Source organism: Microcaecilia unicolor, chromosome 9 (assembly GCF_901765095.1).
Source record: "Microcaecilia unicolor chromosome 9, aMicUni1.1, whole genome shotgun sequence".
NCBI classification, from domain to species: Eukaryota; Metazoa; Chordata; class Amphibia; order Gymnophiona; family Siphonopidae; genus Microcaecilia; species Microcaecilia unicolor.
The window spans coordinates 38,433,628-38,577,806 of record NC_044039.1 but is presented as its reverse complement, the minus strand read 5'-3'; the positions used below and the strand labels follow the sequence as shown (position 1 = coordinate 38,577,806).

Below are 144,179 nucleotides of genomic sequence, written 5' to 3'. Positions count from 1 at the left end.
AGGTTTTGGTTTGATAATAGTTTGGCCAAGGGTATCATCATTAAGTTGAATAGTGTCGGCAAGAGGGGGGATCCCTGTGGGACTCCGCATTCAGGTATCCATGTGGCTGAAGTAGTCAAGTTAGATGTCACTTGGTATGATCGTGTGGTTAGGAATCCCTTGAACCAATTGAGAACGTTTCCTCCGATTCCAAAGTACTCAAGGATATGTAGTAGTATTCCATGATCAACCATGTCAAAAGCGCTTGACATGTCAAATTGTAGAAGTAAATTGTTCTTTCCAGTTGCAATCATTTGTTTGAATTTGATCATGAGAGTAACCAGCACTGTTTCAGTACTGTAGTTGGACCGAAATCCTGACTGGGAGTCGTGGAGTACTGAGAATTTATTTAAATAGTTTGTGAGTTGTTTGGTCACCAACCCTTCCGTTAGTTTGGTTATTAAGGGAATGGATGCTACTGGCCTGTAGTTGGTTAGTTCACTGGCACTTTTCTTTGTGTCTTTGGGTAGGGGGGGAGTAGAATGATTCCTTTCTCCTTCGGTAAAAGTCCATTTTCTAACATATAATTCAAGTGTTTCGTTATGTCTGTTATAAATTGTTGAGGAGCATATGGTTGTTTGGACATATGTCCAGTTTGCAATGAGATTTGGCAAATCTTTTGAGTGTTTGGGAGATGATATCCTCTGATAGTGTCTCGAAGTTGGTCCAGGTTCTGTCTGCTGGGTAAATGCCAGGGTCTGGGTCTAGACAGTCAAGGAGTTCAGCATAGTCGATGGTACTGACAGGTATCTTAAGTCACAGCTGTACGATTTTCTCGTTGAAGTATTTTGCGAGATTGTCGGCTCCTGGTGCGTCTTTGCTGTTGGTTGTGACTGGTGTGATATCTAGTAGTTTATTCATGAGTTGGAAGAGCTTATGTGTGTCCTTGTGGTTTGGTCCAATTACAGTTTTGTAATATAATCTTTTGGTTTGTCTTATGGTATATTTATATTTTCTTTGGAGTTGTTTCCAGGCGTTGAATGTGGGGTCGTCTTTCTTTTTATTCCATGCACATTCTAGCCTTCTAACTTGTGTTTTTAGTTTTTTCAGCTCGTCATTGAACCACGGTATTGAGTTCTTTCTGTGTGAGGTTCTGGTTTGGGTTGGAGCGATATTGTCTAATATGGATCTGCATCTGTCGTCCCATTCTAAGAGGAATTGGATTGTATTTGTTTTTATTGTCCATTCGTTGTAGTAGATCTGTTGCCAGAATATTACCGGGTCTATTTTTCCTCTTGTGGTATAGGTTTTTCGATCTTGTTTATTCGATGAATCTTTCGTTCGCCATTGGAGGGAGATGTTTGCTTTATAGTGGTCGATCCACGGTGCGGGTGTCCAATTTGTGTTTGTTAGTATGATGTTTGAGTTGGTATCAAATTTGTGTGTGACAATGTCTAGTGTGTGTCCTTTGATGTGAGTTGGCTGTGTGTTTGTTCTGTGAAAATCCCATAGTTGTAGGAACTCTTTGCATTCTTGGGTGCTTGTTGAATTGAGGTCTTCAAGGTATAGGTTGATATCTCCTATTTTGATAAGATTCGAGGTAGAGACACAAGTGTTCGAGATGAAGTCCATGAAGTGTGTTTGGGAGTCTTGCCAGTTGCCTGGTGGTCTGTAGAGCAGGACTGCGTTAAGGTGTTCCTGCAAGTTAGGGTGATTAATTCTTACCGAGGCGATTTCAAGTTGTGGCAGAATGGATTCGGCTATGGTTGTGATGTTGAACTCGGATTTGTATATTATGGCTATTCCTCCTCCTCTTTTTCTGTTTCTTGTCCAATGGGTATTTTTGTATCCTGGTGGGCATAAATCTAAGATAATAGGGTCTTTAAGGTCATGAATCCAGGTTTCAGTGATGAATAGGAGGTCAAGATTGTCTGTAGTGATCCAATCTGTTATAATCTCTGTTTTATTTACTACTGATCTGGCGTTTACGTATCCCATTTGGATTGGTCGATAGTGTTCAGTTTGGGACATGGTTGTGTTAATTTTTATTATATGCCTGTTTTCTTGGTATCTGGTTCTGTTGTGTCCTTTCTTCCCTTTCTGTTGGTTATTTTCGAATGTATTTGTTTTTCCTTTTAGTTGGTTGTTATTCTTTTGGGCTGGTGAGTTGTAGTTGGGTTGTCTGTAGGGTTTATGTGCTGTGGGTAGTTTGTTATTTATATTGGGAGTGGTCCATGTGTGGTAGATTAGGGGGAGGAAGTATATTATCATGAGCAATTTGTTGATAATCATGTTGGCTGTATTTGGTAATGGTTGGTAATGCTTGGTGGTGTTAGTGGATGGATGTTTGTGTGGGCATCAAGCAATATCAGCATTAAGCATATATAAGCATGTATTAAGCAATTTTGTGTGAACATCAAGCAGTATTAACATTAAGCATATATAAGCATATATAAGCAATTTGTGTGAACATCTACATTACCGACCGTACACCAACTGGTTAATGTAGGGATACTTCATGAGCCCTTACTACCTACAAAATGGGTGGTGGTAAATGCTCACACAGTCATTTTTAAAACTAGCCGCACACGAATGGCAACATTAGCACATGGCCATTAATACAAAAAATAGAAAATTGTCCACTTTATGGCTGCAGTAAAAATGGCTTCAGTGTGAGGGAAAGACCAGCATAAGGGCACGCTAAGGCCACTTTTTGCTGCAGCTTATTAAAGGACTCCGTGTGCTTGAATGGCCAAGATGGCTGCATTATAAGGGGTACTCAATACTCCCTTGCCCAGAGAACCACCTATTTCTCTGGCATGTCCTGGCTCCCACACTGAAGGTTTTTTTTTTGTTTGCCCAAGTGACTCCCACTCCAAAAATACTGAACACCACTGAGCTACAATATAGCCTGGAATTTTTATCCACAATAATCAAGTTTCAATGCCAAGCAAAGCATTCACTGTCTGGGACTTGCCAATTATGATCAAGTTCCCTAACCCTACAGAACATGACATGTAAACAACTTAAAAGCATTTCCCCTGAGTACAGCAAGGCAGCCAATAGCAAACATGATATGGCTGGAGACAGAGAAAAAGGACTTAATATAGCAAGACAAACATTAACTGTGGTCATAAATGGCAAACATTCAGGAAGGGGTAGAGATGGGCCCTGGCCTGTCAGTTCACATTTAAGAAAGCATTGCTTGGAGGACTAACTATTTTGATCTTGGCGGACATGTTTAATCTAGGTACCTTATGTATGACGAAAAAGGTAACAAGTAACTGTACACTAATCTGAAAGTAAAATTGCTAGAGCTTTTGAAGGCAGAGGATCAGGAGAAACAAGTAAAGGATCTCAGGTTACAAAAAATGGAATTTCACGAAGGAGTAGATTCTCCATTTTGGACAGAGTTATTGTTCAGTAGTCAGAGATAAATGATTGACATGGAGGAGGAGTAGTTTAACAGTTAAAGTGGTAGGCTGAGAACCTGGGAAGTCAGGGTTCAAATCCTACTAACATTGCATGTGATCATGGGCAAGTCACTTATTCCTCAAGTGCAAAGCCTCAAGGACAAGGCAATAGCTACTGTAACTCTCCTTGTACTAAAAGGCATGGGCTACATCCAAATCCCTTCCCACTTTTTGTCTTACAGTCACATAATCACTCGACTAAACATCAAATAGAGTAGCTAATGTGGGTGGAAGGCTTGTTTTTAGGCTAGTCATTGCCACACTAGGACAGACCAAAGGTCCATCAAGCCCAGCATCCTGTTTCCAATAGTGGCCAATCCAGGTCACAAATACCTGGCAAGATCCCAAAAAAGCTCAATATATTTTATGCTGCTTATCCCAGAAATAAGCAGTGGATTTTCCCCAAGTCATTTTAATAATGGTCTATGCACTTTTCCTTTAGGAAGCCGTCCAGACCCTTTTAAACCCCACTAAGCTAACCACCTTTACCACATTCTCTGGTAACGAATTCCAGAGTTTAATTACATGTTGAGTCATTTGCATTTGCAACAAGGTTGCCTGTTCCATCACATGAAATCTTCTCCACACAGACTGACTGATGAGAAGAAGGACTTAAATGTCTTAGTCGGAGAGAGATGTAGTATAAAGGTAAGAGGGAAGCCATCATAGACTCCAGTAATCCAATATTTTCCTCCATCAAAAAGGCTGGGATGAGCTCCCAAGATTCCTTTTCCATGGAAGCAGAAACCCAGGGTCACTTAAATCCATATCCATCAGCAAAGGAGGACCTCATCCCTTCTGACTGCAGGCTACTTGAGTACTGGGGTAACATGGCTACAATGACAGTCGGATGGCAACCAGTGTCTGCTACAAACTGCTGTCCCAGAAGGGAAGATTTAAAACTGCAGTCAGGCCCCCACCCCAGAAGCCCCCTGTACAGACTGTTCCACTTCTCCTTCAGCTGCAGCATTCACTTTCTCCAAAATGTACCCTGAGGAAAACCTGCCAGCAATAATAAATTGGCTGCCATTCCCACCAATGGAACACCTAAAGACTGATTCATGTTGCTTTTCTTGTATGATCACCCTCCAAAAGCAAGGCAGACATCTCTCTAGTACAAACAAGGCAGAAGGAGCCTGCCAAACGTCTCCCACAGCAGCTCCCACAAACCTTATGGTATCTGCCGCCCAGCATTGCTCCTCTGAAGAAGGCCACCAAAAAAGGAACTCTCCGTTTGGTCAAGGATTCTCCTTAGCTGTTTCTGAAACCTCCACAGAGGTGCTGACAGCTGCTGCTGCCTTTCACTGCCTGTTCTCTATTCTCTCTCCCCCCCCCTTTATCCTGACAGACACAAGGAGATGAAACAAGGAGACAAAGGCTCAAACTCCCAGCAGGAGGGGTTGGGGGCGGAGGCAGGGGAGGCAGGGGAAGAAGGGAAGAATTTAAAAAAACAGCCCCTACTTACCAACCCCAGTAGGAACCCATAAGATCTGCTTACTTACTGGGCTCACCACCCTTCAGACCTGAGGCCCTCAGACCATAGCTCTGACACAGGGTTTCCTACCCTGCCTCAAATAAAGCAGAGGTCCATAGACCAATCCATAAGAATAACCACTAGACCATAGAGCTCAACTTTCAGGCTAGACCTCAATCTGTGCCTCAGGGAGTTAGGGCAACAAAGATTCTGCTGCACCAGTCCACAATGCAACTACTACTACTACTACCAGGGCTGCATCACAGTTACAGCACATATCACGGATCTTCTCTTTGAAGCTGTATGTGTGACCTTTTTGAAAGATAGAGGCAGCAAAGATTTTATACAAAATAGTGATCAGATATTTGACTACTGTAGCAGGCATTGGATGCCATAACATGGCTCTGTGTTGAGTCTAACTTCAAATTGTGTTTAACTTCAATAGTCTCTTTGTACACATCAATAAACTTTGGCATTTTACCTCTGGGATTCTATTTGCATATTGGTTGTCCATTGATCATTCCCTTCTATGTTTTATGATTATACTAGTAAAACATGCCCGTTTCTGGAGCAAATGAAATGGGCGCTAGCAAGGTTTTCCTCCCGAACCCCCCCTCCCTACCCACCGCTTCGGCGTTGTGAAGCCACTGACCTCCATTGCTCTGCACTTCATTAATGCACGCTACCTTCATCTCCTGAGTCGTGAAGCCACTGACGCCATTGCTCCGCCCTCGCTCAGTGACGCCATTGCTCCGCCCTCGATATCATCACGTTTGACGTGAGGGCGGGGCCCAGAGACAGTGATTTCGGTGGCTTCACCACCACGAACCCTTCGAACCTGAAGAAAGTGCCCGAAGGAAGTGACACTGACATCAGTGTCGTCAGAACGTTGAGGGTGAGTTTTATTATTTAGGATGACTGAAGCTTGGTCTTCTCTACCTCCATCTGCTGGATGGGCAATACAACCCACTTGGCTAGACTGGTCTAGCAGGATAAGGAAGTAGATCAAGTGAAAATTAGGACAATTCCATTAAGACTTGCCTCAAAAAGCAAAATGTTCTAAAAAAGCAGGGGTTTTGCCAAAAATGTTTGACAGCATAATTTAAAGGATCTCAACACCTACTATTTGAATGCCCTAACATATACTTATTCTACTGATAAAAATACTTGACATCTTTCAACTAGAAGTACATCGAAGAAGGGCACAGACAGCTCTCAGACAAAACATACTACAGGAAACTAACTGAAGATCCCACACAGGACCATACGAAACAGCTGAAAGGCCTTATCAGAACATTTCCTAAACAAGTACAGCCACATCTGAAGAAACTCATACTAAACCAGCCCTCTGTGGGCACATTCTACATGCTACCCAAAATCCACAAACCTGGAAACCCTGGAAGACCAATTATATCGAGTATTGGCACACTCACGGAGGAAATATCTGGACTTATAGAGGGGATTCTGAAACCTCTTGTGCACAAGACAAACAGCTTCATTCAAGACACCACAGGCTTTTTGAATAAATTGAAAATTATCAAGCAATTACCACCGGGTACCCTTCTGGTCACGATGGATGTAGAATCACTATACAGCAACATTCCCCATGCGGATGGCATAGCTGCATGTGAGAAACTCCTAAAAACATCCACACTGGACCATCAATACTCACCAGAAGCTATTACAAAATTAATCAAATTTATTCTAACTCACAACTATTTCCGCTTTAACAATGATATCTACCTACAAAATCATGGGCACTGCAATGGGCACCAGGGCAGCACCCCAATATGCTAACCTCTTTATGGCTGAACTGGAAGAGACATTTCTGAATACATATCAGACCACACCCCTAAAATACTACCGGTATATTGATGACATTTTTATGATTTGGACTGAGGGGGAAGAAACTCTAAAACAATTTTACAGTTCTTTTAATACATACCATCCTACAATCAGATTCAAAATTGACCACTCTCCAGAAAAAGTCAATTTTTTGGACACCACAGTTTCAATCAGTAATGGCTACATACAAACATCCATATATAGGAAACCCACAGACAAATGCAGCTACCTCCACAACTCCAGCTTCCACCTTTCACATACAAAAAAATCCATTATTCATAGCCATGCCACAAGATACCACTGTATCTGCTCTGACAGGGGACAGAGATAGGCACCTCAAAATCCTGACTGCATCCTTCCAACAGAAAGGTTACAACACCAAAATAATCTCCAAGAATATTGCCTTCTCCCTCAAAACACCCAGGGAAAATCTGCTACAATACAAAGAAAAGAAAGCCACAGACAGAACCCCCTGCAAACTATGCCAAAACATTTCACAATACCCCACAGTCATTCACATAGGAAACATATTCAACATAAAGGAATCCTTCACATGTTCATCTTCCAATGCAGTATGTGTCATCCAGTATAAAAAATGTGACGAAGGATGCTATATTGGAGAAACAAGCCAGATGCTGAAGAAGAGATTTAATTTACATAGACATCATATGAAAAATGCCAGTGCCAACCAGGATGTTAGCTCTGTGGTACAGCACTTCACAAAACCAGAACACTGTACTAATGATTTTATGGTGGGAATACTTAAGGGAAACTTTAAAACAATACAGGAACGCAAGGCCTTTGAAGCCAAAATGATTAAATATTTTGACACCCACCAGATAGGACTTAACAAAGATCTGGGTTTTCTAGCCCATTATAAACCATGAAATTTCACTGCTTTGTCACCTCTGATCACCATGCGTATCTCCTTGTCCCCCATCTTCTCAGCCCTCTCTGTTTCTCACCTAGCCCACCCCTCCCTCATCCTTTCAGACCATCTCTGAAATACTTTGATGTTTCACGTATATATGCTGTTACTTATCAAAATTTGCTTATTTCTGATCTGACGAAGAAGGGCTACCTTCGAAAGCTAATAAAAAATGTATTGTTAGTCCAATAAAAAAGGTATCATCTTATTTTCTTTTCTATGTTTTATTTTACTCTATTTCTATTGACTGCACATAGAAGTAGAATTCTCCTATAAACTTATAATTTGGAAATCTTTGGCACTCTCAATTGTATTACCTATCACTGATCTACACCTTTTTAACTTCCTTATATCCTTAGCTTTAAAATGAATCATTAATAACTGGAAGGACAATTCTTTTCTCTCTCCATGACAATTTGGTGATAGTGAATCAGTCTATGCAGAAAATATAAATACATTATAGAAATTAAGAGGAACGTTTTCGATAGGACATTCAAATAAAGAAATAAACGTTTATTGGAAAACGTTTAAAAACTGAAGTCCATAATGGAAGAAAAAACTAAACATTTTCCATATTCAAAAAATGTTTTGAAAGAAGATGTACAGAAAATGTCATAGATGTTCAGAGATAAACGTTTCCACCAATCGAAAATACAATATGCAAAACGCACAATGGCGGTACTGGTCCCTCTGTTGAGAAAATGTCCACAGCAATTGCAGGACGTTCCCTCTATGTGTAAAACGTGGCAGAATGTTCCTCAGTGTGCACAACTATGTCACTGTGAAGGAAGCCCAATTTCTCCATGGAGGAAACAGAGCTCCTGGTCCTCCTGTGAGGCCAACAGTCCTGCAGCAACACCCTCCATAGCAGCCGCAAGTGGCACCAGTGGCCACACCACCCAGTCAAGCTTCACAGCACCTGCCTCAACTGCCAAGCCAAAACCGCCATTCAAGCGCCCAAGAATGGGACCCAGCGCAACCCAGGACAGTGGGACAACCATGAAGCCAGGTCCCTAGGGGCAGCAGACGCTCTCCCACCCAGCCAATCAGGTAGCCAGATTTACAAGTTACAGCAGAGGCAGCAGGATGGACTGATGACTGTGAGGACAGTGGGAGCCTCATAGGGGAGGACTCTGACACACTTTCTGCTCTTGTAAGGCCTGGGCCATCACCAGCAGCTTGGGGATGGGGTGGGAAAGGTGACTTCTAGAGGGGACAGAGGAGAGGGAGGATGATGTAGGGCTGTGAGTCACCTAATTGCAATGCTACTGTGGTGGTGTGTATTGAGGAGAGGGGGGTGGGGGTGTGTGTGCTGGGAGGATGGTGTGTGTCTGTGTGTGTGTTTGTGCAGGGGGAGGAGATGGGTGGAGGGGTTGTGTGTAGGAGAGACGGGGTGGCGGTAGTGGCAGTGGTGGGAATGTTACAGAGGTGCTGTGCACAAACAAATAGTGCACTTACATGTACTGAAAATTGGTGAGAATAAGTCTTTGTCTGGCACAATCCCACAGTTGGTATGCTACTTGGTCGGCTCTGTGTGCCGGGCAGGGCCGGTCAAACCCGGTAAGCGGGGTAAGCACCACAGGGGAGCGCCTGCCTTCAAGGGCGCTGCCATACCGCGCCGCCCTTGGTGCTTTAAATCTTTAATTTACCTCAGTTCCAGAAGCCGCGTCATTCGAAAGCCCTGCCCTGTCCCTAGCCTTCCATCCCTTCGTTAGTTTGTTCCACAGTCCCGCCTTCTGATGTCATTTCCTCGAGGGCGGGACTCTGAGGGAACGAACTCACGAAGGGAAGGAAGGCTAGAGTCAGGGCAGGGCTTTCAAATGACGTGGCTGCTGGAACGGAGGTAAATTAAAGATTTAAAGTACCAAGGGTGGCGCGGTATGGTGGGGGATGGGGCGAAGGAGAATTGCTGGACAGGGGCAGGGTGGGAGAAGAGAGAAAGGAGATTGGGGGGGCGCCAACTCATAGTCTGCTGGGGGGCACCAGAGACCCTAGGAACGGCCCTGGTGCCAGGGGGTGGGGGGGAGCTCCTCATCCTCTGGGTCTGGTGGCTGCTGCTGTGGTTGCTGTCCCTCCTCTGGCAGGGCCTGTCTTCTTTGGAGAGCCAGGTTCTGCAGCATGCCACAGACCATGAAAAATTTGGCAACTTTTTCAGGGCTGTAGAAGAGCTCCCCTCCAAAATGGTCCAGACATCTGAAGTGATTCTTGAGCTGGCCAAAGGTCTGTTCTATGATGGTGCAGGTGCTCTTATGCCTCTTGTTGTACTCTTGCCTCATTTTGGGGTGATCTGTGAGAGTCATATGCCAGGCTCACTGGGGGTAGCCTCTGTCACCTGTGGGGGAAGCAGAAAAACAGACATGGGTATGTATTGGCTGGTATGGTACCTTGAGGAGGTGTGATAATGTTTGTGGGTTTGAGGGCATCTAGAGGGAGGGAGTGTGGAGATTAGGAGGGGGTGTGGTTTTGGAATCCCTGTACTGCTTACCAAGAGCCAACCACTGGTCATCTTCCCTCAGTCAAGCCTATTGTCGCGGCTCTGATGTCACTCTGGTGTAGGTGAGCTCTCGAGTTTTCCCGAGCTCCACTAGGCCCAGGAAATAACCGAGCACCCCGAATCTTCACCCGCGGCGACCGCCGTTCACCGAGGGTTGAGCCCTCAGCTGCGGGCGGCCAGCAGGACTGCTGGAACCACGGGGTGACGGCTGGCCTGGCTGGACGTGGGTACAGAGTCCTTGGTAACGTGGCTTAGCCGGGTGGCTAGCTGACAACAGGGACGTACGCTGACTTGGCAATTACTAGCAGGATGGCTAGTTGTTCTGAGGAACAGGCTCAGTCTAGGAAATGGCTAGCAGGACGGCTAGCTGGCTTGAGGAACAAACACAGTCTTGGAAATAGCTAGCGAGACGGCTCGCTGGCATGAGGAACAAACACAGTCTTGGAAATAGCTAGCAGAACGGCTAGCTGGCCTGAAGAACAAACACAGTCTTGGAAATAGCTAGCAGAACGGCTAGCTGGCATGAGGAACAAACACAGTCTTGGAAATAGCTAGCAGGACGGCTAGCTGGCATGAGGAACAAACACAGTCTTGGAAATAGCTAGCAGGACGGCTAGCTGGCATGAGGAACAAACACAGTCTTGGAAATAGCTAGCAGGACGGCTAGCTGGCATGAGGAACAAACACCGTCTTGGAAATAGCTAGCAGGACGGCTAGCTGGCATGAGGAACAAACACAGTCTTGGAAATAGCTAGCAGGACGGCTAGCTGGCATGAGGGACAAACACAGTCTTGGAAATAGCTAGCAGGACGGCTAGCAGTCACGAGGCACAAACACAGACTTGGAAATAACTAGCCGGACGGCTAGCAGTCACGAGGAACAAACACCGACTTGGAAATCGCTTAGCAGGATGGCTTCAAACAAGAAAACGGAAGCACTGGGTCCCCTCCGTGCTTCCGTTTAAATCCCCCGCTCGTCCTGGCTGGAGAACAGCTGGGACCAATCCTCTCCGTCCCGGCCGGCAGCGGGGCCCGGATTGGTCCCTCCGTCCGATGGGCGGAGTTCCTATGAGGATGCGCCAATCCGGCGCGAGTGGGCGGAGCCTCCTCGCTGGTCCTGCTGCAGCGAGGGGAACGCCGACGCCGGCGCCGCCATCTTGGCCGGCGGATCTCCTTCTCCGAGGCCGGCGTTAGTTCTTCTGGATCGCCGGCCTCAGAGCAACTCGCAGTCGCGGCGATCCCCGTGGCAGCCCTCCCCCGTCGGACCGCATTCCCCGGGCGCCCCAACCTCCCGCTCCGGCCCGCGGGGCGCCAGGTAAGGGCCCGGAACGGGACAGTATCCTCCCCGGAAGACCCCTTCCTCCGGGGCCCGGGTTTGGACGGATATTGGGCGTGGAAGGCTTTGACCAGTTCTGGAGCATGAACATTAGCCACGGGTTCCCAGGAATTATCTTCGGGGCCAAAAGATTTCCAGGATAACAAATAATACAGTCTTCCCCGCCGCCACTTTGAGTCGAGAATCTCTCCTACCTCGTACTCCGGGTCCGGAGCCACCTGGAGATCCTTTTCCTGGGCTGGAGGCGGGTGCCACCTGGATTCCCGAAACCTCTTCAATAGCGAGATATGGAAGGCGTTATGTACTCGTAGGGTGGCGGGTAACCGCAATCGATATGTTACTGGCCCAATTCGTTCTTGGATTGCATATGGTCCCGCGTACCGCTGTCCCAGCCTTCGGGAAGATCCTCGGAGTCTCAGGTGTTTCGTGCTTAACCATACTTTCTGTCCTGGTTGGAGCACGGGGGCAGGCCGCCGATGGCGGTCAGCAAAGAGCTTGTCCTTGGTCGCGGTTTTCTGTAATTGTTCCCTAGCCATCCTCCAGACCTTTTGTAGGTCGGCTACAGCTTGGTCCCCAGCCGGGGTCATGGCGGTAGCCGGGAACGGTCCTGGAAGCCGCGGATGTCGTCCATATACCAGGAAGAACGGGGACTGTCCTGAGGATGAGTGGGCACTTTGGTTATAGGCGAACTCGGCCCATGAAAGTAGAGAAGCCCAGTTATCTTGTCGTTGGTTGACAAAGGCTCTTAAGAATCCTTTCAGGGTTTGGTTTATCCTCTCAACCATGCCATTGGTTTGAGGATGGTAAGCAGATGAAAAATGGTTCTCCACTCCCAAGGCCTTGCACAACGTTCTCCAGAAGCGGGAGGTAAATTGGGGCCCTCGGTCACTGATGATCCGAATGGGCAGTCCATGTAGTCGAAAGATGTGGTGAATGAACGCTTGAGCTAGAGCGGCGGCCGTCGGAATGTTTGTGAAGGGAACAAAGTGAGCCATTTTAGAGAACCGGTCTATCACCACCCAGATCACCGTGTGACCCTGGGAACGCGGTAAGTCCGTGATAAAGTCCATGGATATCTCCGACCAGGGGTTGGTCGGTATGGGCAAAGGTTGTAGGTCTCCCACGGGGGGTCCTCCTACTGGCTTGGTTCGGGCACATACCGGGCACGATGTAACAAACTGGAGGATATCTCGTCTCATCTGTGGCCATCGATACTGTCTCGTGATGAATCGGAGTGTCTTGTGGTACCCGAAGTGCCCGGCCCATCTAGACGAGTGTCCCCATTGCAGAACCCTCTTCCGATCCACGACCGCCACGAATTTCTGGACTTGGGCAACCTCCCCTGTGGCCGCACTGAGACAAGCGGGGTCTAACATAGGGTGAGTCTCCTTAGTCTCTTCTGGTACCTCAAAGGCCCGGGAAAGCGCATCTGCCGGGGTATTCTGGGAGGCCGCCCGGAACACTAGTTGAAAATGAAACCTAGCAAAGAATAATGACCACCGGGCCTGTCGGGGATTCAGTCGCTGGGCCTCTTGGAGGTATAGGAGGTTCTTATGATCAGTGATGACCGTGAACCGGTGTTCCGCTCCTTCCAGTAAGTGTCTCCACTCTTGCAGTGCTAGTTTCAGGGCCAAGAGTTCTCTATCCCCAACCGTATAATTCCGCTCGGCTGGAGAGAATTTACGTGAAAAGAAGGAGCACGGTTGACGCCGGCCTTCGGGGTTGATTTGAGAAATGACCGCCCCGGCCCCTAGAGCGGATGCGTCCACCTCTACCGTGAAGGGCTTCTCAGGGTCGGGTGTCAGCAGAATAGACGCGGACTCAAAAGCCTCTTTGACTTGATGGAAAGCCGCTTGCGCCTCTGGCGGCCAATCCCTGACCCTTGCGTTCTTATGGGTGAGCGCCGTCAGCGGGGTTGTCAACCTGGAATACTGGGGAATAAATTGGCGATAATAATTGGCGAAGCCCAAGAATCGTTGTAAGGCCTTCAGGCCCTTCGGTTGGGGCCACTCTCGAATGGCTTGGAGCTTGTCTGGTTCCATCTGTAACCCCCCTGGAAGCAGGATATGCCCCAAAAATGGTAAGGATCGCTGATGGAAGGCGCACTTACTCAGCTTAGCAAATAGATGGGCTTGCCGTAGGCGGTACAGCACCGCGCGTACATGGCCCGGATGCTCCCTGGGGTCCTTAGAGTAAACTAGGATGTCGTCCAGATATACAATCACCGTGGAATTGAGGAATTCTTCTAGTACACAATTGATAAGACGTTGAAACACCGCAGGGGCATTACAGAGACCGAATGGCATTACCCGATATTCAAAATGTCCCTCATGGGTATTGAAGGCCGTTTTCCATTCATCCCCTGACCGGATTCGTACTAGATTGTAGGCTCCCCGCAAATCTAACTTCGTGAAGATCTGAGCTCCTTGCAGTCTGTCCAAGAGCTCGGGAATGAGTGGCAGCGGGAACCGATCCTTCACGGTGATGGCATTTAATCCCCGATAGTCAATACAAGGTCTCAGGGTTCCATCCTTCTTGGCAACAAAAAAAAACCCCGCCCCGGCTGGGGATGTAGACGGCTGAATGAACCCTTTCCGTAGATTCTCATGGATATACTCTCGCATAGCCTTGACCTCTCCTCGGGACAGTTTGTACAGTCGGCCCCGTGGGGGTACCGTATCTGTCTTCAGATTAATAGCACAGTCAAAGGACCTATGCGGCGGTAATACCTCCGCCTCCTTGGGACTAAACACATCAGCAAAGTCTCTATAATCCATAGGCAGGGAGCCCAGTTCACTTGGTCCTTCCCCGGGCAACGTATTTAAAGCCGGACAGCTGCTAGCCCGACCTTTACAACAGGTCTCTTGACAGGAATGGCCCCAAGCTTGAATCCTTCCCCCGGTCCAGTCGATAACCGGGTTGTGGTATCGTAGCCATGGCAATCCCAGAACCACCGGGTGGATGGTCCGGGATAATACTAAGAATTCGGCTTCCTCCCGATGGTCCTCCCCCACTTGCAGTCCCAACATAGGAGTAATCTCAGTGACCGGCTGGGGAAGGGTAGTTCCCTGGATGGAGGTTATCCGCAGCATTGGTCTCCGGGGGAGCGTGGGCCAGCCCATTTGCTGCAGCAGTTCGAGCCCAATAAAATTACCCCCAGACCCCGAGTCCACCAGGGCTCGGGTCTGAACCGTGGCCTCCTGCCACCGCAAGGTCACTGGTAGGATGAGCAAGGTGTCCTGTAGGGGAGCGGAGTGCCCCAAGAACCCTCCCCTCAGGGTGCCTTGGGGAGCGCGTTTCCCGGCCGGATGGAACAAGTCCGGAGGAAATGCCCAGCTTGCCCACAATAGAAGCACAGTCCATTAGACTGTCGTTGCTGTCTTTCGGCGGGAGTCAACCGTTGCCGGCCCATTACCATGGGCTCCTCCCCGGGCTCCGTAGTGTCCCGGCTCGCCTGGCGAGAAGACGGCCCTTTGCTCGTCTTGGAGGCCCCTCGTACCCACTTCTGCCGCTCCATCCGGGCTCTGGCTCGCTCCTGGAATCGGGTGTCCACCCGGATACAGAGTGAGATGAGGGCATCCAATGGTCCGGGAATCTCCCGTCCCGCTAATTCATCCTTGATTCGTTCTTGTAATCCCTCCATAAAAATGGCCATCAAGGACTCCGGATTCCAACGCAGCTCCGCGGCTAAGGTACGAAACCGGATGGCATAGTCGGCCACTGTACCCTCTCCCTGATGAATCCGGAGCAGCTCCGATGCCACGGAGGAGGGTCTTCCCGGAATGTCAAACACCATCCGGAACCGGCGCTGAAATTCGCTATAATCCTCCAAAATGGGATCATGTTGTTCGTCCAGAGGGACCACCCAGTCCCGGGCCTTTCCTTCACAAAGGCCCATAATGTAGCCTACCTTACTTTGATCCGAAGCAAAGGCCTCCGGTTGCATCCGGAAGGCCAGATTACACTGGTGGAGGAACCCTCGACAACCTGCCGGGTTCCCATCGTATCGTGCCGGCTCAGGGAACCGAGGTCCCACGCGGAACCCTCCCATACGGGGAGCTGCTGCGGCCCCTTGGACCGCAGCGGCCTGGTTCTGTACCTGAAGCGTGGAAAGTTGAGAACATACGTTCTGGAGAGCCCCAGACAGGGCATTAAGCTGTTCCTGTTGCTGCTGGAGAACCTTGGCCAGGTCCCGTAGATCAGGTTGCGTCGGCGAGCTCATGGCTTCCGTTTTCTGTCGCGGCTCTGATGTCACTCTGGTGTAGGTGAGCTCTCGAGTTTTCCCGAGCTCCACTAGGCCCAGGAAATAACCGAGCACCCCGAATCTTCACCCGCGGCGACCGCCGTTCACCGAGGGTTGAGCCCTCAGCTGCGGGCGGCCAGCAGGACTGCTGGAACCACGGGGTGACGGCTGGCCTGGCTGGACGTGGGTACAGAGTCCTTGGTAACGTGGCTTAGCCGGGCGGCTAGCTGACAACAGGGACGTACGCTGACTTGGCAATTACTAGCAGGACGGCTAGTTGTTCTGAGGAACAGGCTCAGTCTAGGAAATGGCTAGCAGGATGGCTAGCTGGCTTGAGGAACAAACACAGTCTTGGAAATAGCTAGCGAGACGGCTCGCTGGCATGAGGAACAAACACAGTCTTGGAAATAGCTAGCAGAACGGCTAGCTGGCCTGAAGAACAAACACAGTCTTGGAAATAGCTAGCAGAACGGCTAGCTGGCATGAGGAACAAACACAGTCTTGGAAATAGCTAGCAGGACGGCTAGCTGGCATGAGGAACAAACACAGTCTTGGAAATAGCTAGCAGGACGGCTAGCTGGCATGAGGAACAAACACAGTCTTGGAAATAGCTAGCAGAACGGCTAGCTGGCCTGAAGAACAAACACAGTCTTGGAAATAGCTAGCAGAACGGCTAGCTGGCATGAGGAACAAACACAGTCTTGGAAATAGCTAGCAGGACGGCTAGCTGGCATGAGGAACAAACACAGTCTTGGAAATAGCTAGCAGGACGGCTAGCTGGCATGAGGAACAAACACAGTCTTGGAAATAGCTAGCAGGACGGCTAGCTGGCATGAGGAACAAACACAGTCTTGGAAATAGCTAGCAGGACGGCTAGCTGGCATGAGGAACAAACACCGTCTTGGAAATAGCTAGCAGGACGGCTAGCTGGCATGAGGAACAAACACAGTCTTGGAAATAGCTAGCAGGACGGCTAGCTGGCATGAGGGACAAACACAGTCTTGGAAATAGCTAGCAGGACGGCTAGCAGTCACGAGGCACAAACACAGACTTGGAAATAACTAGCCGGACGGCTAGCAGTCACGAGGAACAAACACCGACTTGGAAATCGCTTAGCAGGATGGCTTCAAACAAGAAAACGGAAGCACTGGATCCCCTCCGTGCTTCCGTTTAAATCCCCCGCTCGTCCTGGCTGGAGAACAGCTGGGACCAATCCTCTCCGTCCCGGCCGGCAGCGGGGCCCGGATTGGTCCCTCCGTCCGATGGGCGGAGTTCCTATGAGGATGCGCCAATCCGGCGCGAGTGGGCGGAGCCTCCTCGCTGGTCCTGCTGCAGCGAGGGGAACGCCGACGCCGGCGCCGCCATCTTGGCCGGCGGATCTCCTTCTCCGAGGCCGGCGTTAGTTCTTCTGGATCGCCGGCCTCGGAGCAACTCGCAGTCGCGGCGATCCCCGTGGCAGCCCTCCCCCGTCGGACCGCATTCCCCGGGCGCCCCAACCTCCCGCTCCGGCCCACGGGGCGCCAGGTAAGGGCCCGGAACGGGACACCTATGGTATATTCCTGAATACTGGAGGATAAGCATCATGGGTGGAGCCTGGGTAGCAGGCACACACATCTACAATCTCCCGCTGGGCATTTCCTGCTACTGCTGGAAGGGGAAGCAACAGCTGGCGCTACAGGCTGCTATTGGTATGCCAGAGGCGGAGCTGTGGGTGGGGCTGGGTGGAGTTATGGGTAGGCATGCTCTAAATCTCCCACTAAAAAAAGCAGGACTCCTTGGAAGCTATGCAGAGGAGAGATACTGAACATGAGGGGAGGATTGGAAGAGGGACACAGAGGGAAGATACTGGACAAGTCAGATAGAGACACACAGAAAAGATGAATGCTGAACACAGAGAAAGAAGAAACACCAAAAGGACAGGAGACATTGGAGGCAGTTAAGAAAAAACAGAGAAAAGCAGAAGAGACACCAGGACCAAAGCAATGCTCAGACAACAAAGGTACAAAAAAAGTATTTTTTTTTCAGAATTTCTGAATTGTAATATGTCCTTTTTATCAAATATGTATCATTGTGCCCCTCCCCTGATCCCCACTACCTTGGAAGCCATAGTGTTATAGGGGACCCAGCTCAATTTTCCGCCGGGGGGGCCATTTTCTACAGTCAGTTTCTTGAGGAATCTCTGAAGAGAGTTCAAGGAACCTAGTTTGATAATCAATGGTATAGAAAGTTAAATACAGCAGAAAATGTCAATATTAAGTTGAGTACCTTTTAGGAGCCCTACTAACAGAGAGTGTCTCTTTGTAGAAGGAACAGGCTTAGTAAGAGTAGTTCAGAAGCATCATGACATGCTGCTATAGCAACCCTTTGGGTATCCTGTCATGGTATTTTCTTACTTCTCTAATAGCTAGAGACTAGAAAAGGTGTGTAACCTCCTGTTTTCCCTGTGGGCAAATGTACTTGATTTACTTAGTGGATCTTTTGTCCTCTGCCATATCCTAAATCTTAACTCTGTTCAGCTCTAGCCTTCAGTCAGCAAATGAAGCAGAGTCTACTAACTAATAAATTTGATTTGAGCTTTAATTTGTAAAAATGAAGGATGGAATTATAGAGGAAAGTGAGTCACTACATATGAGAGGGTATCTGGCTTCTCCACTGTTATCTGTTTTGTTATTGAAAGGATGTTTTTAGTCCATCCCTCCCTTCCTGAGGAGAAGGAGAGAAACATCAAGAGAGACCCAGTTATACTAAAGCAGGAAAAGAGCTTATATGTTGCCTAAGTGGTATCTGAAGAAGATAGACTGCAAATACAGAGCTGTTGTAAAGGGAGATCTAGAAAAACATGGAAAATGAAGTGTCCAAGTTTGGAGGTAGAAAATCAGGAAAAACAAGTAAAGGATCTCAGGTGTGAAAACAAGAAATTTCATGGAGTAGATTCTCCGTTTTTCCCCCAGAAGCTCATAAACCCCTATTGAACATTTGTGATTTAAAGAGAAGATCAAAAAGGTCTTTAATTAAGCTCTATTAAGTGCAAGTTAGGACAATTCTATTAATGATTGTCTATTAGTTGAGAAATTTGTGCTCCAAAATATTCTAAAAAAGCAGGATTTTGCCAGGAATGCTCATAGTAACATAGAGGGGCATAACTGAACGAAAACGTCTATCTCCATGGGCGTTTATCTCCGAGAACGGGTCCGTGAAGGGGCGGACCGAACCGTATTTTCGAAAAAAAATAGACGTCCATGTTTTATTCGACAATTTGTGAGCTGGGCGTTTTTGTTTTTCAGCGATAGTGGAAAATGAAAGCGCCCAGCTCAAAAACAAATAAATCCAAGGCATTTGTTCGTGGGAGGGGCCAGGATTCGTAGTGCACTGTCCCCCCTCACATGCCAGGACATCAACCGGGCACCCTAGGGGGCACTTTTACAAAATAAAAAAAAAAGGTAAAAGAGCTCCCAGGTGCATAGCACCCTTCCCTTGTGTGTTGAGCCCCCCAAATCCCCCTCAAAACCCACTGCCCACAAGTCTACACCATTATTATAGCCCTAAGGGGTGAAGGGGGGCACCTACATGTGGGTACAGTGGGTTTGGGGGGTTGGACGACTAATAAGCATTAAGCAGCACAATTGTAACAGGTAGGGGAGGGATGGGCCTGGGTCCACCTGCCTGAAGTCCACTGCACCCCCTAATAACTGCTCCAGTGACCTGCATACTGCTGCCAGGGAGGTGGGTATGACATTTGAGGGTGAAAATAAACAGTTGTGAAACGGCATATTTTGTGGTGGGAGGGGGTTTGTGACCACTGGGGGAGTCAGGGGAGGTCATCCCCGATTCCCTCCAGTGGTTATCTGGTCATTTAGGGCACTTTTTGGGGCCTTATTCGTGGAAAAACAGGGTCCAGGAAAAGTGCCCTAAATTCTCGCTAAAAACGCATATTTTTTTTCCATTATCGGCGAAAAGCGCCCATCTCTGATCGGCTGATAACCACGCCCTAGTTCCGCCTTCACCACGCCTTCGACACACCCCCGTCAACTTTGTACGCTTCCGCGATGGAGTGCAGTTGAAAATGTCCAAGTTCGGCTTTCGATTATACCGCGTTATTCGTTTTTGGGAAAAAAACGCCTATCTCCCGATTTAGGTCGCAATATAGCCGTTTTTGTCTTTCGATTATAAGCTGGATAGTAACATAGTAGATGACGGCAGAAAAAGACCTGCACGGTCCATCCAGTCTGCCCAACAAGATAAACTCATATGTGCTAGTTTTTTGTGTATACCTTACCTTGATTTGTACCTGTCTTTTTCAGGGCACAGACCGTATAAGTCCGCCCAGTACTATCCCCGCCTCCCAACCACCAGCCCCGCCTCCCACCACCGGCTCTGGCACAGACCGTATAAGTCTACCCAGCACTATCCCCGCCTCCCAACCACCAGCCCTGGCACAGACCGTATAAGTCTGCCCAGCACTAGCCCCGCCTCCAAACCGTCTCTGCCACCCATTCAAGGCTAAGCTCCTGAGGATCCCTTCCTTCTGAACAGGATTCCTTTATGTTTATCCCACGCATGTTTGAATTCCGTTACCGTTTTCCTCTCCACCACCTAATTAATTCAACTAAAAAAAAATGAACCAGAACATTTACATTTAAACAAACAAACAAACAAGTTGAAAAAAAAATGCACAGCAGGTGTCTCAGGGTGGCAGGTGCTGTCTGAAGAGTGTGTCTGTCTCTTTGTGCCTATGCATACATGTTTCTGCCTGTCATTCACTGATACTTTATTTGGTGTACCTATAACCCCTGTTGATAATAATAATACCTAAGCACTGAAAGTTAATTGTCAGCTTTCTTTCATATCTCAAGTTTCTTCACTTCTGGGGAAAGGGTTTATTGTCCTGGGAGAACTACATTTCCTTTGAACTTATTGGGTCACCCATTGCATTACTAATTTCTCGACTGGACTACTGCAACACTAGCTATGCTGGTCTCCTCCAGCACCTTATTAAAAATCTTTAAACTGGCTTTTAGACCATGCGCATAAATATGACCACATAACAATGTTCTTTGTTCAGATTCATTGGCTTCCTGTACATTTTAAAATTATTTTTATAATCTTATTCCTGACTCACAAGGCATTGCACCCTGGGCCGCCTTCTTATCTTGCATCATTAATTACTCCCTACCGTCCTTCTCAGTTTTGTTCTCAGGAAAATTGCCTCATTATTCTTTCACCGTCTTGTGTCTGACTGGAGTCTACCATGCTCAGCACCTTCTTATCTATATTGCAGTCATCCACTGGAATGATTTGCCTCCACCTGTTTGTGCCAAATTATCTTTTAGGAAATTCAAAACTATGCTTAAAACTCATCTCGTCACTCTAGTTTTTAGATCCTCAGGATAAATGACAAGATTTATTTACGTCAATTTATATACCGTATCTTATTGCAACTGCAAAACAGAACGGTTTACAATTTGTAAAAAAAAAAAAGAAAACATTACAACATTATCAATATATACAGTGGGGGAAATAAGTATTTGATCCCTTGCTGATTTTGTAAGTTTGCCCACTGACAAAGACATGAGCAGCCCATAATTGAAGGGTAGGTTATTGGTAACAGTGAGAGATAGCACATCACAAATTAAATCCGGAAAATCACATTGTGGAAAGTATATGAATTTATTTGCATTCTGCAGAGGGAAATAAGTATTTAATCCCTCTGGCAAACAAGACCTAATACTTGGTGGCAAAACCCTTGTTGGCAAGCACAGCGGTCAGACGTCTTCTGTAGTTGATGATGAGGTTTGCACACATGTCAGGAGGAATTTTGGTCCACTCCTCTTTGCAGATCATCTCTAAATCATTAAGAGTTCTGGGCTGTCGCTTGGCAACTCGCAGCTTCAGCTCCCTCCATAAGTTTTCAATGGGATTAAGGTCTGGTGACTGGCTAGGCCACTCCATGACCCTAATGTGCTTCTTCCTGAGCCACTCCTTTGTTGCCTTGGCTGTATGTTTTGGGTCATTGTCGTGCTGGAAGACCCAGCCACGACCCATTTTTAAGGCCCTGGCGGAGGGAAGGAGGTTGTCACTCAGAATTGTACGGTACATGGCCCCATCCATTCTCCCATTGATGCGGTGAAGTAGTCCTGTGCCCTTAGCAGAGAAACACCCCCAAAACATAACATTTCCACCTCCATGCTTGACAGTGGGGACGGTGTTCTTTGGGTCATAGGCAGCATTTCTCTTCCTCCAAACACGGCGAGTTGAGTTCATGCCAAAGAGCTCAATTTTTGTCTCATCTGACCACAGCACCTTCTCCCAATCACTCTCGGCATCATCCAGGTGTTCACTGGCAAACTTCAGACGGGCCGTCACATGTGCCTTCCGGAGCAGGGGGACCTTGCGGGCACTGCAGGATTGCAATCCGTTATGTCGTAATGTGTTACCAATGGTTTTCGTGGTGACAGTGGTCCCAGCTGCCTTGAGATCATTGACAAGTTCCCCCCTTGTAGTTGTAGGCTGATTTCTAACCTTCCTCATGATCAAGGATACCCCACGAGGTGAGATTTTGCGTGGAGCCCCAGATCTTTGTCGATTGACAGTCATTTTGTACTTCTTCCATTTTCTTACTATGGCACCAACAGTTGTCTCCTTCTCGCCCAGCGTCTTACTGATGGTTTTGTAGCCCATTCCAGCCTTGTGCAGGTGTATGATCTTGTCCCTGACATCCTTAGACAGCTCCTTGCTCTTGGCCATTTTGTAGAGGTTAGAGTCTGACTGATTCACTGAGTCTGTGGACAGGTGTCTTTCATACAGGTGACCATTGCCGACAGCTGTCTGTCATGCAGGTAACGAGTTGATTTGGAGCATCTACCTGGTCTGTAGGGGCCAGATCTCTTACTGGTTGGTGGGGGATCAAATACTTATTTCCCTCTGCAGAATGCAAATAAATTCATACACTTTCCACAATGTGATTTTCCGGATTTAATTTGTGATGTGCTATCTCTCACTGTTACCAATAACCTACCCTTCAATTATGGGCTGCTCATGTCTTTGTCAGTGGGCAAACTTACAAAATCAGCAAGGGATCAAATACTTATTTCCCCCACTGTATAAATGGCGAGTGTCATACTCACTCGCAAATGCGCAGTAGAGACCCTCTCTGCCCCGCCCCCGCGTCAATACGTGATGATGAGGGTGGAACAGAGAGGTTCTCTACTGCGCATTTGCGAGGGACACCACCGTCGCTAACGCTCCCCCCACCCGGAGTCGCCACCGCCACCCACCTTCCACCCGGTCAGGCCCTCGCTCCGCTATTGAAACAGCGAGGGCACACAGCACACAGCTCTGCTGAGCTGCCTTCGGCCTTCCTTCTTCTTCTCTGCCTGTGTCCCGCCCTCGACGACGTTACGTCACACGAGGGCCGGACACAGGCAGAGAAGAAGGAAGGCCACGGCAGCTCAGCAGTAGAGCTGTGTGCTGCGTGCCCTCGTTGTTTCAATAGCGGAGCGAGGGCCCGACCGAGTGGAAGGTGGGTGGCGACGGCTCCGGGGGGGGGACGCACTCGGAGGGGGAGCGGCAGCAGCAAACTCGGCGGCGGGGTGGGGGCCTTTCAACCCCCCCCCTCCTATACTAGCCCGTTTTTACGGGCTGAACGGCTAGTATGTACAATAAAACAGACAATGGAACTCCAATCATGTCAGGAAAGCACAGCAAACCAGAATTAACCACATAGTATAAAACAATATAGGTTATGGCTGGTTGCATGGACTTCTCTGCTTATTTAATTATTTTCTCTGATTTTGGCGTGTAGGCTAATGTTCTTTTCTGGTGTGTATTTTAGTGCTGTCTTCTATTTTATTAATGGTGTTCCTTTCTTATCTTTGATTTTACATTTTTGTAAACCACTTTGATCTTGAACAGTAAAGGTGGTATATCAAATACCAATAAACCATAAACTATACATCCACCCCAATAGGTGCTATCACTTAAGCAAAACATGCCTAAACATGTTAATACTGCTATTTAGCATGCAGCTACATCTATTTTGGAGGTAATGACTTAGATAGTGGTGGGTCAATAATAAGAAAATGATGAAATTTAGTCATACCTGTTAATTTCCTTTCGTCTGGTTGCACCACCCAACTACTGGGTTGTATTCCCTGCCTACCAGCAGATAGAGGTAAAGATATTGACTTTTCCCAGTGATATCACTTATACAAGGGCTGGTGCTCTGTGGAAAACTCCAATATGACACTGCCAAAGCAGTAGAAGGTCCTTTAAACCACATCCATGCCCCATCAGCCAATGCAGATATAATTAATTTTACAGAAAAATCTGAACTCCTTTTTAACACCTCTACAGAAAAAGTCAGAGAACCCCATGAGTCCCATCAACCAAAGTCTTCTAGAGGGGGCGGGGTGTCATGGACTAAAGGAAAGGAAATTAACAGGTATGACTACATTTAATTTTCCTTAGTGTCAAGGCTGTACCATCCTGACTATTGGGATGTACCCAAGCAGAATTCACTAGGTGGGAGAAGACAAGGCCCCTTGAATGATGGCTCTGCCAAAGTCTGAACAGGCTCTAGCTACCATATCCAATCTCTGTGTCGCTAAGGAATGGGGTGAAAACCATGTTGTCACCCTGCAAACATCCTCTTGTATGATCGCTCGGGCCTCCGACTTATAGGTCTCCTATGCCCTAGTTGAGTGTGCTTTCAGTCTGGAAGGTACATGCTTGTTCCTGCAAATGTAGGCAGTCTCAATGGCTTTCTTTATATAATATGTAATGTAAGCCTTGGACACCGCCTGGTCCTTTCAGAGGCTATGGAACAAAACAGATGATCAGAGAGCTGAAAGACTTTCATCTCTTGCAAGTACCAGAGCAGGACTCTGAAGATGTTTAGTTTGTACAGCCTCCTGGCTCTTGAGTCTGAACCTTGATCCACAAAGGAGAGCAAGCAGACCTTCTGGTTCACATGAAAGGGAGAGATCACCTTAAAAGGAGGAGACAGTGCAGATATACAGAGGCCTTTGAGAAAAAGAGAGATGAATGTTAACAAGATAGAGCCTGTAGCTCTGACACTCTCCTGGGCAAAGCAATCTCCACTAAAAAGACCATCTTCAAAATGAGATCTTTGAGTGAGATCACCTCTGAGGCCTAGAATTGTTGGATAGTGAGGGATAATTTTGGGTTTTTTTTAAATAAAAAGGAGCTCCCATGAGGAAATGCAGCACTAATTTCATATCCTAAGAGGGAAGAAACAGTTTAACTGGGGTCACAAGTGGGTGACCCCCTTCAAAAACTGTGCAATGTCCCCATGAACTGCCATGGAAAGCTTCAGAATGTTACCCTGGTGATATGAGAGGGCTCCCCAGCAGCCTGTCTCTCCCCTGCTCTTTTCCATGTCCCCTCTTTCTCTCCCCATCTCTCTCTGGCTCTCCCCTGCTCTTTTCCATGTCCCCTTTTTCTCTGGCTCTCCCCTGCTCTTTTCCATGTCCCTTCTCTCCCCATCTCCCACATGGCTCTCCCCTCTTTCTTTCCCCTGCTCTTTTCCATGTTCTCTCCCCATTTCTCTCTCTCTCTCTGGCTCTCCCCTGCTCTTTTCCATGTCCCCTCTCTCCCAATCTCTCTCTCTGTACTCTCCAGCGTCCTCTTCTTTTTTTCTCTCTCCCCTCTGCTCTCTCAGACACCCTTCCCCTACCAGCCACATTTCCTCTCTCACTCTGGCCCTCTGAAGCAGGAGCAGCGTCGTCAACACAAGAAGAAAAACAAGCGCGGGGCCGCCCGCAGCAGCCTTCAGTCATGCGCTTTCGGCTCTCCCATCCTCTGCCCCCGCTGACGTCAATTTCCCGTTCTGGGAGCAGAGGACAGGCAGAGCCAACAGCGCATGACTGAAGGCTGCTGTGGGCGGCCCCGCGCTTGTTTTTCTTCTTATGCCGGCTGAACTGAAGTGGTGGCTCGGGGAAGCGCCTGTTTTTGTTCCTGCTGCTGCTCAGGAGGGAAGCGGAAGCGGCGGCAGTGGAGTTCAGCGGGAGACCGGAACGAAGGTGGAGATGTCGATGGGCGGGCCTGGAGGAAAAGTGGGTGGGCCTGGGCCCACCCAGGCCCACCCGTGGATACGCCCATGCTCCCCACCAACTACCTCGCCCTTACTGTGTCTGTTTGTCTATTACTAGATTGATGTGTCTTTTTATACTGCTGTTAACTTTTTGAACTAATGTAAGCCACATTGAGCCTGCCCATAGGCGGGAAAGTGTGGGATATAAATGCCTAAATAAATAAATAAAAGGACATGGAATTCCCTTTGTGGGGTTGTGATGAACATTAAACTATATGAGGTATTCCAAAAACCATGAACACAAAAGGTAGAAGGAATACTGGATCAAGAAGGGATTGGAATGCAGGCATTGGACAGCCCAGACATGGCTTGAAGGGTTGATCAAAGTTCCGTTTTTGGAACTTGCTGTCATGTCCCCTACCTCAACGCAAACGGCTTCCTCGGGCTGCGCAGGGTCCCATCGACACGCACACTTGACTGGCACAGCCCTGAGCCATGTGTGTGTAGTTCTTTTCTGCCTGCAGGCTCCTTGATTGCTTTGCTTCCATGCACCTGGCTCTGCTCTCTGTCTAGCTTCCAGGCTCCTTGATTGCTTTGCTTCCACCCACCTGGGTCTGCTCTTCCTCTGCTTGGCTTCCCTTCCTTCTGTCCTATTGGTCTTCCAGTTCCTCCTTCCCCTGCTCTTGTCCTATGGCTGTGCCCCTTCTCCCTGCTGATGTCAGATGCCAGCACTTTAGCAGCTGAGCTCTCCCTAGACTCCTTGCTTCGGCTTCTACTTTGGTAGGTGTTACTTGCTCAGTAGCGTGCTTCTCCTCTACTTTGTTCTTCGTTGCTGACTTTTACTCTCATGTCTGCTGCCTGCCTACTGACTATGCCTGTACCTGGATCATAGGAGCCGACTCTGTGGGTGCTTGAGCACTCCCAATATAGAGAATATTCATTGAATGTGTCCAGGGAGGGGTTATTTCCACTGGGCTTAGCACCCCCAATAATTTTGAAACGTTGGCTCCTATGACCTGGATTACTATTGTGTCTGCTGCCTGCCTACTGACTCTGCCTGTACCTGGATTACTCTTGTGTCTGCTGCCTGCCTACTGACTCTGCCTGTACCTGGATTACTCTTGTGGCTGCTGCCTGCCTACTGCCCTTGCCTGTACCTAGATTACTCTCATGTCTGCTGCCTGCCTACTGACTCTACCTGTACTTGGATTACTCTTGTGTCTGCTGCCTGCCTACTGACTCTGCCTATACCTGTATTACTCTTGTGTCTGCTGCCTGCCTCCTGACCTTGCCTGTAACTGGATTACTCTCATGTCTGCTGCCTGCCTACTGACTCTGCCTGTACCTGGATCATTCTCTTGCCTGCTGCCTGTCTGGCCATTATGTTCATCACCCCGCTTCCTGCTCCATCTCGTAAGCCCTGCTTGCTGCCCGCACCTGGGGGCTCAACCTCTGGGGAATGGTGGTCAGCGCAGGTGAAACCCGGGGTTGTCCGGCCGCCAAGCAGAACCTGGTCCAAGTACCAGGCTCAGCAGCCCTCTACTTGGTACAAAAACTCACTGGTCTGACACTTTCCCTCTAGTTCTGAGTGCAAATCCAGACCAGAGAGCAGGGGAGGGGTAGATCCCATATAGCAAGAAGGCACGCTGAAAGGAAATACAGGTGGAGATTATGGATTAAAGAAGTAGGCCTGGGGATTAATCTAAGGACCCTTTGGGAATTTGCAGGGATATAGAGGAACCCTATCTAGAGAAAAACATTTTGATCTTTATGTTTATTTGAAATTAATTAAAGTGTTTGGCCTTCTAAATCAATGGCTTCAGTGCCTGATATACTAATTGAGAGATGAGGAGCAAGGCTAGAAGTCTTAGAAGCTTGAGAAGTCCTTACTTCATACAACCAGTGGACGACGCTCCAGAGAGAATGAAGACACAAGTGGCTGTGTAAACACCCCCCTTGGTGGCCATCTTTACAGAGTCCTACACAGACACCAGTGTTTTTCAAAGTACTTAAGTATAAGTAAAAATAAATGTATATTTTAATACTTAAGTAAAAGTTAAAAGTATACCCGCCTGTTTACTAAGCCAGGCTACTGGCTGCCGTGCATTAATGCTGACACAGCCCATTCACTTTGAATAGGCTGTGTTGGAATTGCCGAGCAGCAGCTGCTAGTGCAGCTTAGTAAATGGGGGGTGGGGGGGTGGATAGCAAAGGACACAATAAAAAATGTACTTATGTGAAAGTAAACAAGTTATTGCCTAATATAATTCTTTTTGAGTAAAAAGTAAAAGTACCACAACTATTATTAATGTTTTATCCCAATAACTTTACTGCTCTACTATCCACTTTGCTTTTAGTAAAACTAAATTTTGAAAATGACTCACTTATGCGAGAGCGCTTGTGAGTGATTAATTCAGCACAGCTGAAAAGGTGTTCAACAAATGCACTGGCAGTCTTATAAAATGTTCCTTGAAATCAGAGCAGGCTGCAGTGCTAGATGTCTTCTGACTGGGTCTCCAGGTACTGATCAAGGGAATCTCTGTCTAAACATTCGACTTCTGAACCAGTGGCGTTCCTAGCCTGGATGACACCCGGGGTGGATCGCCGATGCCCCCCCGGGTGCAGCGCCTCCCCCCTCGTGAAATGACACCTCCTTCCCTGTGAAATGACCCCCCCCGTGTGCACACCGCTGGGGGGGGGTGCCGCAGCACGCGCCTGTCGGCTCTGAGTTCGCTAACTTTGCTCGTTCGCTGCAGCTCCCTCTGCCCCGGAACAGGAAGTAACCTGTTCCGGGGCAGAGGGAGCTGCAGCGAACGAGCGAAATTAGCAAACTCGGAGCCGACAGGCGCGCACTGCGGAACCCCCCAGCAGCGTGCACCCGGGGCGGACCGTCCCCACTGCCCCCCCTTGGTACGCCATTGTTCTGAACAGCAAAGAATGCTTTATTATCATCATTGTCATTATTATCTGCATTAGAAATAATGCTGTATAACCCATCACTTGCATCTTTATCTTCATCTTTGTTATCATTGTCATGCTGTCCAGTTACAGAGAAGGCTTTCACAAAGTTGGAATCATTGTCTGTTGTTGTTCTAACAATTTTTTCTCTGATGGCAAACTCTGAATATCTTCAAGAACTGATGCAAGATCAAACAAGCAGACTTCCTCTCTAAAGACTCTCAATCCAGCGGACAGTTACCCCAATGTAAAAGTTTCCATGGGATGACCAGCAGTCTGAGGTACAGACATATGCCTGCTCACCAAGAACTGCAACCAGCTTCAGCTCTGCTTCAAAGTGACCCAACTCATCACTGTTCTGTTTGGCTGCAGTTCAACAAACACAAGCAACTCTACTGTTCTCAAAGGCTATATTTGCTGAATAGCAAAATTTAAGATGAGATGATCCACTGCTTGTGTGACGAGGTTTGCAATAGCAAAATCGTGTTCCAGGTTTTGCTCTTTTATTTGGCTTACTGAGGAATCATTGTTTATATTTTGCTTCACTTTTACTTTTTACTGCAAGTGTCAGATATAACTGAGTAAAAGTAGTAAAAACTGGTGACATTTTTACTTCAGTAAAAGTAAAAGTAACAATGTTATCCTGTACTTCTTTACAAGTAAAAGTAACAAAACTTTTAAGTACAGTAAGTTTATTTTCAATGGGGGTCTTTTATAAAGCGACACTAAGTCCAACATGGGCTTACCGAACTCTAACATGGAACTACTGCTGGCCCAACACAGCTGCCAGTGGTAGTTCCAGCTGGAGTGCACACCATTTACGGTGCTTTGAGAAAAATATTTCCCTAGCGTGGCACTAACCTGGCGGTAATCGTGCAATGCTGCGTGCTGCCCAGTTACTGCTGGGTTACCGCGGGAACTCTTACTGCCACCTCAATGAGTGGTGGTAAGTGCTCCCCACCGCACAGCCATGCATTAAGAGTTATCTTACCACATGGCCATTTTTGGGGAGGCATTCTACCGGTTGCAGTAAAAAGGGCCACACCCCTACCACAGGGCCCTTTATCCCACAGCTTAGTAAAAGGACCGCTTAGTTATTATACAACACTGACAGACACTACATGCTAGCAGAATCCTTTACTTCAGTCACATATGTAGAACACAGACAGACAGACCCTCACCTAAGACAGAATAAGGAACCACAAATGCACATGCAGACAAAAACTGAAGTATATTTTCTTCACTACTCTGTAAAATACAAAAATAGAAAAGATGTATATTTCCCAAAGTGGAAAAGAACAACTGTAAGCCGATGAGAAGAAATTATTATTTATTTATCCACTGTGTTTGCTCCAGGTTGTTTAAAACAGATGCCCAACGTGGCTCTGTTTCACCAAGGGTTGCTCCAGGGGCATACAAAATATATGTGTATATATAAGTGCAAAACACATAGCCATGTCATATAACCATACAGAAAGACTGCACCAGCCACACACACAACCAACCAACCAACCAACCAACCAACCAACAATCACCCTCCCCCCCCCCCTCCAGGCCCATCCTGAGATACAGTAAGACCCAAGATCTACCAGAAGCACTGCCACAAGGCTGCATAATGTCAGTTATCCGCTTTAGTAGAATGGAGATACAGGCTACATTCATAGCAGGCCATGTCATGCGTTCTCAAAGGCACCACATCCTCAGAAGCCCAAAATTGCAAGATAGTTTCCTTTTTTTTTAATTGAACTTTCACAAAATAAATCAAGAACATACTTGATAATGAAAAGAAACAGAAAGAATTAGTAATATTAGATCATATTACTCAAATTTACTACAGGTAATATATAATCTATCCAATCTTTAGTCCACAATAGAGAGAGAGAGAGAACAAGGTACAATTCTAGGAAATATAAATTCTATTAGGACTATTAAATTAATTATGGAGTGGACCAAGATATTACAATAGGTTGCGTAGTTGGAGTTACAACAGTCTTGGAGTCTAGAAAGGAAATTAAATGTGTAGGATCATAAAAAACATATTTTACCGAATTTACTTTCAATACACATTTACAAGGGAAATTCAACCAAAATAGATCACCCATTTGTGTGACCCGAGGGCGAAGTTTAAGAAAAAGTTGCCTTGCTTTTGAGTTACTCTAGCAATATCCGGAAACACTCTAATCTTATAATTCATAAAAAGTTCTTCTCTATGCCGGGAAAATTGTTTTAATATCCAGTCTCGATCTGGTTGTAATACAAAAGTTACTATTAGAGTTGCTGGTTTGGAGCCCAGCCTATCCTCTTCAAGGAATTGTGTAAGTTTTAAAGCATCAAATGAGACATCAGTTCCTTCAGCTATAGGTTGATTCGTATCTTTCTTTTTATATGACAAATAGTATTGGAGACTGGAGGAAAAGCTTTTTCCGGGATCTTCAGTATCTCTGATAGATATTTTTTAAAGGTAATAAGAGGAACAATAGAAGACACTTTAGGAAAGTTTATCAAACGTAAAGTTTTAGCTCTTTGCTGATTTTCCAAGTTTTCCATCTTATATTGTAGCTGCAATTTTTCGTTAATCAAGATCACTTGAACTTGTTGAAGTTTACCTATATTACTAGTATTAGTTTCAATATTCTTTTCCATCTCTATTGTTTTTGTCTCCAGCTTAGAGATTTTTTCTAGAGGAATCTTTGTGTGCTGAATCACAGACATTAAGTTTTGAGAAAATGAGGTTTCCAACCCCACAAGTACATCTCAAATAGAGTCTAAAGTAATGGTTGATGGGTTTAAAGGCAAAAGAGACTTACTAAGAGAGGCAGATTCAGTCAATGTTTCCTCCAAAGGTTGTTTCTCCACTGCAGCCTTAAGAGTCTTGCAAAACGCTGACTCTGTCCTGTTGCTCCGCTTCCTGAGTGTAGCAAACTGGTGAATTTGTACCACGACCTGACCCCGCCGCAGAAAGCACTTCCTGGTCAATGCGAGGGGCCTCCTGAGCACGTTGTGGGTCCGTCGCTGGCATGAGCAGAGAGCTCCGTTCATCAGGGCTAAGAGAGATTTCAGCCTCAAGCTGAAGGGGCAGATCACCTCTCGCTGCTCCCCCCAGCAGCGAGGAATCCAAGCCTGAAAAGCGTCCGACTGCAGCGAAGCGGTCCATGGGTCTCACCACGAGTATTGCTGGTGTTGTGGGGCCAATACACTGCTTACTTCTCCTCTTAGGCAAAGAAGCAAAAAAATTGAAAATGGAATCAAGCAAATGAGCAAAGGTAGGAGAGAGAACTGCTTAGTTGTTCTCTTCAGGACGCCATCTTGATCTCTCTGCTTGCAAGATAGTTTTCTTGACCAAGAGTAAAGAAAGGTAAATAAATCTCCATTGAGGTTGAGAGAGGTGCTGAGTAAGCAAAAGCGACTGGTTCCCCCCAAAAAAGAGGTACTGTAATCCCACTCTACCTGATGCTGGACCACCCAATTAATAAACTGTATTCCAGATGGAAAGTGTTGGACACTCTAAAAAGGAGTGGAGCAATAAACCACATCCTGACCTACATTTGGGACATCTGCTGTCTTCCTACAAACCCAAAGTAGTCCCGTTAGCAATAGAAAGATAGGCTCAGTGAAGGATTTTGTATTGTGTCTCTTGCAGTAGAGATGGAAATAGAGATGGAAAAGAATATTGAAACTAATACTAGTAATATAGGTAAACAGACATAACCATCTCACAGAAAAATGTCTAAATATTGTTTTTTGAAAATAGCGATTTGGACATTTTTTTTGCAAGAAAAATGTCCATCTGCTACTTTGTGCTGCTTTTTGAATGTTTTTATTTTTCTAAAATTAGCTTCACAGTGTCAGAAATATAAGTACATAAGTACATAAGTATTGGCATACTGGGAAAGACCAAAGTTCCATCAAGCCCAGCATCCTGTTTTTTAAACTCCGCTAAGCTAACCGCCTTTACCACATTCTCTGGCAATGAATTCACGTTGAGTGAAGAAATATTTTCTCCGATTCGTTTTAAATTTATTACATTGTAGCTTCATTGCATGCCCCCTAGTCTTAGTATTTTTGTAACGCACAAACAGATGCTTCACATCTACCCACTCATTATTTTATAGACCTCTATCATATCTCCCCTCAGCCGTCTTTTCTCCAAGCTGAAGAGTCCTAGCCACTTTAGCCTTTCCTCATAGAGAAGTCGTCCCATCCCCTTTTTCATTTTTGGCACCCTTCTCTGCACTTTTTCTAATTCCATTATATCTTTTTTGAGATAAGGCGACCAGAATTGAACATAATATTCGAGGTGCGGTCGTACCATGGTGCGATACAAAGGCATTATAATGTCCTCATTTTTGTTTTCCATTCCTTTCCTAATAATACCTAACATTCTATTTGCTTTCTTAGATGCAGCAGCACACTGAGCAGAAGGTTTCAACGTATCCTCAACGACGACACTTAGATCCCTTTCTTGGTTTGTGACTCCTAACGTAGAACCTTGCGTGATGTAGCTATAATTCGAGTTCCTCTTTCTCACATGCATCACTTTGCACTTGTTCACATTAAACGTCATCTGCCATTTAGACGCCCAGTCTCGTAAGGTCCTCTTCTAATTTTTCACAATCCTTCTGTGATTTAATGACTTTGAATAACTTTGTATCATCAGCAAATTTAGTTACCTCACTAGTTACTCCCATCTCTAGGTAATTTATAAATATGTTAAAAAGCAGCGTTCCTAGCACAGAGCCCTGGGGAACCCCACTAACTACCCTTCTCCATTGAGAATACTGACCATTTAACCCTACTCTCTGTTTTCTACCTTTTAACCAGTTTTTAACCCACAATAGAACACAACCTGCTATCCCATGACTCTCCAATTTCCTCTGGAGTCTTTCATGAGGTAGTTTGTCAAACGCCTTCTGAAAATCCAGATACACAATATCAACCGGCTCACCTTTATCAACATGTTTGTTCCCCCCCTTCAAAGAAATGTAGTAGATTGGTGAGGCAAGATTTCCCTTCACTAAATCCATATTGACTTTGTCTCATTAATCCATGCTTTTGAATGTGCTCTGTAATTTTGTTCTTTATAATAGTCTCTACCATTTTGCCCGGCACTGATGTCAGACTCACTGGTTTATAATTTCCCGGATCTCCTCTGGAACCTTTTTTAAAAATCAGCGTTACATTGGCCACCCTCCAATCTTCTGGTACCATGCTTGATTTTAAGGATACATTACATATTACTAACAATAACTCCATAAGTTCATTTTTCAGTTCTATCAGTACTCTGGGATGAATACCATCCGGTCCAGGAGATTTGCTACTCTTCAGTTTGTAGAACTGCCCCATTACATCCTCCAGGTTTACAGAGAGTTCATTGTTTATCCGACTCGTCAGCTTCGAATACCATTTCTGGCTCTGGTATCCCACCCAAATCTTCCTCGGTGAAGACCGAAGCAGAGAATTCATTTAATCTCTCCACTACGGCTTTGTCTTCCCTGATCACCCCTTTTACTCCTCAGTCATATAGCGGTCCAACCGATTCTTTTGACGGCTTCCTGCTTTTAATATACCTAAAAAAATTGTTACTATGTGTTTTGGCCTCCAACGCAATCTTTTTTTTCAAAGTCCCTCTTAGCCTTTCTTATCAGCGCTTTGCATTTGACTTGACATTCCTTATACCATTTCTTATTATTTTCAGTCTGTTCCTTCTTCCATTTTCTGAAGGATTTTCTTTTAGCTCTAATAGCTTCCTTCACCTCACTTTTTAACCATGCCGGCTGTCGTTTGGTCTTCCATCCTCCTTTTTTAATATGTGGAATATATTTGGCCTGGGCTTCCAGGATGGTGTTTTTGAACAGCATCCACACCTGATGTAAATTTTTGACCCTTGCAGCCGCTCCTCTAAGTTTTTTTTTCACCGTTCTTCTCATTTTATCATAGTCTCCTTTTTTAAAGTTAAACACTAACGTATTTGATTTCCTATGTATACTTACTTCCAGTGCGTTCTTTCTAGCAAAAAATGTGCTGGTACTCAAATGCTAGGCCACCCTTCAGAAGTGGGGTGATCACTGAAGGACCAACCCCACAATAGCCAGGCCCCCTGCAACCAGTCACAGAATTTATGACAAGGCAGAATTGGTATGTTGAGCATGAGCTCTTTCATTAAAACTTGTGGTCCATGGGTCAATTTTAGCAGACAATGGAAAAGGTGCCGGTACTCAGTACCCCCAAGTACCCCCTCAAAAAAAGCCCTGCTTACTTCAAAGCTAATATCAAATCCGATCATATTATGATCGCTGTTATCATGCCGCCCCAGCACCATTACCTCCCCTACCAGATCATGCGCTCCACTAAGGACTAGGTCTAGAATTTTTCCTTTTCTCGACTCCTGTACCAGCTGCTCCATAAAGCTGTCCTTGATTTCATCAATGAATTTTACCTCCCTAACGTGCCCCGATGTTACATTTATCCAGTCAATATCGGGGTAATTGAAATCACCCATTATTATCGTGTTGCCCAGTTTGTTTGCGTTCCTAATTTCCTTTAACATTTCTGCATCCGTCTGTTCATCCTGGTCAGGCGGATGGTAGTACACTCCTATCACTATCCTTTTCCCTGTTACACATGGAATTTCAATCCACAGTGATTCTAAGAAGTGTTTTGTTTCCTGCAGAATTTTCAATCTAGATCCTGCAGTGCCTGCTAGAGTCTATCTGTTAATGCTGTGGTACAAAGTTTTTAAAACTAAGGGGAAAAGACTATGGAGCTTAGTTGATAAAATTTGCTTTTTTATATTTTTATTTTGCCTATCACTAACCTACAATTCCTCCTTTAAACCCCAATCTTTAAGCTCCCAGAGCTTTAAGCAAAATAGTGTTCACTTACCAGAGAAATGACCTCTTCTCTCAGAACATCTCAGAAATATACACATTAAAACAGCACAATAGAACAATCATAACAGAAATATGATAAATGTCACCAACATACAAATGATACATTCACGTAGCACATATGTGATACTTACGATGTCAGCACAAGAGAAATTAACCCATTAATAAGTATGGAAAACAAAAATGAGGACGTTACAGTGCCTTTGTATCGCTCAAATATTGTGTTCAATTCTGGTCGCCATATCTCAAAAAAGATATAGTGGAATTAGAAAAAGTGAAGAAGGGCGCTGAACATGATAAAGGGGATGGGATGAGTTCCCTATGAGGAAAGGCTAAAGCGGCTAGGGCTCTTCAGCTTGGAGAAAAGACGGCTGAGGAGAGATATGATAGAGGTCTATAAAATAATGAGTGGAGTGGAACGGGTAGATGTGACGCGTCTGTTTACGCTTTCCAAAAATACTAAGACTAGGGGGCATGCGATAAAGCTACAATGTAGTAAATTTAAAACAGATCGGAGAAAATGTTTCTTCACTCAATGTGTAATTGGACTCTGGAATTTATTGCCAGAGAATATGGTAAAGGTGGTTTGCTTAGCGGAGTTTAAAAAAGGTTTGGACAGCTTCCTAAAGAAAAAGTCCATAGACCATTATTAAATAGACTTGGGGAAAATCCACTATTTCTGGGATAAGCAGTATAGAATGTTTTGCAGTTTTTTGGGATCTTGCCAGGTATTTGTGACCTGGATTGGCCACTGTTGGAAACAAGATGCTGAGCTTGATGGAACTTTGGTCTTTCCCAGTATGGCAATACTTATGTAAGTAACCTATTAGAACATTTATGACTGTGCTTGCTGAACTGCAAGCTGAAATCCAAGAGCACTGCTTGACGAAATCTAAACCTTCAAATATTTTATTTATTTATTTAGATTTTGCTCACACCTTTTTCAGTAGTAGCTCAAGGTGAGTTACATTCAGGTACACTGGATATTTCTCTGTCCCAGAAAGGCTCACAATCTAAGTTTGTACCTGAGGGGCTGGAGGGTTAAGTGACTTGCCCAAGATCACAAGGAGCAGCAGTGGGATTTGAACTGGCCACCTCTGGATTGCAAGACTGGTGCTCTAAACACTAGGCCACTCCTCCACTAGGTCAGACCAGGGGTGTAGCCAGACCTTATGGTGGGAGGGGACCAGGGCCTGAGGTTGGGGGCACATTTTGAGTGCTCCCCACCGCCTCACCTCCCCCACCTTGCCTTGCAAGTCCTGTGCCACCAATGCCTGTTTCAGTCCGTGTTGAAGGCTGCTGAAACAAATCCAGCAACACTAGAACTGAGCTAGATAATAACCCCACTGAAAAATAATTTTTTCAGGCACTGCTGCTTTAAACTGGGTTAGCTGTGTAATCATTGTACCTATTGTAGCATATGGGATTTAATTCATGACAGCCTGTGACGATATTTGCAACCCTAGGCTGCCCCCTGCAGGCCAGAGGGAAAATCAAGACCTTTCTCACTTTTTCTTTATGTTTCAAAAATGTGCATATTTGCCAAAATCTTAATGCACAAAACATTTTGTTAACACCACAACCACTTTAGCTTTCTCCAGCATGCTGTCTCTTACATGCTGCATGCAGACTATTACCAAACTGATTTATTAATTACACAGATGTGGAGGAGTAGACTGATGGTTCAGAGCTATAGCCCTGTTCAAATTCCACTGTAGCATTTTGTGATCTTGAGCAAGTCACTTAAACCTCCAATGCCTCAGGCACAAACTTAGAGGTTGATGCAGAAAGCAATGAGATTAGTGAGAAAACATTCCACAGTGATACAGTAAGGGATTAAGATGCGAATTCAAAGCGCACAGAACTTGCTCGCTAATCAGGGAAACGTGCTGGACACATGCGTACAAAGGTTCTCCAGTAAGGGCGGCTTCGCTGTGCTTATGTCTGAAGAAAACAAAGTGCCAGAACATCTGTGCATGTTATTCTGTGCATAAATATTAACCTCACAAATATTTCTTGCACATAACATTTTCATGAGGCCTCATGTCTCTTGAAGAAGTTTGTTTTATTTATTTATTTATTAGGATTTATTAACCGCCTTTATGAAGAGATTCACCTAAGGCAGTGTACAGCAGTTATAGTTTAACATCAAACTTACAATTTTGTTAACAACATAACACTAGTAAAATAACCAAGAATAAACATAAATTAAATAAGTGAGGTAAACTTGAAAACAGTAAATTGAATAGAACTACTGTGAAACAGTTTAAAAAATATACACATTTAACAGAACTAGAATTCAAATATCAGACATATAACAATGTTAGCATAATACTAATGATACATCTAATAAACATGCATTAGAAAATTCAACTGACATAGATATGATACTAAATTTTCTACAATACGGCTTACCATATAGATGAGGGACCAAGTGCAGATATATGTTGGGAACAAGATGTGTGGTACAGAGTCAGTTGGGATAATTTGATGGTTGGCTAAACTCATGGCAAGTTCTTTGTACATAAACATTACACTGAGCCCTAGAGCACTAACTTACTACACCAGAAAAGCTCTGACCCATGTATGAAAAGACAGTGTTAGAAATATTACACTGAGCCCTAGAGCACTCATTGACCTACTAGTGGGAAACTGGAACACGCTGGACTGTTACAGATCCCTACAGACACTATATTAATACCTTTGAAGTACTTAAATATCTGTATCATATCACCCCCTTCCAGTGGCGTTCCTGGGGGGGGGGGCGGTGGGTGCGGTCCGCCCTGGGTGCACGCCGCTGGGGGGGTGCCGCGCGCCTGTCCTCCATTCATTCCATGCTTCTTCTCTGCCCCAGAACAGGTTACTTCCTGTTCCGGGGCAGAGAAGAAGCATGGAATGAACGGAGGACAGGCGCGTGCAGCACCCCCCCAGAGGCGTGCACCCGGGGGGGGGGGGGGGGGTTCCTTCACAGGGGGTGTCCTTTCGCCGGGGGAGGGTCGCGCTGCATCTGGGGGGATCGCTGCACCCGGGGGGCGGGGCGGATCGGGTGTCAGCCCCCATAGGAACGCCACTGCCCCTTTCTCTCCATTTCTCTAACATATACATATTCAAGTCCTGCAGTCTCTTTTCATGTCTTTTGGCACAAACCCTGTATCATTTGTGTTGCCGTCCTCTGAACCACATTAAGAGGGGCATTTTCTATATGATGTTTAAATCTGATTTTCAAACCAGAAAAACATCTATCTTTTTGTTTCAAAAATGGCCATTTCCTAGATGTTCTGTAGATGTTTTGTTCTCAGTGTGTTTTTCTTGTGCCCATTACAAAGAAAACAAGTACAAGGGAAAAGCACACAGAAACAAGCCATTGGAACAAAAGGGAGCCAGCATTCTTAGTAGACTGGCCACACAAGACATTCCAGCAGAGCAGTAGGGCACCCTAGGCGGTGGCGGCGCTGCAGTGGACTTCTCATAAAAGCTCCCAGGTACACATCACCCCATTACCCCCTTATTTTGTGCGAAGCCTACTGTATATCACTTCAATAGTCCTTATGGCTGCAACTGTCACTTAAATGTGGATACAGTAGGTTTTTGGTGGGCTCACTCTTTCTACCACAAGTGAAAGTTAGAGTGAGATATGAGCCTGGGTCCTCTTATCTACAGTACACTGCACAAACTACTAGGCTACTCCAGGGACCTGCTTGCTGCTCTAATAGGATTAGCCATAACATCTGAAGCTGTCAGAGAGGTTGGTATGTACTGTTTCTTTCACATCTTTAGGGGGTGTGAGAGGGTCAGTGACCAGTGGGGGAGTAAGTGGGGGGTCATCAAGTCATTTAAGGCACCTTTTGTGACTTTGTCATGATTGAAACAGGTCTAGACCAAAACATCTAACTTTGAGCCCTGGGTGTTTTTGCTTTCTAACATTATGGCAGAAAAATGTCCAAGTTTTGGGAATACCCAAATCCTGCCCCCACCTCACTTGCCCCCAACACATCTCCTTGTGATTTGAATGCACTGTAGATGAACTGCATAGAAAAACGTCTTAAAATGTGTTTGGAAAATTGCGATTTGGATGCTATGGACATCTGCCGCTTTTTGGACATTTTTCCCGCCTTGTCACAATTTTGGTGACTTGATAAATATTGGCTTTAAATTAACATATTTAGCCATAGCTACTGAAGATTTGGAGGTAATTTTCTAAGACATTTCTACAAGTAAAAATGTTCTACCCGTGGAAATGGGGTTTTAACCAGAAGCAGTGTTTGCTGAAAGAAGAGGTGTGAAAATTCCCCTGAAGCAGCATATTTATGAAACAGAGGCCTCTACTGGGAAATGTTTGAAGTTCTACCTGTAAATGGAGACACTATAATGGCCGAGCTGGGTATTCTCTTGTTTTTCAGGGACTTTAAAGCAAAGATTATGTTGAAAGTTGTGTAATTTTGCTCCTGGGTGAGAAGCTATATGTGACCTCTAGAGTGTGTGCTGGTTAGGGTTTCGTTGGATGTCAATTTTTGTATTATTTTTTCAGTGTTAAACAATGGAGGGTTCTTTTTATTTTTCAGGCTGATGATTGAAGGTCTCCAACAACCTATATTTTTTAGAATCTATGGAAATTGTGAGTGTTTTTTGCTAAGGTTTATTTTTTTCTCCACTCGTTTGTTTAGTATTTTGGGTATCCAAACATCTGAAGTTTAGATCGTAAATGTAAAGAAGGTAGGCAGGGTTCAGAAGAAAACCAAAATGTACAGCATACACAATTCCCTGTATTCTGTAAAGGTCACCCAAATTTGGGCATATATCCATCTGCACACAAACTAATTAGTTAATGAGTCATTAACAATCAATTATTGACGATAAGTGGCACTAATTAGGACTTACATGTGGATCTACCTATGCAGAAGTGGGTCAATTATGTTAGCACCCCTTTTTAAAAGACCCCCAAAGGTAGGACTGACTTTTACGTGGTCCTATTTATACGACTGTGGGAGAGCTGAGAGAGAGTGTTTGTGAGTCTGATTGCTGTTTCTGTTCATCCAGGTCTGCCTGTGACCCTTCTTGCACCCATACCTCACAACTTCCCGCCCCAATCTATTAACAGTCTGCTGCTTGCCTTCCTCTACAGCTGCCCCCACCCACTCTGCCCCACAACCACCTGTGAGCCCCTGCCATAATCCTCCCCAACCCTGTTCCATCTGAGACCCTCTGTACCAGTGTCTGCACAGCCCATCTCATATTCCAAACACACCTTCAGTCTGTGTCTGCATATGTGTGCAAGAGAACTGGCATGAGAGCATAAGCAAATGTATCCATGGGGGTGGAGGTGGGGCTTGGGGGCCTGAAACCCTAACTTTGGGCTGAGACTCCCTCCAAACTTGTAGCACTGGATGAATGAATGGCAGGAATGCCCAAGCTCTGTCAACCAAGGAGATTCACTGGCTGAGCCTGTGCCGCCTCAGCAGCAAGGAAGTGGGCGTGGTGCTTCAGCTGTGGATACCGGCACTCCCACATATGCCCAGTTCTGAGTGGGTATCCCCACCAGCAAAGATATTGTGGGGGGGGGAGGAGGAGAGGAGTTGAAAGGAAATGTTTAGTCCCCCTGTCTACCCATGCCCCCCCCCCCAAAACAAAACAATTGGACTTCTGGCTATGTCCCCTGGAAAGAGTTCTGTCCTTTTGGTTGTCACTGTGTTGTTCTACAATATCACTAATGTACCAGTAGATACTGGTGGTGGGTTGGTCAAACTGTGAGAATCGCTGAATCTCTGGACCACAGAGGCCATCCTGCATGAGGTACACTGGGACACCAGGGCCATCATAGAAAAAAACATTTGGACTGCTAAAAAACACACTTCAGATGATGCCTAGATACAAGATCTTCCTGGTCTGCTGCATCCTGCACAGTCTTGCACTAAGGTAAAGAATCTCACTTCCTGAGAGACAGGAGCCTCATGACAGAGAACCTGAGGAAAAGGAAGAGGAAGAACCGGCACCACTAGGACAGCAGCACCCACGAACCTATGCCAAGCGTATGCAGCAAGGGATAACCTCATACACAGCTTTTCAGTAAAGGTAATTTGTACTCAGTATGAACAGCATGTAACATGTACAAGACTGTCCCCCCAACCCAGTGCCCATTCCCTATTCTCTCCCCCACTGTGCCTTCACCTCTGTGTACACACCATGATCACTCCAGCATCATTTGAGCCTTCTCCCGCCTCCTGGGGTGCAATAGGTCCTTTCAGGCATAGGAGCCAGATCTGTCAGTGTTTGAGCACCCCCCAATATTAAACACACTGTCCAGGGAGAGCTAATTTCGATTGGGTTTAGCACCCTCAATCGTTTTGCAAAGTTGGCTCCTATGCCTTCAGGCATCTTAGCTGGTTTGCAGCATGTCCATCACTCTGTCTAGAGTTCTCAGTACTATCTAAGGCACTAGAAGAGTCCCCTTTCACCACAGCTGTCACCCTGGTGGCTTGGAACACCAATGGGGATGTTTGGGGGCCTGTCTCAAGGTGTGGTTCCTTGCCACCAATGTGGCATGGATGCCTCAAGGAATCCTCAGTACAAGCCCTGCATTTGTGTCAGTGAACGGCCTAACGACGCCTATCATGTCATGGTTCTACTCCATATGCTCCGTGCTTTCTGCTACCTGCAGATCTATCATGTTCACCTCCTCAGAGAACAGCTAAATAACCTGTCCTTATTTTGGAGGACCAGGAAGATGAGGTAGTCTGATATATAATAAAAAATGTAAACCAATTTGGTTGTATCACAGAAAGGCAGTGTATCAAATCCGGAACCTGCAAAGGCCTCTCCGGTACTATGTAAGCTACATTGAGCCTACAAATAGGTCGGAAAATGTGGGATACAAATCTAACAAATAAATAAAAATAAATAAATTCCAAATTGATTTAAGATGTGCTAACAAGTACATAACCTTTTATGTAAAGTCCATAGCAGCACAGTAACAGGTGATAATGAGAGAATGGTGGACCTTACGGCCTTTATTACCAGTGTCTTTTTGTCTCTATGCAACTCCAAAGTGTACACTGGAAAAGTTATTCTATAAGTTAACTGATCAGAGGTACATAATTAGATTTAACATATATATTTATCTATTATTGAAACATATTATTTATATTTGTAGTTGATATTTATTTGCTTAAGGGGGCAACATTCAGCTGGTGATGGAGAGTATTTTGCTTATCACTGCCCGCATTATTCCCGGATATTTAATGAAGGGTCATGTCCGGGCTTTAGCAGTGAGCATCTGATTTATTCAGAGCTGGCTAACGCATTGCTGGTTGATATTCAGATTCAGGGCCGGTCCTAGGGTCTCTGGCGCCCCCCTGCAGACTATGAGTTGGCGCCCGCGCGCCCCCGCCCCCCCCCCCAGCATCTCCTTTCTCTCTTCTCCCACCCTGCCCCTGTCCAGCGATTCTCCTTCGCCCCCATCCCCCGCTGCCCTTGGTGCTTTAAATCTTTAATTTACCTCCGTTCCAGCAGCCGCGTCATTTGAAAGCCTTGCCCCATCTCTAGCCTTCCCTCCCTTCGTGAGTTCATTCTGCAGTCCCGCCCTCGAGGAAATGACGTCAGAAGGCGGGACTGCGGAACGAACTCACGAAGGGAGGGAAGGCTAGAGACGGGGCAGGGCTTTCAAATGATGTGGCTGCTGGAACGGAGGTAAATTAAAGATTTAAAGCACCAAGGGCGGCGCAGCACCGCAGCAGTGCCCTTGAAGGCAGGCGCCCCCCTGCGGCGCTTACCCCGCTTACCAGGTTTGACCGGCCCTGTTCAGATTTGGGTTACTGCGTAAAGATAGGACTGTGCTTTATGTGGTTCCATTTATGCGGTTACCCTGGCCAGTTAAGTGCTGAATTTTGGCAACTGCTGATTCTGCCCCGGAACGCCCCCAAAATAGCTTGTTTTCGCTTAAGACACTAACTGCTAATTTTCAGCGGCGATAATCGGTTAGGTGCCCCTGAAAATTAACGCATAGCCCAGAACAAATGATTTAACTGGTCAGTGGCTGTTTCTGGCCAGTTAAATCATTTTGAATATTGACCAGTATATGCCATTGTAAACCACACTGGATGGTACTTTGGTGGACCTGAAAAATAGTATATGAAAACTCCAATTAGATTTAGGTATATGCATTGTAATTAAGAAGGTAGGGGCCGGAACAAGGAGGCAAACCTGAATTAGAACTTATACTGTAGCTTGCAAAGGTTTTCATACCTTGGTACATTTTCCACATGCTGCAGGAGTTTGTTTCACCGATCTACACCACATGCTCTACACTTTCAATGTGAGAGAACAGTTACATGAATATTCAAAAAGTAATTAAGAATAAGACACCAAAAAGTCTTGATTGCATAAGTCTTCACACTTTGTCATAGCAAATTCAAACAACCTCTATATCCAGAAACTGCCTTAATAAGTTTCATGATAAATTTAACGAATCCCATTTGTGCACAATCACAACAGTTGAGCTGATTTGAATACTCCTGGATGAAGAATAAAGCTTGAACTCTTGGCAGCCATTTTGAAGCGGTGCTGGGAGCAAGACAGGTCTGCAGCTGTGCCAGGCAGGAAAGAGGGGGCTCTTTCCTGCCACAAAATGGACACTAGACCACCAGGGCACTACAATAAGGTACAGGAGGGGATGTCAATGGAGTCATGTGGGTGGAGGGAGGCTGGATAAAAGATTGGGGAGGGGATATACATGGGGGGAGAGAGAGGGAATCTGGATTTCTTTAGGGGGTCAAGGTGACAGGGGGTGGGGCAACGTTTTGTGTCCTCTTTTTTTCGCACGGCACATATGGTAACCCTAACTTGAGCTAACCTACCAACAAGAATGGGCAAAGCCCAAACCATCCCTCTCTTCCTCCCATGGTCTAGCATCTCTCTCTCCCTTGGTCCACTGTGTAGGTGGTTTCAGGATGCTGCAAAGTAATGGGTAAATATTCAAATGCCGTGGTCAGTGTTGGTTTTTAATGAGAGCCACAGCATTTAAACTATCTGCAGAAGCAGAGGCACTAAATATATATATTCAGGGTGACCAGCACTAGCTGTATGGGTATTGGCAATATTCATTCGCTATTCTAAGCGATTTAAATTAGGCCATTTTGTTTTGTTATAAATTTATCCACACAGCTATATGGATAACAGCTGAGTAGTTTAGTCTAGTTTATCTGGTTTTTAACATACCGCCTTTCACTGTAAAATGAAAGCGGTGTACAGTCCAAAAAAAAAAAAAGAAACTGAAATGAACTACATACTATAAAGGAAAGAAGAAAGGAGATGAGAAGAAAAAGAGTGGAGTCAACTACTACACCCCTGGCTCACAGATAGTCTGAGAATGATAAAACAAATAGATGAGTTCTCAGGCTACCTTGAACGTGAAGGTTCCTGGCCCAATTTCTGGGTTATCCAAGAACCAGGGATGCTGCAAAGCAAGGGCAGACTGACCTTGGGGACAACAGGGCAGTGCCCGAATGCCCAAAACAGTAAGAGGCCCACTCTCCCATAGCGTCCATCTAGTTTAATCACTTTTGATACGTGGTTAGGGGCTCATGACCCTTATTGCCTGGGGGCACAGATTACTGTTAGTTTGCCCCTGCTACAAAGGCAGTATTTACAGGCCAAGGGATAGGATAGTGGTGGTTGCTGCATGGAGTGATATCTAAATAGACAATTAAAGGTTTATGGTTGTCAGGTTCTGAAGGAAGCCAAGCTACATACTTCTCTGGCCCAGGGTGATTACTACAATGGCCCAACTAAAATATGTGTGTGTGGGGGGGGGGGGGGGGGGGGGGGGGGGGAAGGAGAATATGATAAAAGCAGTTAGCAGGATTTAAAAAAGATTTGGATAATTTCCTAAAAGAAATATCCATAAACCATTATTAAGATGGACTTGGGGAAAATCCACTGCTTATTTCTAGGATAAGTAGCATAAAATCTGTTTTACTGTTTTGGGATCTTGCCAGGTACTTGTGACTTGGATTAGCCACTGTTGGAAACAGGATACAGGGCTTGGAGGATCTTTGTTCTGTCCCAGTATGGCAACACTTATGTTCTTAGAAAATGAATATAAACTAGGGGAAATCATCCCTGGATAATGTGAATTAAGACTCATGATGCCAAATTCCAGCCTGGTTTTGAATGAACTGGAGTAAGAGACAACTACCAATCAGAAAAAAGATAGAAATTATATCGTAGAGAGATAAGACAAAGAACAGTATTATCATAGATAAGCAGGCTGCATCAGGAGTCATGTGGATACTGAGTCGTGTGCAGCAGGTGGGGGTGAATCGATTTTTCACTCATTCAGAAAGTACAAAGACCAGGGGACACTTAATGAAATTACACGGAAATACTTTTAAAACAAATAGGAGGAAATATTTTTTCACTCAAAGAACAGTTAAGCTCTAGAACAAGTCAGTTAGCGAATCTAGGTTTAAAAAAGATTTGGACAAGTTTCTGGAGGAAAAGTCCAAAGTCTGTAATTGAGATGGACATGGGGAAGTCACTGTTTGCCCTGGGATTGGTATCATGGAATGTGCTACTCATTGGGTTTCTGTCAGGTACTTATGACCTGGATTGGCCACTGCTGGAAGAAGGATACTGGGCTAGATGGGCCACTGGTCTGACCCAGTATGGCTATTCTTACGTTCTTATACAGCAAATCCAGGGTCAAACACAAGGTTAGTTCAATAACAGAATAAAACATAAGTACCAAAACACTCTCATAGTAACTCTCACACAGCAGCACAACTGATTCATGCTGTACTGCTGTATGAGAGTTGTATGAGAGCAGTTTGATATGGCTTGATATTATTAGAATGTTTGATACACCACATTTCATACCAATGCAGTTACAATTTAAAAAAAAAATAAAGGGAAAGGGAATTGGGACTTGATATACTGCTTTTCTGAGGTTTTTGCAACTACATTCAAAGCGGTTTACATATATTCAGGTACTTATTTTGTACCAGGGTGGTTACTACAATGGCCCAACTAAAATTGACTTGCCCAGAGTCACAAGGAGTACAATAAAATAATAAATACATATCAACAAAAAGAAGAAACAGTAGTGGAAATATTCTAGAGCATGAGGTTACTGAAATAACCTTGTTTTTGACACTGATGCAGTCTCAGGGCAAAACGTGGTCATGTCAGGTTTTTAATAAAGAATCATATCTTTCAAAGACCTTATTTATCTGTGATAATACTGTTCTTTGTCTTCTGGAATTCTGTACCAAGCCTCTGTGGTTTTCTTCTATGTTAGGGAGATGAGACAGCCGCGATACCACAGGTATTATTAATGTACAAGAAGCAAGCCTGCTTGAAGGAATCATGATATCAGGCTCCAAGGGGACAGACCTAGCAGAAATGTCAGGAAATCATTTTTCATGGAAAGAGTAGAATAATGTGGAATGCCTTCCTTGGGTGGTTGGTGCAGGTTAAAACAACAGAGGACTTTAAGAGGGCATGGGATGAACACAGAGCATCCTTAGCTGCTGAGAATGGAGAAAGCAGAAAGCACAACCTGGCATTATGGCGGCCTTTTATTTATTTATTTAGGTGCATTTGTACCCCACACTTTCCCACATAAGCAGGCGCAATGTGGCTTACATAAATCAAGAGTATACAATATAGAGATGGCACAGAAACAGAATGTGACAGGAGGGGAAGGTACATGGGATGACACGGGGAAATGACAGGGGTGAAGAGCCAACAAGTGGTAGAGGTTAAACAGAGGATGAGCCAGGGGAATAAGCCTTGGCGAATAAGAAGGTCTTCAAGGACTTCTTGAACTGCTGATGGTCGGCAAGCTCCTTAAGCTGTCGAGGCATGACGTTTCAGGATTGTGTGCTGATGAAAGGGAACGATGAAGCATAAAGAGTCTTGTATTTCACATGCCTATAGGTGGGGTAATGTAGTTGGAGGTAAGTCCTTGCAGTGCTCTGGGCATTTCTGGAGGGCAGATCGATTAGAGTAAGCATGTATTCAGGGGCTTCACCATAGATGATCTTGTGTGTAAGTGAACAGATTTTAAATGTAATATGGTCCTTGACAGGGAGCCAGTGTAGTTAAAAACGGAGCGGTTGAGCAGGAACAAAGCGAGATTTCCTCAGGATAAGTCGTGCAGCCGTGTTTTGAGCTGTTTGAAGCCGTTTAAGAATATAGTCCCGGCAACCGGCATAGATCCCACTGCAGTAGTCGATATGGGACAAGACCAGCCAGCGTACAAGGGTACGGAATAGCTCCCGTGTTAAGAAATGCCTGATACACTTCTAAGATTTGAATAAGTAGAGCACTATGAACACTTGAACACATAGGAGGTCTTTTACTTAGGCACGCTGGCATTTTTAGAGAGCGCTAAAAATAGGTGCGCACTAAACGCTAAAGACGCCCATAGGAATACATTGGCATCTCTAGCGTTTACCGCGTGCCTATTTTTAATGCACGCTAAAAACGCCAGCGCGCCTTAGTAAAAGACCTCCTCCTATGTGTTCAAGTGTTCATAGTGCTCTACTTGTTCAAATCTTAGAAGTCCTAGCGGAAACACAGGCATCCATGTGACTGGGATTGTCTGATAGGCTGAGATGTTGAACATCTGTATCATATCACCCCTGTTTCTCCTTTCCTCCAGGGTATACATGTTCAGGTCAGCAAGTCTCTCCTTATACATCTTGCAACGCAAAATGGTATGGGATTTGTGTTACAAGACGTAAGAGGAGAGACTTGCTGACCTGAACATGCATACCCTGGAGGAAAAGAGAAACAGGGATGATATGATACAGACGTTCACATATTTGAAAGGTATTAGTCCGCAAACAAAACTTTTCTGGAGACGGGAAGGGAGTAGAACTAGAGGGCACGAAATGAGATTGAAGGGGGGCAGATTCAAGAAAAATGTCAGGAAGTATTTTTTCACAGAGTGGTGGATACTTGGAATGCCCTCCCGAGGGAGGTGGTGGAGATGAAAACGGTAACGGAATTCAAAAAAGCATGGGATAAACATAAAGGAATACTGTTCAGAAGAAATGGATCCTCAGAAGCTTAACAGAGATTGGGTGGCAGCGCCGGTGGTTAGGAGGCAGGGCTAGTGGTTGGGAGGCGGGGCTAGTGCTGGGCAGACTTCTACGGTCTGTGCCCTGAAAATGGTAGATACAAATCAAGGTCAGGTATACATAAAAAGTAGCACACATAAGTTTATCTTGTTGGGCAGACTGGATGGACTGTACAGGTCCTTTTCTGTCGTCACTTACTATGCTACTATGTAACTGCATAACAATCTGGCAGGCTGCAAGCACTGTAATGGCGAGAAATTCTTTGTAGGTACTCACATAGCTGGGTATGTCTGGCAGGCCACACAAGAGACCACGGGAGAGGCGAAGAGCGCCCATGGACTTCAGCGGGCAGATTTTTTAAATAATATCTCTTTATTAGGATAAAATTTTCCAACATTAATAAACACTTTCAAAATAATTCATTTTCCTTCTTAGAGACAGATATCCTCCCCTAATTTCATTCTCCAATTAAACCAGAAGCATCTTCCCCTTCCTAAACTACCCCCCCCCCCCCCTCTTTCAATAACCTGATCCCACCGTTTACTTCATCCTTCCTACCAATTTACTGAGTTTGGTTCCTTAAAACTCCTCACCCAGTGTAGCACTTAACCCTACCTAACTACCCTACTCTAATCCTACCCTTTCTCCTCCTTTACTACCCCCCCCCCCCCCCCCACTATTCTATCTTTACTAATTCTCAAATAAAGTGCGTTCAACTTCCAGGTTTCCTCCTATTGTGTTTACTAAGACAGTAAACACAATACAAAACTGTGCCTATGGAGAAAAGGAATATATGTTTCCCAGATTAGAGAAGAAAAGTATTCCCTCCCCCCGCCCCGAATTTCAGGGTACTTTTCGCTCTTTGCATTTGAATCACATACCATCTATAATGAGTTTATCTGCTTGGGAAGACTGGATGGACTGTACAGGTCTTTATCTGCCCTCATCTACTATGTGAAGTGTCTGTTCAAGCTTTCCAAAAATACTAGGACTAGGGGGCATGCGATGAAGCTACAATGTAGTAAATTTAAACCAATCGGAGAAAATATTTCTTCACTCAACGTGTAATTAAACTCTGGAATTCGTTGCCAGAGAATGTGGTAAAGGTGGTTAGCTTAGCGGAGTTTTAAAAAGGTTTGGACGGCTTCCTAAAGGAAAAGTCCATAGACCGTTGTTAAATGGACTTGGGGAAAATCCACTATTTCTGGGATAAGCAGTATAAAATGTTTTGTACATTTTTGGGATCTTGCCGGGTATTTGTGACCTGGATTGGCCACTGTTGGAAACAGGATGCTGGGCTCGATGGACCTTTGGTCTTTCCCAGTATGGCAATACTTATGTACTTATGGTACTATGTAACATGTTTGGGCAACAGCTGTCTTAATATTATTGGCTATTAGGTTAATAGAGAGCACTGTGGTTAAGCAAGATGGTAGAATGCAAAGGAGAAACAAACAAAAAACAAACAAACCAAAAAACATTATCCTGGGTAAGACAAAATCTTGTAGGTGGATGCACTTTCTGACTGGCATCTGGCCTATAACCTTAGTGTGGACAGAACTAATGGTTGTGGTTCCTTCTCAGGAATTCATGTCACTTCACGCAAGCAGATATGCATCTTCCCGCATGGTCATTAATTTCAGATAGATATTTAAATTCCTTTACAGAGGCTCTGCTTTCCTATAAATCAGTAGATAGGCAGTTTCACCCCTGAGATTTAAAAAAAAAAAATTTTGTAAGATCAATCAACTTTTTGAATAACACATCTTGAAAACATTTCAGATGTTAATTCCCTTTCCTAGTACAGTCCTAAGTCATAAACACTAAGAAGTGAAGAAACTCGTACTAAATCATTTCTGATGCCCCATTAATGTCTCTGAAATTTCCCTGGAATCAATCTCATCTGCTCTTTTTTTTTGTGGGGGTGGGGAGTAGGGAGGAAGAAAGGGTGCAGACTGGGAGAATGCTTGGAAAGGATATTGATTGCTTCTTAACAGGATAGTATTAAGCTGAACAGGGGGATAAACAAAAGGTCATCCATTGTCCTCCGGACACTAAGCAGATTAATACTAAATCAGCTCTCTTCCCCCCTATCTCTTCCCAAACAGCAGCATTAATAGGAACAGAAACAAGATGTCTGCTTACCAGTGGAGTGAAAAGCTTCCATAAGTGCATTTAATGTCATCCCATGAAACCTGAAAGGCAACAGACAGGGTACAAATGGTAAGCTTTCTAATATTATTATTAATTAGGATTTATTTACTGCCTTTTTGAAGGAATTCACTCAGGAGTCCTTCTACTAAGCCGTGGCAAAAAGTGGCCTGTGGTAGTGTGGGTGCGTGTTTTTGGCATGCACCGGGCCAGTTTTTATCACGTCTGGGGAAACGGGCTTTTTTTTTACAATGGGCTGGGATAAGGGCCTGTGGTAAAATTGAAACCAGCGTGCACCTATTTACAGCCCGAGACCTTAATGCCACCCATTGATCTAGCGGTAAGGGCTCATGTGCTACACGAAAGGTGACCTGTTGGCGTGCGCTGACTGCCAATTAACGCCAGAAATGCCGTGCACGGTAGGAAATTTAAAAATAATTTGTCCCCGTGGTATGGGCGCACATCAAAACCAAAATTATTGCCAGGGGAGCTCGCTAGCCTGGCGGTAGTTTCGTTTTGGTGTGCACTGCACGCTCATAGATCCTACCGTGCCCCTCAAGGCCGTGTACAGCAAGAATAGTTCAAACATGTGTGACAAGACAGTTATAGCAGTACAAATAGTCAAACAACAATACAAAGTATGGCATAGCATGCTACATTACAATGTCTACACAATATGCAATAAAACATAATGGTTCTTAAAGATATCAAAGAATTAGAGAAAAAGAAAAACCAAAAGTTTTATCATTTATCCAAAGCAGAATATGATGCCTTAAGATCATTACAGCACAATAGAGAGATTGTAATTAAATCAGCCAATAAGGGGAGAGCTGTAGTAATCATGAACAGGGTGATTATATAAAAATATACCAGCATGATTGCTCACAGACACTTTTCCACCCAATCCCACCTGCAGTCCACTGAGCTTTCTCTATTTTTCCCTGACACTTGAATACATGTGAATATTGTAACATGAATGAGAGAAATGGTATTAATACACATTAAGGGTTAGATTCTGTAGTGGAGGAGTGGCCTAGTGGTTAGGGTGGTGGACTTTGGTCCTGGGGAACTAAGGAGCTGAGTTTGATTCCTGGCACAGGCAGCTCCTTGTGACTCTGGGCAAGTCACTTAACCCTCCATTGCCTGCTGCATAGAGCCTGCCATGAGTGGGAGGGTACAAATGTAACAAAAAATTCTACAAATGGATGGCACCTAAAAATATAGTGCTCAGCACTATTCTATAAACTATGCTTACAGTTAGGCACAGTTTGTAGAACAGCACTTAGCACTGGGATCTATGACTACTTTAGGTGCGACCATTTACACCAATGAAAACCTGGTGTAAATCCCCACACATAGGTGCGGATCCCCCTTATTTTACAACAACTCATATAAATTTTAGGAACACCCCTGACCCACCCATGCTCCTCCCACAGCCACGCCCCTTTTCAGATCCGCACACTAGAATTTATGTGCACCTCTTTATAGAGTACACCTAAAAGGATGAAAGGTGTACGCATACATTCTAATTATTGCCAATTAGTGCTGATAATTGCTTGTTATTGCCCAATTATTAGTGCTGATTGGCTTGTTATTCAATGAAGTTGCACATGCAAATTGGATGTGTGTCAACATTTGTGTTTGCAACTCAAAGTGCCATATATACAATCCAGGGGTAAATCTACTTAAGATATACCATAAATTCCTTAGAGGACATGTTTTTTTATTTATCCAGAGCCAGATGTGTCCTTAAATTGAACTGACTCCTGATGACCACACAATTGGGGACCACCCCCTTCCCCCTTTGTAGCTTTCTTGACACGATAGAGGAGTAGTTTATCATTACTGAGTTCTCCCAAGGCATGGAGGATTAAGTGACTTGACCAAGACCACAAGGAGAAGCTGTGGGATTTGAACCTGGACCTACTGGTGCCCAGCCTGCTGCTTTGACCATTAGGCTACTCCTTCACCCCCTTCTCTTGCTCTTCCTCTCTCTCTCTTAGTTCCTTTCATGCATCTCTGCACATCAGGCAACAAGCTTTCTCCATCAGAGTAGACACCCTGGAGGAAGTGGAAAGCATGAGAGTGGTACATTTAGGCATGACCACTTACACCTACCATTGATGAGATTTGCGCTAGTAGTCTATTACGCCATTAGGGCACTCTCATGCCGTTACAGAATTGGTGTTTCCTGTCAGAAGCATAACCAGGTTTTGATGTCAGGGGGTTGTAAAACAGGTGTCAGTGGGAAGCTGAAGGGCTAATCCGCACAGATGCTATTTTATTCAAAATCATTTGGGGGCGTGACTGTTCCCCTTGCACCCCAACTAGCTATGCCTCTGCTTCCACTGCCATCCACTGCAGTGCCCCCTAGGGTGCCCGGCTGGTGTCCTGGCATGTGAGGGGGACCAGTGCACTACGAATGCTGGCTCCTCCCATGACCAAATGCCTTGGATTTGGTCATTTTTGAGATGGGCATCCTCGGTTTCCATTATCGGTGCAAACCAAGGTCACCCATCTCTAAGGTCGACCTAAATGTGAAGATTTGGGTGTCCTCAACCGTATTATCGAAACGAAAGATGGACACCCATCTTGTTTCGATAATAAGGGATGCCCCGCCCCTTCGTGGTGCCGTCCTTAGAGATGGGCGCCCTTAGAGATGGTCATCCCCGTTCGATTATCTCCCTCTTTGTATCCCAAATATCAGTGTTGCTACATAATCTCTGCTAAGCTTATTTGGATCCTTATAAACAGGATTCCTTTGTGTTTATCCCCCTCATTTTTAAATTCTGTTTCCATTTGCATCTCCACCACCTCTCACAGGAGGGCATTTCAGGTATCTACTACCCTCTCCGTGAAAAAATACTTCCTAACATTATTCCTGAGTTGGCCCCCTTTCAACCTCTATTCGTGTCCTGTAGTTCTACTGCCTTCCCATCTCTGGAAAATGTTTGTTTACAGATTAATACCTTTCAAATATTTGAACATCTGTAGCATATCACCCTGTTTCTCCTTTCCTCCAGGGTATACATGTTCCATACGCCTTGCTACGCAAACCCCATACCACTTTCGTCACTTTTCTTTGAACTGCTTCAAGTCTTTTTACATCCCAGCTGTTTCTGGTGACTGGCATTGAAAATCTGGGTGTATTTTGGCCAGTTTAAATTTAACTGGCTGAGTCTTTAAGTTGAAACTGGCCAAAGATAGGCCTGCTATTTTGGCAGCCTAATTTGGCCGTCAAACTTAGCCAGTGCTGCGCTGAATATCACTGGATAGCCGGCTATATCATGTGATATAACCGGTTATCCACTAACTGTTGATATTCAGTGGGAGACAGCCAGCAATCTCCCCAATTATCACCAGATAGCCTGTTAAGTACCATTTAACCAGCCAGGAGCCATTCCCGGCCAGTTAATTGGTTTTAAATATTGGCTGGAAATAACTTACATTTTAAAGAATTAAAAAAAAAAAAGAGGCATACAGGGGGACAGACCATTGAGTGTCAGTTACAACCCTAACACATTGGGGGGGGGGGGGGGATACCTGCACAGAGTCGCAGGTACAACCCTGCAACCCTGGCCGACTTTCTGGATAGACTACATGGGCCATGCTGGTCGTTTTCTGACTCTTTAGGTTACCAGATTTGAAGGCACGCATCTTTCAACACCAAGGTCTTTTTCAAGACCACTTTATTGATCTACTTTGACATACTTCACATCTGGAGATTCTCAAACTTACTTCAGAAGGCTCCTGAAGCAGGCCTTTTGGGCTGAAACAGATTTGTGTCGAGTCCTTGGTCAATAAATCATTTTCTACCTCAGACTGTCTCTCTGGTCTCTGGAATCCACAGCCCTCCTCCCACCCTTCTCTTCTCTTTATGGTCGTATTCTGCTGTGATTTACTACTTTACTATATTATTGTGCTCCAAGCATAAAGGGAGCATTCATGTTAGTTTCCAAAAGCGAAGTTAGCCTACTGTTGTTAAACAATAAACCTGGAGTTGAACCTGCAAAAGGTGAGTTTTATATTTTCAACTTGGCAATCGTACATCATTCTCATGCAAGTATGAAGCTAAAGAGATGAAATTTAGGGCTCTATTTACTAATATGCATTAATGCAGATTAACATATGTTAATTTGAGTTAATTGCATAGTTAGTAAAGGCCCCATTAATGGGGCCTATGTTATTTAGGGGCTCATTTTCAAAAGAGAAAAATGTCTCAAAAACGACATAAAGTGGCATTTGGATGTTTTTCTTCCAAAAAGGTCCAAATCATGTTTTTCTCTCCAGTGCATGCAAATCGCAAGGGGGTGGGATCTGGGCATTCCCAAAACTTGGACGCTTTTCTGCCATAATGGAACAAAGCAAAAACGTCCAAGGCTAAAAGTTAGATGTTTTGGTCTGGACCTGTTTCAATCACAACTAAGTCACAAAAAGGTGCCCTAAATGACCAGATGACCACTGGAGGGATTAAGGCATAACCCCCTCTTATTCCCCCAGTGGTCACTGACCCCATCCCACCCCTCAAATATGTGAAAGAAACAGTATATATCATACATACTATGACAGCTTCAGATGTTATGGCCAGTCCTATTACAGCAGCAAGCAGGTCCTTGGAGCAGCCTAGTGGTTAGTGCAGTGGACTATAGAGATGGGGACCCAGGCCCATATTCCACTCTAACTGGTACACTTGTGGTGGAATATGTGAGCCCTCCAAAACCCACCAAAAACCTGCTGTACCTACATATAGGGGCGTAGCCAGACAACAGATTTTGGGTGGGCCTCGGCAAGAATTGGGTGGGCACCAAGTGTTCTCCCCCCGTCCAAAAAAACATCTCAGCTGGTGGGAAAACGCTTCTTTCCACCTTGACAGCAGGAATGCACTGAAAACTGAGCATGCGCAGGTGCCGTGGAGAGTAGCGTTTTTGTTACCATCAGGGGGAAATCTTCAGCTGGTGGAGCTTGGGATTCCCACCAGTTACCACTAAACATGTGCTACTGTTGGGTGGGCCAGAGCCATAAATGGGTGGGCCCTGGCCCACCCAAGCCCACCTGTGGCTACGCCACTGATATAGGTAACACCTGCAGGCGTAAGGGCTATTGTAGTGATGCACAGTTGGGTAGAATAGGTTTTTGATGGGTTTGGAGGGCTCCCCATACAATATGAAAGGGTAAGAATAAGATGTGTACCTGGGAGCTTTTATGTGAAGTCTACTGAAGTGCCCTCTAGGCTGCCCCACTGCTCTGCTGGGATGTCTGTGTGGCCAGTCTACTAAGAATGCTGGCCCCCCTATACATATCAATGGCTTGTTTTTGTGCATTTTCCCTTGGATTTTTTCCCCCACGAAAATAAGACGCACTGAGCATCTGTCGTTTAGGACTATTTTCGGGAAAAATGTCTAGCAAATGGCCATTGTGAAACAAAAAGTTGAATGTTTTTCTGGTTTGAAAATGGCCATGTTCAGTACTTGGATTCTTGGATGTTTTTCCTAAAATGTCCAAAATCGGATTTAGACGTCATACCGAAAATGCCCCTCAATGTGTTAAATCACATTAATGCATGTTGACTCATTAATGCATGTTAGTAAATACAGTCCTTAGAGCACTGCCTTTTCCTTGAGATAAGTAAAATTAAATCTGCATACAGCTGAGGTTAGGACTACTTTGAATTTATTTATTGGGATTTATTAACCCTCTTTATGAAAGGATGCACTCAAGACAGTGTATAGCTTGACATAAAACTTACAATTTGATTAACAGCACAACAATAATAAAATGACCAAATTTAAGCATATATACAGTCAATGAGGTAAACCTGGAGATGGCAAACTGAATCCTAGAAATAGGGCTAACATGATACAATATCAGAAACAGAAATATGTAACAGCACTGTAAAACAATCATATAACAAAAATATAAATGTTAGTCACCCTTTGTGGCTGTTGCCTGAAACAAGCATGAGAGGGGAACCCCAACAGCAAGAATGATGTAGGGCTGCCATGTAAGATGAAGATTGGGCTCATTTTCGAAAGAGAAGGATGCCCATCTTTCGACACAAATCGGAAGATGGGCATCCTTCTCCCAGGGTTGTTCAAATCGATATAATCAAAAGACAATTTTGGACGTCCCCAACTGCTTTCTGTCGCAGAGACGGCCAAAGTTCAAGGGGGCGTATCAGAGGTGTAGTGAAGGCGGGACTTGGGCGTCCCTAACACATGGATGTCCTCGACCCATAATGGGAAAAAAAAGGGCGTCCCTGACGAGCACTTGGACGACTTTACCTGGTCGTGTTTTTCTTACGACCAAGGCACAAAAAGATGCCCGAAATGACCTGATGACCACCGTAGAGAATAGGGAATGACCTCCCCTTACTCCCCCAGTGGTCACTAACCCCCTCCCACCCTCAAAAAATATCTTTCAAAATATTTTTTGCCAGCCTTTGATGTCATACTCAGGTCCATCACAGCAGTATGCAGGTACCTGGAGCAGTTTTAGTGGGTGCAGTGCACTTCAGGCAGGCGGACCCAGACCCATCCCCTGCCCTACCTGTTAACTGCGAGCCCTCCAAAACCCACCAGAAACCCACTGTACCCACATCTAGGTGCCCCCCTTCACCCATAAGGGCTATGGTAGTGGTGTACAGTTGTGGGTAGTGGGTTTTAGGGGGGTTTGGGGAGCTCAGCAGACAAGGTATGGGAGCTATGTACCTGGGAGCATTTTATGAAGTCCACTGCAGTGCCCCCTAGGGTGCCCGGTTGGTGTCCTGGCATGTCAGGTGGACCAAAGGGCTTGCATTTGGTCGTTTCAAGATGGGCGTCCTTGATTTCCATTATCGCCGAAAATCAGAAACGACCAAGTCTAGGGACGACCATCTCTAAGGACAACCAAAATTTCAAGATTTGGGCGTCCCCGACCATATTATCGAAACGAAAGACAGACGCCCATCTTGTTTCGATAATACGGGTTTCCCTGCCCCTCCATCGAGATGTTTTGCGAGGACATCCTCAACAAAACTTGAGCGTCCCTTTCGATTATGCCCCTCAATCTCACCTTGCAAACACTGGAGTCATTGAAGCAATACCATTTCTTGTCTTTAAAACTCCTGATATAGGCACAGTAGTGACCAAAACTGGCGGTTCCTGAATGAGCAACGACTGCAAAAAGCTTGTACTGGAAGTCTGCCTGAAAGACACAATAATCAGTGAGTTTCCTATGAGTCAAATGTTTTATAATACATTATGAGGTTACTCTCTGACCCAGGGTTTGAAAAGAATCCCAGACATTTGTCACCTAGGCAACACATTTTATTCCTGGTATCTGTAAGGGCCAGGCAGAGGAGGAACTCTTGCTGCAAGGCCAGCCAAACTGCTGGAGGGGAAGAGATGTCAATGCAGCTCTGGGGAGGAGAGGGGAGAGCAATCTCCCAGCAAGGAGGACATGCTTCAAGGCTCCCAGATGTAAGCATTTTGTTGGAAAGAGAGAAATTGAGAATACTAAGTAAATGAAATAACAACAAAATTATATTAATACTTCCCTTACCCTAAAAAAAAGAGAACAAATAGCTAAGCAAAATAAACCAAAAAAGTAGAAAAAAAAGCAAAGCACAAAATAAAAAATGGCTCCTACAGCTGATGCTGAGCTTTTTAAAATATTTCCTACCCTGATATTATAGTATCCGATAGGGATGTGTAGGAAAAAAGCGTTTGTTTTGTTTCATTTTCCGTCATTTGTAGAATTTTTCATTTTGCTTTGTTTTGGCTTTTTAAACATTTTCATTTTAGGAGTAATATCATTAATAGTGCACTATATTTTTCACACAGAGGAGACGAGTCTATGGAACCGTATAAATGCTGGTACCCCAATTCTTTATGTGTGAATGCAAACATATATGTGCGTAAATGGCAACAATCCAGCTGCATGTTAGTCTATAAGTACACACATAGCTTCAATAACGTGCATTATGTAGGTGGGCATTCATGCGGGTGGAGTCTGGGTGGGGTTCATACAACCTATAGGATACTATCCTGCTTATTTTCGAAGGCGATCGCCGGCCATACTACTACTACTATTTAGCATTTCTATAGCGCTACAAGGCATACGCAGCGCTGCACAAACATAGAAGAAAGACAGTCCCTGCTCAAAGAGCTTACAATCTAATAGACAAAAAATAAATAAAGTAAGCAAATCAAATCAATTAATGTGACGGGAAGGAAGAAAGGAAGGTAGGTGGAGGCGAGTGGGTACAAGTGGTTACGAGTCAAAAGCAATGTTAAAGAGGTGGGCTTTCAGTCTAGATTTAAAGGTGGTCAAGGATGGGGCAAGACGTAGGGGCTCAGGAAGTTTATTCCAGACGTAGGGTGCAGCGAGACAGAAGACGCGAAGTCTGGAGTTGGCAGTAGTGGAGAAGACACAAATCGGGAGATGGCCGGCCATCTCCTGAACCCGGCCAAATCGGTATAATCGAAAGCCGATTTTGGCCGGCTCCAACTGCTTTCTGTCGCAGAGCCAGCCAAAGTTGAAGGGGGCGTTTCCGCAGGGTACGGAAGGTGGGATGGGGGTGTTGTTAAGACATGGCCGGCTTCAGCCGATAATGGAAAAAAGAAGGCCGGCTCGGACGAGCACTTGGCCGGCTTCAATTGGTCCATTTATTTTTAGGACCAAGCCTCAAAAAAGTGCCCCAATTGACCAGATGACCACCAGAGGGAATCGGGGATGACCTCCCCTTACTTCCCCAGTGGTCACCAACCCCCTCCCACCCAAACAAAAAACATTTTTACCAGCCTCTATGCCAGCCTGAAATGTCATACCCAGCTCCCTGACAGCAGTATGCAGGTCCCTGGAGCAGTTTTTTGTGGGTGCAGTGCACTTCAGGCAGGTGGACCCAGGCCCAACCCCCCTACCTGTTACACTTGTGGTGGTAAATGGGAGCCCTCCAAACCCCCCCAAAACCCACTGTACCCACATGTAGGTGCCCCCCTTCACCCATAAGGGCTATGGTAATGGTGTAGAGTTGTGGGGAGTGGGTTTTGGGGGGGGGGTTGTGGGGCTCAGCAAACAAGGTAAGGGAAGTATGCACCTGGGAGCAATTTTTGAAGTCCACTGCAGTGACTCCCTAGGGTGCCCGGTTGGTGTCCTCGCATGTCAAGGGGACCAGTGCACTACAAATGTTGGCCCCTCCCATGACCAAATGCCTTGGATTTGGCCGGGTTTGAGATAGCCGGCATCAGTTTCCATTAATGGCAAAAACCGATGCTGGCCATCTCAAACCCGGCCATCTCTGACATTTGGCTGGCCCCAACCATATTATTGAAACGAAAGATGGCCGGCCATCTTTTTCGATAATGCGGTTCGAGACCGCTCTTTGCGGCGCCAGCCATATAGATGGCTGGCGCCATTCGATTATGCCCCTCCACGTTACGGGTTTATTTCCTGAATCCAGGCCTGGGCATTTACAGCAGCTCTATGGCTGGCTAAGTGCTCGCACTTTAAACACTTGGAGGGGCACTTTCAATATGAAGTCCAAGTCCAGTTGTAAACATTTTTGGTGAAAACATCTAAAATTCTCATCCTGGACATAGTAATTTTCAAACTGGAAAAATATCTTTTTTTTTTTTTTAAATCTCCAATTTTTGTGCTAAGTATGTATTTCTTTAGGTACCAAATGCCCTAGAGAAAAATGCATAAAAAGAAGCCATAGGGATGATTCTGTGGCACCACTCCTAGTAAACTGGCCACACGGACAGTGGCGTTCCTAGGGGGGCGGACACCCAGGGCGGCACCCCGCCCCCCGGGTGCAGCGCCCCCCCCCCCGATGCAGCGCGGACCCCCTTCCGGCGAAAGACCCCCCCCTGGGTGCATGCCGCTGGGGGGGGGTGCCGCAGCGCGCGCCTGCTGCGAGTTTACTAACTTTGCTCATTCGCTGCAGCTCCCTCTGCCCCGGAACAGGAAGTAACCTGTTCCGGGGCAGAGGGAGCTGCAGCGAACGAGAGAAGTTAGCGAACTCTCGCAGCAGGCTCGCACCACGGCACCCCCCAGCGGCGTGCACCCAGGGCGGACCGCCCCCCCTTGGTACACCACTGCACACAGACATCCCAGCAGAGCAGAGGGGCAGCATAATGGCCAGTGCAGTGGACTTCACATAAAGGGGCCCAGGTACAAATCCCATTTTAACACCCTTATTTTGTATTATGAGCCCTACAGGAACACCTAAAAACTTAAAGTACCTAACTGTACACCACTACAAAAGCCCTCAAGTCTGCAGGTGTCTCCTGTCTAGAGGTACAGTTGGTGTTTTATGGGTTTTGGAAAGTTCACAATTTCCACCATATGTGTACTAGTTAGAGTGAGATATGGACCTGGGTCTCTTTCTCTACAGTCCACTGCACTGACCATTAGCCTACTCCTGGGACCAGCTTGCTGCTCTAATAGGAATAGCCATAATAGCTGAGGCTGTCATACAGCCTGACATGTAGTGTCACATCCTTGGGGGGGTGAGAGGGGGTCATACCTTAATCCCTTCAGTGGTTAGCTGGTCAGACAGGGAACCTTTTTGTGATTTAGTCATGATTGAAACAGGTCTAGATAAAAACATCACAATTTTTGCCCTACACGTTTTTATCTTCTTCTTCTATTATCACGGAAAATGACCAAATTCTGGGCCTGTCCAAAACACACCCTTTTGTATTTTAAACGAACTGCTGAAAAAAACCTCTCAAATCAGAGTTTCAAAAATTGCAGCTTCGATGTATTCCCGTTAAAAACGTCCATCTGGTGCATTGTGCTGCTTTTGGGATGTTTTTCTCTTTTGAAAAGGAGTGCCATAACACTTATAACCTAGTACTGTAGAAAGGAAGTTGGGCATCTACTTTGCTTTATAGAATAGACTCTCAATAGGCGCACTCTAGGTACCTAAATACAGGCGCCTATGTCAAGCCTGTTCTATAAAGAAAAGTAGGTCCTATTATTCTTTCTCTGAGGACAAGTAGGCCAGTTGTATTCTCACACTTGGGTGACATCATCCGACAGAGCCCGGTGTGAATACTGACTAGTGAGAAGAATGTAGAAGTTTCTAGCAGCTTCCTACTGCTCATGCCTTCCCTCCCAACAAGTAAGCGTGGGTCCCTCAGTCTTCATTTTTCCACAGAGCAGGGAGGATGCGTCATTGTATTCTCCTCACTATGTATATTTCTTCTTCTTTGCAGTACCTTCCCATACAGGTATTTTTGTTTTATTTTTCTTTTTATTTTAGTAGATACCTTATTTTCTTTATAGAATACTAGCCTAAGTGGCAGAAAACATGTTTACCTTTGAGGCACGGTCACTTGCACCAGCCCTACAGCTAGTGTAAAGGCCCTGGCCTAGATATTAACCAGATCATGCATAATTATACTATGCTATAATATTTGCCAGCTCTGCCCATGTTCTCTGCGCATATCCAGCAGATAGCCAAGACCTGTCGCTTCTTTCTCTTTAACATCAGCAAAATTCGCCCTTTCCTCTCTGAGCACACCACCCATACTCTCGTCCACGCTCTCATTACCTCTCGCCTTGACTACTGCAACCTACTCCTTACTGGCCTCCCACTTAGCCATCTATCCCCCCTTCAATCTGTTCAGAACTCTGCTGCACGTCTTATATTCCGCCTGAACCGATATACTCATATCACCCCTCTTCTCAGGTCACTTCACTGGCTTCCAATCAGATACCGCATACAGTTCAAGCTTCTCCTTCTTACCTACAAATGCACTCAATCTGCAGCCCCTCATTACCTCTCTACCCTCATTTCCCCTTACGTTCCCGCCCGTAACCTCCGCTCACAGGACAAATCCCTCCTCTCAGTACCCTTCTCCACCACCGCCAACTCCAGGCTCCGCTCATTCTGCCTCGCCTCACCCTATGCATGGAATAAACTTCCTGAGCCCTTACGCCAAGCCCTCTCCCTACCCATCTTCAAATCCTTGCTCAAAGCCCACCTCTTCAATGTTGCTTTCGGCACCTAACCTTTATACCTTTCAGGAAATCTAGACTGCCCCTATTTGACTGACTGTACATTTGTCCTTTAGATTGTAAGCTCCTTTGAGCAGGGACTGTCCTTCTATGTTAAATTGTACAGCGCTGCGTAACCCTAGTAAGCATTTTTGTTTTGCTTTAGAAATGTCAAGTAGTAGTAGTAGTAGTAGTAGGATAGGCAGGGTGCCAAAGCACCAGAGGATCTCTAGTTGAGGACCGTCCTGTGCCACGTGCCCTAGACCAGATAGTCTAGAGAAAGGGGAAATCTTTTTTTCTTCCACTTCGGTCACTAAGGGTGGGGAACTCAAGGTGCAATGGACCACCAGGGAATTTTTGTGGTCAGAGAGTAGGGGTATGGGGGGAGGGGTCTGAGTCCCCTTGCACTATCAAGGAATGTTTGCAAGGTGGGGGTCCTTCTCAGTTAAATCCTACTGAGTTGGCCATTCTCAGATATCCAGTGGCACTTGTCTGAGAGCAGAGCATGGGTGAAGGCAGCACTTAAGTGTGATATTCAGTCTGCTAACTGGTTAAGGTGCCAATGACCAATTCCCTGTGCTACTCTGAGACAGCACTGTAAAAATAGCACTGGAACAGTGTGTGGAATTAACTCCCCAATGTTCAAAGCTAATAACATGCAAATTTAGGCTCGTTATTAGCGTTGATCATGGGGGGAAAGTGCGGGAGGATTGTGCCTGGGAATGCGCTCAGGCATAATCCTCCCACACTTGTTTGACAGGTCCGGGCTGTAAAAATAAAAAGCCCAGACCTGTCAAACATTCAGAACCCCCCAAAGGCAAGGCTCTGGTGGCCTAGTGCCCCCCCAACCCCCCTCAGACACTGACATGGGGGGGGGGGTGGAAGTCTGGTGGACCTCCAGCCCCCCTAACACCCCCCCCAAACAGAAGAGAGGGTTGGAGGTCTAGCACCCTCCCCATCTGGTGGTCTAGCGGCCCCAAACCCCCCCGTACCTTTAGATAATCCAGTTCTGCCTCCAAAATGGCAGCGTCCTGCCCAGTGCATCCTGGGATGTGCTAGTGGGCAGGGCTTCCCTCAATGTGGCCCTGTGTTGGGGGGGTGGGGGGACGAAGGCCACTGGGCCACCATGGAAACTTGTTTGGGAGAGTTAGGGGGGTGCATACTATTAGTTTTTATCATGAGGGCGTTAATCCCCCCACTAATTTTCCAGCACTGTTCAGAGCAGCACAGGGGATTTGATCATTGGGGCCTTAGGGAGGAAGTTATCAATGTGGGATGCTATTAAGTTGGATTATTTTAGCACAAAGTCTCATTGAATAAAATGGGACCCTGCGCTAAAACAACCCAATCTGTGGTAAAATAACCCGATTTAATGGTAATCCATGTGATAACATCCCCCCTTAGTGCTTCCTATTTAGGAAGCATTAAGTGGTACTGCATTAATTCTGCATTGGACAATAGTGCACGGTAAGCGTAACGCGCTAGCTGGCCATCGCTTCCATGCCCCCTCTCTTCCCATGCCACACCCTCTGACAGAAAAACTGTGAAAAATTCAGTAGCATGCAGTTCAACGTGTGGAAGCAGGCAAACTAAAACCCTTAACACAGTTGCATGGTAGCCTGTTTCTATGCATTAATGGCATGATAAGAGCCAGATTCTATAAACGGTGCCGAAATTAGGTGCTGATAAAATTCGGTGCTCAATGCTATTCCATAAAGGGCACTTTGGAATGAGCACTCTTTATAGTACCAGAGCTAAGTGCCAAAATCGGTGCTCAACTTTGGGCGGGAGGACTTACACCAGCTGAAAACTGGTGTAAATCCTGGTGTGCAAATTGGGCGTGGGTCCCCGCTATTCTGTAATACTGCACAATCTGTTGTGAGCGACCCTGACCCGCCCAAGCACCTCCCATGGCCACGCCCCTTCGGAGTTGCACACGATGCAATTTAGGCGCCCATTGTTACAGAATAGCACATAGCCAGATCAGAACACAAATCATAATTAGCAGGGCCGCAGAGAGGGGGGGGGGGGGGGGGGGACAAAATTCCCCAGGCCTCCAAGGGGGGCCTGGCGCTGCAGTCCCGGTCTCACCTGCCTGCCCTTGGCTCCGTCCGCCACTGGGCCCCCTGCATTAAAACCAGCAGCGCCTCAGCTCCGTTTGGAAAGGCAGATGATATCGCCTCCCTTCAGGCCCTCCCTGTGTCCTGCCCTCGCGGAAAACGGAAGTTACATCAGACGAGGGCGGGACACAGGAAGGGCCTGAAGGGAGGCGATCTGCCTTTCCAAACGGAGCTGAGGCGCTGCCGATTTTAATGCAGAAGGCCTTGTGGCGGACAGAGCCGAGGGCAGGCAGGTGAGACCGGGGACTGCAGCAGCAGTGGCGGGGGGGGGGGGGGGGGGGGGGGGCGGCCTTGCCCTGGGCCTGGCTTAGTTTCTCGGCGGCCCTGATAATTAGTTCCGATTAAGTGCTAGTTAGTGCCAATGATTAAATCACTGGAGCCCATTAATTATTTTGGGTGTCGATCTGGGATCCGCATCCAATTTTGAGATACCTTTATAGAATCTGGGTGATTGTGTTTAACACCCTTGAGTAAAAGGGCCCCTCAGGGAGATAAATATTACACAGAAGATACTATAAATCAGGAAAGGAAGGCTACACATGCATACATGCAAAAGTCTTACCTGAGACTTAGGGTTCAAGTGCATGTGTTCTGACCTGAGGACTTCACCCAGATCTAGGTTCTTTGGGAAGGTAAGGGTGCAGCTGATCTTTTGTGCCCATGGAGAGTTCCTGGAGCTGATACGCTTTATGTGCAAGGTGAGTGTTTGTGGTAATGACCTCAGCCGTATGCCCTACAAAGCAAAACAAAAAACTTGCGCTCACATTAAATTAAAAAGTGAGTGTCTGCATCAGGGTTTTCAGTCCCATAGCTGACCAAAACCAGGATTCTCCATTTCAATCAAAACCAAATCAGCAGCTGAAATTTGCTGAGTGGAAACTGAAAATTGTACCTCCCTCTCCCCTAGCAGAGAGAGGGTCCTCCTGGGCCACTGGCACTCCGCCCCTTGCACAGGCTGGTTCATCAGGTTGCTGGCTCCACTGCACCCGCTCCCCCCCCCCCCCCCCCCCCCCCCCACCCTGAACAGACCAAGTCCCAACAGGCTAGGCTGGGCCAGCCACCCATCCCGCTGGAAGAGAGCAGGTGCCACCTAGCAGAAAAGAAAAAAAAAGAGGAAATAGCTAAAAAGGAATGATCAATATATCAGAGGAGGTGAAGTGAGGGAATAGACAGGAGACAGGAGAAAAGACACATGGACAAGCAGCCTCTTGAAGGAGAATTAGCAGACGACAAACAGGTAAGCAGAAAAGAGAAACCAGAACCAACATGATGGAAAAATAAAATGTCCAGACTAGAAAGGTAGAAAAAAGAATTTTATTTTGAATGCTTTAAATGGAATACGTTAGGTTTGGGAAATGGGCATAGTAAATATTGTTGTATTGTGTTCAGTAGAAAAGGAAAAGCATTTCTGTTTTTCCTTTTCCAGTGTTGCAGTACATGCTAAATTTAACTTCTTGGGGTTCCCAGCTCAGTTTTTGTCTAAATATTTTTATTTCTGTGATCCCTTACTTTGTATTTGGTGAGGGTCTGCTGATGTGTCGATCAAGTCTCTACAGTTCTGTAATCTGCATTCTCAGATAAGTGAACTGGTTGCTGTTTTGTTGTCTTTTAAAAAAAAAAACGTTTGTTGCAGGAATGCATTTTTATGTAAAAGATAAAATAAGACATTGGATGTAAATGATAATTGGAGAGCTTCATATCTAGAATAGCTGTGTGCTATAGGACATCCAATAGTTCATTATAGAGCCATATATGATGACTCGTCTTTAAAAATTAAACAAAAATTACATATGTTGATGCAATAAATAGATTCACAGTGTGTTTGGTTAGTAAGCATTTTGATATTGTTACCACATAGTGTGCACTCCTGTACCCTTTGTGGCGTGATAGCAATGGCAGGTGGGGAAACTGGAGGGGAGGCAGAGAGGAGAGGGATTCAGAGAGGGGGGGGGGCCTTCCATTATTTTCTGACCTGGGCTCACACAGCGTATGCATCAGTCTGGATAGGATCAGCAGATCTGTCCGAATTCGAATGAATCTTTGGATGTATATATGAATAGTTGTATAAGCCAGTTTATAGACCCCTGAGGAAGGCCTTTGTTGGCCGAAACACGGACCGTGTAGGGTCTTGTGCAATAAATTTGGCTTTTTCATATATTTTTTGAGTTTGGTTCTTTTGAGTTCTTCCGTTCTTTTGTTTTTTCTGTTGTTTTTTACGGGAGAATTGGACTCTCTTTGTTGTTTCTGGACATTCATCCAAAGACGGCCAGAACTCCCTTTTCCCAAGCTCTGCAGTCGATGACAGCATCCTTGAGTCACCACCAACTAAATGTGCATGGGGTGCCAGCATCAGTGGCTTATAGACGTTGCTACTGCCCTGCCAAGCTTAGTAAAAGGGAATTCTGGCCACCTTCAGAGAAAGTGTCATTTGTATTTTGAGGTGGGGGTAGGGCGGGACAGAGATAATTTTCTGCCCATCCACTTTGGGCTCAGACTTGCCCAAAATTGGCTGTCTGGCTATGCTACTGCTTGGAAGCAATGTCTCCAAATGCATATTGTGATAATAACGAACCTCTCTCCTAAGCCAGGGTACATGGGAGTATATATGATTTCAGGCTCTCACATTTACTAATGCTCAACATACAGTTTGCATTGTGCAAAGAGAGCTACCTGCTGGAGTACATAAGATATAATCCGCGTGGAGGGGCATTTTCAATATGTCATCTAAGCACCTAACTTTCAGGAAATTACTTAAGACCATGTTATTTGGAAACGCTTATCCCAAGGACTCAGCATGTGTGTCCTCTGTTGGATGCGTATCAATCTAGAGACAATTTTAGACACATTCCCCTTCCCTCTTCTCTCCTGGTTCCCCTACTCCTCCCGTCCCTTCCTCATCCTCCCCATTATTTTTTGAGTAGGTTTTCTGCTGTATTAGCTTCTTTTTACTGCATTGGCATCTGCCTCTGTGGTGCGCTGTAAGCCACATTGAGCCTGACGCTGTTGGGAAACTGTGGGGTACAAATGAGATAATAAATAAATAAATAAATGTTTTGCTCAAAACAGCCAAAATCCGAATAGCAAATTTTCGAAACAGCAAAGCGTCTATCTTTTTTTTTTTTTTATAATGGCCACTTAGTGAGCCCTCCAAAACCCACCAAAAACCTACTGTATCCAACCATACACCACTACAATTGCTCTTATGGCTACAGGCTTCCCCTATATGTAGGTACAATAGGTATTTGAAGGGTTCACACTTTCCACCACAAGTGTAACAGTTAGAGTGGATTATGGGCATGGGTCCCCTTCTCCACAGTGCACTGTACTCACCACCATTGTTGCCAGGGTTGTGGTCTTCCCGCAACACTGGGTGGGTTTTCTGCGAGCAGCTGCTGAAAATTTTCGGCGGCTGCGGGGTGCGGGTTTGGGCTTTTTTCCTGTGGCCGCTGTGCGCTTTTTTCCGTGGCTTCTATTGGTCCAATTGAAGCTTTTCAAGGGCTTCTATTGGTTCAATAGAAGCTTTTTAGGGCGTGGTTAACATAAGGGGGCGGGGCTAATGACATCAGGGGCGGGGTTAATGACGTGGAAGGCGGGGCTGGTGACGTGAGGAGCAGGGTTGGTGACATGGGAGGCGGGGTTTGACTGGGCGTTTTTTGGGCGGGTTTAGGGCTGATTTTGGGCTGGGAAAATTTTTCCCATCTGGCAACCTTGCTCACCACTAGGCTAGTACAGTGTAGAGACAGAAAAGATTCAGGAACCTGCTTGCTGCTCTAATAGGACTGGCTATAACATCTGAGGCTGTCATAGAAGCTGGTATATACTGTTTCTTTACGCCTTCAGTGGTCATTTAGGGCATTTTTTATGGCTTAGTCATTATTAAAACAGGTCTAGCTCAAAATGACTTAGTTTTACTCCTCGACATTTTTGTTTTGTTCGATTATGGCTGGAATGCCCAAATCCTGCCCTTAACATGCCCCCTTGAGATATGGATGCACTGCATAGAAAAACATCTGCAGAACGGGCTTCAAAAATACAGATTTGGAAGTTTTGGAGAGAAAAACATCTGGAAAATGGGTTTCAAAAATACAGATTTGGATGTTTTGCTTTATGTCACTTTTTAGATGTTTTTTTTCTTTCAAAAATGAGCCCCAAGTTATGCTTGAAAGGGGAGGATGGGATTTGATTTGATATACTTGAAAACATGCTTGAAAAACAATGCTTTTAATCAGGCTCTTGACACTCAATACGGGGGAAGGGGGATTATTTCTGTATTTTTCTGTCACATGTTCGTGGTCTCTTACTGCATGTTTTGGTACTTGAGGATCTTCTCTCTCTCCACACAATTCACAGAACAATCACTTGGTATCAGCACTGTTCTTGTGTTTTATTTGGGGCAGTTTTTACATCACAGAAATGAACTTCACTCCTAAGCCAGGGTATGTGGAATATAATCTCAGTCTTTTCAATTTACTCACCATACAACTTGAATTATTCTAAAGGGAGCTTTCTTCTGCAATTCATAAGATGGAACATTTATAGGCAACTTATCCAGGTGTGATTTGAAATTCTTTTTGATCAAGCCTGTGGCGCTCAAAACGATGGGAAATATTTCTGTATCTTTCTGTCACATTTTCTTTGTCCCTCCTGTAATATATTCAGTGCCCTATTAAACATCACGACATCACATATACAACAAGGCACTGAATGCATTACAAGGGAGAAAAATATAAAAACAGCACTGATAACAGAGGTGTTCATATCAAGTGATTATTCTGTGAATCGTAAGGACAGAAGATCCAAGCAATACAGTAAGAGACCACGAAAATGTGACAGAAAGATACAGAAATAATCCCCAGGCCTGATTAAAAATAGTTTTCAAGCATACCTTGATAAGTTGCTTATATGAATTATATCTTATGTACTCCAGCAGGAAACTCTCTTTAGCACAATGCAAGCTCTATGGTGAGCATTATTAAATTTGAGAGACTGAGATCATACTGGGACATCCCCATTCCAACAGATAAAAAGTTGAGGGGCCCTTTTACTAAGCCATGTAGGCGCCTACGTGCGCCAAATTGGAGTTACCGCCCAGTTACCGCATGGCCCTTGCGGTAATTTCAATTTTGGCAGGCGTCCGCTACGCGCGTCTGAAAGATATTTTTTATTTTCTGATGCGCGGCAGCTACGCCTGTCAAGTAGAATTTGACGCGCGTGGACCATTACCGCCCGGTTACTGCGTGAGATCTTACCACTATGTCAATGGCTTGCGGTAAGGTCTCAGACCCAAAATGGACGCGCGGTAATTTTCATTTTGCCGCACGTCCGTTTTTGGCAAAAAAAGGCATTTTTTGTAGGTGCAATAAAAATAATTCTGCGCGCGCCCAAAACATGTTCTATGACAAATACACGCTCTACTTTTTGCTATTTTTAAATATTTTTTAAATACTGGAATTTTCCTAAACAAACGAGGAAAAGACCTCAAAACGCCCGACCGCTTACTTATTGATTTTCAGCGGCTTAAAATGGGGGCGTGGTGTTCATCATAGGTCATAAAAACCTCGTAATTTATTTTTTTGACTCATTGAGCTTTATTTAATTTATCCTTTAATTATTGTTTATTTAGAACCTGGACTCTTCATTATAGTTTTGGATTATCATAAGTTTAGAGTCTCAGTTCGTTTCCTCCCATTTTTGCTATCTACACTACTGCAGGCCATTTTTTAGTGCACCTTAGTAAAAGGACCCCTGAGTGCCAGGAAACTGGACATAGTGGTGAAACAGAAAAACACCGCAACAGCATTGATTATAGAGGTATCAATCCCAAGAGACTACTTGGTGAATCGTGTAGAGAGAGAAAAGATCTTCAAATAGTAACGTGGAGGGGCATAATCGAACAGGGCCGGCCATCTATAAGGGCGGCCATCTCTAATGACGGCCCCGTAAAGCGGCGTACCCGACCGTATTATCGAAACAAGATGGGTGGCCATCTTTTGTTTCGATAATACGGTTGGCGCCGGCTAATACTCAACATTTGGGCCGCCCTTAGAGATGGCTGACATTGGTTTTCGCCGATAATGGAAACTAATGGCGGCCATCTCAAAACCGGCCAAATCCAAGCCATTTGGTAGTGGAAGGAGCCAGCATTTGTAGTGCACTGGTCCCCCTCACATGCCAGGACACCAACCAGGAACCCTAGGGGGCACTGCAGTGGACTTCAGAAAAAGCTCCCAGGTGCATAGCTCCCTTACCTTGTGTGCTGAGCCCCCCAAAACCTACTACCCACTACTGTACAACACTACCATAGTCCTTAAAGGGTAACGGGGGGCACTTAGATGTGGGTACAGTGGGTTTCGGAGGGCTCCCATTTACTACCACAAGTGTAACAGGTGTGTGGGGGGGGGGGGGGGGCTGGGTCCGCCTGCCTGAAGTGCACTGCAGTACCCACTAAAAACTTCTCCAGGGACTTGCATAGTGAGGGATATTGCAGGCATCAACCACAAAATGCTAATCTAAGGGTTGAAGTATAAACGGTTGGGCATCTGAAGTCTTTTCCTCCATTATATCCAAACAACTGAACTAAATATTGAGAGTCTAATTGTATTGTGTTACATTGAACTACCATTAATCAGCAATACACCATCCGTCTACTTAATTATGTAAAAAAAAAATAGAAATGACCAAAGAAAAAAAGAAGAATTGTGTTGGTGTTAAAAAATGACATAAAGGGCTGGATTCTATAAATAGTGCACAAGATTAGGCACCAGAAAAAATTGGCACTAAGCGCTATTTTGTAAAGGGCACGCATTCTTTATAGAACAGCGTTTACGCGCAGAGCTTGCACCCATCTTTAGGCGCCAGACGCCTGCTGAAACCTGGTGTAAGTGCTGGCATCCAAGTTAGGTGCGCTTACCTACACACGCAAATTTTTGGAACACCCTGACACATGCATGCTTCTCCCATGGCCACTCCCCCCTTTAGAAGTTAGGTGCATTGCCTTAAAGAACAGCGTGCAGCCAGATGTATGCGCAAATATTAATGAGTGCCAATTAACATCAAGAATTGGTTGTTAGCACCCAATTAGTGATGGCATTGAACTCATTAAGCAATTGCTCTGTACGCACATACTGGATGTGCAAATCTGGGTGCCATATATAATGTTTAATAAAACCTTTATACCACCTAACCTAAACAAAAGTAGGACTAAGTGGTTTACAATTCTAAAATACATCAATCATAATTAGAAAAGAATGCCATTAATGGCAGGGAAGCAGCAGACAGACCACATTCATCCACATTAAAAAAAAAACACAAAAACAAAAACCAGAATTATCTGAAGATGGATTGGATCTCAGAACCCTCACAACTGAATGCCTGAATCAAAAAATGGGTTTTTAATAAAACTTTAAATTTTTTATAAGATAGCTAATGGGAGGGAGTTCATTCTATAGTTTAGGGGTGATAAAATAATAGGCTTTATGTCTTGGTGATTCTAGATGGGCTGGTTTCGGGGAAGGTACTACCCATCTATGAGAATCAATGGAGCACAGAACTCTAGAGGGAGTGCAGGGTATAGTATGAGATGCCAGAAATGCTGACGAACCTATATGGTAAGCCCTATATGCTGTACAATTATTATGAAATGTGATGGATGAGGTAAACGTAGCCAGTGGATCTGTTTAAAGAAAGGAGTGATTGCGATCAATTGTGTTGGCAGAATTGTGCAATGACTGAAGTCGCTTGAGCTGTGATTTGGTGCAGCCTATGAAAACAGAATTGCAGTAGTCTAATCTCGAAATGACAAAAGCATGGATCAAAATATGTAGTGAAGAGAAATTCAGATATGAACGTATAGTGTGTAGTGAACAACATAGAAATCTTGTTTGACAACATGGGAGATCTGTTCACAGAAAAGCAATTGTGAATCAATTATGATACCTAGGTAACGAAAGAAGGTAACAGGATGGATGGCCTTCCCAGTAGAACAGGGGACACAGTAGGTAGAGAAATAGAGCCAGTGACACAACGTATAGAATTTGTGGGGAAATAACAAAGGAATACATTGTTTCAAACTACTGCATACATCTTTTATACATTTCTTTTGTTCACGATGTAATTAAGACACTTCTCTTTGGATGGTCTTTTACACATTAAACTTTACCTGTAGACTCACGGTTTCCTTTTCACATTGGGGACAAAAAAGCTTATTATCTGCTGTCAACGTTTCAGGTTGGAAGAAATTGTGTAATGCTCTCTCCTGTGAACATGGAGAACAAAAAGAAAACAGTACTGCAGAGAGCTGTTAGGTCAAACAGAGAAGAATGTCTTGACAAAGCCACATCCTAGGGGCGTGCATTCATAAATGTGCATTTAGGGGTTCTACTAATGTGCATCTAATGCAGCAAAATTTGGACAAAAGTAGGACGCACTAAAGCATCACGAGATAATTTTTTTGATTTGAACGCACTAACTGTGTGCTAAATCATTTTTGTAGCTTTTTTTTAGGGGCTTGTCAGGGACAGAGAGTGGGCATTCCTGCGCTAACCAGTTACTGCATGCACATTACCATTCACTGTCTGGTTATTGCATGGATAATGCGGGAGCCCTTACTATTTACAAAATAGGTGGGGACAAGGGCTCCCGCGGTCATTTTTTAAAAACTAGTAAAAAAGCCCCGTTTCTGATGCAAATGAAACGGGGGGGCTAGCAAGGTTTTCTTCTGTGTGCATGTGGGAGTGTGTGTGTCCCTGCCCTCTGCCCTCTCTCCCTTCCACTGTGCTGTCTGTCCCCTCTGCTCTCTGACCCCTCCCCCCTCGGAGTCGAGTCCTTCAGTGTTGTTTCCTGCTTTGCTGTGCTTGTGTTACAGAGATAGTGAGGGCTTCTGCCCTCTCTCCCCTCCCCCCTCTGAGTCCTTCACTGTTACAGAGAGAGCGATTTGATTTCATGCTTTGCTGTGTTTTCCTTCACTGTTTGTGTTACAGAGAGAGTGAGGGCGGGGCAGACACTCATGGGGAAACCGGATATCTCTCCCCCTTCACACTTCCGGCTGGAGGCTTCATGTAGAACGTTGGTGGTGCCTTTTATATAGAGAGATGGTTGCATGGCCATTAATGAAATGAATAGAAAATTGGGGTTTTTATGGTCACAGTAAAAATGGCCTTAGCACATGGGAAAGACCCATATAAGGGTGTGCTAAGGGCAATTTTTACTGCAGCTTAGGAGAAGGACCCTTCAGAGCATTAACGCATGCTTACCGCATCAAAAAATGGTGTACTGCGGGGTGTGCTGAGGTGTCCCATGGTAATTTTGCTATGTGCGTGCTTTACCCATGCGGACAGTGGGCGTATCTATGCACATCGGTTAACTGATCAGTGCAGGTTTGGCGCATGAGCCCCTACTGCTTAAAAATTAGGTGGAAGTAGGGGTTGACGTGCTAAATTTAGGTCATGAGCTAATGGGAAAATTAGAACGTGGCCATTATTGGAAAAATCTGAAAATTGGCCATTTTACCCTTAGATTAAAAAATGGCCTTAACGCGTGGGAAAGACTCGTGTAAGGGCGCGCTAAGGCCACCTTTATCGTAGCTTAATAAAAGGGCCCCTGAGTTTGTTTGTAACATAACATACCTAGTAACATAGTAGATGACGGCAGATAAAGACCTGTACAGTCCATCTAGTCTGCCCAAGTAGATAAACTCATTACATAAAGGTATGAGGTGATACAACATATGTATACCTGATCTTGATTTGTTCATGCTATTTTCAGGGCATAGACCGTAAAGGTCTGCCCGGCACTATCTTTGTTCTAAAACTTCTGAAGATGTCATCAAAGCCCTTCAAAAGCTCCAGTCCAGCCCATCCATATGTATCTAGGCCATGATCAGGGCACATACCGTAGAAGTCCACCTAGCTCTGGCTTTGCTTCCCAATTACCAGTGTTGCCACCTAGTTTCCGCTAAGCTTCTTTGGTGCGATTCCTTCTAAATAGGACTCCTGCGTATTTATCCCACGCATTTTTAATTCTGTTACGGTTTTCATCTCCACCACCTGCCGAGGAAGAGCATTCCAAGTATCCACCACCTTCTCGGTGAAAAAATACTTCCTGACAGTATTCCTGAGTCGGCCCCCCCTTCAACCTCAACTCATGTCCTCTAGTTCTACTATCTTCCCATTTCTGAAAGAGGTTTGTTTGAGCACCTCTAAATTTAAAGTATGCACAAAATCACTTGTATGCATGTGAACCTATGAATTAGAACACATAAAATCAATCTGTGTGGTTATAAATGTTCTAGTGTGCATACAATAACTGCACAAAGAATGAATAGGTGAAACACACAAATGAATGCATGAAAACTGGGACATTGGTTTAAAATGAGCACAAGGAACACGAAGACTAGGGTAGGTAGACTCATCCAAAAAAACACGGGGGATTTGTCAAGATTCCTATATGTGAATTTATTTGGTGCCATATGAGCATTTAAATCTCCCACGTTTTCAGAGTGCTCCTTCTGTGACCTCCTGGTTTTTCCGGTTGGCTTCCTTTGCAAAGTTACTCCAAATTGTGATTGTTCTTTAACTTGGACATTGACATTTGCTTCTGTACAATACATAGTTGCTTGACAACTGGTTCCACTTCCTACACGCTGAATTGGATAGATAGTAGAACCTAAGCTTACACCAAATTCAAGACTCCTAAAGCAGGCGCTCCTGTGCCGAAACACAGCCGCTGTACTGAGTTATATTGGTGTAACATTTTAATAAACTTCACATATAGGAATCTCGACATCTCCCTCTTGCTTTTTGGATGAGTCTAACTACCCTTCTCTTTATGTTGCCTGTACGCCATCCATAGGGATAGCGAATGCTACATACCTGTAGAAGGTATTCTCCGAGGACAGCAGGCTGATTGTTCTCACTGATGGGTGACGTCCACGGCAGCCCCTCCAATCAGAACACTTCCTAGCAAAGTCCTTTGCTAGTCCTCGCGCGCCGATGCGCACCGCGCATGTGCGGCCGTCTTCCCGCCCGAACCGGCTCGTGCCGGCCAGTCTCATATGTAGCAAGACAAAGAGAAGGGAAGACACAACTCCAAAGGGGAGGCGGGCGGGTTTGTGAGAACAATCAGCCTGCTGTCCTCGGAGAATACCTTCTACAGGTATGTAGCATTCGCTTTCTCCGAGGACAAGCAGGCTGCTTGTTCTCACTGATGGGGTATCCCTAGCCCCCAGGCTCACTCAAAACAACAACCATGGTCAATTGGGCCTCGCAACGGCGAGGACATAACTGAGATTGACCTAAAAAATTTACCAACTAACTGAGAGTGCAGCCTGGAACAGAACAAACATGGGCCTAGGGGGGTGGAGTTGGATTCTAAACCCCGGACAGATTCTGAAGCACTGACTGCCCGAACCGACTGTCGCGTCGGGTATCCTGCTGCAGGCAGTAATGAGATGTGAATGTGTGGACAGATGACCACGTCGCAGCTTTGCAAATCTCTTCAATAGTGGCTGACTTCAAGTGGGCTACCGACGCTGCCATGGCTCTAACATTATGAGCCGTGACATAACCCTCAAGAGCCAGCCCAGCCTGGGCGTAAGTGAAGGAAATGCAATCTGCTAGCCAATTGGATATGGTGCGTTTTCCCACAGCCACTCCCCTCCTGTTGGGATCAAAAGAAACAAACAATTGGGCGGACTGTCTGTTGGGCTATGTCCGCTCCAGATAGAAGGCCAATGCTCTCTTGCAGTCCAATGTGTGCAGCTGACGTTCAGCAGGGCAGGAATGAGGACGGGGAAAAAATGTTGGCAAGACAATTGACTGGTTCAGATGGAACTCCGACACAACCTTTGGTAAGAACTTAGGGTGAGTGCGGAGGACTACTCTGTTATGATGAAATTTGGTGTAAGGGGCCTGGGCTACCAGGGCCTGAAGCTCACTGACTCTACGAGCTGAAGTAACTGCCACCAAGAAAATGACCTTCCAGGTCAAGTACTTCAGATGGCAGGAATTTAGTGGCTCAAAAGGAGGTTTCATCAGCTGGGTGAGAACGACATTGAGATCCCATGACACTGTAGGAGGCTTGACAGGGGGCTTTGACAAAAGCAAACCTCTCATGAAGCGAACAACTAAAGGCTGTCCTGAGATCGGCTTACCTTCCACACGGTAAAGGTATGCACTGATTGCACTAAGGTGAACTCTTACAGAGTTGGTCTTGAGACCAGACTCAGACAAGTGCAGAAGGTATTCAAGCAGGGTCTGTGTAGGACAAGAGCGAGGATCTAAGGCCTTGCTGTCACACCAGACGGCAAACCTCCTCCATAGAAAGAAGTAACTCCTCTTAGTGGAATCTTTCCTGGAAGCAAGCAAGATGCGGGAGACACCCTCTGACAGACCCAAAGAGGCAAAGTCTACGCTCTCAACATCCAGGCCGTGAGAGCCAGGGACCAGAGGTTGGGATGCAGAAGCGCCCCTTTGTTCTGTGTGATGAGGGTCGGAAAACACTCCAATCTCCACGGTTCTTCGGAGGACAACTCCAGAAGAAGAGGGAACCAGATCTGACGCGGCCAAAAAGGAGCAATCAGAATCATGGTGCCTCGGTCTTGCTTGAGTTTCAACAAAGTCTTCCCCACCAGAGGTATGGGAGGATAAGCATACAGCAGACCCTCCCCTCAGTCCAGGAGGAAGGCATCCGATGCCAGTCTGCCGAAGGCCTGAAGCCTGGAACAGAACTGAGGGACTTTGTGGTTGGCTCGAGATGCGAAGAGATCTACCAAGGGGGTGCCCCACACCTGGAAGATCTGTCGCACTACACGGGAATTGAGCGACCACTCGTGAGGTTGCATAATCCTGCTCAACCTGTCGGCCAGACTGTTGTTTACGCCTGCCAGATTTGTGGCTTGGAGCACCATGCCATGACGGTGAGCCCAGAGCCACATGCTGACGGCTTCCTGACACAGGGGGCGAGATCCGGTGCCCCCCTGCTTGTTGACGTAGTACATGGCAACCTGGTTGTCTGTCTGAATTTGGATAATTTGGTGGGACAGCTGATCTCTGAAAGCCTTCAGAGCGTTCCAGATCGCTCGTAACTCCAGGAGATTGATCTGCAGATCGCGTTCCTGGAGGGACCAGCTTCCTTGGGTGTGAAGCCCATCGACATGAGCTCCCCATCCCAGGAGAGACGCATCCGTGGTCAGCACTTTTTGTGGCTGAGGAATTTGGAAAGGACGTCCCAGAGTCAAATTGGACCAAATTGTCCACCAATACAGGGATTCGAGAAAACTCGTGGACAGGTGGATCACGTCTTCTAGATCCCCAGCAGCCTGAAACCACTGGGCAGCTAGGATCCATTGAGCAGATCTCATGTGAAGGCGGGCCATGGGAGTCACATGAACTGTGGAGGCCATGTGGCCCAGCAATCTCAACATCTGCCGAGCTGTGATCTGCTGGGACGCTCGCACCCGCGAGACGAGGGACAACAAGTTGCTGGCTCTCGTCTCTGGGAAATAGGCGCGAGCCGTCCGAGAATCCAGCAGAGCTCCTATGAATTCGAGTTTCTGCACTGGGAGAACATGGGACTTTGGGTAATTTATCACAAACCCCAGTAGCTCCAGGAGGCGAATAGTCATCTGCATGGACTGCAGGGCTCCTGCCTCGGATGTGTTCTTCACCAGCCAATCGTCGAGATATGGGAACACGTGTACCCCCAGTCTGCGAAGTGCCGCTGCTACTACAGCCAAGCACTTGGTGAACACTCTGGGCGCAGAGGCGAGCCCAAAGGGTAGCACACAGTACTGGAAGTGATGTGTGCCCAGCTGAAATCGCAGATACTGTCTGTGAGCTGGCAGTATCGGGATGTGCGTGTAGGCGTCCTTCAAGTCCAGAGAGCATAGCCAATCGTTTTCCTGAATCATGGGGAGAAGGGTGCCCAGGGAAAGCATCCTGAACTTTTCTTTGACCAGATATTTGTTCAGGGCCCTTAGGTCTAGGATGGGACGCATCCCCCCTGTTTTCTTTTCCACAAGGAAGTACCTGGAATAGAATCCCAGCCCTTCTTGCCCGGATGGCACGGGCTCGACCGCATTGGCACTGAGAAGGGCAGAGAGTTCCTCTGCAAGTACCTGCTTGTGCTGGAAGCTGTAAGACTGAGCTCCCGGTGGACAATTTGGAGGTTTTGAGGCCAAATTGAGGGTGTATCCTTGCCGGACTATTTGGAGAACCCACTGATCGGAGGTTATGAGAGGCCACCTTAGGTGAAAAGCTTTCAACCTCCCCCCGACTGGTAGGTCGCCCGGCACTGACACTTGGATGACGGCTATGCTCTGCTGGCGCCAGTCAAAAGCTCGTCCCTTGCTTTTGCTGGGGAGCCGAGGGGCCTTGCTGAGGCGCACGCTGCTGACGAGAGCGAGTGCGCTGGGACTTAGCCTGGGCCGCAGGCTGTCGAGAACGAGGACTGTACCTACGCTTGCCAGAAGAGTAGGGAACATTCTTCCTTCCCCCAAAAAATCTTCTACCTGTAGAGGTAGAGGCTGAAGGCTGCCGGCAGGAGAACTTGTCGAATGCGGTGTCCCGCTGGTGGAGTTGCTCTACCACCTGTTCGACTTTCTCTCCAAAAATATTATCCGCACGGCAAGGCGAGTCCGCAATCCGCTGCTGGATTCTATTCTCCAGGTCGGAGGCACGCAGCCATGAGAGTCTGCGCATCACCACACCTTGAGCAGCGGCCCTGGACGCAACATCAAAGGTGTCATACACCCCTCTGGCCAGGAATTTTCTGCACGCCTTCAGCTGCCTGACCACCTCCTGAAATGGCTTGGCTTGCTAAGGGGGGAGCTTATCCACCAAGCCCGCCAACTGCCGCACATTGTTCTGCATGTGTATGCTCGTGTAGAGCTGGTAGGACTGAATCTTGGCCACGAGCATAGAAGAATGGTAGGCCTTCCTCCCAAAGGAGTCCAAGGTTCTAAAGTCCTTGCCCGGGGGCGCCGAAGCATTCTCCCTAGAACTCTTGGCCTTCTTTAGGGCCAAATCCACAACTCCAGAGTCGTGAGGCAACTGAGTGCGCATCAGCTCTGGGTCCCCATGGATTCGGTACTGGGACTCAATCTTCTTGGGGATGTGGGGATTACTTAATGGCTTGGTCCAGTTCGCCAGCAATGTCTTTTTGAGGACATGATGCATGGGTACTGTGGACGCTTCCTTAGGTGGAGAAGGATAGTCCAGGAGCTCAAACATTTCAGCCCTGGGCTCGTCCTCCACAACCACCGGGAAGGGGATGGCCGTAGACATCTCCCGGACAAAGGAAGCGAAAGACAGACTCTCGGGGGGAGAAAGCTGTCTTTCAGGAGAGGGAGTGGGATCAGAAGGGAGACCCTCAGACTCCTCGTCAGAGAAATATCTGATGTCTTCTTCTTCTTCCCACGAGGCCTCACCATCGGTGTCAGACACAAGTTCACGGACCTGTGTCTGCAACCGTGCCCGGCTCAACTCCGTGGAAACATGGCCACGGTGGGAGCGTCGAGAGGTAGACTCCCTCGCCCGCACCGGCGAAGCTCCCTACGCCGACGTAGTCGGGGAGCCTTCCTGGGAGGCTACCGCAGTCGGTACCACACGCGGCACCGACGCCGGAGACCTCACCCCGGGCAATGGGCCAGCCGGCGCCTCGCTCGACGGTACCGGTGGCGCAAGCACCCCCGGTACCGGAGGGGTAGGGCGCAACAGCTCTCCCAGGATCTCTGGGAGAACGGCCCGGAGACTCTCGTTCAGAGTGGCTGTAGAAAAATGCATGGAAGCCGATGCAGGCGTCGATGTCAGAGTCTGTTCCGGGTGTGGAGGCTGTTCCGGGCTGTCCAAAGGGGAGCGCATCGACACCTCTTGAACAGAGGGCGAGCGGTCCTCTCGGTGCCGATGCCTAATGGGTGCCGACTCCCTCGGCGACCCAGAGCTCTCGGTGCCGACACGGGAAGGGGACCGGTGATGATGCTTCTTCGACTTCTTGGGACGAAGCATGTCACCGGAGCTTCCCGGCACCGACGAGGAGGACGTAGAATCCAGCCGTCGCTTCCTCGGGGCCGAGACCGAAGGAGGTCGGTCTCGGGGGGGCTGTACCGCAGGAGCCCTCGGGATGGGGGGAGACCCACCCGAAGGCTCACCGCCACCAGCAGGGGAATGGACAGCCCTCACCTGCATTCCAGATGAAGCACCACCGTCCGACGACATCAGCAGACGAGGAGGTCTCGATACCACCGATGCCGACGCAGCCTTCCGATGTCGCCCCGATGCAGAGGGCCGATGCCTCGATGCACTCGATGCAATTGGGGGCAAAGATGAAGGTCCAGGCGCCGACGACGTCGAAGCAGTCGATACTCCCGGTGCCGATGCTAACGAAGAGCCCGAGAATAAAATGTTCCACTGGGCTAATCTCGCTACCTGAGTCCGCTTTTGTAAAAGGGAACACAGACTACAGGCCTGAGGGCGGTGCCCAGCCCCCAGATACTGAAGACACGACGCGTGCCTGTCAGTGAGCGAGATTACCCGGGCGCACTGGGTGCACTTCTTGAAGCCGCTGAAAGACTTCGATGTCATGGGCGGAAAAATCGCGCCGGCGAGATCAAAACTCGAAATGACGAAAATGGCACCGCAAAATTAGGGGGAAGAAAAACTTCGACCGAGGCCTAAATAGGGCCTACCCCGACGACGAAAGAAAACTTACCGGGGCAAAGACTGGAAGTACGGGAAGGGAGAAAACCATAAAGGTCTCCTTCCGACACCTTTTTTTTTTTTTTTTTTTTAGAACGAAGTCGATAAACGACGCGCGAGGTCAACTTTGGGGCGCGAACGGCGAAACATGACCGTACCGAGCGCGGACAAAAGAAGACTGGCCGGCACGAGCCGGTTCGGGCGGGAAGACGGCCGCGCATGCGCGGTGCGCATCGGCGCGCGAGGACTAGCAAAGGACTTTGCTAGGAAGTGTTCCGATTGGAGGGGCTGCCGTGGACGTCACCCATCAGTGAGAACAAGCAGCCTGCTTGTCCTCGGAGAATGAGTGTTCCTCCACGCATTGTGGTTGATCGTTCCTTAAAATGAGCACAAGCTTTTATTTGGTTGTGCACACCAGTCCCCCCAAATCCCCCCCAACACAAAGGCATGGGGGGGCTGGAGATCCGGCCTAACCTTCCTCACACCCAAAAAAACGCCCTTGTGGCCCAATGTGTTGCAAACCCAACCCCTCCCCCACCAGGTGGTCTAGCAGTCCCCTCTACCCCCTGTACCTCCACATTGAAGGAAGGAGTAGCACACTCCCTCCTCTTCCAGCACCACCTTCAAAATGGTGGTGCCCTGCCCAGAGCATCCTGGGATGCATTCTGGTAGAGAAGTCCCACCCAGCGCTTCCCAAGATGCAGTGGGTAGGGTAGGTCACCGCCATTTTGAAGGCGGCACTGGAAGAGGAAGGAGTGTGCTACTTCCTCCTCCATCGCAGAGGTATGGGGGGGGGGAGAAGGGTGGGGGGGAGGGGGGTTGGATTTGTAGCCTACTGGGCCACCAGGGCTTTTCTGGGGGGTGTGATGGGGGGTCAGGGTGGCACTAGGCCACCAGGGTCAAAGGAATGGCGGAGGTCCGGGGGTCCCATGGACCTCCATCTCCTGCGTTTAACAGGTCCAGGCATTTGGCAGCCCAGACCTGTTAAACTAGTATGGCACAATCCTCCAACCCTTTACCCCTTTGATCAGAGCTAATAGCGTGCCTAAATTTGCATGTTATTAGCTCTGGTCATAGGGGTGTTATAGCCCCACGCTGTACCAGCGCTATTTTTAGAGTGCTGTCTGGAACAGCATGGGGCTTCTGATCATCGTCACCTGAGGAAGGAACTCAATGCCATTCATGTCCCCCTGTGTGTGATTTAGGAACACAGGACCTACCAAGTTTTCAGGTTTGTGAGATCTGGCATCAAAGAGCGAAAGAGGTAAGGTTAACATGCAGCTTTCTCTAGTCCTTTCCGAGGAGCACTGCAAACAGGTCAAATATTCCAGTACTTGGATAGTATAAAGTGCACTTAATCTTTCAGCCTAAACAGGGAAGAACAGAACATGTATTGTAAGAATCAAAAGAGAAAATGAGAGGGTCTGAAGTAGCCTGCCACTGAATGAGGTAGAGGCAGGACTTGTAGTACAGTTTGGGCCTGCTTGGGATGGATGAGGGTAGTGGTTGGAAAAGAGCTGAGAGAGGGAACTGTGATCTACCCAAAGAGGAAGAATTTCACCTGGACAGAATGGATGGGTCAATTTGGTATTATTAGCATGGGAATTAATAGGACTGTAATACTGTCACGTACCACAGAAAGACAACATATCCAATCCATTACCCTTACCCCTGTTAAGAAATAGAGCTCTGAACTGGTTCTCTGTCCATCAACACTCTTATCCAATAAACGATTCCTCCAACAGATCCTAATGACATTTTTCACAATCACAGATTTATTATACAATATCTGCACAGCTAGCAAACATAGGGGCATGTTGGAAAGACTTTTCTTTCTCTGCGGTGGGATGGTCCCTAGCCATATGCCAAATAACGCCAAGCTGTATTATTTGTTTAATGTGGGAATTAATGTGCACTAACAGTGTGGTACAGTGTTAACAGTTAACTATTAGTATGTGCTAATCGCTGTGTTAAACAGCTGGGCAATTCTGTAACAAGGCACCTGATAGGAGTTTATTCTATAAAGGGAAATAGGGGCCTACTTTTCTTTACAGAACATCAGCCTAGCAACAGAAGAGAAAATGCAGATCACAGAAGATGAAGCAGAGCACTTATTATATTAAAATTAGCCCAACATGGCCACATTTCGTCTACTGCAGGCTGTTTCAGGGGCAGCAACTAAAAGGGGAGTTTGTTTTTTCAACACACTTCCCCCAGTAGAGGAAAAGAATGCTGACAACTTTATTGTCGATGGAACAGCCAAGGGGGAACTCACTCTCCTTGCTACAGGGTTCTGATCTGATCGCAGATAGGGTTACCATTTTTTGTCCTCATAAAAAGAGGACACTTGCCCCACCCCTTTCACACCCCTGCCCCGCCCATTTCATGCCCCTTTCACGCAGTCACCCCGCCCCTGACGCATATTCCCCTCTCCTGGTCACCCCTCCTCCCCCCATCACCTTCCCTCCCCCGTCATCTCCACTCCCCCCCCCCCCCCGTCACCTCCCCTTACTCTACTACCCCTGGTGGTCTAGAGGTACCTCTTCGGGGCAGGAAAGAGCCCCCTCTTTCCTGCCCGGAGCACTGCTGCCAGCTGCCCTGCATCCTGTGAGTCCGGCTCTCAGCGTTTCAAAATGGCCGCCGAGAGTTGAAGTCTCGCGAGGCTGCTTCAACTCTCGGCAGCCATTTTGAAATGCCGAGAGCCGGACTCACAGTATGCAGGGCAGCTAGCAGCAGCGCTCCGGGCAGGAAAGAGGGGGCTCTTTCCTGCCCCGAAGACAAAGAGGTACCTCTAGACCACCAGGGATAGTAGAGTAGGGGAGAGGAGTCCTGCGCCCGACAGCCAGCCTGTTTGTCCAGAAATCCGGACAAACGGGCAGGCTGGCCAAATCCGTCCGGACACCCGGACATGTCCTCAAAAAGAGGACATGTCCGGGTAAATCCGGACATATGGTAACCCTAATCACAGATCAAATCTATTAGCTGGAGGTACCAAGTAAGCAGGAAGTCCATGTCAGAAGGGGTGGGACCGATAGAGTCAGTGGTGTGGACCAGGGGCGTAGCCAGACCTCGTGGTGGGTGGGGGCGGCACATTTTGGTCTGCTGCCCCCCCCCCCCCCGCTGCTTCCCACCCACTGCCGTAGCAAATTAATTAATTTATTTATTTGTAGCATTTATACCTCGCTCTTTCTCGCTCGATAGCAGGTTCAGTGCGGCTTACAATGTATGGTACAAAGTATCACAGAAATAACACAATTGTATAGATTAGGACAAGAGGAAGAGATGTGGGGGGAGGGATTGAGGTAAGGGTAGTGTTTGTGGTGTGGATTAGGTTTGTGAATTAAGTTGGGTCATTTGGATAGGCTTGGCTGGCGGGGGTCTCCGACTCCAACCCCCTCCAGCTGAAGTGTTGTCCAGCGATGGTCTCTAGCGCAGCCACATTGCCTGCCCTCCTCTGTCTTCCCCTCACGTCCTGCACGCTCCTTTTAGTGAAATTGAGCTTACTCAGTTTCACTAAAAGGAGCGTGCCCGACGTGAGAGGAAGACAGAGCAGAGCAGGCAATGCGGCGGCACCGGAGACCGGCGCTGGACAACACTTCAGCTGGCAGGGGTTGGGCATCCCCGCCAGCAAAATCAGGGGCCCACAGGAAATTTGTGGGGGGGCCCAGGCCCCACGTAGCTGTGCCACTGGTGTGGACTAGATAGCAGCTCTGCACCTTTATACCTCTTGTTTTTCACTGGGAAATGGCTTGGCTGGCAGGTTGGGGGAAGGGACTAAGAAAACTGCTTGACCCAGAGGAAGGGGGAAGGGAGGAAAAGAAGGAAGCTGTTGGACAGGGTGGGGGTGGGAACTAGACACACATTATCCCTGACTCCAAGTCCAACTATCAGACAGGGAAAATAAAAATGCTGCCTGCCAGTTTGACTTCAGAGTCTGGAGAGAAGACTGCAGTTGGGGCCGAATAGCCTCCCTAACCCTCCTACATGAGGCACCCATCCCCATCAGCAGCTGCAGGCAGGGTTGCCAAATAAAAAAAAAAATTCCCACACAAAACCGTCAAGAACCCGCCCAAAAACCACACACACCCCACCCCCGCCGTCATCAACCCCACCCCTTCTGTCATCACCCCCACCCCTGCCGTCATCAACCCCGCCCCTGCCGTCATCAGCCCCACCCCTTCCATCATCACCCCGCCCCCGCCATCATCAGCCCCGCCCCCAACGTCATCGTCCTGCCCAATACGTCAGCAAACCCCGTCCATAATGTCACAAACCCCGCCTCTGTCGCTATTAGCCCCACCCCCGCCGGCCGAAAAACCGCCCCAAAACCCGCACAGAAAAAACAAAACAAGCCCAAAAAACCGCAACCTGCCGCGGGCAAAAGTTTCCCGTGGCGGGTTGCGGAAAACCGCCCAATTGGGCGGGAAAACCGCCCATCTGGCAACGCTGGCTGCAGGGAGGGGATGGGGGAGGCTAAAGAAGCTGCAAACCTGGGGGGAGAGAGAAATGATGCTGCTAGACCCGGAGGGGGGGGGGGGGAAGGAACCATTTACTAGGGGGGGATTCATTGTTGAAAAAAAATAAAAGAGGCCTAATTAAAGGTTGCCCCAGGCCCCATAAGCAGTTAAAACAGTCTTGCTGATGGCTCTCCTGTCAGCGAGTACTCACCAGATGTATCTGTGGAAGCTGACTGTGAATCAGATTCCAGATAGTCAAGAAAAGCTCGGCTGCATCATGCTGGATATACACTGCCAAAAAACAGACCGTTAACAGCAAAAAATACAAATACGTTATAAAGAGCTGGTGAAGCTAAAGTGCATGAGGTAAAAATGCTGCTATATTTATGTTAGAAATACAAAACTGTGTTTCAGAACCTATAGGATGTTATCAGAAAAGATTACTGACATCCCCCGTACAGTAACAGCCAAAGCTCTTTCTACAGAAAGGACTACATCTATTGTATATTAATCCCCTAGCCTGCTTAAGAATTAATAACACCCACACTGCTCCATTTGCGTAACACTGGGGAACAAGACAGGGTTATGCCTTATCCCTGCTGTTTTTTGTCATCACAATTGAGGCCCTTGGCACAGCTTTGTTAGGGCACACAGGGGGGTAACAGGGGTGTGCACCGGTCAAACCCAGTACAAAATCATGTTGTTTGCTGACGATATTCTTCTCATTCTATCACACCCATGAGAATCTAGATTGAAAGCCCACCTCTTCAACATTGCTTTTGACTTGTAACCACTTATACCTCTCGCTTCTACCTACCCTCCTCTCCTCTTTCCTCTACACATTAATTGATTTGCTTGCTTTATTATTATTGTCTATTAGACTGTAAGCTCTTTGAGCAGGGACTGTCTTTCTTCTATGTTTGTGCAGCGCTGCGTATGCTTTGTAGCGCTATATAAATGCTAAATAGTAGTAGTAGTAGTAGTAATCCCTGATGCAGGTGCAATCGGAATTACAAAATTACGGTAGTGTTTCTGGCTTTAAAGTTAATATGACTGAAGTCAGACCGTCCAATATTTAGCGCTATTTAACCGGCCAGAATGGCTGCCGACTGGTTACATAGTGCTTAACCGGATATCCCCCGCTGAATATCCCCGGTTAGCAGATAGCAGGTTATATCACACGCCAATTTTTAAACCAGGTTTAGCGGCCATATTTGGCCGCTTGAAAACCTGGTATATCTTTGGCCAGTTTGAAGATAACCTGCTAAGTCAGACTTAGCCAGTTATCTTCAAACCAGCCAAAGATAAACCGGATATTTAATAGTGGTCACCAGAAATGACCCGGCATTGAATATCTGGTCTTAGCGCTAACTGCGGGAGCTAATTGGTCTAATTCCCGTGGTCTGAATATCGGCCCCAGACATTTTTTTTTTTAAATTTTTTATTTATTCATTTATTCAGAAAAAAAAAAAATTTTACAAGAAACCTCTTGGTTAGAAAGTCTCTACAAACATAATAGAATTTAACAAGGAAAATAATAGAATGAAAATAAAATAATTCATTTTTAAAGAATAGAGACTCAAGTCCATAATGCAAGAAATCCAATATGTAGGAAATCAACTGGAGAAATAAACAAAGGAAATAAACATCAGATATCACACATTCATTAAGTGGAGATGCCTCATTCTTTTCGCTTTTCCTTATTTGCCGAGGCTATGAGTGCAGACACATGAGCTGGCTCCATAAATACATATTTCTTCCCCCCAAGTCTTATTATACACTTGCAGGGGTATCTTAAAAAAAAGGTACCCCCCAAGTGCAAGACTTCCGGCTTGAGGAGTAGGAATTGTTTCCTCCGCCGTCTAGTCTCCTTAGAGACATCAGGAAACAAAAGGATTTTAAAGCCTAAAAAAGACTTTTCTTTATTACGAAAGAACAGGCGGAAGATCCAGTTCTTATCTGGTAGTAGTGCTACGGTCGCTACCAAAGTAGCTGCCGTTGCAAGTTCAGAGTCAGTAGTTTCAAGCAAAAGAGAAATGTCTGTCGGCTTTTCAATTGACTGGTTCAATTCTTTCCTCCCCAGACATTTTAAATATTTCTCTAGATCCCTCCGTACAGGTATCCTTACAGCACCAATTCCCTTTTCAAAGGCCACCCATTATATTTGCTATCTGGGGATTATTGTGACATGGACACTCGAGGGCATATATAAGGACCACAATAGATGGGAGGGATTGAGCCTCTCCTGGCTTGCAAAGATCCAAGCTATTAAAATGATGATTCTGTCAAAGCTATTATATTTAATTTTGGCTCTGTCACTGCCTATTCCTACAAGATTCTTTGTTCAGCTTCGGAGAAAAACTTTCTCCTATATTTGGGAAAACACACCCTCCCTGGGTTCGCAAGACAATGTTATACCAACCTAAGATGAAGGGTGGGATGAGAGTCCCTGCTTTCAATTTATTATCAGACAGCCCACCTTTGAGTATTGGCAGAATTGCTACATAGTCTAACCAAAATATGGCTTAAATCATAACAAGAATGGCTGGGCATTTTGCCACTTTGGGCTTTATTATGGCTTCCCAACATAATTTATTAGAGAATGTTAAAAAAAAGTCTCTTTGGGGGTGGGCCATCCCCTCATGACCTGGTATAAAATTCAAACTAAATTCTTCCCAGATAGAAGCTATTTTCTACATACGGCTATTCGCTATGCACCAGGTTTCATCCTGGGGATTTTGCACACTGGGTCATATATGAGAAAAGGAAGAAGTCCTTCCTTTTTCTGGGCTACCACCATATCAGGAAAATGATAAAGGGGATGGGACAAACTTCCATATGAGGAAAGGCTAAACTGGATAGCGTTCTTCAGCTTGGAGAGGAGACGGCTGAGGGGAGATTTGATAAAGGTCTATAAAATACTGAGTGGAGTAGAACAGGTAGATGTGAATCACATGTTTACTCTTTCCAAAAATACTAGGACTAGAGGTCACACAATGAAGCTACTAACTAGCAAATTTAAAACAAATTGGCAAAAATACTTCTTCACTCAGCGAGTAATTAAACTCTGGAATGCATTGCCAGAGGATGTGGTAAAAGTGGTTAGCTTAGCAGGGTTTAAAAAAAAGGTTTGGATAATTTCTTAAAAGAAAAGTCCATAAGCCATTATTTGGATGGACTTGGGAAAATCCATTGCTTATTTCAAGGATAAGCAGCATAAAATCTGTTTTATTGTTCTGGGATCTTGTCAGGTACTTGTGACCCGGATTGGCCATTGTTGGAAACAGGATATTGGGCTTGATGGATCTTCGGTCTGTCCCAGTATGGCAACTCTTATGTTCTTGTTGAGGATGGGATGGGGAGAACACTGTTCTTGGTTCTATGTTATGCTAGCTTTTATGGATCCTGGAGTTTAACTTTTGCTTATTGATTTGATGTATTATTCGTGAATGAAAATAAAAATTTCAGAAATGCAAAAAAAAAAATTGTTGGGAGGGTTGGCATGGGCAGTGAATGAGCATGCAAGAACTATCCAGCTAGTGTGTTCTGATTAGCACATGCTAACTGGATAACATGGAGTTAATGCTGGAATGCTTAGTACCACCTACATAGGAGACGGGAAGTGCTCCCACATTCATTTTTTGCAGGCCCCATGAGCTAATGATAAAATTAGCAAGGGACCTGTAAAAGTAATTTTAGAAAGAACCCTAATAAAATGCCTGTGTTGAATCTGGACAGTGCTTGGGAAAATCCCGCATTAAGATATGCTAAGCCCAGATTCTAACACCCTTTAGTAAAAGGACTCCAAAATTATCTAAGTGGTTTACATCAGAAAAATAATATTAACTGGGAAAAAAGTAAACAGGAGGCCTAAATTACATTAATCATATAATAGGGAAAGGGAATGGGACTTATATACTGCCTTTCTGTGGCTTTTCCAACTACATTCAAAGCAGTTTACATATTATATACAGGTACTTATTTGTACCTGGGACAATGGATGGTTAAGTGACTTGCCCAGAGTCACAAGGAGCTGCAGTGGGAATTGAACCCAGTTCCCCAGAATCAGAGTCTGCTGCACTAACCACTAGGCTACTCCTCCACCAGGAAGGGCAAGAGGGATGATCTTTACCAACACAGGCTATGCAGAAGAGAACTATAGGGACCTTTTTACTAAGCTGCTTAGGCGCTTACGTGCGCCCAACACGCATCAATTTGGAGTTACCACCCACCTACCTTATGGCCCATGTGGTAATTTCATTTTTGATGAGCGTCCGCTACATGCTTCAGAAAATATATTTTATTTTCTGGTGTGTGGCGAAAATTGGGAGGTATCTCCGACTTGACGCACATAGGCAATTACCGCACGGTTGACGCGAGAGACCTTACCACTAAGTCAATGGCTGGTGGTAAGGTCTCAGACCCAAAATGGATGCGTGCCAATTTTATTTTGCTGCACATCCATTTTCGGCAAAAATTTTTAAAAGGCCTTTTTTACAGGTGCGCTGAAAATGGATCTGCGTGCTCTCAAGACACACGCCTACACTAGCACAGGCCATTTTCAGTGCACCTTAGTAAAAGGACCGCACAGTCTTTTCCTTCTCTGTAGTACGTCTCAACAAGACTGACTGTCTTCTTCGACTGGGTGACCAAACAGTTGGATGTGGGAGGGGCACTTGATGTGGTATACTTGGATTTCAGCAAAGCCTTTGACACAGTTCCGCACAGGCGACTGATAAATAAATTGAGTGCCCTTGGTGTGGGACCTAGAGTAACTGATTGGGTAAAAAATTGGTTGAATGGTAGGAGACAGAGGATGGTGGTAAATGGAGCTTGCTCTGTAGAAAAGGATGTTGTTAGTGGAGTAGCACAGGGCTCGGTCCTAGGGCCGGCTCTTTTTAACGTGTTTGTGAGCGATATTGCGGAAGGGCTGTCTGGTAAGGTTTGTCTCTTTGCAGATGATACTAAACTCTGCAACAGGGTGGACACCCTGGAGGATGTGAATGACATGAGGAAGGACCTAGAGAAGCTAGAAGAATGGACCGATATTTGGCAACTAAGGTTTAATCCCCAAAAATGCAGGGTCATGCACTTGGGTCGCAAAAATCCGAGGGAACCGTACAGTATAGGGGGTGTAGTGCTCCAGTGTGCGAAGGAAGAGCGGGACTTGGGGGTGATTGTGTCTGACGACCTTAAAGTTTTCAAACAGGTAGAAAAAGCGATGGCGAAAGCCAGAAGGATGCTTGGGTGCATAAAGAGAGGCATGACCAGCAGGAAAAAGGAAGTGATAGTGCCGTTGTATAAGTCTCTGGTGAGGCCTCATTTGAAGTACTGCTTGCAGTTCTAGAGACCGCACCTACGGAAAGATATAAACAGGATGGAGTCGGTCCAGAGGGCGGCTACGAAATTAGAAAGCGGTCTTGAATGCAAAAATTATAGGGACAGGCTTAAGAACCTCAACGTGTATACGCTGGAAGAGAGGAGGGAGAGAGGAGACATGACAGAAACGTTTAAATATCTCAAGGGCATTTATGTACAGGAAGAGAGCCTTTTTCAAATGAAGGCGAGCTCTGGAATGAGGGGGCATATGATAAAGTTAAGAGGAAATAGGCTTAGGGGTAACCTAAGGAAGTATTATTTCACAGAAAGGGTGGTGGAGGCGTGGAATGGCCTCCCGGTGGAGGGGTGGAGTCGAGGACTGTTCCAGAATTTAAAAAGGCATGGGCTAAGCATGTGGGATCGCTTAGGAACAGGAAGAATTAGGGGTTACAGAGGATGGGCAGACTGGATGGGTCATATGGCCTTTATCTGCCGTCATGTTTCTATGTTCATTATATTCAATCACAACGTATAGGCAGAAGATGACCACCCACACAGAGCAGGCCAAAAAAGGTAATTCCAGTTTTAACAAGACAATCTTCCAGACCAACATATAAATGTTTTAAAGACTTTCAAATGAAATCGAAGGGAAAAGTCTAATTTTATGCTGAAGTGTTTTAGAGGAACTCAAGGTGGAAAACTGCATTTATAAAAAATCACGTAATAAAGAGATTTCACTAAGCTGATGTACTAAGCTGGAACAACATGGGCAATCTGTGAACTTTTGAACACGATTTACCATATGAGAACAGGTAACGAGCTGATTTAGATAATTATGCAGCTCACTGCCTAATTTTACAGAGATGCCGCAATACATTTCATGATGGTTAAATAAAAGCACAAACAGAATACAGTGCATTAGTTTCAATGAATAAGCTGATATATGGCATTTTACCATTTTAGCATGCTTAAATATGTTTGGCACTGGTTGGCACATCTCCCTTTTTTAGAGAGGAGAAGCCCATAATATTGCCAAGGTAATCCTTTGGTTCTTTATTCCTATAAATACCATAGAACAAAATCAAAGCCCCTTGTATTTTCACCTGTAGTCTTTGATTACACTACAGTGACCCACGATAGATCACGCAATATCAGTTTTCCTAAACCTTACATTTCATGTTGTTTTTCTGCAGACACTGAATGAATCTGTATGGATGGACTGCTTTTTCTCTGCTCCCCTGCATCTGTTCAAACAGCCTTTGCAGCTGGTAAGGCACATTCTCCTCCACCTCAGTGGCTTCTGGTACAGCGATTCTAAAGTCATGAGAAAGAATCAGAACAGTGAGCAAAAAATACAAATACGTTATAAAGAGCTGGTGAAGCTAAAGTGCATGAGGTCAAAACGCTGCTCCAGAGAGCCATTTATCCAGCTCAGGAATTCTGCAGACTTGGGGCCTATGGTTACAGATGCTGTACCTCATAGGAGAAGGATCTTCAACAGCCCATCGCATTACATAAGTACATAAGTGTTGCCATACTGGGACAGACCAAAGGTCCATCAAGCCCAGCATCCTGTTTCCAACAGTGGCCAATGCAGGTCACAAATACCTGGCAAGGTCCCAAAAAAGTACAAAACATTCTATATTGCTTATCCCAGAAATAGTGGATTTTCCCCAAGTCCATTTAGTAATGGTCTATGGACTTTTCCTTTAGGAAGCCGTCCAAACCTTTTTTAAACTTCGCATTCTCTGGTAATGAATTTCTTAGTAAGAGCTATGGACTGGGAAACAGAACAACCAGGGTTCAAATCCAGCTTCTCCCACTGGTATTCCTTGTGATCTTGGACAAGTCACTTAGGGGGTCTTTTACTAAGCCGCGGTAGAAATCAGCTTGAGGTAAACGCCAAGACGCCCATAGGAATATAATTGGCGCCTCAGCATTTACTGTCAGCTGATTTCTACTGTGAGATAAAAACGCTACCACAGCTTAGTAAAAATCCCTCTTAGGGATTCTTTTACTAAAGTGCACTGAAATCGGCTAAACGAATTTTAACGTGGAACTTTCCTGTGCCTTAAGCCCAGTTTAACGCAGCACTTAATAGGGCTTAAAAAAAATTTGTAGGTCCTGCACTAATGTTCCCATTAGTGTGCAAGACCGGCAAAAAATTAATGCAAGTACATTTACTGCCTCAGATTTAGGAGGTGTAAAGTGCTCTTGCAATAAGTCTGCGTTATCCATTTGGCGCACACTAATTAGAATGCCCTCTCTGCCCATGACACGCCCCCTCAAAAAATATATTTTTTAAAAAGTCAACATGCGATTAGCACACGAAAACAGTGAAATTACCACAAAATGCTTTAACATGTTTTGCGTTGTCTTTTTTCATGTGCTAACCACACCTTGGAGCTTAACGCCTTTTGGTAAAAAGGCCCCTTTATCTACCATTGCCTCAGGTTTCCAAGCTCTTTGGGGTAGAGCCTTACTGTACCTGAAGTTTTTTTAGGATCCAAAGTATCAAATTTCTCTCCTGGCATCAATTCATAAATTGGTGAGAGAAAAGCTGTCACAGGGCCCATCTTCTAATAAAAAATTTAGGGGTCCTTTTACAAAGGTGTGGTAAAAACTGGCCTTACTGCATGCACCCTCACACAGATCTGTCCCATGTGAAAAGGTCATTTTTAGTGTTGCTGTAAAATGGCCTATTTTCTATTTATTTTTGTATTAATGGCCATGTGCTAATGTTGCCATTACCCAGAATACCTCACACAATATTGAATCCTGTTAAACTATCTGTGTTATTGTGAGGTTCTTCCACGCGTTCCATGTTTGGAGCCGTGAGAGCCACTGAGGTCTTTTCCCTCGAACTACAAAGCTTTTTGGTAATACATTACTAATAATAATAAAAAAATGAACTATGCCTAAATTCTAATGCGCATAGTTCAAAAGGGCGTGGCTACGGCAGGGAAGTGGGCGTTTTGTGGGCGTTCCAAAATTTACATGCATAGTTACAGAATATGGCCCAGTTTGTGTAAATCTATGTGCAGGGATTATATGCCATATTTTCGCTGGTGTAAATGGACTCGCATAGTTTTAGGAGCTGGAATATAAACTAAGCAAATTCTTCATACCGCACCTAAACCTAGGCGCCATTTATAGAATACACTTAGGCGGAAATGTTTACCACATGGAGTTTTTAGGCACCCTATATAGGCCGATGATCATAAGCAAACGCAGGTGCTTGAGGCTGTTAGCGCCATACTAGCACCCGCGTTTGCTACCACCCCATGATCTGAGCCCCCAAGCACGTGAAACAACGCACTTGTGGACTCTGAACGCAAATAGCATGCAAATGCATGCAAAACAGGGCACTTAGCACAAGTAGCATGCAAATGCATGCTAAACCTAGTCATCCTCAAAGATCAGCGATAAGCACGCCAAAGATTGGCTCGCTTGCCACGGCAAACCCTACACCAGCTTGGAGCTGGCATTAGGGTTTGTAGACCATTGGGGAGGAATGGTGAGCCCTGTCCAGCATGCATTTGCATGCTAGCAGGCCCCCATTCCCCCCAATGAAGCAACCCTGCAGGAGCCCCAACCTGATCCCCGGTCCCCCAGACCCCGCCAACACAGGATCTGGGGGGGGCTGGAGATCCAGTGGGTCTCCAGCCCCCCAACCCCCCCCCCAGCATCCCTCAGATATCCCTGGTGGCCCAGTGCGCTGCAGGTCAATCCTCCCAACCTGGTGGTCTAGTGGCCCTTCCTCACCCCTCTACCTTCAGTTGGAAAAGGGAAGTGGTCTACCTCCTCTTCAATCAGTGTCACCTGGAAAACGGCGGCACCCAGCCCAGGGCATCCTGGGATGCATAGGGCGGGGCTTCACAAACTCCCTTATATGGTGTGAAGCACCGCCCAGCGCATCCCAGGATGCCCTGGCCAGGGCTGGGCACCACCATTTTCCAGGCAGTGCTGGACCTCCAGCCCCCGTTTTGCTTGGCTCAGGGGTAGTTAGGGTCTGGTGGTCCCATGAACCTCCAGCCCAGCCCAGCCCAGACCTGTCAAACAAGTGCAGGATTGTCAAGTGCGGGAGGATTCTCCGTACTTCTACCCTATGATCTGAGAGAATTGCATGCTTAAATTTGCATGCAATTATCTTAGATCATAGGTGTGGTAAAGCCCCATGCTGTTCCAGTGCTATTTTTAGAGCGCTGTTTGGAACAGCGCGGGGCTTTTGACAATCTGTCCATTAGTGTGCAGTAATGTAGAAGATCTAACTGATTAGCACAGGAATGCCCACTCTCCACCCCTGACACACCCCATAAAAAAAGGACATTTTTTTTAAGGTCACAGTCAGCGCGTGCACATTTCAAAGTTACAGCAGGATGCCTGAGTATGTCCCATGGTACCTGTTTTTTCTTCTAAAGTAGCTTAGTAAAAGGACTCTTTAATGCTGTTGTGCAGTAAAGGGTGCTGTACCTTTGAAATTAATTCACATTTTCTAACCCAGTTTTCCATTGTGGTGTACTCTCTTACTCTTGTATTATGTCGGTGAAGTCCTTGTTCATATAGAATGTTTGCAGCAGGGAGTTCAGGCAACAGGTCAATCTGATATTATACAACCCAATGGCTCCTGCAGTAACAAAAAAGAAAAAAAAACAATCGAGAGAACTTCAATGAAGACGTGCAAAAAGACAAAATTCCACATGGAATTTAGAGCTTGTTTTGCATATGGATGTGGTTTTACAAAGGTGAAATACAAAAAATATGCAGTCCCACTAGCAAGAGGCAAGCTATAAGGTAAATGTGAAAACCTTTCTGTAAATTGGCTTTGTAGTATATAGTGTTTATACAATCTGCCTGCCCACCTAATTATTTTCTTCATGACAAGGTTCTCACTACACGGTGAGTGTTATTTTTGGAAAGCAAGAGTCACTCAAAGAAACTCATTTACCCTTTGATCTTCAAATGATAGAATCTGGCAATGGCAAGATGGGCAAGCACTTTTTCCTTATATAGGAAAACTGTCTGTGAAGGAGATTAACGATGGTGCATGTGTTTGCCATTATTTAAGTAATACTGAATTCTTTATGAGATTAGCAAATTTCAGTTGTGTTCTTTTCTTGGAAAGGAAATCAGAAAGATTGAAAAAGGCACATGAGAACTATAACACAGCACATGCAGAGATGAGCATTATCCATCAGTGTAGTTTGTCTATTTCCTTTGGGGGTGGAGGCATAAGAAAAGGAAGTCATATTGGCAGTGTGGGAAAGGGAACCAATTCAGCATTCGCACCCACAACATTTGGGGGTGCTGCCCCCCCCCCAAACTACGCCTATAGTATTACATAAGAACATAACAATAGCCACACTGGGTCAGACCAATGGTCCATCTAGCCCAGTATCCTGCTTCCAACAGAATCCCAAATAGTAGCGAGAGTCATTCTACTGATCCCAGGGACAAGCAGTGGCTTTCCCCATCTCTATTTAGGAACTTGTCCAATCCTTTTTAAAACCCTGATACTCTAATGAGTTCCAGAGCTTAACTATTCATTGAGTGTATTCGTTGAGTGAAAACATATTTCCTCCTGTTCATTTTAAAAGTAGTTGACAAAGAAAATAGAAGAACAGGAACCCTAACAATCACACAGAAATGTCAAACATAGCAAAGGTGACAAAAATGTAAAAGCTAGACAATGTCCAAAATAAAAGTAGTTTATTAAAACGTCCAATGACTTCACACGAGCCATGTTTCAGCCTCAGAAGTCTAAAAATGACAAAAACAAACTGATTTCAGAAAAAGAAATTCACATATATACATTAACCACAACTTGATATAAAAAATAATAAATATCAAATGGGTGACAATTACAGTCAAAACACCTATATACATGCATTATGCATATAAGAGGTATCATATGATCAGTACAGAATAAAAAATCAAGTTATGTCATTAAAATTACCATATGGGCGGATCACGTGACGCCATGCTGGAGAGCGGCTGCAATTGAGAGACTCTCCGGCTTCTGACCTCTCTCCCCCCGAGATCCAGCTCGAGATCGGACCCCCTCAATGACAGCAATCAGAAGGGGAACAGGAGCAGATCCCTTGATCTATAAACTCCAGCTGTTGTGCTGAGGAATGGCGTCTAAAACAGCCCAGAAAGACAAGCTGCGGCACAAGCCGACAGATCCCAAAATGGCCGCCTCACAAAGTAGTGCAGGCCCCACAGTTGCCTCGACCTGGGTCTCAGAAATTACAGCCGAGATGACTACAGTGTTGGAGGAGCTATTGGAGAGGTGACTTACGCCGATTGATACGAAGCTGGAAAAATTACAAGCGCTTATGGAGGACCTGACGAGTGAATGCGTAGCCTTCCAGACAAGGACCAGTGAAGTCAAAGACCAGGTAACGGAAGTAGAGGGAGCACAGACTGCGCTCCAAAAGACTGTAGAGACACTGGAACAAAAACTGGAGGACCTTGAGAACCGGTCCCGGAGGAACAACTTGCGGCTGGTGGGCTTCCCTGAACGGCCAGGGAAAAAAGACTTAACATCCACTATGGAACACTGGCTGACAGAGCAAATAAAGTTTCCGACCGACATGGGGCCCTTAAGAGTGGAACGGGCACACCGCCTAGGAGTTCGCCGTGATAATGACTCCCGGCCACGTGTGGTAATCCTGAAGGTGTTAAACTTTGCGCACAAGCAATGGATTCTGCAAACATCCAGGGCAAACGGAGCCCTAACTTTTGAAAACAAATGAATTCTATGTTTTCAGGATTACTCGGCGGGAGTGGCCGAGAAAAGAAGGGCCTTCTCACCGATCTGCACTAAACTATTTGAAATGAAGAAGCGCTTTGCCCTGATATACCCAGCGATTTTTAAGATAACCAACAATGAATCAACATGTAACTTCGCGACGGCAGAGGAGGCGAAGGAATATGTTGCCCAGATGGAGAAGGAGGCGCGGAGTAGCCCGAGCAGAGACTCGCCGGACTGAGCATATGGGCGATGCCTAGCACACAGTCTATAGAGGAGGGTGGAACAGAGGAGATCATTGATCCAGCTCTAGTAGACTCCACAACCTGTGGAAGAGACTGAGTGAAAACACTGATAGTTTCATAGAAGTTTATCAGGTTTGAGTTGGATGTGGGGTTTGTAAATGGGGGACGAGTATAAAAGGGGAGGGTAAGGAAATGTATGAACATGCGACGGGAAGGTTTAAGAGGAATCGGGGCGCAGGATGGCATGTGGAAACAAGGGAGCACTTTATAATATGTTCAGCATGCTTAAGTGTGACTTTGCTTTACCCTCTTCCCCCTCCACCATCGGGCCATACTGCAAGACATGCAGGGAGAAGGGACACAGATACGGCTGGGGGGAATACAGACGAGGGGGAGAGAGGTTGGAGGGCGTCATTACGTGATGATTCCCTTCCAGGGGACGGTCACGGGAGGGAGGAGATGGGGAAGAGGGGAGGGAGGAGTGGATGGAAGGGCAGGGGGGAAGGGAGAGGGAGCTGGATAAAGAATTCACACAAGGAGGGCTCAAGGAGGGAGCTTGGAACAGGGAACAAGGAGGTATAGGAACACTGATAAGAGGAACTAGAGGTAGGATAGAAAGTCTTGTTCGGGAGGGTATTGGCTGGGATGCCCCCTGGGTACTGTTGGAAGCTGGGGAAGCTTGGACATTAGTCAACGCTAAATTTACAATATATGGTTAAATTGGTTACATGGAGCGTGGGAGGGATTAACTCTCCAATAAAAAGGTCCAAAATACTGCAACAGCTACAGAGACATAGAATAGATATAGCATTGTTGCAAGAAACACACCTTAATAAAGAGGAGCATTCTAAGCTGCGAACATGGTGGGTGCAGGACTGTATAGCCGCAGAAGCGCATGGGAAAAAAGGGGGAGTGGCGGTGTTAATTCGTAAATGAGTGGCGGCAGAGGTTAGACCCCTGTTGTTAGATCCTGGAGGGAGATATGTACTTGTAGAGCTGGAGCTGGCTGGACAAAAGATGGTGATATGCAATGTATATGCACCCAATTATTATGATAAAAAATTTTACAATGGGGTGATAGACCAGCTGTTGATACACTCTAGGTCACCATTGATAGTTGGTGGGGATTTCAACACAGTATGGGAGCCAACCCTAGACTGCTCACAAGGGCAGAGGAGGGATACAATGGCGTCTAATCGGGGACTGAAAAGATAGGGGCAGATGTTAGACCTGATAGACATCTGGAGAACGCTTCACCCCACAGAGCAGGATTACACACATCACTCCCGAGCTCATGCGTCGCAAGCCAGAATAGACTATCTCCTTACCACAACAGATCTGTTGGGGAAGGTCATCAAAGCAAATATAGGGCCGCATATGATTTCCGACCATGCGTGGGTATTCCTCGAGTGGGACATGCCCCAAAGGAACCATAAACAAAATCCCTGGCAGTTTCCGCTAGAGCTGTTTAAAGATCGGGTGTTCGGAGAAAAGCTCCAGGAACGTTGGGAGGATTATCAGTCTCTAAACAAGGAACACGGGGACGACCCCTTTCTGTTTTGGGATGCTGCAAAAGTGGTACTCCGGGGCGAAATCATTAGTTATACATACCATGTAAGAGCGGCCCGTAACAGAGAAATACTAAGATTCGCCAGCTGTATGGAAGAACACACACGGCCGAACACCGCAAAAGGCTCCTGGAGCTGCAAGTCACTCTCAATGAGCTATTACATCAGTGGGCGGCGAAATTGCAAATTTATTATCAATACAAGCTACACCGCTTTGGAAACAAGGCGGGGCGGCTCCTAGCTTGTTTGGTCAGACCCAGGGAGAGTAAAGGAAGGGTCCTACAAACGCGGGATAGCCATGGGAAGGTGGTGAGGAAGGATGAGGAAATTGGGGAGGTTTTTGCTCGGTTCTATGAACATCTATATGCAGAACCCATTGATCAAGGTCTGCTGGGATCCCTTTACTTAGACACATTTAATTTGCCTGTATTAACCCAGAGGGATAAAGATAAGCTGAATCAGCCAATTCAGGAAGAAGAAGTGGCAATGGTAATACAAAGTGGGAAATTACTTAAGGCACCAGGCCCAGATGGGCTGCGCATGGAATTTTATAAACTCCTGAGAGAGAAAATTACGCCCTGCCTCACCAGGTATTTAACAAGATGGTAGAAACAGAGAGTCTGCCGAGAGGTGTCTTAACGGCACAAATTATAGTTATTCCTAAACTGGGTAGGAACCTATTATCACCGGAGTCATTCCGGCTGATCTCACTGTTAAATGTGGAAATGAAATTACTAGCAAAGATAATGGCTAATCGCATGGCGAAAGTACTACCAAAATTGATACACGAGGCACAAGTAGGCTTTGTAAAAGGGAGGGTAATAACTAAGAATCTGAGAAGAATCCTGGGAGCTTTAGAGATGCGAAAAAGGAGAAATACCCCTTCTCTACTTATTAGCTTTGACGCAGAAAAAGCATTCGATAGAGTGCACTGGGAGTTCCTGTTCGCCACACTGGAACGATATGGATTTGTGGGACACTTTATGTCAGCAGTTAGAGCATTATATCACGAACCGTGGGCAACAATCCAGGCCAATGGGATGGAGTCAGAGGCTTTCCCGATACGACGAGGCACAAGACAGGGGTGTCCGCTATCCCCATTATTATTTGTACTAACACTGGACCCCCTGATTCATACCATAATTGATAACCCATTGATTAAGGGGATGCCAAGAGGTAAACATAACTTCAAGGTAGCCGCATTTGCGGATGACCTTCTGGTAATGATTACAGATCCGCGGGAGTCTCTTTCCACTCTGATGGAAACTCTGGAGGAATATGGAGATTATACAGGTTTCAAGCTAAACCTCTCGAAGTCGGAGGCGCTGGCCTCCTCTGAGGAGGTAGCACAGCTGTGGGGCCAGGAGTTCCCTCTGAGCTGGACGGCGGGATCCTTCAAATATCTAGGGATTAGATTGTCAATGGACATAAAAAACTTATATGCCCTTAATATAAACAGACTAATAGATGAAACGTGGAAACAATTAGAAAAATGGGTAGGCCTGCCACTGTCTTTGAGAGGGAGAATAAACCTAACTCTGAACTGAAGCTGGACCGGGACTGGGATTTGGACTGGAACTCAGAAGGCTCCACAAAAACTGCACATAAGCCCTGAACTTGGGACTACCACAACGCTTTCTTTCAGCGACAGCTTCAGGAGTAACCCGCAGGGCTGGATCTGAGAGAAGTTTGTAGCGGTAGTCCATCAGCATGATAGAAGGATCAATAGCAGAAACTGGGTTTATAAGGAACCCAAGCCCACAGAAATGCTTTCTCTCTGCTGCAGCTTCAGGAGTATTCTTCAAGGCTGGATCAGAACAAAGTTTATCACGGTCATTCTGGAGTGTCATAAACCCATCAAGATCAGAAACTGGGTCGAGACTGAAATCCGATTGCCAACAGAGGAAAAAGTCATGGGCTGGACACCCAGCTGGAAGGTTGATTTTGCCGAGCTCATGGCCTTTGCAATCTGTCTCAGACTCTTGGACACTGGAATAATGTAAGCCCTTGGGCTACTGTTGAGGAGCGGCAGCAGCAGACAAAATCCCCCAACCAGGACTGGACAAACGAGCAAGGATGGAGCTGGAATCTGGAACGGACTTGGCTTGGCTGGAACCAAATGCTGGAATGGACTTGGTTTGGCTGGCCTGGAACCAAATGCTGGAACGGACTTGACTGGAATAACAGGACTGGAGCAAACGGACTTCACCTGCGCTGACCACTGTTCCTCAGAGGTTGAGCTCCTAGGTGTGGGCGGCCTGCAGGCCTTACAACGCAGGCAGCCACAGAGAAAGATACACAGACAAGCAAAAGAGCAATGGCTGAAGGCTGACAGGCAGCCACAGAGAAGGATACACAGACAAGCAAAAGAGCAATGGCTGAAGGCTGACAGGCAGCCACAAAGAAGGATAAAAGCAGTAGTGCTTAAGAGCTTAACTGCACACAGACTAAACAAGGCAAGGCATACAGGCAAGAAACAAAGCAAGGCAGAAGTGCTACATAGCACACCAACTAACCTCGAGACCTTTGGCGTTGCAAAGGCAAACTAGAGAGTTCACAGCTGGTTAATAAAGGCAATCTCACAGCTGAGATCACCAGTAAGGGTGAGGCATAGTACCAAAACTCCCAAGCAAGGCTGGAAGGCTGGAAGATCCAGACCGGACTGGAATGACTTCTGGAACATGCTCGGGAAACAGGAACAAGACAGTCCATAGCAACCACAGGGTCCGGCCACCAGGGGGCAAAGTGAGCACAGACATGGAAAATAGTCAAAATCGTGACAGCTGCTTAGAAATTGACATGGATAATTTGCAACCTTTGTTTCATTCTTCCCTTAAAACACTCCTGGCTTTTTGTTCACCTTTGTTGAAACTTCTCTACTGGGATTCCCTAAATGTTCTGTTTTAATAGTATTCTTCAAGGATACGTCACTCCAAACCATGTGCTCCTGAGTGACTGTCAGCTTCCTCCCCCCCCCCCCCCCCCCCCCCCCAATTCTAATCTAAAAGCTGCTTTATTTTCTTTTTAAATGCTGGTGCCAGCCTGGTTTCATCCCAGTTAAGGTAGAATCCATCCTTTCAGAATAGGCTCCCCTTCCTCAGAATGTTGCCCAGTTCTTAACAAATCTAAATCCCTCCTCCCTACACCATTGTCTCATCCATGCACTGAGCTTCAGAGATGTGACTGCCTTTTGGTGCATGGGAGCACTTCTGAAAATGCTACCCTGGAGGTTCTGGATTTTAGCTTTCTACCTAAGAGCCTAAATTTGGGTTCCAGAACCTCCCTCCCACATTTTCCTATGTCGCTGGTACTCACATGTACCAAAACAGTCGGTTTCTCCACAGCACTGCCTAAAATCTTATCTAGGTGACATGTGAGGTCCTGCTTGCCTTTGCACCAAGCAGGCAAGTAAAAGAGCGATCCTCAAGTCCACCATCCATTCAGCTATCTACATGCCTAATGATTGAATCTCCAACTAATACAGCTGACCTAACCCTTCCCTCCTACACATTCTTGGTATGAGAGGATATTGCATCCCCTGGGGGGCAGATCCTGATTACAGGATCACTTCCTGCGTCTCCAAGGTGATGCTCTCCCTTCAAGTGAACTTTCTCCTCCATAGCAGGGGCGTATCTGCGTGGGGCCACAGGGGCCTGGGCCCCCGCAGATTTCACCCTGGCCCCCCTCTCGCCGTCAACCCTCCCCCGCTGCTTACCTTTGCTGGTGGGGGGCCCAACCCCCGCCAGCCGAGGTCCGCTTCCTCCTGCCTTTAAAAATATTTCTTCCGCTGGCGGGGGACCCCAGCCCCCGCCAGCCGACCCAAAGTCTTTATATTTCTTCTTCGTCCAACTTCTCCGTGGCCATGCTGTAAGTAACGCTGTTGATTGAATCCAGTTCGGAGTCTGACCTGACGTCGCAGCACTTCTTACCAGGTGTGTGTGTGTCGGGGGGGGGGGGGGGGGGGGGGAGTCAGTTTCAACACTGGGTAGAATGAGCGGCTCTTACCACTGGAGATGTGCGGAGAGTGGAGGGTGGACAGTTTCCAAGTTTTGCTCAGCTGCAGCAAAGTTGGCATATTCCAGCTACCCATTATTTTCAGTATTTACAATTAAGACATTATTATAACACCTTATGTACTGGCCATGGTGTAGGTTGGGAGGAGGGGAGTCTTACTTTACATCTTGATACCGCACCAACTGAGCTGAATAGGTTAGCTTTTTGGTACAAATTAGGCAGAGATATACGTGGAGACAAAACTTTCCAGCTATTGGCCTCTGCATGGTCCAAAGACCTTAAAATGGACAAAGCGGTAGAGGCGGGGGCCGTTTTTCCCACGTGCCAGGGCCCTTTTTACCGCAGAGGGTAAAAAGCCCCTGAAAATAAAGTGGTCATGCGTTAAGATTATTCTTACCACATGGTCATGTAGCGGGGAGCACTTACTGCCACCCACTGAGGTGGTGGTAAAGGCTCCCGCGGTATCCCGGTGGTAACCGATTAGTGCCATGGTAAAAATAACAAAACTATTTTCTGGCGTGCTGGAAATGGTGTGCACTCGAGACGGGACTACCACTGGCGGCCACGTTGGGCCAGCGGTAGTTCCGGGTTGCCATGAAGGGCCCCTCAATTTAAGATATTACACAGAATATACATGACTAGAAAAAGGGGGGCCTGCTTAGGTCTGTGGACAGATCATCTTTGCATTGGATGTCATGCATTGCAGGGATGCCCAGAATATGGAACAGTCTTTGCTTTATTGGAAAAAACTCTCTAAACATCTTTAGAATGGAACTACCAAGCTCTTCTTTTTGAGGACGAACAGATTTTTGTTGATCAGAATCTCCCCATAAAGCAAGCATAGTCATCCTGTTGGTTAAGAAACCTATACTATAGTTTTGGGTTTCCCATACTCCTCCTCCTTTCCAGAGTTGGGTCTCCAGATTAACTGATGTTACAGCTTTTGAATTATGAACGTACCATTCTAAATCAAATGGGTGAATGCATGAATTATAAGTTGCTGTGGAATCGATTACTCCATCACATTTTTGTACTACCCAAACCACTTTAACAACTTTACACACATTATTCCTTACCCTGTTTCTACTTTTCTTGCTGTCCCTCATAGGGTTTGCACAGCCGTGTATCAATCTCTTGCATGGATGCGGTGGATCGATGTGTTTGTTTCTAGTTTGGTTGAGCATTTTATAAGGCTTGCGAAAAGTTCCATGTTGTGCACATTATGAATGGGTAAATGGTTGCCTAGGACTGTACCTAGCATTAGTTGTTTGCATCTGCTCGTTTTTTTTTTTTTATTTCATATACTGGTGACCATTCAGTTACACGTGTTACACCTTAATAAACAGAGTTAAAAAAAAAAGAATAGTCCCTTAACTGAGCCTATGAAACTGTAATTGAGACTTTAAATGCTATTCCTTAACTGTTTACCTTTCCCCAAGTTTAAAAGCAATTTCATAGCAAATAATTTACCAGTGAAGTTCTGTCCTGTTCTGGAAGTCCCCTCACAGCACCTCTTCTGGACAGAGAATAACTGAAAGTCTGGCTTACTTATGTGCCTATGCTGCTTTCATGACTCACACTGCAATCAGTGTATCAACAGGGCCCTTTTCAACTTTCCTCTTTAATCAGTTACTGTGGCATGATTAACAGATAACTGAACACTATTGCAGTGTTTCTTACTTCCTAACAGGAAGACCCTTTGTAAAAGATTTTCTGTAAAAGTAACTTTCTCTAGCAAATAATTTGAAATAGAAATACACAAGTATGACCCTACCATTTTTAAAGTCACCAGAACTATAGAGCCATTGTGAGGAGTTGTTGTTCTCCTGAGTATCATATCTCTGCTTTTCCATGACCAATTCTGTCTCTTCAGATTTATGGATTTTGTTGAACTCTTCTCCTGAGACTCTCCTGCCCATTGTCATCATTCTGTACTTCACCGGTACCAAGGGCATAAGCTTACTATTTTATTCCTGCTATACAAGACAAATTGTGTATTAAGAGACAACGCACACATTGCAAACAGTATTATTTGTACAGATATTTAATAGGGATGGGCGTTTGTTGGGAACGACATGAGAAATATCAATGACAAATCCCATGTCATTTCATGTTGTCAAATAAAAATGAGCAGAAAAAAACATAACATTTCTAGGTTGTTTTTTTCATCTCTTGTCAATAGTATGCATTTTATTTAAAGCATACACATTCTTGAAAGAATGCAATCTTCCTGAAGAGTGTGCATTCTTGTTTCTGGAAGAGTGCACTATCTTGCCCAAAAAAATTCTGAACAAAATGAACATTCCCACAAATGACATAGGGAACATGGAATGAAAATTTTCTGATTGCACATTCCTAATATTTAAATACATATCGCCTATGCCCTGCGACAACAAAGATGTTTGCAGTGTCTCCGCACTCCCCCCCACCCTCCACATGTCCACCTCCTCTGAAGTCTCCCTTGTGGAACAAGAACTATTGCTTTGGAGCCAGTATAAACCTCCCCATGCAACTTTTGCTAACTTTCCATGCACCTTTCCACTGCAGCTCTTCGTGACCCTGGGCAAGTCACCTAACCCTCCATTGCCTCTAGTAAAAAACTTAGGGGCCCTTTTACTAAGCTGCGTAAGCATCTATGTACGCCCAATGCACACCAAAATGGAGTTACCACCCAACTACCGCGTGGCTCTTGCGGTAATTTCATTTTTGGCGTACGTCCAATACCCGTGTCCGAAAAATTATTTTTGGACGTGCGTACTGGGTGCGCGCCAAGTGGCATTTGGCGCGCATATGTCATTAACGCCCGGTTACCGTGTGAGTCTTTACCGCTAGGTCAATGGCTGGCAGTAAGGTCTCAGACCCAAAATGGACACGCAGCAATTTTCATTTTGACGCACGTCCATTTTCGGCAAAAATTTTAAAAAGGCCTTTTTTACAGGCACACTAAAAAATGGATCGGCGTGCGCCCAAAACCCATGCCTACACTACCGCAAGTAATTTTTCAGCGTGCCTTTCTAAAAGGACCCCTTAGATTGTGAGCCCACTAGGGACAGAGAAAGTACCTGCATATAGGGGAAATTCTATATATGAAGCCTAAGCGCTGTTCTATAAGACACCTTAACAGTGCTTAGGCACTGGGGTTGTCCATAAAGTTAGGCGCAACCATTTGCACCAACGAAAACATGTGCAAATGACTTGTGCCTAAATTTACGTGCAGAGTTCCAATTAGGCAAGAAAAGTAAAAACCACTCCTATAGCCCACCCATGATCCTCCCATTTCCACACCTCCTTTTTTGAGCGTGAAGATCGACGCCTACATTTATGCACATACATAATAATAAAATCTAATTAGTGCTAACAATGGCTTGTTAAAAGCCAATTATTGGCACCAATTGGCTTGTTATTCAATTAAATTCCACGCACAAATTGGGAACGTGCCCAATTTTTGGTGGCTTTTATAGAATCAGGAGGATAATGTGTACAGCGCTGCACATATCTAATAGCACTATAGAAATGAGTAGTAGTATTAGTACTAGTAGTAGCAGAATGTAAAAAGGTAAGCATGGCCTTTAGATATGCCTTACAAAATCATCTAGGTGGGAGAGCTGTAAATGTTGCAATTTGGTACGTCCAAATTTCTGAAACTGCCAGCAGTTCTAAACATTTATTATTTATTTATTTGAGACACTTATATTCCCCATTATCCCAAACAAGATCAGGTTCAATGTGGCCAACATGAAACATTTGGAAAACGACCATGAACTTTGGAGACAGGAAGAGCGGTCTTAAACTTCTCAAGCTGATTTTATTGATTGTAGACTTGACACAGTACTATGTTTCGGCCACAGGCCTGCCTCAGGAGTCTACGGAATGTGCTTTGGAATATGGAAACTCAAGTGTATACTTGAAATGGTATGTCTGACGAACAACCTTCTGATCTGTGTTTGAAGTAAAAAAACTCTAATGTATGACTGTGCTGGATAGACAGGTAGTCTGGGCTTTAAAAAGACTGATCGGACGGCACAGTATAGTAGCAGCATAAAAAAAAGTTGGCTATCAAGGTGATTAATATAGTCTCTGTACTATATGCAGGTCTGAACCCAGATTGAGAGCTATGTAGAAAAGAATGTGAGGTCAGGTAATCCATCAGTTGAGATGACACCAAATCTTCCATCACCTTTACTAACAATGGTATGGAGGCCACTGGTCTATAATTGGAAACTTCACTCCTACTAGCCATGGGGTTAATCAGAATAGCAGTAAAAATTATACTGCCTTTACCTTTAGCAAAAAAAGCCCTGAGAGAGCATAAAGGACAGATCTGACGTGAGACAACGAATAAATAAATCCGAAGCAGTCTTCAGCAAATAACTGGGGCATGGATCCAATAAGTACATAAGTATTGCCATACTGGGACAGACCGAAGGTCCATCAAGCCCAGCATCCTGTTTCTAACTGTAGCCAATCCAGGTCAAAAGTACCTGGCAAGATCCCAAAACAGTACAATACATTTTATTCTGCCTATCCTAGAAATAACCACAATTTTTGTGTGGGGACTTTCCAGACAATACACTATGCAACTTTGTCCCAAACAACTATAACATTTTTTTGTAATCTTATTTTCTGTTACTCAGTATATATTTACTACAATCCTATAACCTTCTGTAGCAATAGCTTTCAAACGTTATCGTCTTTTTTTGATTTTTTGTAAGGGGATCATCAGATAATAATGCTGCTCTCACCATATGAACACAAGGTTCAATATTTTCAAATCCATCCAGGCAAAAATGGTTGAGGCGCAATCCTCATAGAACAACCCACATCAGTTTTTTTATATATAAATACTTATTCCTTATTTTTCAATAGATATTTTCCAGTGTTTTTTCTTTAAAGTTAAGAGTTTATGTTAACACTTATCTTTCATATTGGCACCATTCTTACAACAGGAGAACCTCCGCCAACATGGCCAAGTTTCGATATCTTCCTCAGGGAAGAGGTTCCCTGAAAAAACAGAATCAGAGTTGTATTTTTCATCTAATCCAATCTTGTACCATTTTAAACATGATAAACATATCTTTCCCCTATTAAATAATTTACTCACAGCTACAGAACAGTCCTGCTCAAGTTTTTAAAAAATGGCCGCGGTTTGTCGGTCCTAAATCATTAATTTAAATAGTCAACAGCTGATCGCAAAGTGTGCATTCTGATTGGTTGCACCAAAACATCTCTCATCCAATCATATAAGAGACCACCAGTCGAGCTCCGAATTAAGCCCTGCTGGATATAGAGTCTTTAATTGGAAAATCCACCGTTGCTCTTTGAAATTCAAAAGTTGATGCACATTTCCACCCTCTCATCCCAACTGTATATGATCCAAAATTCTCCATTTGATATCAGTGAGCAAATGTTGATGTTCCGTTCAGAGCTGTACCAACGGTGCTGTTATAACATTATTCTAAATTCTGGATTTATGCTCGTTCAACCGAGCCCGTGCTGATCTGCTCGATCTGCCAATGTATATTTTCTGGCAGGGACATATTATTGTATAAACTATATTATTTGTCAAGCAAGTGGTGTGAGAGCGCGCATAGATTGAAATACCATTCACCGGATGTTGCCACATAGGGCCTTCAATGGTCAAATCACACCATTGGCAGGATCCACATTTATAATGTCCCAGATCAACCTCTAGATTATCCAAATAATCTAATTGTTTATAGGTGAGAATCTCTCCTAGTGTTTATATTGTGACCAGGTACCCCTAGGTGCAGCCAAGGATAGAACAATCTCCTCCAGCCACAGGCTCCCGGTACAGTCAAGAAATAAATGTCCACCAGCAACTTCATAAGTACATAAGTACCGCCATACTGGGAAAAGACCAAGGGTCCATCAAGCTCAGCATCCTGTCTCCGACAGCGGCAAACCAAGGCTTCAAGAACCCGGCAACCCCCCCCCCCAAAAAAAAAAAAATATATAATAATGTTCAATGGACTTTTCCCTCAGGAATCTGTCCAAACCCCCTTTAAATTCTGTAAAGCCAGCTTCTGTCACTACATTTTCCGGCAACGAGTTCCAGAGTCTAACTACACGCTGAGTAAAGAAAAACTTTCTCCTGTTTGTTTAAATCTATCATATTCTAGCTTCATCTTGTGTTCCCTGGTTTTGTTGTTGTTTGAAAGTGTAAACAAACGCTTCACATCTGACCGCTCTAATCCGCTCATTATCTTGTAGACTTCTATCATATCACCCCTCAGCCGCCTTTTCTCCAAGCTGAAGAGCCCTAACCTTCTCAGCCTTTCCTCATAGGGAAGTCGTTCCATTCCCTTTATTATTTTTGTCGCCCTTCTCTGCACCTTTTCTAATTCCTTTATATCTTTTTTGAGATGCGGCGACCAGAATTGGACACAATACTCGAGGTGCAGTTGCACCATGGAGCGATACAATGGCATTATAACATCCTCGTGTTTGTTTTCCATCCCTTTCCTAATAATACTCAACATTCTGTGCGCTTTCTTAGCCGCCGCAGCACACTGAGCAGAGGTTTTTAACGACTTAGCCACGAAGACTCCCAGATCCCTTTCTAGGTCTGTAACTCCTAACGCAGAACCTTGCATGACATAGCTGTAATTTGGGTTCCTCTTACCCACATGCATCACTTTGCACGTGTCAACATTGACCTTCATCTGCCACTTGCACGCCCAATCCCCCAGTCTCGCGAGGTCCTCCTGTAATCTTTCACACTCCTCCTGCGACTTGACGACCCTGAATAATTTTGTGTCATCTGCTAATTTAATCTTAAGGACTTTAATCTTAAACTTCAATCTTAAGGACTTTATTCCATGCAGGTTTCTAGTAGGCCTGATACACAGTTCTAACAGCAGCATTCACCTTCCATCTTAAGCACATATAAGCGACCTGAAAGTGTGTGGCAAATAGTCCCCTTTCAGCAGTAGGCTATCAGCACATATCAGGATTCAATACAGGCTCACAGTCAGCTCCAGTCTGGGCTCTTTATCCAGTGCACAATAAACAGTAGTTCAATTCCAAATAGAAGCAGTTCATTCAGTTCATCATCACAATTAAATCACAAAGCAGCAGTTTCTACCTTCTACTCTCTTTACCTTCAGGAGGGGTTCCATACTTTAGGGATTTCTCATACCCCAAGGGATTCCCCTTTACATCGGCTTCACTGGTAGATTCAATACTTTAGGGACCTCTATTATCCAAGGGTTTTCAGCCTGCAAATACTTTTGGGACTTTTGCACACCCAAGGGATTTCACCCTGCATCTGCTTCACTCTACCCTCTTCTCTCCTTCTGCTTCTCTCCTCCCTGGGACTCCTTCCCACCTGCCTAATCAATCCCTGACTTCTGCTCTCACAACCAATCATTCTCCTTCCATTAGCTTCCCCCACACCCATACCAGCTGAGTTAAGCATTAGACTAATGATGAGCTCCTGCACACAGGGTTTCCTAATCTACACGTCCTGCCAGCTTACACCCATGTATTCCCCTATTGCAACTAGGAGTCCAGTCCGGGTTCTTCATCTCACCCCCTGGCTCCCTGCCTGCAATGCCTTCTGGGACTTGTATTTCAGACTGAAACTGCCTTAACCCAACTATCCTGGATGTGACTCTATCACAATATATAAAAAAAACTGATGTGGGTTGATCTATGAGGATTTGCGCCTCAACCATTTTTGCCTGGATGGATTTGGAAATATTGAACCTTGTGTTCATATGGTGAGAGCAGCATTATCATGATCCCCTTACAAAAAATAAAAAAAGACGATTATGTTTGAAAGCTATTGCTACAGAAGGTTATAGGGTTGTAGTAAATATATACTGAGTAACAGAAAATAAGATTACAAAAAATGTTATAGTTGTTTGGGACAAAGTTGCATAGTATAGCCTAGAAATAAGCAATGGATTTTCCCCAAGATCATTTAAATAATGGTCTTCCACAAAAAGGCAAACTTTTCTTTCTAACCCTTCAGCAATGTCTCTCACAAGTATTATAAACAGAATCAGCCCTAGTACCGACCCATAAGACCCTCCACTACTCACCTTCCTTTCGTCCGCGTGGATTCCATTTAACACCACCCTCTGTCACCTGTCGGTCAACTAGTTTCCAAGCCAGTTCACCACTTTGGGTCCTATGTTCATCCCTCTCAGTTTATTCATGAGTCTTTTATGAGGAATCATATCAAAGGCTTTGTGAAATCCAAGTAGATTACATCTAGTGCATATCCTTCATCCAGTTCTTTGGTCACTCGGTCAAAGTAATCAACTAGATTCATTTGGCACGATTTTCCTTTGGTAAAGGATGAATCCTGTGCTTTATGTTTTTGGTTTGCCCATCCATCAATGACACCTGACAACATATATGGGCATTGGAGCCGACTCTGTGGGTGCTATGGGTGCTCGAGCACCCCCAATATTGAGATAATTCCTTGTATGTGTCCAGGGAGGGGTTATTTTCATTGGGCTTAGCACCCCCAATAATTTTGAAAAGTTGGCTCCTATGTATATGGGAACTCATGGACAGAAGAATAAACCAAAAATCATAAGTTTGGAGTGCTGGGCATCCTTTACTGGCAAAGACTGAGGACTGTCATCACAGAGGAGCCCATTTCCTCAGCCCTGACTATTCCTAGGGTTCTGTAGTCCTCCTACAGTAGCAAGGGTAAGGCAGAGTCTGGCACTTCTCTTCCTCTGTCCAGAGCAGGGGCAGTACATCTTGCCTTCCTGGTGCCCCCCCTCCCTTGCAGTGTCTTCAATCTGAGCAACTGCCAGTATATCTGCAGTTCTGCAGAGCAACCCAGTCCGGAAGAAGGTAAAACCCAGATCCTCTGGATCCTCAGAGTACCACCTTAAAAACGGATTACTATTTTGTTTAGAGTGCAGGAGTCCTTCTCCAAAGAAGGGAGGGAGTTTTCTTGCTCCAGCACTTATTCGCACTGTTTTCCCCCAGAAGGGACGCATCCCCCTGGATCCAGCACTCATTCCCCCCAGAAGGGTCCTATCACCCTGGATCCAGCACTATTTTCTCCCAGAAGGGCTACATACAACCGGATCCAGCACTTATTCCCCCCAGAAGAGCTCCTTCCCCCTGGATCCAGCATCCATTCACCTCCAAAATTGCTGCAAGTACCTGGATCCAGCACCGTTTTCACTCAGAAGGGCTGCATCCACCTGGATCTAGCACTTATTCCCCTGAGAATGGCTTCCTCCTGGATCCAGCACTCATCCGCTTCCAAAATTGCTGCATCTACCAGGATCCAGCACTGTTTTCACTCAGAAGGGCTGCTTCCACCTGGATCCAGCATTCATTCCCTTCAGAAGGGCCCTATCCCCCTGTATCCAGAACTGCTTTCTCTCAGAATAGCTGCATTGTCCTGGATCCAGCACTCATTGTCCCCAGAAAGGCCCTACCCCCCTGGATCCAGAACTCATCCCCACCCCCCCCCCAGAAGGGCCCTACCCCCTGGATCCAGCACTCATTCCCCCCAGAAGGGCTCAATCCCCCTAGATCTAGCACTCATTGTCCCCAGAAAGGCCCTACCCCCATGGATCCAGAACTCATTGTCCCCAGAAGGGCCCTACCCCCTGAATCCAGAACTGCTTTCTCCCAGAATGGCTGAATTCCCCTGGAAACAAGTCAGAAGAGAATCCACAGGCATGGAGAACTCAACGAAGTCCCACGGATAAACACAATACAGCAAGGCAGTGGGTAAAAAACCAGGAGTGCCAGAGTAGAGATGAACCAAACTTTATTAATCAATATAATGACTCGACACAACGTTGTGTTTCAGCCAAAAGGCCTACATCAGGAGTCTCAATTCTGAAGTGAAGAAAAATAGCGATGATCCAGATTGAAGCAATGCTGGAAACTGAAGTCTGCTTTACAGTGGTCTTGAGAAAGACCTTTGTTCTAAAATGTTAGCCGGATCACTCGCCTGAGTGTCTTGGCTGTAAAACTGAAGAAACAGCTGATGTTTGGTGACGTCAGACTCACAGAAACAGAACGAAGCCTTACGCGGGAAAAGACAGAGGACCTTGGCTGGCAGGGGTTGGGGTCCCCCACCAGCAAAGGTAGGCAACGACTGCAGCGGCGGGGGAGGGTTGGCGGCGGGAGGGAGGGGTTGAGAGGGTCATCAGCAGGGGGGTCGAAGTTGGTGGTGGTGGCAGCGGCGCCGGGGGGAGGGGCTAAAATGTGCCCCCCTCACCTCGGGCTCTAGACCCCCCTCCCGCCGAAGTCTGGCTACGCCCCTGGTTTAACCTACAGTGGGATGAGCTTTAACAGTAAATGCCTTGTCTTAAGGCAAAAAATACTACTGTTATAACATAAACAAGTCTAGAATCACATGGCAAATTAAAATGGCATGATTTATAGATATGAATGTGAAAAACTGGGCAGTAAATCAAAGCCTTTCGTAAACATTTTGCTCAATGTTGTGTGTGGCACCTTCACAGGAGGATACATTTTCTTTAGGTTAACCCAAAAAATGCAGAGGGAGGGATGGTTCCATTAGTTAAAGAGGAAGAGGAGTACACAATAAATAATAACTTCAGGTGATTGAACCCAGAAGCTGCAATGAAAAGCCTGCTTGTGAGGAGCTGGCCAGAAGATTCCAGGGCAGAAACAAACACATAGAAGGCACTCATAAAGCTTGGGACCAGGAAAGCTCTGTCTTCCTGTGGTGACCTACACACTTATCTGTAATCCTAAGGAAAGCGATGTAATAAAAACCATAAATCCCATTACGAAGATGCTGGGAAACAAGAGTGCAGACTTCAATTTAAACTTTTTGTTTGATAAAAAGAAACAGATGACGTGTGTGTATGACTATTAGGTACAATCGCTACAGCGAATATTACGCCACGACTTAAAACCGTAACAGTTATTTTCTTCATAGAGAACAAGATTTCCTGGATTGTACAATAAGAATGTATCCAGATGTCTCTAAGACTACACAAAAGAAAAGACAAAGAGTTTCTTAAATTGCGCCCGAAAGCTTTGCAATTAGGCGCATTATATTGGTTGAACTTTCCCTGTAAATGTGTCTTAAAGTTAAACTCTAGTAAATATGTATTCTTTGCAGTGGCGTACCAAGGGGGGGTGGTGGGGGCAGTCCGCCCCGGGTGCACGCTGCTGGGGGGTGCCGCGGCACGCGCCTGCTCCAAGTTCGCTAAATTTCGTCTCTCATTCGCTGCAGCTCCCTCTGCCCCGGAACAGGTTACTTCCTGTTCCGGGGCAGAGGGAGCTGCAGCGAAGCGAAGTTTAGCGAACTCGGAGCAGGTGCGCGCCGCAGCACCCCCCCCAGCGGCGTGCACCCGGGGGGGGGTGTCATTTCGCCGGAGGGGGGGAAGGTGTCATTTAGCGGGGGGGGGGGGGGGCGCATTGGCGTTCCGCCCCGGGGTGCCATCCAGGCCAGGAATGCCACTGATTCTTTGAACCTAAACAGTTAAACTCTTTTTTGGAGGCTAAGCTGGCTGAAAGTCACCCATGTTACAACCAAGGGCAATAATAACTTCAACTCTGTAATAAGTATTAATACTCCTGGGTGCTCTTCTCAGTCACCTTTTTCAATCATAGAAGCTATTAGGTACCGCATACAGTTCAAGCTTCTCCTACTAACCTACAAATGCACTCAATCTGCAGCCCCTCACTACCTCTCTACCCTTATCTCCCCTCACTACCTCTCTACCCTTATCTCCCCGTACGCTCCTACCCGAAACCTCCGCTCACAGGACAAATCACTCCTCTCTGTTCCCTTCTCCACCATTGCCAACTCAAGGCTCCGCTCTTTCTGCCTTGCCTCTCCCTATGCTTGGAACAAACTCCCTGAGCCCATACGCCAAGCCCCCTCCCTGCCCATCTCTTCAATGTCACCTTCGGCACCTAACCATTTCACCTCTATCCAGGAAATCTAGACTGCCCCCAATTTGACTGCACATTTCGTCCTTTAGATTGTAAGCTCCTTCGAGCAGGGACTGTCCTTCTTTGTTAAACTGTACAGCGCTGCGTAACCCTAGTAGCACTTTAGAAATGTTAAGTAGTAGTAGTAGTAGTTATTCTATGTTCTCAGTTTACCTTAAATATTGTGTAATGCCTCCAAATTGTGGACTAAAGATGAGTAAATAGATCAATATTTTGAAACTATTTATGTAAACCCAAGTTCCTGTACTAATTATTGACTTAAATCATCTTTTTCTATTTCAAGATTTGTACTTGAAGTAAAATGTAAATTCAATAAATAAAATAATGATTAATAAACCCATAACAGTTATTATAGAGCTCCTGAAGTTCCCAAGTGTATTTTAACGTTGACTGGTCATATCTATATTAATATAGCACAAACTTTAGACCTGCACTGGATACAGTAAGACTATACATTCACGGTGCATGATGAGCAGATGTACAATCTAGTTCAAACAGTGTAACAGTCATATATATTAATTTTGATGTTAGCATTTAGTAAATGAGTTCTCATTCTTTCCCTCCGACATAGAAAAGACAAGCGGAGGTCTGGCATTATTTACATTTATTAGCGCTGGACTATTCTCATACTTGATCATAATGTAGACTTTTTTTTTAACTTCAATTGGCTTGATCTCATCGCAGTAAGCAGAATCTCACACAAGTAAATCCAACATATTAAAAAAAAAATCAAATATACTTGCCTGGTTACAACTGAACTTGAAATATTTTCTTGCTATGCCGAGCCTATGCAAACTTTCCAATAACTTACCACCAGCTCCTTAATTTCTAAAGTGTTTTTAGAGTATTTTTTAGCAGCAAACGCAGTATCAGCGCTTCAGACTAACAAAGGTTGCAGCGCCCTGCACAGTGCAGCAGAGAAGCAAATCTGCCCCACCACGAGCCGGCTTGGAAATGACACCCGGGCTTTAATCCACCGGCGCATGCGCAACCGCGCTCACTCCTTGACTAAGGTTTCATTTCTCAGGGCTGCAACTCGGAAAGTACTCGAAAGTGAAACTTAAGAAGCTCCATTGCTCCGGCTTTTCTGTGCACGCGCTGTTTACTTTAGGGCCAGACATTCCAAACTTACCGGGCTTGTTAAGGTTGTATTTTGACTGGTTTTAGACGGTTTTGCGCGTACGTTATCGCGTTCAAACAAAGGGTTTTGGCGCTGCATTTAGCGTTCGCAGACGTATTAAAGTGAGCTCAGTGGTTTGCAGACACTCATGTGTTGTTGTTGTTTTTCTTTATTGGGTATTTTACTGTTGTTCAGACAGTGTTCTTATATTTTTGTTTATATCTACACACATGTAACATGTAGTTTATTTATTTATTTAATACATTTGTATCCCTGCACTTCCCCACACAGGGCAGGTTCAATGCGGCTTACAAAGTAAATATCATTACAAAGTCATGTAAGGAGAATATTACTCACTGTAGTAAACATAGCTATAAAAAGGCCTTAAGAATAAGTGAGTGAACATGGAAGGGTGCAAAAAGATAGGAATAAGGAAAAGGAATGGGAGGGGTGTGGTGTAGGGAAGGTGGTGAAGAAAAGACTAGGGGATAAGCATGAAGGAGAATTGGGAGACAAGGACAAGGGACGGTGTAAAAGCCAGATCTGCGGGATCCTCCGGATCTAAGTACTACCTTAAGCGGTTGTTTGTTTTGACGGACGCTCCTTTGTTTTGACGGCCGCAGCGATCACCGGGATTCCGCTGTATCCGGTTTTTACACCGTCCCCATACAGACGTTTCCAAAACAGCAACTCAAAGCAGTACCATCTGGGACTGCAAGAGCACAGTCTTCCTTGGACTTAGGTTGTGCTAATTTTTATTCATTGTTCTATATCATACAGATGGCAGATTTCAGTGAGAATATTCTTTTTCCTGATCGGTTCATCTTAACTGGCTGTAATCTGCCTTGTAAAGCCTGGTGTTTATAAAGACGATGGAATATATAGACATTAAATTGAAGTAGAATTAAACTCTCCTTTTATTGAGTTTCATCTGTTTTGTAGATAGTATGGGGGCTCGCCCCGCCCCTTTTAAGGTGGACGAGATTGTGCGCAAATGGGAGGGTCAGGGAGAATAATGAATAATGTCCTGAGTTAAATACCATACACAGAGAAAACAAAAAAAAACATTAGGAGGTTAGATGTAAAATGTTCATATGTATATGACTACCAAAAGAAAAATGACGTTTTAAAATGTTGGCGATCGAATCCGGGAAGATCCCGAGGATCCCGCTGTATCCGGTTTTTACACCGTCCCACAAGGACAAGATGTAGTGATCATCAGGAGTCATATGGGTGGGTTAATAAGGTTAATTCGGGACGTTAGGGTAAGCTTGCTTGAAGAGATTTAGAAAATTAATAAAACATTTGAACCAAAAAAATTAGCTTATTAGTATTCAACGAAGCAGTCCAAAGGGAGCACCTACTTGTAACGTTTAAAATTTTCTGGCAGGTCCGAGGTGTAAAAGGGCAGCTTCTCTGTAGAGTGATCTGCAGCACTTTTCATGTGCAGCATATATCATATGATTGTGCGTGCCTGGAACAGTAGTGTAACCTAAAAAAAAATAAAATGAAGAGTGTTCTGGTTGCTATACACAAAATATAACAAGCAAAAATGACAACAACAACAACAACAAAAAAAAGTAACAAACAAGAATAGTCCATGAACGTTCACATATGGCGTCCATGACGCATGCATAGTAATAATTGGCTTTACAGCGGGTTTCTCATGAGGTTCCCAGACTACCGCAGACACTTCTAACACACGCCTAGGACGCACACCTCTACGGCAGGGTCCAAAGAGCAGTTGTTGCATTTTTCAAGCCTGAGCATGTGCAGGGTATCGACTCTTACTGTGAGAATATTTTGTGCATGTGCCAGACGCTTTCCCTACCAAACTGCACACAGCTTTTCTGCGCATCGTATATGCATGAAAATTCCTTTGAGCATCGCTCGCTATTCCTCATTCATACCCTCATGATCAAAAGCCCCGCGCTGTTCCAAACCGCTCTAAACTAGCGCTGGAAATGCGCAGGCCGCTATTACACCTATGATCAGAGATAATGCATGCAAATTTAAGCAGCACAATTATCTCTGATCATGGGGTAGAAGTGCGGGCGAATTGTGCCAAGCATGCGCTCAGCACAATCCTCCTGCACTTGTTTGATAGGTCTGGGCTGTCAAAAGCACAAACCTGTCAAACAGGAGCTGGAGGTCCATGGGACCACCAGGCCCTGACTACCCCTGCCCTGAGCAACAGGGGCTGGAGGTCCGGTGGACCTCTGGTCCTCCTGACGCTCCCATCCCCCCAGGTTCAGGGAGGGCTGGAGATCCGGTGGGTCTCCAGCCCCCCCCAAACCCCCAGAAAAAGACTCCCTGGTGGTCCGGTGGTTGCCGCCAGTCAACCCCCTCCCAGCGAGCAACAGGGGTGGGCGGACCTCCAGCCCACCCCAACTCCCAGAGTTGTCTGCCGCCGAATCCCTGGTAAAAATAACCCCGAACCCCCTCCCGGCCCCCCTACTTTAGTTGGAGGAGGGACGCAGCCTGCCTCCCTACTCTTCCTTCGACGCCGCAAAATGGTGGCGCCCAGCCCTGCCCAGTGCATCCTGGGAAGCGCTGGGTGGGGCTACACACCATATAAGGGAGCTATTACTGACGACTTTTGAGCATCAGCCCGATAGTTTACACTTTTGGAAGGGTGCTGGAGGGAAGGAGGATGGAATTTCAGATCCTCAGTTTCTATTTCTCTTGTATTGCCATAACAATCATATCAGTTGTAAGATCTATCCTCCCCCTTTAGAAAGATTTTTAAAAGAGGATGAAGAATGTGCAAAAAAAATGTGTGAATGGACTAGCTATAGTCAAAGCTTGGCGCTGGTGCTGGCAATTTTCAGACTCACTATTTAACTTCTTTTTGTGTCTGTATAAGAAAACAGATGCATAGGAGTTTTGAAATTGTGATGTACATATTATGAGTTTGGGGACTTCATTTGTTGCTGTAATGCAAATAAAGACAATTGAAGTTTAAAAGGTAAAGGTAGGCCCTTGTATGCAAATACCAAGTCATGAACGACTTACAGGCGTGCCACTTGGGTGATGGTTTCATGGCAGACTATTAGCAGGGTGGATTGCCATTGTCTTCCTCAGGGCTCGATGTTCAAAACTCTGGTGCTAGAAAAATACATCAGGTCAGCGCGTCAGACCAATTCCCTAATGCTCAATGTTAATGAGATGCAAATATAGGCGCGCGCTCATAACATTGAGTATTAGGGAGTTGTTTAGCAGTAAGGGGGAGGATGGTGCTTGGTGCATGCGCTCAAGAGTTGTGTGTTAAGCTAGCGTTCTGGTAAGGAAGAGGATGGGAAGGAGAGCCCACCTGAGATGCAAGGCTGCCAGCGTCACCAGTCTCCTCATTCCTTTCCCAGGCACTGGCGGCCCCTCCGCCACCATCTGCTTTCACCTCTTCCTGGCCGAAGGGAGCCTGAAGGGAGCCCGCCTGAGATGCAAGGGTGCCAGCAACACCGGTCTTCCCGTTCGTCTCCATGACTCAGCACAACCCTAATGCCAGCTCCGAGCTGGTGTAGGATTGATGGCAGAAAGAGCTCCCTTGTTTGGCGCGCTGTCCGCTGAGCAATGGGGAGGAATAGGACGTGACCTAATCAGCATACATTTGCATATTTGTGCTGTGAGTCAGCAAGCTCGTTGGTTCATGCGCTTGCTGGCTCTCAGAATTCTGTGCTAGCAAATGCAGTCGCTAGTCCAGCGCTAATAGCCTCTAGCACCAACATTTGCTTCTGAGCATCAGGGCCTCAGTCGTGGGGATGACAGTAGAAAAGATGCAAGGTTCATTTTCTGCTTATCTCCCATTGCTGTTGCAAGAAGGCAGATTTTTTTAATTTACTCTCTAACTTTACCATCAGATCCCCATTGCTATCTTGTCACAAGCCTTTCTTGAATCCAAATGCTAATTTCTCTTTTATCATCTTCACTGAGAAACTGTTTCATGCCTTCACAAGAAATATTTCCTTACATCACACTTGGGAGATTCACACATGCTAATTGGACACCATTTGATGTCTGTTACTATCTGCTCAATATTTAAATGCAGCATCTAGTATGTATTTATTATTTATTTATTTGGATTTTGCTCACACCTTTTTCAGTAGTAGCTCAAGGTGAGTTACATTCAGGTACTCTGGATATTTCTCTGTTCCAGGAGGGCTCACAATCTAAATTTGTACCTGAGGGAATGGAGGGTTAAGTGATTTGCCCAAGATCACAAGGGGCAGCAGTGGGATTTGAACCAGCCACCTCTGGATTGCAAGACCAGTGCTCTAACCACTAGGCCACTCCTCCTCTACACATATGGATTTTTAGTGGTGCTACATGTATACTGTGTGTCACTGAAAATACATGTGTAAGTGTGCACATACTGATGAACATACTGTACATGCATAGCTGATGAATATTGATGCCTCAGCATGTAAGCTATATGCAAGGGCAACAAATATGGTGCTTATGCTTACAGTTTATGTATTTGGCCCAGATGCTCCAATTTATACCTAGTTTTGCCATGCTCAGACAAAATGCATAAGTTAGACTTATAGGTACCCATTATTGCGTACATATGAACTTACACTAGGATTCTGTAATGGCAGATAGATCGCCATTATATAATTTGCGCTCAGCGCACGTCATCCCTGCACCTAAATGTCAGTGTAATTTTTAAAAATTTACCTGCCATTGTAAAATACTGTAGGCGTTTAGGCATGTAAATGATAGTATTCTGTAACCTGCATGCCTAATTGCCTGACACCCCCCCCCCCACGCCCCCTTAAAGTTGTGCACTCTGGAATTTGAGCATGCAATGTGTAGAATAGTGACTACGGGCAGTTGCACGCATGACTGCTAATTCGTGCCAGTTAAGGACAATTGTAGCCAACAATTGTCTGTTAATGCCAATTAACAGCCAATTGTTGAATTAAGTTCCACACACAGATTACCTTTTTGTATAAAGTACATGAACAACTTTGCCTGCTAACCCCCTAATTCTATAAAAGTCATCAATTTGGGCGCGTGCTCAATTTGCTTTTAATTAAATAACAAGCTTTTTAACAAGCAATTATTGGCACTAATTAGATTTAATTGGAATTTATGCACATAAATGTAGGCGCTGGATCTGCACCTACATTTTACACACAAATAAAAATGGGATTGCGAAAATAGGAGGGTTATGGGCGGAATGGGGGCATTCCTAGCAATTACATGCATTGTTATAGAATAAGGGGGGATATGCGCCTAATTTAGGCATGTACATTTGCACTGTGTTTCAGTTGATGCAAATGGCCGCATCTAAAGTTAGGTTAGATTCCTGGGCTATTCTGTAAATTGCGCCTAACTTTAAGCATGGGTTATAGAATAGCTCTTTTTCAGCACCCTTTATAGAATTCACTCCTAAGCATAAAGGTGGACATCCATCTTTACAAAGTTTGGGGGTTAGTATACAAAATTTGAACTGAATCCATTCCCACGCATACCTCATCTGACAGACCACAATATGTAACCAAATAATCTGGTAATTTTAACCTTCCTGGTTAATTTGTCCTCATTAATTTTTCAAACCCCACTCTGGCTCAATCCTCTCTCCACCCACTTTGGGCTCAGGTCCACGTAAAGCTGGCTATCTGGCTACACTATTCTTTCCAAGTGGTACAAATTTGGAAGAGCTTGTGATGGCAACCTTCCTATTTTGCTTTTCACAAGCATTTACATTTATTGTTTAATCTTATAAACATCTGACTCAACAGCATCGTTAAGTTTATTTGTTAAGTACTGCTTTTGTTTTTCTTAGTTATGCTGTTTAGGGACACAGAGAGACAGAGTTGTGCCCGGGGCAGAGCCACCACAGCCACTGCTGTTGCCCCCCTACTTGGGATGCAGCCGCCACCCCCCACTCGTGATGCAACTGCTGCTGCTGCCGCCTCACTCGCTCAGGCCACCACTGCCCCCCCCCTGCCTTCCTGCATCACTGTGTCTTCTCCTCCCTGGCCTCCAAGGGGGGTTTGGCGCCAGGGTCTGTCTCTCTGCTGCTCTTGTGTGCCGGGACCAGTTGATCGCGTTAATGCAATCACCCAGGTCCCGACAGGAGCAGGAGAGAGACAGACCCCGGTGCCAGGCAGGGGAAGTTTTGCCCCACCCCCACCCCCCAGGCCCTGATGCTGTTTCCCGGTGACTGACTGGTTGATCTTAATGTAAATCACTTAGGACCTGTTGTGGGAATAAACAGGTTAGAAATGCTTGAGATTAGATCAGGGTTCGCAACCCAGCCCTCGGGGTAGTAAATTTAAAACGAATCAGACAAAAATTTTCTTCACTCAACGTGTAAACTCTGGAATTCATTGCCAGACAATGTGGTACAGGTAATTAGCTTAGCAGAGTTTTAAAAAGGTTTGGACGGCTTCCTAAAGGAAAAGTCCATAGACCATTATTAAATTGGACTTGGGAAAAATCCACTATTTCTGGGATAAGCAGTATAAAATGTTTTGTACGTCTTTGGGATCTTGCCAGGTATTTGTGACCTGGATTGGCCACTGTTGGAAACAGGATGCTGGGCTTGATGGACCTTTGGTCTGTCCCAGTGTGGCAATACTTATGTACTTATATGATACACCTAGCCAGTCAGATTTTCAGCATACCCACCAGTGGTGTTCCTAGCCTGTTCACCATCTGGGGTGGGTCGCCACTGCGCACCCCCTGGCGCGTCACACCCCTCCGAAGCACATCACCCCCCCAACGTGCCACCTACCCCGAAGCGCATCACCAGACCTTTCCTCCCAGCAAGGGTGTGTGTGAAACAGGCACATGACTGTCGGCTTTTCTGGTCCCCTGCCCCGGAACAGGAAGTAACGTTGGAGGGGTAGGGGACCAGCAGAGCCGACAGCCGCGCACCTGCTCTGTGCACCCCCTTACTGCCTGCATCTGGAGCAGACCCCCCCCCCCCCGCCCTTGGAATGTTACTGATACCCACTTTGAATATACATGATAAATTTGCATGAATTATCTCCATTGTATGCAAGTCTATTTCATGCATATTAATTTTGAATATCCTGAAAACCTGACTGGCTAGGTGTGTCCCAAAGACTGGGTTGAGAACCACTGGATTAGTGATATTTGAAAAATTGCTTCCAGGGTACCTGTTGGTTAAGTGGACTTTCCATTAAGATTTGCTATATATGCACTTGAGTGTTTTCATAACATCATGGATCTAGCCTTTCCCACCGGAGAGTAAGAAGGTGCAGCACATTTTAGATTTAGTAGATTTGTAATCTCTGTATTTTGCACAGTACAAGATGAAATGCACCCATGTTTCTTTTTCTTTAGTATTGCACTGTAAGCAGGGTCTGGCTTCTTGGAGCTTCCAGTTCAGTTTTGGTCTGCATATTTCTAATTTATGGAAACACTAGTAAGAAAGGCCCGTTTCTGAGGCCAATGAAACGGGTGCTAGCAAGGCCATTTCCTTCCCACCCCCTCCCCTTTTTCGTGGACTTACCCTCCGTGCTTCAGGGTCGTGGGCTTCCCCTTCCCCCTCCGCAGTGCCACGTAGAGAGTGGCTGGCTGGCTGCCTCGCTGCCTCCGACCTTCTGCCTGCCTGCCTGCCTGCCTCACTCCCTCCGTTGGTCGGGGCTGGCTGGCTGGCTCATTGGCTCCGTCGCTGCCTGGGTGCCTCACGTAGTGTTGCAGATCGATGTGTGCCCCGCCCTTGCGTCAAACGTGATGACGTCGAGGGCGGAGCGATGCAATTGGTTAACTGTCATTGCTCCACCCTCGATGTCATCACGTTTGTCGCAAGGGCGGGGCAAACAGGCATGGGGAGAAATTCCAATCTCTGCCACCTCAGGGAACATTCCGATCGCTGCCACCTCAAAAACCAGAAGTTGCAGCACTTCATTAGAACGTTGAGGTAGCGAATTATGTGCGGAAGGGGCGTGGCTGTGGGCGGGCCTCAGTGAGAGTGAGTGGTGCATGAGTGACATTGAGTGGTGAGTGGTGACAGCCTAAGTCAGGGTTTCAGTGTTTCCCTGCCACAGAGTGAGCTTTGAGGTGAGAATTATTTATATAGATATTCTGCATTTGGTGAGGCTCTATCCGTATTCTGTATATGTGACCAAGACCAGTTCAGTTTTTGTCTGCACATTTCTGTTTATAATTTAAGGACACACATATTCTGCATTTTATGAGCATGTAATTTATGAGCAGGGATTTGTAGCATTCTGGCTTGTTCTCTTTTCCCAACAAGAGATGTGTTCTGTCTACCAGAGTAATACTTGAAATACTGCCTTTTCATAGACTCTGTGGCCGGGTGATGGGGGCAAGGGCATGTGTGATCACCCCACACCTTAAGGATGGTCCTGTATGTGAGTGCTGGTGCTTTTTTTCCCCTAGGGAATAAAGCACAGATAAATAGACATTTTTTTTTTATTGCACTGCCCAGCGATTCTAGAGGCCTGATTTAGTAATGCTTTCTCTTCCTCTATGTCCTAACCAGGCACTAAATCCAGATTCCTTTAGAACTGATATTACAGTGATGAACTATCATGACCAAGTGATATACAGAGGATAAATTAGGAGAAATGGAGAAAGTGGACACAGAAGAAGAGAGAAGAGAAAATAACATGAAGAAAATTTTTATTTTAAAATTTCTCCAATATCATTCCCCAATTAAGAGTCCCTCTTCATATCCACCTCCCAGATAGTTTTTTTTTCCCAGTGGTCTGCATAATAAGTTACTTTTCTTTATTTTTAAAATTCTTCTCCATCATTTTCATCCTCAAAAGAGTCTGTTCCAACTTCCTCATAATCCTTCTCAAGTGCGGCCAGATCCTCTCTCGCTTCAGCAAACTCTCCTTCCTCCATACCTTCCCCAACGTACCAGTGAACGAAGGCCCTCTTGGCATACATCAGATCAAATTTGTGATCCAGGCGTGCCCAGGCCTCTGAGATAGCTGTGGTGTTGCTCAGCATACAGACTGCTCGTTGCACTTTGGCGAGATCTCCCCCGGGTACCACCGTGGGAGGTTGGTAGTTAATGCCAACCTGTAGATGGGAAGACATACATATTTATTTTCAGTATCTAGGAACTCAATTGAATCAAAGGAACAGTAAAATCTCAGTCACTCTGAGGTGAAATTAGAAACCAATAAGTATTTGATGGAATAAGGAAGTAGAGGTGCCAACCGGTTCCAGATTCACCCAACAGGATTGATCCGGTTCCTGCGTGCCCTGGAGTAAACTCAAGATTGGATCAACCCCATGGGGCAAATCTGGAGTCAGGTGACATCTTGTAAAGAGAAGGAACTAATCCTTTTTATTTATTAACAGAAGTATTGGCACAAATAGAGACAATTGCCTTTCCAGACCCAGTATAGTGTTTGTGGATTAGAATGGTTGATAATGATAATTCAAAGAATGTTTTCCACCGAATATTATAGTGAATTCGTCCCACATCCTCTTACTTATTTTCTATTGTGTGCTGTCTGTCTTGACTATATTGTAAGTTCCAAGGATTGTCCATTAAGTCTCTGTACAGTCAGTGTACAGCAGGTACAGTTTAATGTAAAACTTAAGGTTGTCAATAGAAATCAAACAAAATAAAACATGGAAAAGAAAATAAGATGATACCTTTTTTATTGAACATAACTTAATACATTTCTTGATTAGCTTTTGAAGGTTGCCCTTCTTCGTCAGATCGGAAATAAGCAAATCTGTTAGTTGATAGTATATATAAGTGAAACATCCAAGCATTATATATACTATATACTTATATATACTATCTGCTACCACATTTGCTTATTTCCGATCTGACGAAGGGCAACCTTCGAAAGCTAATCAAGAAATGTATTATGTCCAATAAAAAAGGTATCATCTTATTTTCTTTTCCATGTTTTATTTTGTTTGATGTCTATTGATAGCCTTAAGAGTGGACTAACACGGCTTCCACACCTCTCTACATAAAACTTACAAATTTGTTGACAGCATAACAATAGCAAAATGACCAAGTATAAACATAAATAAATAAGTTAAACTTGAAAACAGCAAATTGAAACCTAATAATAGGACTACCATGAAACAGTATCAAAAATATACTTATTTACCAGCACTGAAATTCAAATAAGAGAAATATAATATGATATCAGCATAATACTAATGAAATATCTAATAAGCATATTTGTTACTATCTAGGTTAATGAACACCTCATTTACATCTCATTAACACTGACTATTAAAAAGTTTGAAACACCATATTTATGACCGTTAACAGCCAATATTAAGACAGTTTAGCATGTTGTCCCCTAGGAAACAAGCCTGTGTATAGTTTTCCAAGCTGTTCATGCATGCACACAGAACATAGAATAACTCAGCTTTAACAGTAAGGCCACATAACCATGAAAGAATATCATTTAGTAAGATGTGCACAAATCCTAATTGGAGCCAATTAACTACAATAATTGCTTGCTAGCGCCCAGTTATTGCTAGTTAGCAACTTATTACTCAAGATGCTCACGTAAATTGGGCATGCACTAGGGTTACCATATTTGCCCTAAGAAAAAAAGAGGACACATGCCACGCCCCTGTCCTGCCCCTGCCACACCCACCCTGCCCCCTGTCACACCCTGCCCCCTCTCACATCCTGCCCTGCTCCCTGTCACTTTGACCCCCCCCCCCCAAAAAAGCCAGATTCCCTCTCCCCCCCTTGTAGATCCCCTCCCCAATTTTCAAGCCTCCCTCCACCCACATGACTCCATTTACTACCCCTCACCTCCCTTCCTTTACCTTAGGTGTGGTGTTCTGGTGGTCTAGTGACCTCTTCGGGGCAGGAAAGAGCCCCCTCTTCCCTGCCGGTGCGTCTGCAGACTGTCTTTCTCCCTGCACTGATTCAAAATAGCTGCCGAGAGTTCAAGCAGTGACCTTGCAAGACTTCTGCAGAAGTCCCATGAGGCCGCCGCTTGAACTCTCGGCAGCCATTTTGAATCGGCACTGGGAGAAAGACAGTCTGCAGATCAGCTGGGCAGGAAAGAGGGGGCTCTTTCCTCCCCTGTAAAGGTCACTAGACCACCAGGGTACCACACTAAGGTAAAGGAGGGGAGGAGAGGATAGGACACTTGCCTGCCTGCCCGTCCACCCACCAGCCTGTCCATCTGGACATAAGGACAGGCTGGCAAAACCCGCCCGGTTGTCCTCAAAAAAAGGACATATCCAGGTAAAAACGGATGTATGGTAACCCTAGCTTGCACCCAATTTTGGCACTGTATATAGAATCTGGGGGTAAGTATAAAGTTGGGTGCCCAAGTTTATAGAATTAAGCGGTATGTGTGCAATTGCATGCGATAATATAGAATACCATCCGTTATGCATGCAACTTAATTACTCAGGGGTCCTTTTACTAAGCTGCGGTAAAAGGGGGGCCTGCACTAGCATCAGCATGTGTTTTTGATGCTTGCTGATGCCCCCTTTTACCGCAGTGGGTAAAAGGACATCTTTTTTTCTCCAAAAGAAATAGCTGTGTGGTTAAGTGAACCACTTGCTGTGCGGCATGGGCGCAGTTTGACAGTTTCATTTGGGGGGTAGTGTGACAGCTTGTCTCCCGCCGCTCCCCCCCACCACCGCTACCACCACAGCACTGGAGTCTTCCAGTGGTGCCCGATATCACCCTCCCCCATCTTCTAATCCCCCGAGCTGCTGGTAGCCTCAGCGAAAGCAGAACGAACACTGCTTTAGACCTGCCCCGGAGGCCCTTCTCCCTCCTACAGCTTCCCGCCTACATGGGAACAGGAAGTTGAAGGAGAAAGAAAGGCTTCCGGGGGCAGGTCTAAAGCAGCGTGCGTGCTGCTTTCTCGCAGAGGCTTCCGGCGGCTTAGGGATTGAAGGATGGAGTGGCAGCTCATTTGGGGGGGCACTGCCCCCCTAAACTACGCTACAAAATTTAAAATATTTTTGTAGTGCCGGAAATGACATGCACTGGGGGTGGGAAGTATGGGTCTCACATATACCCATATAACTTATAGAATAATATAAGTTATGTGCTAAAATGCAACATTTAATAATGCGCCTTTACCAAGTAAGTGCACGTACACCTCAGTGTTGACACATAAATGCTGATTTATGCTCCGTTGTAAAATGGTGTCTGGGTGCCCAGATGCCATTATGGAATAGCACAACTTACATTGCGCGCACAAATCCGGTCATATTCTAATTAGTTAACAAGCCAATCAGCACTGATAATTGCCACTTAACAAGCAATTATTGACATTAATTGGCATTAATTAGAAGTTACAGGCAGAACTGTCTAAGCGTATTCTGCAATATGATGCCCGTAAATTCTCAGTCACATAGTTGAAAAGGGGGCGTGGCCATGGGTGTGGAATGGGCAGGTCATGGGCGTTACTAAAATCTATGCGCGTTATAGAATATACCCAGTCTGCAACTAAATTTAGTTGTGTAGACAGGCACTTGGTGTATTCTATACACCGTGTGGGAATTCTATGTTTATGCGTACTTTAGAGAATACTCCTAGGCACATTTTTTTTCCATGCGGATTTTTCGGGCAGCATATATAGAATCTAGCCCTTAGTGTCCACCATTTTGTGGGCATTTTGGCGCCTAAATGTTCATGACCTATTCAGAATTGCCCCCTAGTGGTGGAAACAAACAGGCTATATTTATTTTTATTTTTTTAGATGCACGAAAACAGGCTCACACAAATAGGAAAGCAAATCTATTCAAAATGACTATTCTTTTTCTTTAACATTTTTTTTAAAGAAAGGGATACATTATCCACAGCAAAAACCAATGCTAGGGAGGCTATTTGTAGACAGCCCATGAAGCTGCAAAGTCTACTCTATTGCTAATTTTCAGAAGGAAATTATGCAGGGAGTTTCCCTTTGAAAATTCCCCGAGGGTCCAAAATCTTGCACCTGCCTTTTCTGCTGCAAAAACATGCTCGAAGGCAATACACATGGATTTTAAAATCAATTCTACAGGCATTATCTCCTTATTCCAGCCCCTAGCACACCTCCCCTTAAATTAAGCTAAGAATATATGTCCACACGTGCTTTTAGCTAGGTGATGGAGGGCAGTCTTCAGACAGGTCATTTTACTGGGTAAAAGACTTTGAAAAATAAGCTCCTCATCCACTACACACCTCTTCGTTTCCTTCGCTCTGTTGACCATAACCTTCTTTCACTATGGTCGTTATCAGAACTCCACCTGACCTCCTCCCGTAGTACTACCTTCTGTTATCTTGGTCCCAAATTATGGAACTAGTTCCCACTCCACATCAGGACCCAACCCACCCTTTCAGCTTTCAAGAAACCACTCAAATCTCACCTCTTACTCAATCCTTTGGCACAGCTGTTAATTCCTCTATCTTTTGTCTTCTTCTTCTTTCTTTCTCTATCATTCCCTCCCCTTGTTCTAATTTTGTGAACTGCACTGAAACTCAGTCCAAGCCATATGGCAGTATATCAAAGTGGAAATAAATAAAATTACCTTCACTTTACTACGGTATCTCCATCTTGTAATTGCCTCAATGAATGGCATTTATTAAATTCTCCCTACATGGCAAATTAATACATAAAAGAATCCTGCTTCCTGTATCCTGAATTTGTTGTGACTTACCTGGAAGTTACTGTGTGTGCTATTGTTGCAGTCTGTGCATTGATTCTGTTTTGTCACTGTCTTGTAATCATTATTATTATTAGCAATTTTTCCTTTTTCTCAAAGAATAATTAAAACCCCTTATATACTAAGGAAAAGGGGAGAATCTAATGCATGCTCCTCCCTTTTGAGTGAGCTTCCCATACTTTCCTGGGGACATCCAGTTAGATTTTCAGGACACCCACAATCAATATGAATGAGATAAATTTACATACATTGGAGACCCTATCCAGCTCATTTTCGAAAGAGAAGGGCACCCCTCTTTCGACACAAATCGGGAGATGTGCGCCCTTCTCTAAGGGGCGCCAAAATCGGCATAATCGAAAGCCGATTTTGGGCGTTCCCAGCTGCTTTCCGTCACTGAGACGGCCGAAGTTCCCGGGGGTGTGTCGGAAGGGTAGCGAAGGCGGGACAGGGGCGTGCCAGGGCGTGGTTAAGAGATGGCCAGCTGCGGCCGATAATGGAAATAAATGGGCGTCACTGGTGAGAATTTGGTCCGCTTTTTTTTGGTTCCTTTTTTTTTTTTAGGTCCAAGTCACAAAAAAGTGCCCGAACTGCCCAGATGACCACCGGAGGGACTCCCCCAGTGGTCACTAACCCCTCCCACCCTCAAAAATATAACTTTAAGAACTTTTTTTTGCCAGCCTCTATGCCAGCCTCAAATGTCATACTCCAGTTCATGACAGCAGTATGCAGGTCCCTGGAGCAGTTTTAGTGGGTGCAGTGTACCTCAGGCAGGCGGACCGAGACCCATCCCCCCCCACCTGTTGCATTTGTGGTGGAAAATGGGAGCCCTTCAAAACCCACCAGAAACCCACTGTACCCACATGTGGGTGCCCCCCTTCACCCCTTAGGGCTATGGTAGTGGTTTATATTTGTGGGAAGTGGGTTTTGGGGGGCTCAGCACCCAAAGTAAGGGAGCTATGCACCTGGGACCAATTTGCCAAGTCCACTGTAGTGCCCCCTAGGGTGCCCGGTTGGTGCCCCTGGCATGTGAGGGGGACCAGTGCACTACGAATCCTGGCCCCTCCCATGACCAAATGCCTTGGTTTGGTTCATTTTTGAGACAGGCGCCATCGGTTTCCATTATGGGGGAAAACCGAGGGCGCCCAACTCTAAATCCGGCGATCTCAGCAAAAAGAAAAAGAAAAAAAAGGGGGTAGCTTAACTGTATATTAGATTTTTAATTTGTACTGATGTTATTATGTAGTTTATTCTGGTTTGCTGTGCTTTCCTGTCATGAATGGAATTCCTATGTTTGTTTATTTGTATACACTAATTGTTTTTATACATATGTAAACCGTTCTGTTTTGCAGTTGCAATAAGATACGGTATATAAATTAATATAAATAAATAAATAAATTAGGTTGAGATCTGGCTGGCCCCAATCGTATTTTCAAAACGAAAGATGGACGCCCATCTCGTTCAAAAATATGGCTGGCCCCGCCCCTTCGCCGTGCCGTCCTCGGAGATGGCCGCCCTTAGCGATGGGCGTCCCCATTCGATCATGCCCCTCTATGTGTGCAAATTCATTGTGGGTATCCTGAAAACCTAACTGGCTGTTGGGGCTTCGGGATAGGTTTGAAAAACCCTGCTTTTCACCTCTGGTCACAACCAATCTCACTTGTTCCAAGCAACGAGGGGACAATTTCAAGTAACCTACCTAGGTGCAAAGTCCATGAGTACTTCTGTCCCCACATAACTTGTAGCTAATTTTCCAATGAGCTACACTACAAGGTATATTGTGGGGGGAAAAAGTGCTCATGGACCTTGCACTTGCTTCATCTGTGTGTTGGCTATATGCAGGAGTACATGCATAGATTTGGAAATCTATATATTTTCCCTTTCCCAAGCCAGACCCATCTCTAGGATGGTCTTTTTGATCCACAGAAGCCCCATAGTTAGCTGATCTGTTGGATGCAGTTTTAATCCCAGGGTATCATAGAAACACAGAAAATGAAGGAAGATAAAGATCTTAAAATCTATCCAGTCTGCTCATCTACACTAACTACTAAACTCTACAATCTCTTCCTCTCTTTTGGAGATCTACTGTGCCTGTCCCATGCGTTCTTGAATTTTATTTATTTATTTGTTGCATTTATATCCCACCTTATCCCACCTCTTTGCAGGCTCAAAGTGGCTTACAATACATCATGAGTAGTGGAATTCAGATACTGCCCTTGACTCCACCACTTCCACTAGGAGGTTGCTCCATGCATCTACCACCCTCTCTGTAAAGAAATATTTCTTCAGATTATTCCTGAGTCTACTGCCTTTCACCCTCATCCACTTTCAGAGCTTCATTTCCTTTGAAAGAATCCTCTATTGAGTTTGGATGATTCCCTATTTAATTAGCTGATCCCTTTGAAAATTGTGTTCATGTACCACACATTTTTGCCAAATACTGTCAAAGTACATATATTCAGTAGCATTAGACCAAGTATTTGTTCCCTTACCTTAAAGCCTGTAGGGCACCAGTCCACAAACTGAATGGTTCTCTTGGTCTTGATGGCAGCGATAGCCACATTAACATCTTTGGGTACCACATCGCCACGATACAGCATGCAGCAAGCCATGTACTTGCCATGCCTTGGGTCGCACTTCACCATCTGGTTACTGGGCTCAAAGCAGGCACTGGTGATTTCAGAGACAGACAGCTGCTCATGGTAGGCCTTCTCGGCAGAGATGATGGGTGCGTAGGTAGCCAGTGGGAAATGAATCCGGGGGTAGGGTACCAGATTGGTCTGAAACTCAGTCAAATCCACATTAAGTGCACCATCAAACCGCAGAGAGGCTGTAATAGATGACACAATCTGGCTGATCAGACGGTTTAGGTTGGTGTATGTTGGGCGCTCAATATCAAGATTACGGCGACAGATGTCATAAATGGCCTCATTGTCTACCATGAATGCACAGTCAGAGTGTTCAAGTGTGGTGTGAGTAGTGAGGATGGAGTTATATGGCTCTACTACAGCAGTAGAGACCTGAGGTGCTGGATAGATGGCAAATTCCAGTTTGGACTTCTTCCCATAGTCCAAAGACAAGCGTTCCATCAGCAAGGAGGTGAATCCAGAGCCAGTGCCACCCCCAAAACTGTGGAAAATCAGGAATCCCTGCAGCCCTGAACAAGCATCACTCTGAAAGCACAAGATAAATGAAGAGGAAGTCACATGACTTTTCAATAAACTAATTTTCGTTGTATAAATGTACCTGGAAACTAAATAGTTTTGACATTTTCACTTGTAGACAAAATACGTCATATTACAAGTACTAGGTCAAAAGTTGCCTGCTAAGTGTTACTAAGTATGTGAAAGTAATTCATTTCAATTTAAAATAATTATACTGACAGAGCACCTTTCATTTGGTGATACACAAACACAGTTCATATCAATAAAGCAAATGCTAAACACTCTTGAGAAATGTTCTAAAGTTGTCTTAGATCTTACAGATCATATAACAGATTTCCTGAGATGAAATGGTCAGGTAGCTACATACTGATACTCACCAGCTTGCGGATCCGATCGAGCACTACATCAATGCTCTCTTTACCAATGGTATAGTGGCCCCGGGCATAGTTATTGGCTGCATCCTCTTTCCCAGTGATGAGTTGCTCAGGGTGGAAGAGGTGGCGATATTTGCCATTTCTCACTTCATCTTAAAAAGAAAGGAATACCTTATTACATTAATTTCTAAATTCTACATGTGGTAGAGATCATTTCCTTCTGGAAGATCCTATTGGAGGAGACCATAATGAGATGGAATATTACCTTATACAGATTGGGAATACAGGACCATATGGAACCCTAAATGTCTTTAAGGGGGCACATTGCTAGTAACTTAAAGTCCCTATGGGCTAGCCAGAGGATTAGATTCCCAAGCCAGCCAGGGCTAACATACAAGGGAGATAGGATTCACAGCCCCTGGAGTGTGAAGAGTGTGTCAACCATTGGATAAAATTGAAACCTACTGGCTAGACTCAGGGTCACAGGTAGGGGGTCATTCTATAACCATGTGCCTATATTTAGGCACTGATTTTATAAAGAAGGGAGGCACCTACTTTCTTTTACAGAAAACTAGCTTAACAGGTTAAATATGCATTTAAGCATAAGTATCTATTTCAGCCATAGACCTGGTGTAAATAGAAGCATAGAAAAATGATGGCAGTTAAAGACCATATGGTTCTTCTTATGGAATGGAAATTACATTGCATTTTGTAATGAATTTGGATGGATGTTCTACTTAAAACTAATAAAAATAAAATAAATAAAAGACCACATGACCCATTACATTTGGCCAACCATATTGTCTTCTAACCCTTCCTTTCCCTTAGAAACCCTATGTGCCTGTCTCACACTTTCTTGAATTCAAGTTACAGTCTTCAAGTCTACCACCTCTACTGAGAGGCCATTGCACACACCCACCACCCTTCTGTACCCACTTCTCCTGAGTCTATCCCTTTTCACCTTCATCCCATGCCCTCTTGTATCAGAGCTTCCTTTCAATTGAAAGAGGCTCGCCTCCTGTGCACTTATGCGATGAAGTGCTTAATGAATTACATCTATAGCTCATAAATAGTGTTATAGCTTGATTATCCTTTTATAGGCTGGGGGGACATTTCTTGGTGGGGTTTGGGATTTTTAGCATAAGGGGTATTGGGGAGGTTGCTTGGGTGGGAAGGTATAATAATACCATAGGAGGTCATAAGAGTACAGACCTCCAATAAGGTTTTTTTTTTTGTATTATTCAATGTGTGTGTGTGTGTGGGGGGGGGGGGGGGAGTGGGAATTATATAAAACACAAAATATTGTTCATCTATTTGTTTTTCATGTCATTTTCTATATCTTAATAAAGAGATTTAACTCTAAATGATAATGATATATGTGTGTGCTTAGTTTCAGGAAATATGTACATAACGTATAGGATTGTATAAAGTTTTATGTGTATGTATGCACCCCAACCAGGGTCCTCCCATGCATTGCAACAAAAATGTGGTGCAAATGCCTTGCCTAAATTTTACATGCGAATTGCCCTTATTCTATAAATGCCCACGCTCTGCCCTGAAACGCCCATGACCCTCCCATTTCTGTGCCCCCTTTTCCAGAATGAACATAAAATTTAGGCACGGATCACACGCCTAAATGTAAGCATGTACATGTTAATTGATTTCAATTAGCACCAATAATTACTTGCTAAAAAGCCAGTAATTGGCGCTAATTGGCTCATTATTCAAATTTGTATGTGCAATTTTTGGTTACTTTTATAGAATTGGGGGGTAATTGGCTAAGTATGCACATAAAGTTAGGATAGTAAAACATCTGTCCTAAATTTGGGGCCCTTTTACTAAACCGAGGTAGGCCTACTACGAGCCTACTGTGCGCTAAAGAGCACTACTGAGGGATGCGCTGAGACATCCCGCAGTAGTGTTTCGCTTAGCGTGCGCTAATCCACACTGGAAAATATTGTTTATTTTCCAGCATGGGAGACGTGTCTGGGGGCAAAGAGTAGGAATACCTGCGCTAATAGGGTAGTGTGGGCACATTACTACATGCTACCCAATTAGCGCAGGAGTAGCATGGGAGCCCATACCGGTAAGGGTTCCTGGCGGTAATGGCTATGTGCTAATGGGGAAATTAGCATAAGGCCATTAAAAAAGAAAAGCTGACTGCAGCCATTTTTAAGCCACGCTAGAAAGTGGCTGGAGCTCGCGGCAAACCCACACACTACTCGTAGTGTCGGCCATTTCCTAGCACGCCTTAGTAAAAGGGCCCCCTTATGCGCCAAGTTAACCAAGCATTCAATATCAGGGATTAGGTCAGACCGCAGGCTGAACATCAGGAGCTAGAAGTCACCGTTACACCTGCCCTGAGACACACATAAGTATCAGCCAATTATTCCTGTGATGTTTGAAACCACCTCAAAAATTCAGTCAAATTTTCACTCAGCTACTTATTTGGCTCTTCCTGGATGTCCAATTTTGTAAAATCCAGTTCTTACGTGTGTGTCTGACAACACATTCATAGGAGGCAGTTCTATAATTACATGCCACTTGCGTGCATCATTGACACCAATAATCAGCAGTGATTTATTTATTTTATCTATCAAAATTATATCCAATTTATCTAAGGTTACAACCAGTGGCATAGCTACAGGGGGGCAGGGGGGCCTGGGCCCCCCAAAACTGGATCTGTGCCCCTGGTTTGGCTGGCGGGAGTCCCCAACCCCCGCCAGCTGAAGCATTTTTCCAGCGCTAGTCTCCGGCACCACCACATTTCCTGCCCTACTCTTTCTTCCCCTCACATCCAGCACATGCGTTTTAGTGAAACTGAGCATGCGCGCATAACTCTAGGTGACATAGAATCCAGGGATTTGTGCAAAATGGGGCTTCACAGTGATGTAATACAGTATTAAAAATAATAATTATGTACAAGAAATGATCAAATTTCTCTTAAAAATATCCATTGATGTGGCATACTCAACTCTGCAGGCTGTAGAACTTCAGGTAAGTGTATGTACTAACCTACAACAGTTGGTTCCAAGTCGACCATAACAGCTCGTGGCACGTGCTTTCCTGTGCCTGTCTCACTGAAGAAAGTGGTGAAAGAGTCATCAGAGCTGCTAGAGCTTGCTGAATTGGTGAAGGTGCCGTCTGCTCGAATGCCATGTTCCAGACAAAACAGCTCCCAGCAAGCATTGCCAATTTGAACTCCAGCCTGTCCAACATGGATAGAAATGCATTCACGCTGTAGGGAGAGGAAAGGAAAACAAAGGGGCAAAAGTGAAAAACATTGTATGATGTTCTCAGTTTCATCCAGATCCAGTGGCGTTCCTAGGGGGGCTGACACTTGGTGCGGATCACCGCTGCGCCCCGCCCCCCGGGTGCAGCACGCCCCCCCCCCTGGCGAAAGGACCCCCCTGGTGCACGCCGCTTGGGGGGGGGGGGGTGTCACGCGCCTGTCTGCTTCGTTTGTTTCCATGCTCCCTCTGCCCCGGAACAGGAAGTAACCTGTTCCGGGGCAGAGGGGGCACAGAACGAACGTAGCGGACAGGCGCGCGCCACCCACCCAGCGGCGTGCACCCGGGGCGGACCGCACCCACTGCCCCCCCCCCCCCAGGAACGCCACTGTCCAGATCCCACCAATCAATCTAGGGATGCCCAGGTGCAGAGGTTAAAGCAGGGCTACTCAATTCCAGTTCTCGAGGTCCACAGGCAGGCCAGGTTTTCAGGATATCCACAATGAATTATGCATGAAAGTGAATTGTATTCACTGCCTCCTTGGTATGCAAATCTCTCTCATGCACATTGTCATGGTCTTACCGTGATTCGGGCCAGCACCCACCATGGTCATCAGGTGGAGAGAGGTAGACCATCCCACTGCCATCCCAGGAGCATCAGCTAACGCCACATGGGTGAGCATCCAGCATGCATGACCATGGTGGCATCAGATGTTGGCCAATGTTAAGGGATTTAACCCCTCTGCTCCTGACTTTGGCGCTTTTGTGTTGTTAACCACCAACCACCCTCTGTGCTTCTCTGTGGGTTCTGAGATGCCTCCCTACCCTGCCTTTCTCGGAGCAGTGCCTGAATGAGTGGCTTCCAGTCATGCTGCCCGCCTTCTATGTGTGTGGGTTCCAGTAGGCTTGAGCTTCTGTTTGTGTCGGTTCCAGCTATGCTGTCTGCCTTCTGCATTGAGTGGGTTTCAATGAAGCCTTTAGCTTCAGTGCGTGAATGGGCTCCAGTGAAGCCTTTAGCTTCAGTGTGTGAGTGGGCTCCAGTGAAGCTTTTAGCTTCAGTGTGTGAGTGGAGTCTCACAAGTAGCCAGCTTCTGTGTGTGACTGAGCCCTGAGTATCCTCCAGTGTCTGTCCGTGTGACAGTAGGGGCCTTTCTTCTCGCCCCATTTCTGGGTATGCCAGCCTTCAAGTCAGCATTTCTTGTGCTTTCAGTTTCGCTGCTCACATTGGCCTGCTGGATGGAGATCAGTCCATCATCGTAGCTTTCTACAACTAAGGGCTCACTACTACAGTAAACATAACACATATTCATTGTGAATATCCTGAAAACATGGCCTGCCTCTGGGCCTTGAGGACCAGAAATGAGTAACCCTGGCTTAAAGGCTGCAGATAGGTCAGGCTTTTAGAGACATGCAATGTGCCTTGCCAGTTTAACACTACAACCACCTATTACACCAGCACTTCCCAGATCCGGGGTTTTCAGGATATCTATAATGAATATGCATGAAATCAATTTTCATGCATTAGAGACTCAGTATATGGAAATTATTTCTTGCATATTTACTGTAGATCTCCCCAAAACCTGACTGGCTGTGGGATCCCCAGAACACGTTTGGGAAACTCTGAATTACATATTATATATGTTTTAGACCAGGGGTGGGCAACCATGATCCTCGAGAGCCAAAGTTCAGTTGGGTTTTCAAGATTTTCACAATGAATCTGCTTGAGATCTATTTGTATACAATGGAAGCAGTACATGCAAATCAATCTCATGCATATTCATTGTGGAAATCTTGAAAACCCGTCTGGGTTGTGGCCCCCATCACTATAGAGGTACTTAGGTTAGCAGAGAATTAGCTATGCAGTAATCACTCTGGACTCGTTTTACTAGAATATGACAGAACCTCTTAGGTGGCCCTAAGCTCGGCTGACAGCCTGCACCAAAGAAGGGAATATTGACAAAAAATGGAAATATATTAATTATAGATATAAAAATAAGGCAAAGTGCAAAGCAAGTTACAAAATTCTGTTCACTACCAAAATATGCAGATTATTCCAACAATATATATATATATATATATATATATATATATATATATATATATATATATATATATATATATATAAGTAATTACACAACTATAATATATCCTGAGAAAAGATTACCAACAGCAGCAATATTAGGCTGCTAACCACAGGTCCTGTTATAAGTTGCAGGCAAAAACCAGAGCTAACTACCCTGAGCTAGAAGAAGAAAATTCCTGCAAGCTCACCGCTGACGTTCCATAGGTTCCAGCAGTCCAGGTGATGTGCAGAATCCAATTTCTTCCATTTAGGAACAGCAGATTTCCTGCATGCCTCTGCAGATCAGGTGTTACTCCAAAGTCTCTATTCTGAGCAGCTGGTTACTCAGTCTTTGGGGAAATCTTTCAGCACAAGAAATTCAGTTTACTGGTGTTCAGGCCAAACGTCAGTCTCTCTAGCTCCTCTGAGAGAGAGGTATACACCAGGCAAATCATCTTTTCTTCCTCCCGAACTCTTCTCCAAACTTCTGATGTTTCTCTCATCCCAAACCTTTACCCTGCTCTCAGTCAGGTGACACATGGACCAATCACCAACTGTGTATCTCTGTCCAGCAGATAACCCACGATCATGAGAAAAAGGGAGCTTGTGAGCATCCAGCTAGAATAACTTATCAGTCACGAGCCTGATTGTAGCAATCTCCTCTCCATTGTTCACAGTTGTTACTGAAGACACTGTTCCTGAGTTCACTCCTCCGCACGCTCCCAGGAGACAAAGTGGATGGCCAGTGCACGTAGAAATATGTCCTTGATTAAGTCAGCAGCACAGTTATGCCAAGAAGTAATTTTCCTTTGTAGAAAGCTGATTTCTGATGGTTTCTGATGTATTCCGGCCACAGGCTCTAGAATCCATACTAGTTAGTTCAAGCTTACCAGGCCTCTGACCAGCAAAGCTGAGATAGCAGGAAAATACTCCTACATCACCCTTGTTTTAGACTGAATAAACCTTTTGTCAAGCAGGTTAACCTTTGTGTACATTTCTAAAAACTTATTTTGCCCTTAATAAATGTTAGTTTTGGAATTTTGGATCAGAGTATAGGAAAGGAATTAAGGAGTGAATACTTAAATATATATATATCTGTATGGAGTTTTACATTTAAGAAAACCAGGCAAACATTTATAATACTGAATACTCACATAAGATGTCATTCCCACCCCCCTTCCCCTTCTTGGAAGATAGTGCAAATAGTCTCTCCACCATGCATCAGGAAACAGGTATCAGGCAAGCACCGTACTACATTATTGAGTGTTTTGCCATTTGGTTTAAATGCCCCAGGTTTTATGAAAGGCTATCACCTTGCCATTAATTTGGACATTATGCAAACAAAATCTAATGATATAAAACCAGGTCAAGTGTCAGTGTATTACTTCGCTTCCAAAATTGAGCCAGCATAAGCTTGCTGGCAGTGAACAAGTGTGTGCTAATTTATGAATGACTGGTGTTGCAGCTGGAACCTTAAAATGTAGTAAACAAGTGTCAGCTGTACAGGGATATGTCATTGCAGTGATCTGGTAGAAGGAACCTAAGTATCAGAAGTGCTGTACGTTAGGGCAGACCTCCCAATATGATACAAAGAGCCCTGCCCCCCCCCCCCCCCCCACAGTGCCACAACAGAAGGTGGATCCTGTTTTATAGATCCAATGCATATTGTACCACTTGTATAGACCATTGTATAACCATTTTCAATCATATTGCTCGGTATAGAAACCCTAAGAAGAGATTGAAAACACTTTTTTCTTCCATTGCAGATATTCATAGGTGTTTCCCAGATCTTTTCCTCATGAGGCTGTATAGCATATAATGGGAGTATGTGGTCAAGCAAGGCTCTATACGGCCTGGAGATCACCTCTACCACGTCCATTTTCATTGCGCGTTCTAATGTGGTCTCTGCTAAACAAAGTTCCTTGCTAGCCTTGTGTGTAATAGGAACATAGACACACAGATAGTCTGCCTATCCATGCCGTCTACTCTCCCTATCACTCCCTTAGAGATCCCCAAGCTCTCTTGAATCCTTTAATTGTTGATAATGAAAAGGCATACCTGGCAGACAGGCCATATTGTCTATTAAATCAGTAAGAGGTAATATGTATCATCATTTCAATCTGGTCTAACGCTTCACAATGGTAAGGATGCCCATCAGTTATAGGTGCATCTTGCATGCCTGGCATAAATCCTGGAGCATAGATTTTGAGAAACACAGTTCTGTGACTAAAATGGGAGCGTGCCAGCAAACCACATAGTTCCTGACAAAGCCGTATAGTGAGTGAAACGGAGAGGCCCCATCGAACTTTATACCTGCTGGGTTTACAACGCTTGAACATTGAAGCTAAGTGCTTTTTTTGTTGTTGACAGCCTGAGCTCTTTGAGACACTTTAAGTCTTTTCCCTTAAGTGTTGGGGGAATTATGGGTTTGAAAGTGAGAGTTTTTTTGCCCAATGATAGAAACTGAGCACTGTATACAATGTCAGTTAATTAATCAAGTATATAGTGCTTTAAACCTGACACCAAGTGTGACAGGTTTCTGAGGGCTTTTTCTATCATTTGAGCTATTGTGAATATCTTCTGAGCTAGACCCTTATTTCCTTGTACAACTAAGGAATGCCATAGCAGAATGTCTCCTCTGAGTGTCTGTTCAATCCTCATCCAGGGTTTCATAGAGTATGGTATCCAGTCAACCACAATTTTCAACTGTGCTGCTTTGTGGTAATGTTCAAACCAGGGAACTCCCATCCCTCCAGAAGATCGCAATGATAAAGCATATCACGCTTCACTCTAAGTGGCTTTTTCTTCCAGATATAGTGAAAACATTTCTTGTAAGTTTTTGGAAAAATGTTATGTGGTAAAGTGATGAATAAAGCCATATAAAGATACAATAGTTTAGAATCCTTCCTACAACAAAATACTTTTAGCAGCCAACAGAATCACTCCAATTCTATCACATAAAGTGGAGAAGAAAAGACTCAGAGTACCAGTCCACGCTTACACCAACAGTGCAGGACTACTCAACTAATGAAGGGAAATCATGCCTCACCAATCTACTACATTTCTTTGAAGGGGTTGAACAAACATGTGGATAAAGGTGAGCCGGTTGATATTGTGTATCTGGATTTTCAAAAGGCATTTGACAAAGTACCTCATGAAAGACTCCAGAGGAAATTGGAGAGTCATGGGATAGTGTTCTATTATGGATTAAAAACTGGTTAAAAGATCGAAAACAGAGAGTAGGATCAATAGTCAGTATTCTCAATGGAGAAGGGAAGATAGTGGGGTTCCCCAGGGGTCTGTGCTGGGACCGCTGCTTTTTAACATATTTATAAATGATCTAGAGATGGGAGTGACTACGTGAGGTAATTCAATTTGCTGATGACACAAAATTATTCAAAGTTGTTAAATCGCAACAGGATTGTGAAAAATTACAAGAGGACTTTATGAGACTGGGAAATCCAAATGGCAGATGACGTTTAATGTGAGCAAGTGCAAAGTGATGCATGTGGGAAGAGGAACCGGAATTATAGCCACGTAATACAAGGTTCCACATTAGGAGTCACCGACCAGGAAAGGGATCTAGACGTAATCGTTGATGATACGTTGAAACCCTCTGCTCAATGTGCGGTGGCAGCTAAGAAACAAATAATGTTAGGTATCATTAGGAAAGGAATGAGAACAAAAATTAGGTGTTATAATGCCTTTGTATCAGCTCCATGGTGCGACCACACCTCGATAGTGTTCATTTCTGGTCACTGCATCTCAAAAAAGATATAGTGGAATTAGACAAGGTACAGAGAAGGGCCAACGAAAATGATAAAGGGTGGATGGGATGACTTCCTTATGAGGAAGGCTAAAGCAGCTAGGGTTCTTCAGCTTGGAGAAAAGAAGCTGAGGGAGATTGATAGAGATCTATAAAATAAATAGTGGAGTGGAGTGGGTAGACGTGAGTCGCTTGTTTACTCTTTCCAAATATACTAGGATAGGGGGTTATGCAATGAAGCTACAAAGTAGTAAATTTAAAATGAATCAGAGAAAACATTTCTTCACTCAACGTGTAATTACATTCTGGAATTTGTTGCCATAGAATGTAGTAAAAGCAGTTTGCTAGCAGTGTTTAAAAAAAGTTGGATATAACTTCCTAAAAGAAAAGTCATAAGCATTATGAAAATGAACTTGGGAAATATCCACTGCTTATTCTAGGATAACCAGCACGAATGTATTGTATTGTTTTGGGATCTTGCAGGTACTTGTAACCTGGATTGGGCCACTGTTGATACAGGATGCCAGGCTTGAACCTTGGTCTGCCCCCGTATGGCAATACTTATGTACTTATGTACAGTGTTGAGAGGTCCCGGCACTGCTGACATCTGAAGAAGGAAGCAGCCGAGAAGGAGGGGAGCGGAGGCCTAGTATTCTTCAGGTGTGAGCTAAATCCAAATCAAAAATAATGATCCTTATATAAATGCCACCTCCTTCGGAAAGTGTCTGTTTTCCATTGAGCCACGATAGGGCACTATCATACCCTGTCATTGAAGTATGAAGTTTTATAATAGTGTATATCTACAAAAGAACTTTAAGTTCGCACCATCTTGTCTATTTATCTGTTTTTGTAGTCA

General features: G+C 45.4%; 2 protein-coding genes across 2 annotated transcripts; both read right to left on the bottom strand.

Annotated features, from left to right (window-relative positions):
• Positions 1–50,371: 50,371 nt before the first annotated feature.
• Positions 50,372–120,594, bottom strand: USP18 (ubiquitin specific peptidase 18). Its single transcript, XM_030214904.1, has 11 exons — positions 120,427–120,594; positions 105,825–106,014; positions 96,000–96,096; positions 92,641–92,783; positions 86,362–86,441; positions 82,914–83,060; positions 73,161–73,256; positions 65,565–65,735; positions 57,948–58,079; positions 50,892–50,941; positions 50,372–50,456 (listed from the first exon to the last, which is right to left on the bottom strand). The coding sequence occupies exons 1-11, from the start codon at positions 120,592–120,594 to the stop codon at positions 50,408–50,410; spliced, it is 1,323 nt and encodes a 440-aa protein (XP_030070764.1). The 3' UTR covers positions 50,372–50,407.
• A 5,124-nt stretch (positions 120,595–125,718) lies between these two features.
• Positions 125,719–137,509, bottom strand: LOC115477152 (tubulin alpha-8 chain). Its single transcript, XM_030213789.1, has 4 exons — positions 137,281–137,509; positions 134,269–134,417; positions 133,220–133,900; positions 125,719–126,143 (listed from the first exon to the last, which is right to left on the bottom strand). The coding sequence occupies exons 1-4, from the start codon at positions 137,306–137,308 to the stop codon at positions 125,850–125,852; spliced, it is 1,152 nt and encodes a 383-aa protein (XP_030069649.1). The 5' UTR covers positions 137,309–137,509; the 3' UTR covers positions 125,719–125,849.
• Positions 137,510–144,179: the final 6,670 nt, after the last annotated feature.

What these genes read in the sequence shown, in the direction of transcription:
- LOC115477152 (XM_030213789.1), bottom strand. Translation starts at nt 137,308, where the DNA reads ATGGTCGACTTGGAACCAACTGTTGTAG. An exon ending in CTTGGAACCAACTGTTGTAG is followed by an intron (nt 134,418 to 137,280) that starts GTTAGTACATAC and finishes TTTCTTTTTAAG; the next exon opens with ATGAAGTGAGAAATGGCAAA. An exon ending in TCGATCGGATCCGCAAGCTG is followed by an intron (nt 133,901 to 134,268) that starts GTGAGTATCAGT and finishes TTGTGCTTTCAG; the next exon opens with AGTGATGCTTGTTCAGGGCT.
- USP18 (XM_030214904.1), bottom strand. Translation starts at nt 120,594, where the DNA reads ATGGAGACGAACGGGAAGACCGGTGTTGCTGGCACCCTTGCATCTCAG. An exon ending in CTGGCAGCCTTGCATCTCAG is followed by an intron (nt 106,015 to 120,426) that starts GTGGGCTCTCCT and finishes CAGGAATAAAAT; the next exon opens with AGTAAGCTTATGCCCTTGGT. An exon ending in TTCACCGACATAATACAAGA is followed by an intron (nt 92,784 to 95,999) that starts GTAAGAGAGTAC and finishes TCATGACTTTAG; the next exon opens with AATCGCTGTACCAGAAGCCA.